Below are 144,179 nucleotides of genomic sequence, written 5' to 3'. Positions count from 1 at the left end.
GGTGTAAATAGTTTCTGACCTGGAAACAGTGTAAGCTGTGGTTAGTGCAGCACTCAACCTGGCTAATGAACCCGCCGGGGGCTGTCAGGCCGGCTGTGGATGTGGATGTGGATGTGTTTGGCTGGCAGGGCACACGGGTAGCACGCACTCACATCAGCCTGCTGAAGCCCATGTAGACACACCTTGAGTAAAGCCCATCTGGAGGGGAAAACATATTGGACATTTATTTAAAGGTTGCTGAACAGAGCTCTGCGTCCACAGTGTTAGCTGCTAATATTATTTCCCCAGTCTACGGCTTTAGGAAAGACCTTTACGAGCAAATTTACTGCACACATGGTTTAATTCCTTGTAAACCAAAAGCAAACAGTTTAATCCCTGCTGGCATTACTTGTGCTTTGTTTGTCAGAGGGAAACAGAGAGGCGTAATTAACTGTCATGTTCTGCATGGACAACTGGCTCACAGAGGAAATAAATAAATAAGGGAGAAAGTGAAACTTAAGGCCTTGTGGTGCCTCCATAAAACATCCCAGACTGGAGCTTTTATTTTTAATTTGAAATACGGCTTATATTCACAAGGGTCTCCCAGTAGGGTCTCAAAAGAGAGAGGTCTTTCATTCCTGTCACCAACCCTCTCTCCCCCCTTGCTTAAGTAACTTCAGTCTGAACCTACAAATGACATTTGAATCTGCTTACAAATTATAATGGAACAAGGGAAACAAATCACACCTCTTCCATAAGCTTGCCAGAGCTCTTTTTTCCTCGAGCATCAAAATCTCCTATTTTCTACACACCAGACGGCAATGTTTTCAGACAACTTCCAGTCTTATAATGACTGAGCATTGTGGTGTTACATGCACCCCTGATTTAAACCTGAAACAGTCTGGTTTTTATTCAGACCATCACAAAAGGATGTTCCAGTAGAGAAACAGCCAGATGACTGCTCTCGCATCTTTAAATCTGGAGACTGTTACAACATATGCCACAGCCAGTTTGGACTGCTGCTGGGAGAGGTGGCCAAGTTCCCAGTTCACTGCAGAGAGGAGTTCTTGCCTCTGCACCAGGCAACTATACATAAGACAATAAATTTTTACTGTATTTATGTAAAAACGAGGAACAATTTATCATCTTTCAGGATTGCACTTGTATTCAGGCCTAATTATCAATGGTACAAATGAGTATTAAGAAGCTGTCATTAATCTGGGTGTCTGTCAGATCAGAGAAAAGAAAAGGTGTAGGAACAAGAGAAAAAGTAACTTTCACATTTCTGAACTTAATTCAGTGCATTATGAACATCACAGCAGGTTCCCTCTTGAGCAAGGTATGACTCACCTCCCTTGCCCACACCTACTGCCTCTCCCCTGCATGACATTAAATAAGCATCTGCAAAAGTGCCTAGTTACTAACAGAAATTCAATTCATCATACAGAAGAAGACGAGTGAAAAGAAATATCAATCTTTTTAAGCTTTTGTGTTTTTTCTTCCAGCCCCCACCACCTCTTTTTCTGGCTCTTAATTTGGATATATTTGCATTCTGAGAACTTTCAAAGAAGATAAGTTGAATTAGGTGCCTACATCTGATTGGCATTCATGATACCAGTTTGAAAATTGCCATGAAAGACACTGAAGAAGTCAGAACATCTGATTCTGTTTTGACACCTTGGTTTCTTTTTTACCACCTTTTCCTCATGCTCCAGTGGAAGACTTTATCCTTCTGACTTCTGGATTGTCTTTCACAATCTCATGCTACTGTCTCTTCTGTTCTGGGCTCCCGACCATGATTTTTAAATTTCTGTTTTGCTTTTTGTATAACAGTCTGCATCATATAACTATCTATAACTGTTTACTACTATGTTATGCAACTTGTTCTGTTATTACCCCTTCTGTTAAACATGGACATCTTATTTTTAGATGCCAATTTTTATCTCCCAGGCTTGGGAGCTTGTCATATGTTGTTTTTTAGACAGAAGAGCTCTCTTTCTGATAGCAGAGGCAAGGTCTGCTGCCTGTCATGCAGACTACAGGGGAATTAGAAGCAGCTCTCTGTAGAGACAAGTGGAGACCTGAGTCTGATCTCCAAGGCCACTAACAGAGTACTGCAAATAGTCAGCATTTGATGGACACTGGGTAGACAGAGATGTTCAGAACAGAACACTCCAGAGAAAACTACTTGTAGGAAAGAAATGATAGATGTGCTTATATAATTATGAGCTCAGAGATGTGTTGTTTGAAGACCTACCACTAAGAGTAACTTTAGAGTCCTTGATGAAGACGACAAATAGAAAATAGACAAATAGAAACTCTAATGCCAAAGCAAATGGGAAAGCTGACCAGGTCTACAGAACATCTTAGAGAGGGCATATTTGGATGTATTTACTCCACTAAATATCTCCAAGGAAGGGGAAATCCTGTTTAACTTGTGTGTGTATAAGGTTTTTGTGACATCAAAACTAAATATAGATGGTAACGCACTCAGGTGGGATGAGCACTTACTTCCCTGTTCCATTATTCAAGTCACAAGTCATTGAGTGCAGTGAGGCTGAGGGGAACAGCATCACAGGCTATCCCTCTCGCCTTCCCTGAAAGGAAAGGCATTTTAAATACATTGAATAAACAGGAGAACCATCAGAATTTCCTCTCCTTCACATCTCCCCTGCACACCCACCCCCATCCCTACCCCTTCTTTTGCTATCAGAGATCTCTGAAAAGCCTTCTCTCCCATTTAGAAGACACAGATGTTTCCTGTGGAGGAACACACACGTGAAATAAATTACAACAAAAATATGACTTCAGAAGTCATTAGAATCTTCAAAAGACATCTCAATTACTTCTTTAGCGAAGAAAGCAAAGGGAATAGCATGAAGAAAATAGGTGAATTAAAATGAGGAAATCAAAGAGAAACTGGCCTAGTGGAGTCCCTGTGGTCTTTCTTTACCTGTTTGTTATTACTTCTTAACAAGTGTATTTGAACCATTTCTGTCTATTGTAATTCTTCAACAATATTCCATTAGGATGTGAGAAGCCATCCGTTTAGGCATGAAGAATATGTTTCATTTCATTTCATTATTTAGCACATTTGGAAGAGATTTATCACGATTAATCTCAAGAGGAAGAAAATGAATTAGATACCTTTGGTGTAAATCAGCTTCTCAGCTGATGAACTCAACAGTTTTGTCTGGCTAATTAGAAAAGCAAGTTTGCCACAACATGAATCCCCCTCTCTAAAACCTGTGTTTAAAAAACTATTCCTCTTCAGAACTGAAAATTGAAGCATATGCTTAATTTTAAGCACCCAATTCCTGAAGCATGTGCTTCAGTGCTGCTTAGAAGGATGACAGATTTAGGTACATTGAAGTGCCTTTCTGATGTCTAATTTTTTAATATTACAGTGGCCATCATTCTACCCTCCACCCACATACAGTTTGTTATAGCCTGAAGGTCTGACTCTTTCTACCTATAAAGTTTTTTCAGTCTGACTTTTTTCAGTTTCTAAGGACATACTTTGGCAGGCATTGCTTGCACCAGAATCCCTAGTCCACGCAGACACAGCCTATAGCCTTCCAGTGCCCCCACCACAAGACATCAGTTGCAGCTCAGTGAGGTTCCCTGACTGCATCCATCTTGAAAGTGATGCTGGCACTCTGAGCCCGGTTTGCTGCCAGGTGAGTGAAAGCAATGTAAACACAGCAAACTCACTTATGTCTGATCTTAATGAATTTGAATTAGTATTTCATACTCATGGCAGATCTTAATGTACAGTTTCGTTTATTTACAGGAGAAAGTACCCACAGTCTTATGCTTGCTTCCCATTTTAAATGAGGTCTAAAATGATGTGAACCCTACACTTGAGTTGTGACAGATCCTCAGCAGGTGTTGAGACTTAGAAATCTATGAAATTATATGATATTTACACTGACTGCGGGTTTAATCCGAATCCTCCTTAAGATACAGCACTGGCACCTTTCTTGCCTGGCGTTTAGGATGCTACGGCTCCTCTCCAGACTAAAGGCAATTTTCATTAATTTTATATTATCCTGTAATGGGATGAAATATTGTGAACAATATAAGTGAAATTTTTTTCCCAGCTTCAATTTCATCCCCAAAAGGACATTTACTGCAGCAAATAATGTGACATACAGCTGGCTTGATCAAAAGAAATCAGTTTTTGCTATTAAGGTTACAACCAGAATTCTTCCTTCCCTATCTATAACCCACTTTCCAGGGAATTTCCTTTATTTACCCCTTGCCAAATAAAAAATTTTCTATGTTATGAAAAGGTTTTGTCCTTCTTCTCCTCTTCTCATCCACCCCCTTACTAATTGGAACTGAAACTGCAGTGTAGGCCAGAATGGCTGTTTAACATATTGACCACTGTCCAACCTTTATCAGGAACAAAAACATTTACTAACAACTTGATTGTAGTAATTGTGCTTATAATTTCTTTGAACCAGTACACCATTCCAAAATGCAGAATCCCAATTTTAATTAAAAATTACTTAAACAACGTCTAAATTGGCCAGATAAACTGAATGCCTAATGTGAAGTGTTCTTTGTGGTTAATGAACCATTCCCCTGACAGTAAAAGCTTGGTACAAAATCACTGGTGTTCCTAATGTGGTCCAATAATAACACTGTTCATTATTATTGTGATTATTCCTTGCTACAGTACAGCTTAAGGGGAAAGATGATTCATTAATAAATTCCCATTATTTTTTCTAATTCTGGTAATTATTGCCTTTCCATTTTGTACCAGCATGATGCCTAGATTCAAAGGTTAAGCAACCAGCCCCCAATATCAGATGGGCCTACTGCATACCTCGGGATATTGTATCCATGGAAATTTAAGAATGACACAGAGTTGTTCTATCAGTCTCTGAGGCTTCCTGCATGAAATATGGACTGTGTTTATGATATATTACATCAAAGCTGATGCTAGATCTTTGTAGTGTTCACTCCTGGGAGAATTAGTATTGCAAAAGGCTCGAAAACAGTATGGAGAAACGAGAGCAAAGGGACACCTTTTCTGTGGGGATATGCAGCTTTTATTATTATTGATAAAAACTGAAAGACACTGGGCTAACTATAAGTATGATTTTAGACATGCACAAATATGTGTGTAAGCAGTAAAATACGTGGTTAAAATAAATCTTTAAATCCCTTGTGGAGTAACTTGACTAGGGTATGAGGATAGACTTCCTCATGCTCAATATACACAGTAGGAGCCAGGATTGCTGAAAAGTTCATTGCATAGAAACCTCCTTTATTGCACTTTTGATCATGTTAATTCAAATGGCTTGATTAACAAACTGCCATCAATTCAGGGATCTTTTGATATATAATGTGCTTTAAATAAACACAGGCATAAAGTACCATGTCTTGCTGAGTCTTTACAATGTAATGACAGGACAGCAGTGTGTGGTTATGGACAATATTTCCAAAAGGCTAAATCAGATCTCATCTACTACAGAAAAGATGGAGCATAGGTGAAAATGGACAAACTGTTTCAGACTAAGTGAACTTCTTGCCTAAGGATCTGTCCTCAACAGCAGCCAGCAGGGAATGCCTAGTCACACCTTGACAATTTGCTAGCCCTCCTTAGAAGCTACCATCTACATTTTTTAGAGTTTCCAAAATAATAGGCGTATCTCCTCCTGAAATACCTTTATCCTCAAACTAACAACCCCGTTAAGCAAAGTTCCTCCCCACTGTTATGAAATATGGAGTGCCTGGGTTAGAAGCTTAGTCTGAACTGTCCAGCAAAAGCATTCATTTGCAAAGCTGACATACACAAAACATACACAACTGTCTTTATTTACTTCAGTAACTTCCTAATCTCATGGATGATATGTTGTAAAGATTCTTAGGGGTAGAAAGAAATGCCACCTATTGCAGGAAACCTACTGATGGTGGCATGAAAATATAGCATAAAGCTGAGGAAAAAGTAAAGGGTGGCTGTAGAGTTCAGCTGTGAAATCATGAAGTAGCTAGGCCAGGTAACAGCTCAAGCTATCTTTCTCATATATAGAATCACAGAATCATAGAATCATAGAATCATTTAGGTTGGAAAAGACCTTCAGGATCATATACCACTGGCTCTCACCACATGCTTTATATAAACCGAGATATTGGCAAGAGATAGCTCAAAAAGTATTAGCTTGTACTTTAGAAATAATATAGAGCACCAGACTGGCGTGGACTGCAGTGCTGAGCACCTTCTACTTCTTTGGCTTCAGTAAGGAGCGGAGCAAGCGTGGCGCTGGCAGGCAGCCAGTGCAAGGATTCGGTCTGCAGCAATTTGTGTAAATGTAAGGCAAGATAGGCTGTGACTTTTAACTTTAAACATTAGCCCAGTATGTATGGTTCAGTATGTACACTAACTATGGGCCTGAGGCTTAATACTGAAATCCTTAAGATAAATCCTTACAAATTAAATAAAAAGAAATGAAATATGACAGACACATAAAACTTTCCAAGGACATAAAACAGTGAAAAAAATCTTGATCTGACATCATTAATATAATGATTCAAAGAAGTTTTGGAGCAACTTGTTGGGAAAATTGAAACTGGTTTGTCATGGCTCTTTTAGAAGATTGACTTCGAACCTGCAAAATCTTACTCATGCCCGTGAGGTATCCCAGGCTACATCTGTGCAAGACTACACAGGCCATGAGCTCTCATTCAAACCTTTCCCTGTCTGAAAATGCTGCTCAGAGGGTGGCTTGTGCATAGAGGACCCTGGTTTAAATCCCAGCTCCAGACCTACAGACAGTAGGTACACAGCTTGTTGCACTACTCGCCCAATGATGTTACTTCCCAGAATGAAAACTCTTCTGTAATGTTACTCTGCCATGCTGATAAAAGCTGATGTCTAAATGCCTGATGTCTTTCCCTAATGCAAAATGGACTGCATTGTTGCTGCCTCTGGAGTCTGATGAGAAGGTAAAACTCAGTACTGAGCAATGTCAGATCAGAAATCAGGAAAGGATAAAGGAATACTTAGTTTTCAAGATGGATACCTGGATAAAGAATAGAGGGTGAAAGACTGTTTTTTGTAGAAACTGTCATAAGCAAACATTAAAGTTGATGCATTACCGATGCTACTCCCCCAGGTCTCCACTTCTGCACTGGGGACTAAATCACAACCAGACCTGGACACCTAAGCTCTCTCCTGAAACCACCCTAACAGTGGTTTGTGAGGCGAAGGACTGTAGTAATTCCCTCTCTACAGAAGAAGAACCCAAGCAGTAAGAGATTAACTGCCTAATGTGACAGAAAGAAGAAATATAGGGCAGCACCAGAACCTTAGCCTAGGACTCTAAACACTCAGCTTAATGCCTTAATAACCAAGGCTGTTTTCCTCAGAGACCTCTAAACTACACCAGAGTCCAAATGGTGGGCTTTTCTTTGGCATTTCTTACAGTAAAATGCCATAAATTGCTCTTCTAAAATTCCAGGTGGGAAATTTTTTCATTTTTTATCTGAAATATCACAAAATCTTCTATCTCCTCACCAACTTTATGAACATCTGCCCCAGCAGTACCCTGCAAAATAAGTAAAATCCTTCTCCCAGCAGGCATAGAAATGCAAGATATTTCCAATATTTTGCCTGTCCTCTCTCACTGTGACCAAGACAAAGAGCTGAAACAAGATAGGCCTTATAAATGCTAGATGTCAGCAGTCTGTCTCCACACCTCTCCTTCCCACTGTGGTAGCAGGAGCACCTCTTCAGCTATCTTTTTGGTCTTCTTTGGAGGGCTTATTTTAAGGACAAATCCTGATGGATCCACCTGATCTGCCTGCAGAGTCAGGACGCCATTACAGCTTCTCTGAAATGTATTAACATGTTTTCAGAGTACCAAGACATAGTAGCAATGTAATGCCAGTGTATTAAACTTAATTTGAGTCTGAAGTTAATCCACAACTCATCTTGCCTTACTGAAGCTTCAGGATTCAACTCTTTTCCTTATTTTGTTCAAAGCAAGTGTAATGTCATTGTCATTATAAGTGCAAAGCCCATGCATTGATCTTTTCCAGCTCCATTTAAGTTGATGGAAAACTTACTATTAATTCTGTTTTGGAATTCACTCAAATCCTGTGAAAAGAAATGAATTCTTCTCTACCCACTCTTTTTTTTTTTTTTTAATGCTGTAGTATGTCCAGGGCAGAGGCATGTGCTCATTTTTTCTGATCAGGTATTCATTTTCTGTAAAACCCAAAGCTTATTGGTGGACCTTAATATAGACTCAACAATTCACAAATAAGTCTATAAAAAGGCTTATGCATTCATCTTTCTTTGATGGTAAATGTTTATGCCAGTGGCATTGTAAATATAATTTCAGTGGGTAACTGAGAAACACATAGCATGCATTAGAAAGAATAACTTATGACTTGTTATTTGAATATTAGTGATAGAGCACAGTTTGGACAATTATGTCTAACAATATCCTACAATTCAGTACAGTGTTTTTCTGCAGTAGAGTCTCTTATTTCACAGTTGCCTGGAGGGAAAAGTTTTGGGGGGAGAACACTTGGGAGGAAGGCTTCTAGAAGCATGTTCTTGTAAGGAATGGCATTTTGTCTTCTTTCCCAGCTTATATGTGAAATGTGGATAAAATTCAACAGTAGTATTGGTGGTTGTAGAAGGTTTAACAAAATAAAAGGTGATTTTCTTCTGCCAGTCAAATAATGCATTTTGCAAGGAATGGATTTTTATCCACACTGACATCTGAATACAACAACGAAATCTGATTGAACTTCAGAGATGAAAAGCAGAAGCATGTGTATCCCTAGGGTCAGACAGGTAATACAACATGTAAAGTATCAGGTGGAAGCAAAACGTGTAGGATATTCTGGTAATATCAATGACAAGAATGCAATAGGAGAAGCAGCAAATCTTTCTGGACAGTGCTGGAATTAAATATACTAGAGAAGAGCTATGTCTCCCACCTCTTCTTTAAAGGTTAATTTTGGAATCTGCCCACTGCTCTCTGCCAACCTGATGGGATGTACTGCTAAAATGCCTCCATTTCTTTCTGCCCTTAGGACATAGCAACCAACAGGAATTAACTTCTTTGCTTGGCGCATAAGAACCATGAAGGCTGTTGCATAGTAGAAGATTCTCCATAAACACTGGGAGTCTGACATGATGATAAGACATCAATGGTTCTTTTTGACACGACTCTGTGAGAAGCAAAAGTCTTTTTAAATAGTGACACTTGTGTAGAGGAGTGTGCAAACACACACAGAGAAAGATCGCAAAGACTTTAGAACAAAAAAGAAATTTTATGGGAACCAGAGATGAACTGTAGCCATGAAATAATGGGCTTTGCCCTGCTAAAATGATGCCACTATTTTCACCCTGTATCTTGATAAAGGGACTTGTCTTATATAATCCAAATCTAATGATAATTTAATCTAGGTGATGATGTTTCAGTCTCTTATTTGATATTTCACATTAAGACACTGATGGGGAAGGAGAAGTACTAGTATTTTTTTTCATTGAAAAGGAGGGGAATGTTCGGACACAGAAGAAAAAAGTATATGAAAGATACTGCAAGAATGAACAAGATATGAGAAGGGACAGCTGAAACAGAAATCACAGCTACAGACTGTCACAGCACCAGACTGAATAAACAAATTCAGATTATGCCACGCAACACTTTCAAAATGAAGCTTTTTAGAGGACCACAAAAATGGTTTAGTTTCTTTTCTTCACCCTCATGCACTACTTTATTGCAGCCAAGATTGAAAAAAGAAGTGCTGGCAAAGTCACAGCAGGACATTTGTACTTGTGACTAGAGCTGTTCCTTGCAGAAAAATGAAGTTTCAGTTGTCTGAGGTTATTGTGAATTCATGCTGAAGTATGGCTAAAAGTCTGAGTCAAAATACATTTAAATATGTTTGTTTTAAAATAAAAATTCATTTTGACATTTTCAAAATTAAATATTTTGATATTCTATTTTGAAGCAATATTGTTTCAAAATCTGCTTGAATTCTATATGATAAGAAGGAGAAGGAAGACAAGAGCTAAAAAATATATATAATTTTCAGGCAGACAAAGTAATTCTGTTGATGAAATTATTAATATTTTGGTTTGATCAACTGAAATATCAGTTGTTCCATCAGTTTAAATTCTGACATGTTTAGTCCTGTTTTATTAAACCATCTTCCCAGGCATGGCTATGTCAAAGTGCTGTATGCTTTTTACTAAGCAATTGCATGTGAAGAGGGATTGCAATTAGAATGAGAAAATAGCCAATCATGACTGCTTATGCTGATCTGCTCGCAGACAGACAATAGGAAATGGATCTCTAGTCTTGAATAATTTACACTGTGCAATAGAAGTTTTATTTCAGAATATGCAAGTGCTCATGGTTCCAAAATGCTATAACCCTTAGGGATTAAACCAACAAGAAAAGAGGGAGGGAAAGAAGATTAAAAGTTAAGAGCACTTTGATTATTTCTTTGTGATCATGTGGAAATTGCCCTGTACTGAATGCATATACTTTAATTGTAATGGTCTTTTGGAAATTTTAAAACTCCAGACTTCATTTTATTTTTACCTCTGCTGTGGAGATGACATCATTTTATGGTACTTTTTCATTTCTGCTAAGGAGAGAGAATTCTGTGGGATGCTACCTGGCTGAGGTCTCTCTCTGATGCAATGTGTTCATTTAATTGTAATAAACAGTTCCTATTCAGTGATGTTCATCAGGAGAGCTTAGTTAAGTAAGGATCTTTCTACTAATTTTTTGGGTAGGCAAACCTGCAAACTAAAGAAAGAAGTGAATAGCCTAAGGTCACTAGCACAATAATCATAGTCCTTTACAGTTCATTTGACTGGACCACAGTATATGAATTTTTAGGCTGAAGACTCAGCATATTTTTCTACATGCCCCTTCCCCCCCAAGGGGACTTGAAGCTCTAAGGGTTGAAATTGATATCATAATGAGTAATATATACTGCAGAGAAGAAATCCATCATATAGTAGATGAGGAAAAGCAGTTTTTCCATCTGTAACATCTTTGATGATCCTATTATCTTTGTATTTGCATTATTTGTATGATATGGACACCTTTTTTCTTTGTCACAGTTATTTATTATTGACTGTGATGAACCTGTCCCTTGGTTAATGAGTTTCCATTTTGTGCAGTAAACGGAAAACCTCTGTTGTATCATAGAAAGTCTGTCTATGATGCGGAGCCTGGAGACTCAGAAATCCTACCTCAGGTCCACTCTGAGAAATGTGACAGATAGCAAATTCGGAAATACAGACAGTGATACAGGAAACAGATTTTTCACTGTGTGCGGCAACCTTACTCCCAAACATGCCTAGTAGGTTATGGTATACACCTTACGAGCCTTCCCTGACAGTTTTCAGGCAATCAAGAAACCATCTAGACAGAATGAAGGGTAGGGTAGAAGGAGACATATGAAAGGGAGTATATTTCAGTGGAAGCATGGAAACAGACCATGAGATCCACAAATTGCTACTGCCCATACATGCTGAAGGACTGGTGGTTTCTACGATGAATAACAGGCTTCTGAGTTTGTTTGTTCGCATCTCTGGTCTCAACCTAAGCTGGTCCTCACTTGGAACTATTACAAAAACAGTACTAGTATATGAAACTGGTTGTTTCCACCAGTTTGCTAGTGACCAGATATCCTTCATAATAGGCCTCACTATCATATCAAGATGAGGAATAACATGGCAGAAAACCTGCAGATGTCCTCAACATGTGCCTTTTCTGCTGGGCTGTTAGGGCAGGCAACAGCACTGCAGAGTGCCGAGTAGCTTTGTCATAGCTTGTGGTGGTGCAGCAACAGCAGTAGCTGTGGATGTGAATTAAAGTAGTTGTTTCGGGTCAGGAAAAAGACCCTGCTGTGATGAGGTTCACTTCCAGGAAGCCCATCTCTTGCAAAGCTTGCATGCAGTCTACATAGATGCAGGAGCTGGTGCTATACAACAGGTTTATTAAGGGATAATATTCCAGTCATGCCGCAGGGCTCAGGCACCAGAAACTTGTTCATCATTCTGTATGATGTAAGGATAAAAGTTAAATACCACTTTTTTGAGGAAGAGGAAACAAAATGTGTAAACTAACCAGAGGAGACGAGATGGGCATTTGTCTATTTCTGAAAAACTCACTGATTTCTAGATATTACTGGTCTTTCCAATTTAGAAATGAATAACATATTTCACACTGTCTTCAGGATGCACCTGGTTGCACTAACTAACATGGTGTTTCCAAGACCTAAAGAATCAACCTCTCTGTGTATTGGTCTATTCAAATGCTGAAGAAAGGGTTTCCAATATTGAGAGAAATGAGGGGATTTTCCCTTTCAGGGAAGAAAAGTAAGGACACAATCTGCAAGTGTGAAATGTGAAACAGAACACAATTGAAAAGCAATAGAGGAGAGCAATCACCCTATGCAATTCTTTCATTTTAAGCATCAGTGAGCAGAGACAGTGATGAGGACATTCAGCTTGCGTTTACCAAAAAGTACCATTCTAAGTTTGAGAGATATGTGCCAGTTACTGTGTGGGCCTCACTTGAGAGGGGCTTTTGCATAAGGAGGACCATGAAGACAGAAAAGAGAAAGCATGACCTTTGGTACCACAAAATTTGATTGTAAGGAAGATGAATGTCTCCTGCCGAAAGGACAAAGCCAAAGTAATGAAACAAGGATTTGATTGACAGCATGTTGACTGACAAGAATATTACCTATGTCATGCTATAGGGTGCTCAGCTGTGGTCTCTTAAAGTAGGAAGTAAAGACATTACAGACAGGTCCAGGAGTTTATGATCTTGAGGATGCAAAACTGATTTTTCATTGGATAGCATCATCTAAACTAGAAAAGCCCTTAAGACAAGAAATAATCTATTCAGTGATGAAAAAAATGACTCGAGCTTTAATAGAGAGAAAAAACACCAAAGTCAGAGATTTTTTCTCCCACTTGTGAGATTTACACACTGGGAGAAAGCAGGGGTATAGAGGCCGGTGGTCTGTGTAGATGTAATAGAAGTATTCACTCACCTGTTTGGCCACAGACTTTCCTATTCCCAGCAATGCATTTCTGTTCTTTAGGACACTGGCTACTCTTAATTGTGGCTGCCAACATAGGATCCCAAAGGTAAACAGAATTTTTTGGGGCAGGACAAAAAAGTTATTTTCAAAGCTTTTTTTCATAATTCTTTTTTAAAAAAAAATAACACCTTTGATCTGCCATGCTCTCCAAATGCTCTGCCTTGCCCTTGTTATTTTGATTCCTTCCTTGGTCTTAATCTCGAAAATAAGCTGAAAAGAAAGACCTCACTGACAAAGTAATTTTAGGGAAAAAAAGACAGATTTCCCCCAAGTTATTAATCTACAGCACTTGTTTTCACCCTGTGATATGCAGAATCCTATGGTTCTGCAGTCCACTGAGGAAAAGTCCCTAAAAAGGTAACTAAGAATTATTTTTTTTTTAATTGTAAATTCAAAAAGATTAAGAGTGCTAGTCTACAGATATCACCCTGAAAGATGAAAAAGGGAACTAAGAAGAACGTGTCAGGGTTGTAGCTGGTCTATTCATGATGTCTCAAACATTTTAGAGGTCAGAATTGTTAACTCCAGGCCCATGTAAATAGGCACAGAAAAAGCAAGGCCAAGATGAAATCAATGCTACAGGAAGGACTGGAATAGCTAGAGGAAAAAGGTTTCATTTAATGACAACTTTGATGCTTCTAAATTGGTTTTTGCTGCTCTTCAGTGTATTCCCCAAAGGGTATCAGGTTGAAAACTCCATTTTCAGTTGGAAGTGGGCAGATTTTAAATTCAGGTGATTTTAGGTATCCTCCCCTCAAAAGCTTCATCAGAATTGCTCTCTCCATAAAACTTTTTGGCTTTGAAAGTGTATTTCAGCAGAAATATATTTTGTTGCGACAAGTACTCTGCACAGATTTTCCTAGAATTTAGGCACTGCTGTGTGGTGTGTCACTAGACCTCATGAGCGCAGCATGCAGGGCAAATGCCTTGGGTCTGCATTAGCTTAAGGGAACGACAGAAGTTCCTTCACTGTGAAAAAGGGCATGTGTGTGATGAAGTAGAGCAATTGTCATTAAAGGCCTGTGTTAGGTGAAAGCAGCCAAGTTCTGTGCCAAAGGCAGTTACATTCTCTTGCAAGCTTTTCCTTTCTCTGTGAAACTCTTAGGTGAATTATTTTTAATCACACACCACAGTCTGCAGTCCCAGAAGGGGGAATTTTCATCAAAAGCATCGATCCTTTCTTCCATAAAGAGCTCCAAAACCAGGTGGCTGTGCTTTCCAGTGCAACATGAAACATGAGATGTTATTCCAGCAAGCACCCGAGTACGTCACACTTTACAGGATATTTCTGAACCTGTTAAAAAGTGCTGGCTTTGGTAACGGTTTGCATGTAATTTTTCTTTCCTACAACTGGTGCTCTGTCACTATTTAATGTCTCATTCCCTCATTAAAAACACTAAGCTGGTATTTCCTATGGACAGTCTAACGTTTGTGTTCGATTATGCCAGGGATAAGGGTGGTATCTTTTTGGTGCTGAAACCCGGGAATGTGAGGAATTTGAGGTAATGATAGTAACTGAGAGAGGTAACGGGCAAAACATGGACTGAATACAGCTAGAGAGTGAAGAGCTGCATGACAAGTGGGGAATTTTTGTTGTGATTGTGGTGAAGGGATGAGGGGTGGCCTGTGCATAAATTGTCCACTTTTTGTCAGTGTTGAGATGATATTGATTTTGGTGTGGAGAATTCTTTTTTTTGACGACGTGAGTGAAGTTTGTGAAAACTGTGAAGATTTTGTGTGATGAATGTAAATTTTAATGATAATTCTTAAATATGTGATGCACAGAGGTGAGGGGTGGAATGTATTGGGTTTGTGTGGCAAGGTTTTGGTAGCAGGGAGGCTACAGGGGTGGCTTCTGTGAGAAGCTGCTAGAAGCTTCTCCTGTGTCCGACAGAGCCAATGCCAGCCGGCTCCAAGATGGACCTGCTGCTGGCCAAGGCCGAGCCCATCAGCGACAGTGGTAGTGCCTCTGGGGTAACAGATTTAAGAAGGGAAAAAAGTTGCTGAGGCACAGAAACTGCAGCAGCTGGAGAGAGGAGTGACAATATGGAAGAGAAACAACCCTGCAGACACCAAGGTCAGTGAAGAAGGAAGGGGAGAAGGTGCTCCAGGCGCCGGAGCAGAGATTCCCGTGCAGCCCATGGGGAAGACCATGGTGAGGCAGGCTGTCCCCCTGCAGCCCAGGGAGGTCCACGGTGGAGCAGATATCCACCTGCAGTCCAGGGAGGACCCCACGATGGAGCAGGTGGATGCCCGAAGGAGGCTGTGACCCCGTGAAAAGCCTGCACTGGAGCAGGCTCCTGGCAGGACCTGTGGCCCCGTGGAGAGAGGAGCCCATGCTGGAGCAGGTTTGCTGGCAGGACTTGTGACCCCCACGGGGGACCCACGCTGGAGCAGTCTGTGCCTGAAGAACTGCAGCCTGTGGAAGGGACCCATGCTGGAGCAGTTCATGAAGAACTGCAGCCGTGGGAAGGACCCACGTTGGAGAATTTTGTGGAGGACTGTCTCCCGTGGGAGGGACCCCACATCCCTGAGGAGGATGAAGCGGCATAGCCAACATGTGATGAACTGACTGCGACCGCCATTCCCGATCCCTCTGCGCCGCTGGGGCGGAGTAGGTAGAGAATCTGGGAGTGAAGTTGTGCCCAGGAAGAAGGGAGGGGTGGAGGGAAGGTGTTTTGAGATTTGATTTTATTTCTCTCTACCCTACTGTGGTTGATTGGCAATAAATTAAGTTAATTTTTGCCAAATCAAGTCTGTTTTGCCCGTGACGGTAATCGGTTGAGTGAGCTCTCCCTGTCCTTACCTCAACCCACAAGCCCTTTGTTATATTTTCTCTCCCCTGTCCAGCTGAGTGTCGCGTCCCAAAGTTGGAGCGACTCAGGTTCGTGGATTTCTTTTGTCAGGATTAAGGTGAAACAACACCAGGGGAGTTCAAACAACAATCAACATTTATTCAACCTAGCTAACCTTGCCCAAGTACACGTGAACTTATCAATATGAACCTTGCAACATGTCATTAAGCCGCTGTTTGAGAAAAGAGGGGAGGAGGTGTAGAAAAAGAAATGGAAGAAGAAACATGAAATGTATCAGAAGGAGAGCCCTCCCGTTGAGTCATGAGGTTCAGAGCGGACCCCCTTGCTTTCTGGACTCCTTCTCAAAGAGGAGCCCAGGGGCGGCTGGATCCACTCCTAGTCTCAGACTTGGTCAACGGTTTATGTTTAAAAGGATGAGGTGTAGGGACTGTGGAAAAGAGGGAAGGAAAAGAAGGAGAGAGAGAAAGAGAAAAAGAAAGAAAGAAAGAGAGAAGGAAAGGGTTTCACCAGTCCTGGGTCCAGCGTTGGTCCAGCCAGCGTAGAGATCCAGTTCCGGAGGGCGCGCACTGAGAACTCGTTCTCCCTTCTTTTATAGTGTGTTAGTCGATGGTCTCGACATGCGCAGTCCCATTCCTGGGGTTCTCTGGAATCGGTCGGAGAGCTTTGTGGGGGGGGTTCATAGCAGAGTTGCCTCTCTTCTTCTGCTGGCTTGACCGCTTAAGATAGAAGCACAGTCCCATCCTCCGTGGGGCCTCCTCCTCCAGGCGCATATGCTGTGCTCCTTCTCCTGGTCACTTAAGATAAGGAATTGTGGCTTTGGAGAAGCGCGGTCCCACCCTCCGGGGGGCCCTCTCCTCCGGCCACATTATCCTGTTCACAAAACTCCAGCATTTTTACAGAGGCCGTTTTCTCCACCAAAGTTCTTTAACGAATGTTTGAGACATTGAATTTGTCAGACCGTCACACTGAGGAAGGGCGGGGGAGTGATAGAACGGCTTTGGTGGGCACCTGGTGTTGCCGAAATCCGGAATAAAACTCCTTAACAGCAATGAGAAGTTAAGAAGCAGGCACTCCTTTATTGCAGCGCTGGGCACACGGGGGATCGCTCCACCTATCGTGTGCACCTGTCTTGTCTAATGATACAGTTAAATACACACCTGTTATACATATTCATTAAGTTTCTGGGAAATGTTATACATAATCATCAACTTTCCAGTAAATCATTAGCATATGTATATGTCTCTTCACGCAGGTGCAGCAAAGGTCTCTGGTGGTCTTCAGAAGCCCTCTGGTGGTCTTTCATAGTCTTCCTCACTTGTCCGCTTCTTGACCTCCTTTAGCTGATTCTGCGCAGTATGATTCTCATCACTATCTATATTAGTTTGCATAAAAATGTATACTATGTTCTCTTTTGAAATCCAACCTTTTCAATGATTGGTCTTTCAGTTTGTTATCAAAATGGGAAAGGTAGGGAGTTTTCAAGAAGCGAATCTTCTTGGCTTCTTGAAAGAAAATACAAGCCAACAATAATCAGCTAAAAGTACAGTACTGCACATTCTTTAAGTTCTTTATCTACTATGGTTACACCCCACAACTCTATATTCCTAATATTTCAGTTGTAATCAGATTTGATTTCTTTTAAAATGTAACATTTCCCCCCTTTGAAAGTTTTGAAAATCACTTCAATACTTTCACTATAATTCTACTGATCAGTTACTATATATTGGAGGAGGTTCTGGGTTTCTTTGTTCATTTTGTTGTTTTGCAACAGCTTGGACGATCATGTGATTAAAAGAAGTTTCACGAGTCAAACGTGTTAGCCGATTCATCATTCTCCAAGTTAGGATATATAATATTGCTGACAGAGTCAAACTGATCAAAACCAATATCAAAAGAACCACGATGGGGTGACACAACTTGTTCAGGATGCCTGTAGCAGTAGGTGACCATCCGAAAAGTGTGTCCCACCATTTATGTTCTACATCTTTTTGCACTCTTTCAAAAATTCGGTGTATTTCTTTCACATTGTTATGAACAGTTATTAAGGGGGTTTTTTTTGTCCATTTTCCCTAATTTTTTCTAAAATCTCAACTAGATCCTTGTGTTGTAGTAACTGTTTTACCAAAGCGAGATTCATTCCGATGGGTATAGGTAGTAATTCATGAATCAACATGTAGTTAGATTGCAAAAGTTGGTGAGACGTGACCGGGGCCGAATAGGAAAAGTCACATCTTACAATCTTAGTAAAATTGTATGTCACTGACCATTCTTTCAAATTTTTCCTTGCATTTAATAATCTTCCCAATTTCTCATCCTCTTCTGAATATTTAGGTTTTTTCCTTTGGTATTACAATAGTTTTTGTAAGAATTAATGCCATTTGTAAGGTATTCCTTTTGGCTGTTTCCTTAGCTGATTTATCTGTTAATCTGTTCCCTACAATCTCTTTTATATTCCCTGATTGATGTGTTTTACAGTGCATGATTGTTACTGCAGTTGGTTTCCGAACTGCTTGTAGTAAATGTAAAATCTCCTCTTTATATTTAATGTTGGACCCCTGAGAGGATAATAGTCCTCTTTCCTTCCATAAAATCCCATGGACATGGACCACGCCAAATGCATATTTCGAATCAGTCCAAATATTCACTTTCTTTTCTTCACTCAATTCTAGAGCCCTTGTCAAAGCCACTAGTTCAGCCTTCTGAGCTGAAGCTGTGTTTGGTAAAGCATTGGCTTCTATAACTGATTTTTCAGTTGTTACCGTATATCCTGCATAGCGGATTCCATTTTCAACAAAGCTGCTACCATCTGTGTACAATTCCCAGTCTGGATTGTCCATAGGTACATCCTTCAGATCCTCTTGACTGGAATATACATACTCAATGGTAGTCAGGCAATCATGTTCCAGTTGTCCTTCTTCCTGTATAGAACTTAAAAAGACTGCAGGATTAGTCAAATTAGTGGTTTTCAAAAGTACATCATCTTGCTCCATCAAAATTACTTGATATTTCATCATTCTGTTTGGGGAGAGTCAATGGTCCCCCTTTTGTTCTAACACTGATATCACCATATGTGGTACATATACCACCATCATCCTTCCCAAAGTCAATTTTCGGGCCTCCTGTATTATCATCACAGTGGCTGCTACTGCTCTCAAACAAGCAGGTCAGCCTTTACTTACAAAGTCTAATTGTTTGGAAAAGTATCCAACCGGTCACTTCCAACTTCCCATCTTCTGAGTCAGCACTCCCAGTGCAAGGTGTTGTTTCTCATGTACAAATAACTGGAAGTCTTTAGTCAGATCCGGAAGTCCCAGGGTTGGTGCTGTCATCAGGGCCTGTTTTAGATTCTTGAAAGCTCTCTGCTGATCTGGACCCCATTCAAATGGTGGACCTTTAAGAGCTTCATATAAAGGTTTAGTCAACAGACTATAGTTCATTATCCATAGCCGACACCACCCAGTCATTCCCAAGAAGGTTCTCAATTCGTGGGTATTTCTCGGCTCCGGGATACTGCAAATTGTTTCTTTGCGGTCTGTTCCCAACTGTCTTTGCCCTTGTGAGATTTCAAAACCCAGATATATCACAGTCTGTTTTGGTATATGGGCCTTAGTTCTAGAGACTTTGTATCCGCTTAACCCCAAAAAGTTTAAAAGATCAATTGTTACCTTTATACACGCTGGTCTCTCCTCTGTTGTTATCAATATGTCGTCTACATACTGTAGGAGTAAATGTCCAGGTTTGGGACCATCTCGTTTCCAAATCTCAAGTTCTTTTGCTAATTGGTTCTCAAAAATTGTTGGACTGTTCTTGAATCCTTGTGGCAATCTTGTCCATGTCAATTGTGTTTTTCGTCCTGTTTTTGGATTTTCCCACTCGAAAGCAAATAATTTTTCGACTTCCTTCTTCCAGGGGTATACAAAAGAAAGCATCTTTTAAATCAAGCACTGTAAACCACTGGTGATTCTCCCCTAGAGTTGTTAAAAGTGTATATGGATTGGCCACTACAGGATGTATGTCTTTCACTATCTGATTTATTGCCCTCAGATCCTGTACTAATCTATATTCTCCTGATGGCTTTTTCACTGGTAAAATTGGAGTATTATATTCAGATTCACACTCCTCTAAGATTCCATATTCCAAAAATTTATCAATTAATTTCTTGATTCTCAATCTAGCCTCAGGTTTAACTGGATACTGTTTTAATTTCACTGGTTTCACATTTTCCTTCAGTTCTACTTTTACAGGTTGTGTCATTTTAGATTTTCCAGGTATCTCTGTGTTTCAAACTGTAGGGATCACAGCATCATCAACTTCTTGTGGCATCTCCTGAATCTTAACCTTTTCCTGTATCATCAATATTTCTCCTGTCTTTGATTCTGGTATCTTTTAAAGAATTTCTTCTCCCTCAAAAGCTATCTGTGTATTCAATTTGGATAACAAATCTCGACCCAACAGGGGTATCGGACATTCTGGTACATACAAAAATTCATGTGTAATTGTTTTATTTCCAAATTTTAAATCAAGGGGTTGAAAGAATGGTCTATTTTCCTGTTTCCCAGTCGCTCCAATTATGTTCGCTGTTTTATTTTCCAATTTCCCTTTGTAAGTATTCAAAACAGAATATACTGCTCCCGTATCAACTAAAAATTCAACTTTATCATTTCCCAGCTTAATTGTAACCAGAGGTTCAGCTGGGTTCCCCTCCGGTCTCTTTCATTCATTTAAAGTCATCATTTTTGTAGCCTCTTGTTGACTTATTTGCCTTTTGGGGCAATCCCTTTTCCAATCTCCATCTTCCTTATAATATGCACACTGATTCATTCCGAGGGGTGTATTAGGTTCCCAGTTACCAAAGTTTCTAAAACTTCCTCTTCCCCGAGCTCGTCTTCTTCCTCTTGCTGCATTCCCTGTTAAGACAGCTATTAATCTACTGTCTCTGATCTTTTTTTTCTTTTTTTTTTTTGTTTTTTCTTTCTTCTCTTAATTATTATAGACTTTCCATGCTGTTTCTAACATTTTATTTAAATTTCTTGAATCCTCTCCTTCCAATTTTTGGACTTTTTGCCTTATATCAGGTGTTGACTGCTTCATAAAAAAATCGAAGCCAATTGTTGTTCTGCTTCTGTCTCCAATTTCAAATCAGTATATTTTTAGTGGTTTCCTTCAATTTTTCCAAAAACACAGAGAGAGATTTATTTTTATCTTGATTTATTTCATATAATTTAGACCAATTCAAAGCTTTCGGCATTGCATGTTTTATTTCATACAATACCCATTTTTGATATCGAGTTAACCTTCTCCTGTGTACAGTGTCATTTGGATCCCACTGGGGATCTCTCGAAGGAAAACTCTGTTCCAAAGTTCCAGAAAGCATTCCATTCATAAGTGTTGCCTCTGCTTGTGTTTTTCCAGTTTTATTACCATCTGTTTTTCAGTACTATCCAATAAATTATTCTCCCTGACTCAATACTCCTTTCCCGTGAATGTGAGGGAGAGAGATCCTGCTCCTCCCTTGGTGGGGTTATTTCTAATTCTAGTTCCATTTTATCTTCTTTTGGTACCATACATTTAATGTATCTTTTTCTAATATCACAAGCTGAACAACAACTCTTAGTTTTCTTATTTTCTGAAGTTAATGTTATCACTAAATTGTCTCGACTAATTAACTTGTATTTTTTTTTTTTTTTTTTTTTTGCCAATCCGTTTTCTGCCTCAAATAAAAAAACAGATCCACATATGGCACTTTACTCCATTTACCCTCTCTCCTACAAAATAACATTAACTGTAATATAGTATTATAACTTAAAGTTCCATTTGTTGGCCATTTTTCTTGATCTTCCAAAACATACAAAGGCCACCAATGATTGCAATATTCAATCATTTGACTTTTACGTAAATCATCATGTAATTCACTCCAATGTGCCAATAAACATCCCAATGGTGATGTTTTTGGTATCTTTTCATCAGTGGTTATATTTCCCATACTCTTTCTTACTCTTAAATAATTTGGCTAATGCCATTATGCTTATATATCAATTACCAAATACATCAAATATCAATTATCAAAGTTCCAAATATTAATAACCAAATATCAAATATCAAATACCAAATACCAAATACCAAATATCAAATATCAAATACCAAATATCAAATACCAAGTATCAAATACCAAATAAATGCAAATGACAATTGTCTCAGATACACAGATGTCCAACCCAGCAATAGCTTTCGCTTATGACTTACGGGTAGACTTATCCCAGATACACAAATGTCCAACCCAGCAATAGCTTTCGCTTATGACTTACGGGCAGACGCCTAGGCTTCTCCACAGACGGGTACCCTCTGAGCCCCAACCCTGCGAAGCTTTCGCCGCGCCTTACGGGCAGGCTATCCGAACAGATTCCAGAGAAGAAGTGCCTTACCCTTTCTCCAGGGAACGTTGCGAGGAGCTTTGCGAGTCGAGAGCGATGGTTCCCCCCCGAGAATCCCTCGGTGCCGGCTGGAGTTCGATCACCACTCGATCTCGTCCAGTCTCACTCGCAAGGTCCCATCTGGGTCGCCAAAACTGTTGCCGAAATCCGGAATAAAACTCCTTAACAGCAATGAGAAGTTAAGAAGCAGGCACTCCTTTATTGCAGCGCTGGGCACACGGGGGATCGCTCCACCTATCGTGTGCACCTGTCTTGTCTAATGATACAGTTAAATACACACCTGTTATACATATTCATTAAGTTTCTGGGAAATGTTATACATAATCATCAACTTTCCAGTAAATCATTAGCATATGTATATGTCTCTTCACGCAGGTGCAGCAAAGGTCTCTGGTGGTCTTCAGAAGCCCTCTGGTGGTCTTTCATAGTCTTCCTCACTTGTCCGCTTCTTGACCTCCTTTAGCTGATTCTGCGCAGTATGATTCTCATCACTATCTATATTAGTTTGCATAAAAATGTATACTATGTTCTCTTTTGAAATCCAACCTTTTCAATGATTGGTCTTTCAGTTTGTTATCAAAATGGGAAAGGTAGGGAGTTTTCAAGAAGCGAATCTTCTTGGCTTCTTGAAAGAAAATACAAGCCAACAATAATCAGCTAAAAGTACAGTACTGCACATTCTTTAAGTTCTTTATCTACTATGGTTACACCCCACAACTCTATATTCCTAATATTTCAGTTGTAATCAGATTTGATTTCTTTTAAAATGTAACACTGGCATCCAGCCAGGGTTAACCCACCACATCCGTGCTCTGGAGACTTCCAACATTTAGGATTATAAAATCCACAAGGAGGAAGAGAGAAAAAACAGTCTGATGAGTAGGAGGATGAAGTAACATTTTGTCTAAACAGGCTGCATCCTTTGTTTATAAGAAGAATCTCTGCTGTGAAAACGAGAGTGACCAAAAATACAGGATCTCATTTTTCTGATAAGGTTGCCCTTTCTTCTTTGTAACTGTGACTTTTTGACCAGGTCTTGTAAGATGGTAGGACTGTGGTGCTTCCTCTGTGGGATAAATCTTACCCCACTGACATAACAAAAGGACAAGCTGTTGAGTATACATTTGGCTAAGGAAGGTTTTTGATTGTTCAAGAACAGAATAGGCAAGTGCTTTAAACAGAAAAGTGCCAGAGGAGGCACATACTTGGATTTGGTTCACTGTTACAATCTTTTATTAAATCTAATAGCTGAACAAAGTGAAGTGATTAAGCCAGGAAAATACATACTCTCTAAAATGGTACCACACAAGAATGAATTAAGTGTCAAGTGTCATTCTGCAAGCCTACAACATATGCTTATAGACATTTTCTTGGCTATGACACAAAAGATAAAACCACACTGGTGACCTGAGGTAGCCCTGAAGTCTACAAACTAGATGCTTATATTCTCACTACAACTGACTGGAACAAGAAGCTAAATTAATTATGAACTGCTGTTCCTAATCCAGCCAGAACATTGATCTGATCTGATCTTTTCCCCCCCCCTTTTTTTTTCTTTCTATTTAGTCCCGATGTACAGTCATATTTATAAGAAAAAATTATTTCCTTTTTTCAAAGCTTCCTTTTGTGTCAGTGTCCCACACTCTAACAGTAGTTGAGTAACGACAGAGACAAGGTGTCCACCAGTTCTCTGTAACAAGTGAACATGTGATGTTTAAGTAAACAGACTGGGCATTTGATGTCCTGTTCTACATTTCTCTTCTAGCTGTCACTGATTATAAATAGCTCTTTAAAAAGAAGTGGAGGAAGAAAAAATTATATGAGATGGCAGGCTAATTCAGTCTCCACCTAGAAAGGTAACTATTTATGTCGTACGCCCTACATGTGTTTCTCATTTTGAGGCATGTTTCAGAAGTAAATGAAATTTGAAAAATTAAAGGGAGACTATTTAGGGAAAAGCAAAGTTGGTAAGATCCAAATAAAAAGTCATCCCTCTGCTCCCCTCCTTCACCCCCTGCCACTAATGAAGGTAGAGTCAACATAGCAAGAAATTGAATTTCTGACCCTGCTCCTTTTGAAGTCAGTGACAAAAATCCCATTAATTTCTACAGAAGTAGGCTCAGATTTTTAATTTGCAGTGTCTGTTTCACAGTGGAATGTATATATTGTCTCAGCAGCACATCTTTGTGCTGCCAAAATCCATTGAGATGCTTTGCATGCACCAACAGAGTGGGTTGGGCTCATCTAGGCTTTGTTAACTGCTAGCTAAACATATAGACCAGCTGCTTTTCAAATGCTAAATTTTAAGACTCCCTCTTTTCTCCTTCTACTCTGGTAAAATACTCGATGTTCTTTGGGCATTCTTGGCAAAACAAACAAGATCTTTAAGCATATGCTGTATATTGATTGAGTCCTCAAATAATCAGAGGGAATGCCATTCACCTTTCTAATGTCATGTCTTTGCAGAGCTCAAGACCTTTCCTATACACAACTGTTGTATAAGTTTAAGTGACTCAAACGTAGATCAATCATATTAAAGCAGTGCAAACTCTCCCATTAAGTGCATTTGAACACGTTTAAATCTCCCTTAAACTGATTTAGCTTGTGGCCCTTTGTGAACTAAGCCAAGCAATTAAAATAAGAAATAAACTGGTTGAAGTACACCATGTTAAACTGGTGCAACTTTTCTTGCAGAGGTAACACCTAAGAATAGAAATTTTAGGCACAAATAGGAACTTCTTTGAGAGCCTGCAACTCGTGAATATAGCAGAAGATCCTAATTAATTTTTGCACCTACGTATGCTGAAGTATCTAAACTTTATTGTCTGAAGAGCAGGATACAGTGGTGAACAGACCTGAACTCATACACAAAGTTTGGGGAAAGGGTAAACAGAGTCTGCTGAACATCTTCTTTACCTCAACTCCATTTCAAAAGGGAAGAAATATGTTCAAAGACAGATGGGCTTTCAGTTAAGGCACTTGTCTGGGGTTTATTTCTATCCTTACCTCAGGTTTCTTTTACTAGGAATGTCATTTAGGCCCATATGGAGAGTAGGTCCTTTGGGTGCTCAACTCTTCTTAGCCCCAGGAGTTTGATCCACAGAGCTTCCTGGAGTCCCTGAAAGCCCAGGTGCTACGAGATGGGCTGTTGGGGGCTAGCCAAGGGGAGTTGGCTCAACTTCTGCACCTCCCGCAGCAATTTAAGACCTTGAATCAAAGCTGCTCTTGGGGTGCTGCTGTCTACATTGGATTCATTGTACAGTCCAGCTAAAAACCCCACAAGCCTTGGGGAAAAAAAGAAGGGTAAGGCTTCTAGCCTGTGCTCAGGGTGCCTATGCTAGAAACATTTATAACTGGGAGAGAGCGCACTGGCTTTTGGCTCTGCTCTGAAGAGCAACAATTATTTTACATTAGATAGTCACAGGATAATGAAATAAATCAACAGGAAATCCAGAGCACAAGGACCGAAATGCATATATCCCACTCTGAGCTTAAACCAGCCAATGTTCAAAACCTGATTCATGTAGGATTACGAGGTGAACTTTGAGTTCAGTCTTTTATACCAACGTAGGTCTGTAAAGTATGGGGGTGCCAAAGGCCAAAGATATGATGGGATTTATGAAGAACAGGAACAGAAATGCAGCACAGGAAGCAGAGGTGATGTACACAATTATTTGTATCAGGTCCAACTCCAAACATTTCACATAGCTGCACTTCGCTGAGAGCCATTGAGACCCTGCTAAAGCACAGCACTTCCCAAGCAAGTTTTCTGACCCCTCAAGCAGTTGCTTGGACTAGCACCTTGGAAAACATATCTCAGTTTATTTTGACGGGGAACATCTTCCCTCAGTCATAAATGTCTCAATAATCCTTTGTGAATGGCTGAAGTTATTGAAACCTCCTGCACTGCAGTAACATTCCTTCCTCTAACAGACAGACTTGTTTTCTGAAGGTTTATTGAAAAATGAAAGTCTCCTATAAAATGTATTTCAGATCATTTAACTTTTCTATCTCCTTTTATAATCCAATGAATTTTATTCGTTTTAGTAATCTCCTTGTGAGCCTAAGTACTGTGGGGCTGAGATTAAAATACAGTGCATATGAATCTGGGTTCATAAAAGAAATTGTCTCTTCTTGCAGTCACTTGATTCAGCCAATGCAGCTGAGAAATGGGATGTGAGTAAACTGCCTGCTAACTGATTTTTATTCTTCTGTGTCTACACAAATCAAGTACAGATGGTTCAGCTACTATCTAAATTAGGGTTGATAAAGCTGACACGTCTCTGCAGGGAATCCTTTCTTCAGATATTAAACCTGAAGCCCATATCAGTATTTTTGTAGCCCTATCAGCTGATGTGATCACTGACAAAGATTAGCAGTGAGCTGATGTCCATGGCAATTTTTCCTTGCTCTGTTTCAGCAGAGATGGGTGCAGTAGTGTAAGTACAGATATGACTGATTGTAAATGTGCTGCCCTTGGCTGGCAGCAAAAAATGAAACCCCCAAGTAAAGTACTTATCTTTTGACAACAGTGGCCTCCAATGAAGCCAGTCCAACTATGGCCCAATATATGTATAGTGAAAACCTCTTGTATACTCCTTTGTTTTCACCAACAGCTGAGAGAACCAAACAACTGAGAACTGCTTTATTTCTTACCCTGCAACTTAAGAGGAAAGTTATCAAACTTAGCTTCTAATAAAGAATACATTCCTGTGAAACTGAATATGATTGATGGCTTCTTGCAGTTTTAAATAATCCCCTCTAATGCTTTATTCCAATTCTTAAAATGGTTTTAAGACAGCTATTCCTGACAGCTGGTTTAATTCTGAAAAAAAGAAGAAAAACATAGAAGTCAGACATACAGAGTGAAGAACTGCTCTACTCTGGTGCCAGAGTCCCCCTTACAAGATTCCACCCTCAGACAGGCAAGGAAAAATGGTGCAGGCACCTTTTGAGATCAGCTCATTTGGAAAGATCAAAAAGAGGACAGAAGTACAGCTATGCCCACATCCTTACCTTTTGTGTTGTGCTTTCAGAAAGACTTTAAATATTCTGGTAAAAAATTGGCTTGGATGAAGACAATGCTACCCTATTCTTCTGAGTAATCTTCGTTACTCTAGTTCTAATGGAGGTAGATCCAAAATCTTGGTGGGTGAGAGAAATGTTAAAGTACGGAATGAAAAGCGCTCTTCTATTTTGTTGTGAAGTTCTGACACAAACTAGATATCCAAGTGCAAATACCACATCCCCTAAGAATGTTCCACATCCACACTCAAAACAATGCCTAAATATTGCAGTTCTGAGCCACCTTGTGTTGCTAGAAACAAAAGGCATCATAAACACCCTAGTGACTGTTTAATTCAGTAGCCAAAACATAGGAATATGGTATATCCTAACGTGATCTATGTACATTAATTTATATATGTGGTAAATAAAGCCCAGAAAAGATTAAAACTTCAGAATTTTTTCCTTCAGATCTGAGAGGGACCACTATCTGAGATGTTACAGAATTGTGAGCAAATACTATTACACACTTTAAAGTGTGTCTTCAGTTAAAAAAAAAGTCTAGAAGAAAAAAGTGTTGTGGGTTTACTTTTGCTATTTTTTTTTTTTAAAGAAGGCTTGGACTGTGGTAGAAGAACTTTTGATAATTATGCCACTTTGAAGTGTCCTTACAACTCAGACAATGGCAAGATGCTGAAGATATGATCTATAAAGGCACAGAGCAATGAAGAGCAGTAAAATCTGTGCATCCGCCTGATGGTTAAATAGAGCAAAAGGTTTACAGACACATGAATAAGGACAGACATATAAAACCCAGACATATAGAAGACAGTACTCATTTGAATTTCCCATGAAAAGTATTGAGCATGCTTGTAATTTTGGCACCACATTTGTGTAAAATTACAATGGCTAAAAATACAGTATACTTCTCACCTTCATAAGGCAGTTAATTTTCCCCATGAAGCAGGAGGAAGAAGGAACTCTTGTTCAAGTTCCTTCTTTTGCTGTAACTTGATAACATGGCCACTATGGACTCACTGCTTTAGAGTAAGACAGAACATCACTTACCACTTCTGTAGACCAGTAGGAACTACTTTCCATAGCAAAACAGTGAAGGAACTGATTGAGATTTGTGCAGGTGTTGGACTTATTGCACTATTGCTAAGCAAGGACATTTTGTCCCTGGTCCAAAACTGTTTCTCAAAGACCAGTTTCTTCATGTCCCATTGAATACACCTTTGTTCCTGTGGATGTCTCTTACTCTTGGGACCTTCTAAAAGTGGATGTTATGACATGTATTCCTATGGATATAGGAATCAACAACTATAAAGTGTTTGAACACATGAAGTCATATGGCAGCAAGGAAATCAGTCAAAGCAGTTACAGAGAAATACATGAAGAACTTCATAGCATTAAATGAAGAGAAACATTGGCTGGATCATCACAAATCACAATACAACATAACCAGGTAAGTTGAAGGAATGCATGACCTTACATAGTGAGATTTACCTGCCACTGTCAAGTTTCCATGATAATTCATAAGTATGAACTGAACTATTCAGAATTGAGTTTCTGCTTGTCTTTCTGCTGAGAAACCTTCCCAAACTTCATTTCCTTTGGGTTATAACTGAAATATTCATTAGTGTGTAATGTAGACTTGTGGGCCTTCTAACTAAATGCACAATAGATATGGATTCAGGATGGTATAATTACAGTTTTCCATTACACTTGGTGAGCAGAGCAAGTTCAAGATTAGTTTTTCTTGCTGTATTATATCATTTGAAAGAAAATGTCAGACACATCATGCTAAAATAGGATGATATTCTTCCTACACAAGCACAGACAGTGCACTAATGAGCTGACTCTTCTGTCAAATTTGGAACATGCAGAAGTTGACCGGAGAGCACGTCAAGGAAGTTTCTGTTGTACATAATTTAACTAGTAAATAATAGGAAAAGTAGGTCAATTGGTGCTTACCACTCTCCCAAACCAGTGAATTTTCACTGAAAAGGATTGGCTAAATGGCATTAAAAAATTGTGCTAAAATTTGGAATTTGCAAATAGTAGAACATCATCAGAAAATCCTTTGCTAGGAAATTAGATAAGTTGGACAAATACATTGAAGCATGCTCAATTGATGAGAGAGAAACTTTTCAGATAGTTTTGGAAACAATAACAGAGCCAAAATCAAGAGTCAAGAATATCTCACAAGAGGTAAATAAACACTCACTTTTCCTTCTCCCCATCAGAAAATCTGATATGTCATGCACAAACACTGATGGCTCATTATTCATCCTCTAATGCCTTTTTGCTGACTAGAGGATATACTTATCAGGTGGGTGACTGTCTCACAACAGTAGTGCTTAATAACAAAGCTTGGACTTCATTCTTAACTTGAGCATAGTCTGATGATGGTCAGACATAGAGTTGCCAATGAAGTACTGGGACTAGAACTGTCTGCATGAAGTGCCCGTTGCATTTCCTGACTAAGCTAGATTTATTGTCTTCAGTCTAGGTGTAAAAAAAAGGTGAGGGACATTTTCATGTCTGTTGTCCTTGGGGATTATATCAGAGGAAACAGTGGTCCTTTGTCCACAATGCTCAAGATTAACAGTCTCTGCAGTGCTGGCAACATCCCCAACACCTGGCATTTGCCTTGTATCCTGATTTGGCTCTGTGTGGCACCCTAATGCTCTTGAGTCAGTAAATCTTAATTCATATTCAAACTATGTCAGTAGAAGGCCATACCAGAGTCTGCAAGCCTAGTATTTAAGTAAAGGCAGTCATTTAGTAGTTCCAAATATGTTGATTTGAGGCAGTCTGGAGATCACTTTATCTCACTCTGCGGCGTGATGTAGTTAAACCCTGAGATATACGTAAAGTGGGACCCAAGAAAACTTTACAATTACATTGCAAGAGATGATGGAAGGTTCCTCTTTCTCTGGAATGAAACCCCAATAGTGATGCAAATAAGCATGGGAAACATTTACAACACTGGACAGTGATTTATCACCCAGTTTTCATTCATTGTCCAAAATGAATTGTCCATTTGTTTGTACAAAAAAAGGCACATGAAATGATCATAGACTATTGTCCCTGACACTGACGAACCCTATAATCAATAGTTAACCTCACTTTTCAACTGAATGAACTCCTCTGATGAATTAAGATTAGGGCCACCTCAAAACAAAAATTGTTCATTCCTCATCCTGCAACTAAGCCATGAATGGTTCACACCCTAGGTTCAGACAGCCTATTCTGAAGGTTTTTAGCCCTTTTCATGCAGTCCAAGTCAGAGCATAACTGTAGTAATGAGAACTCCTTTTCAGCAAACAGAACATTTAGTAAAAACTTTGTATGTCAAATAATTGGGTTCACCAACTATGAAGTTAGGTCAGGAGAAATTAAACATGTGAAGATCTTGCTTTCACTATAACAAAAATAATCCGTTATTGTAATGGTACTTCTACACTTTTATCCAGAGTCAAGTCACAAATTCATGATGCCAAATAGGATGCGGCTGAGCAACTTGGTCTTCATTTTCCTTGGGATGGGAAAAAAATAAAAGAAACCATACACATTGCAATTTATGGAGCAATAAATGGACTGAATAGCGGAATAAACATCAGTAGAGAACATAAAGATGCCATGAAACATATCCACCAAAATGGTTGAAGTCTCGCTTCCCTGACAAATCCACCAAGAGACATTTTCATTCCTCTCTATTTTTGTAAAACTAAGGATAGTCTGAACAAAGGGAAAAGAGATCATTAAGAGATTAAAAACAAAAGAAGTTTTAACTTCGCACATTACATGTCTTTCAGTGATGCTATTAGGGAAATTAATGAAACCCATTTTCTTTACTCTGGGGCTCTGGAAAAGTCATTAGATTGGAATGAATATATAACACTACATCAATCTAATTTCAAGAGAGGGAATCGGCAAACCAATGAGCAGATGCAGCTTCAAAAAATTCACCTTAATGGCAGTAATGTAAGTTTCATGAGTTACAGTAGAAAGCAAATTAAAAACAACACAAAGAGACACTGATTCAATGGAGCACAAACACAGCAATTAAGTGCCTCTGTCTATTCAGCATCATCTTGACAATTAACAGTGCCACTTTCCTAATCTCAGGATTTGGCTCGTCCTATTTATCTGAATGATACCCTCCTAGCACACTCTTCCTCAGAGAAAGATTGAAAGCATATCCCCTTAAATAGCCATGCATTTGGTGACTATGAAATTTCAGTAAGGAGACAACTTTGCAGAATATTCATTTGGGGTAAAGGAAAAAGGATTTTCTTGTAGGGCTTTAAAATGTAATTACTTTAAAATTGTACCCACCTTTGAACATTTATTTGAAAACTTAGTGTACATGTTCCTCTTTTAAAAAGTGATGCATTTTTGTTCTTTTAATTAATTTTTATTGCTAGTATTTGCTTTATTTTACGAGTCACTCTGAAACCAAATTAAAAATAAAACTGATGCGTTAATACAAACCCCAGAAACAAACACTACAGGTCTCTGTGGAACGAATAAGTGAAACTGAAGGTAGACAACATGCCCAGATGATTGCAACATTAACAAGTAGAGTTCCTGCTTCTTTCCATAGTTTCACAGACAAAGATCCTTGCTGATTTTTAGAGATTTTACACACCTCCTGCCTACACTGACACTTGACAGAAGCTCAGATTCTTCCTAGAGATGTTGCCTGTGGAGTAATAATGCATGATGAAGAAAATGCTCCAGAATTCCCATGTACACTAGTAGGACCTAGTGCTTACTGGCTATAATGGTCATTTGACATTGCAAGTAGTCATACGCTTTGCACAGCCTTCTGGCTTAGTCTTTGGAGCTGGCTTTTGACCAGGTGGCCAACTAAAGCAAAACCAAAGCCATGTTCCCCTTGTGTAACCACAACCTTACAGATAGGGTTTTCAGACCAAGGTCTAGCACAGCATCATTCCCCGCCAACCTCTACTTCATTTGGAAGAATGAAGTTAACTAAACTCTAGGGTCTTGAAGTCAAATTCTGCCCTTTGATTCAAAATCTTAGAGAGGTAAACTCTTAGCTCTACAATTAAAACTTAGTCCTTGATAGGAGTCAAATAGGCAATTCCCATATGAGCGACATGCCAATACTAATGTTTAATTCTTTGTGCATATATCTGCACAGAAGTAGAAACATTCTTGATTCCTTTCTTGCTCTATTGCAGTTCATCTCGTATTATTTCTCTTCTTTGTAATTTAGAATGGTCCATCTTCTAATAAGGACTCTAATACAGTGTGTCTGAAGCAACCAAGTAATCACTATGAATATCAAACACTAAGTCAATGGTTCACTGGCATCTGCTGCTTGGAAATCTTCCTTGCCAAAAAGGACTTTTGCTGCTAGTGAGCAGCAGTGAATAACGTCCAGTGCGAAGGATACAGGCAAACTGCTGATGTCATATCAACAGTAACAGACACTAAGACCACTTGGCAGCTGGTTAACCTCAGGCGGGATGCTTGGATCTTCACAAAATGTGTAAAGGAGCATAGAGTTGCATACTGGCCAAAATAATCACTGGTGCAGGGGCTGTAACTGATACTGTCTAACAAGTGCCCTTGTTGAAAAATAAAAGACTGTGTGACCCAGCACCTCTCTGACAAATATGATATTCGCAACAACCCTCATCAATCTCCACTTAAGATTTAGTGTGACAACTGACTGACTTGCCATACGAAACAGGATTGGAAACAGTTATGTGTTGCATCTTCCCTTGAAAATACTGTATTTTGCAGCATGGTAACTGTCACTCCGCTAAATTTAATGAACACCAGATATACAGAGGAGATTTACAAGCCTATTGCTTTATTGCTACTGCAACAATGTTTTTGTAATCAACAAAACAACTATACTGTAAATGTATTTTATACTTTTCCTGGCAGAAAGTTTTATAACATTTTATAAATGTCAAGAAAGGTGGAAAAAAAAGGGGGGGGGGGGTGAAACCTGGAGAAAGTCTGGTCTATTTATTTATTTTTGTCTCTTGACAGCTGCATTCAAGAGACCAGGATGATATTTGTGAATAAATGCCATGACTTCGGAAACTAATAAATTCCTCCGAGAGGAGGAATTGAAGAGGCTTGAGCAATTTGGTGCTAAAGAGGAGTTATTGTAATTGTGGAACAGAAAAACCCAGCTTCTGGGCTGTGCTTTAACACATAGACTGGGGAGCTAAAAAGTTTATGTTTTTAATAAAGTCTTTCTGAAACAGCTTAGGTGGGTGCTTGAAGCAGATTCTGACTTATGCAGCAGTGCTCACTTACTCTTTGTCCAGCAGAAGTTCGTCTGGAAGGACAGCAGTAGTCACTGCCACCAGTGAAATGAAGAAAGTGCAGAGTCGTGGTAGTAATTACTTGCTAGACAAGGCACTGATGAAGACTCCCTGCCAGCAGCAAGCAGGATGCACTGGAAGAATTCTGACTCACCAAGGTGCCTTTGCCATGGTTCTGCAGTTGTCAATACTGAACATCGCGGATCCACCAGCACAGCATTTTAAATTTAATTCAAGCATACATGCGTTATTGCCCTTCTGCTGAGTTTAGGGTGTGGTTCCACATTACAGTTTCACTGATGCTACTGCAGGCTGTTGCCAGAATTTACTTTACTGCTGTGCCCCCCAGTCCTGTGCACTCCCCACCACCCTTCTTTGTGTTGGAAATAGTGGTCCTACACTGATATCATACCTGGCAGTGGGAGTGAGCTGCTGACAGGAGATGGAGGAACAGAAGTATTCTTTTAGCAGCAGCCTCTTGGTACTATGAGGTCGCTGTAACGCGAAACTGGATCCTTAGCCAGAATACCTGCCTTTGGGATTATGCTCCTGCTCTCGCAATTAAAGTTAGAGTGCTGCAGGCAGGCAGAATCTGATGCAGTGTGAAGTCTGATGCAACAAGTTCACCCATCTGAGTATTTTTAAACAAACTTGAACTAGCACTGTGGCTGATATCAGTTCACATAGCTGTGACGTTTTTGAAGTTTTGTTACTAGATCGAAAACTGAATTTACTGTATCATCGAACCACAGCCTTAGGCACGATGCCTCTTGAGACTGCTTATCAGCTGGTGGACCTTATGCATATCCCATTGCCCAGGGCAGAGCCTCAAATCCTCTGGTTTATTAGAAGAGAAGGAAATAACATAAGCAGAAATATTTCACATTTAGGTAGCAGAAAGCTTTCTGAAACAACCATTGCTCTTAGTATTAATCTATTCTTAGCATTAGGGTCCACATACTAGCTACTGGTGGACATATCCCTAACTATAAACAGCTACACTGATGCAGCTCTGAGACATCACAGTAACTAACACCTTTACTCTGCCCTTTTACAATAGAGGCATTATTGTTGCTGCTCAGGTCTAAAAGAGACTCAATTTTGAGAAAAGTTTTTTCCTCCGTACTTAAGTATTGCTTTGTTTCAGCACCTAAAATGACTGTTCTTTGTCCTTTAGAGTCAATTCCTCTTTTTATTTTTCTAATGTGGCAAAATACCTGGTTTATTATCACTTCAGTTTCCCTCCAGACTTAAAGGTGGACTCTCAAGCATGATACATATTCCTTGCCTTTCCTTTAACTCTTGATCTGCTTGATTTCAGCTGGAGGCTTATCACAACACTGAATATTTCTGTTTGAAAGGTTAAAGAGTTTTTCTTGAGCAAGTCTGTCATAAATTTGCTACTTACCTAAGCCCATTTAGAGCCAACAAAAAGCATGTATCCACCGAGAAAGGTGCAGAAATTCTTTGATGCTTTGCAACCATGTTTTATTCACACATATGATCTAGGCAGGACTTAGCTAAGCTTCTTTCATTGTGGACCAATTTTCTCTGGATTAGCTACTCATAAGAAGTGCAAACACTGGCAGTTACCACAGAACAGGTGGCAACTTTCTATGTGGCCACATCACTCTTACTTTTTTGATGGATGTGTGACTCTCATCCATTATTCTGACAGACATACATTTATACATCAATTTATCCATCACTGCCCATGATCGCAAACACTTATCTTACCAAAGCACTGGATATAACATGCCTTGAGAAGCCCTTTTACTCCTCTTACTGTTCTGTATTTTAATGGTGTGAATACCAGAGGACCTGAGGAAACACCTGTATGAACAGCTTCCAGTCTTCTTGCATTGCTGTAGAAATACCTTGGAAGTTTCATACAGGTGAAAAGCAATTCAGGGCCTAAAATTTTGGTCTTTATGGTCTGGATCTTAAATTCTGCTTTCAGTAATGAAAGTTATTCCAAATTTTGAGATGGCCTGCAGAAATGGGGTGGTAAATCGGGCCATTTCTTTGGCTACAGATTTTTCTTCACTGACCCTTAACACATCTTCTTGGGATTTCTGGGAAAAAGCAACAGACTACTCATAACTAGTAATTAAGGTTACTAAATTTGAACATTTGAACACATGACAGAAGGAAACTTGAATGCTTTCATGTTGTTAGCTTACAGTTTAGTGCTTAAGGATAGAGTGTCCTGTGTTTGTAGAAAAGCAGATCTTGCAGCTTAAAAGCTAAACCCTACTGGGGTTTTGTTCCCCTGAAGATGCTCTTGTTCAGCACTGTGGTGAAAAGCCTTCCTGATACTCAGAATGAAGCCTAGCAGGGAAGGGGCAATATACCTTTCTCCTTGCTTTGCACACTTCCAGGAACCCTCTGAACTGTAAAACCTTTCTGTGCATGCACATCAAAGCTGGTTTGCATTTTCCACGTGTTGCCTTGTTATAATCTGTATCTCTTCCTTCACCTTGCAGTGGGCTCTCAGCCACATGAAGTCATGTTTGAAAACATGTGAGAAAAAAGAGGAATAAAAAAAGGAGTAAGGTTTATGTATTTAAAAGAGAACTGCTGTTATTATCTCTTTAGGCCAAAATAACAATGTTAATATCTGAGATCCCAAGAGTAGCTAACTGACCTGAAACTGCCAGCCTTATTCACACGTTCAATCACACACAGCCTCATTTTCTTTACTTCTGGAGTAGGTACTACTCAGTATGCAGAAGCATGAAGCAGCATAACACAGTATGAATACACATGGGCTTAGACTCTGCTGTTTGTACTCATGATGATTAATATTGTACTAGAGCTGCGTGAAAAATGGATTTCTTTGTTTGTCAGCCAACAAAGTAAACAAATGGGAAAAAAATTGGGGACTGAATAAATATTCAATTCCATGCATTTAATTTTTTTTGGTCTCCTTTTTATTTTTTTAAAAGAAAAATTTGTCTGAAGATACAATTCAGAAAGAAACATATCGAAGTATTCTGGGTAGAAAAAGACAAAAGGAAAGAGCTTTCTTCCTTTGTGAACTCAGTTTTCTGAGGCAGTCTATTTGCTGAAACCAGTTTTAATTCATAAATTAAACTGCAATTACCCTGCGATTTTTGGTGCCTTACTGTTCCTCAGCCTTTGCATTGCTAAGAGCCTTGCCTCTGCACTCTTGCAGCCAGCCTTTCCCAGAGACTCTCCCGGGGCAGCGCTGCCCCGGGCTGCTCTCCTGTCGCTGCCTGCGGGACCGGGACCCGGCAGATGCCCCCTGCCCTCCCTACGGCTGGGCTTTTGGCCGCCCTGGGGCAGCCGGCGGGGCACCCACCGCAGGCAGAGCAAGTCAGCCAGCGGCACCTGCCCCGGCAGCCATGTGCTGCGACGGGAGCTGAGTGCATCATCAGCCCCTTCTGGTTTTATTTTGCCTTTAAAGTAACTCTCACTGTTAACAGTCAATGTGTGCCATCAGCCACGGACCCTGCTAGTAACTGTCTCAGCATCCTTTCTGCTACGCTGTGTTTCTGAAATCTTGTGATCTAGGTATTGTGGCAGTCTAAAGTCCCTTTTACCCAGAGTCTGAGTGCTTTTAGATGTGATGGGTGTGCGTGGGGAAATATTTGCTTCAAATGTAGCATTATTTACCTTTTGAAAAAACAAAGAAGTGAACAGAAAGAGCTTCTCATCCCCAACCCACATAACTTTTACCTTTTGGGCTCATACAGTTTGGTTCGAAATTATTTTACGAGCTTCCTTAAATGGAAATTAGCTCATCTTGCAAATACTAAATTATAAACCATAAAGAAATATTAAAAATAGAACCAAAGATCTGGGGCATAAGAAAAAAGGCTGCCCTGACAACACTGGCAAGGAATACAAGTGAATAGGTCTTGGGCCACCATCATCCTCTCTGTTTTACTTCACAGCTCAGTGCACTACATCTTTTCATCTCACTGGTGTGAGGTGGCCATTTAACGGTCATTTCAAACACAGTGTGCAGTTCTGAATATATCACAATTAACAAAACACCTGCTCTAAACAACTGTGCTAATCTGCTAGACACATCCAATGAGCATCTTATATAATTCTTAATAGCTCTTGTGTTTTTAGCTGGCACTTTGCAGTCGGCTGACTGTGAATTTGTCTTTGCTGAACAATATAAGAGACAATGAGTCGCTGTTCACCTTGAAAGCAATCTGCTTACAACTCCTGCCATCACCATGGTCGATGGGCTGCTAGGGATTCAAGTGTGCATTTTAGGGTGGAAGAAGGAACCATCTTTAGCTTAGGAAAGAAACATTTGTGGTTTGACTGGTCGGTTGTAAAACATAATCTGTGCTAATAGGTACACTAACATCATTCAACAAGCAGTATTTTCCACTGAGAGAAGATACTGGGTCCTGAAGGAAGCTGATGTGTGAAAGACATTGCAAGAACCAACAATGAAGTAAATAACCAGAAATGGCAGGTGGAGACATTGCAGAAAGGCTATTACCTAGCCTAGCACACTGCTTCTAATCCTCTCCAATATTTGACCCAGTCTGCACAAACATGTGAGATGTGCCTGTAACTTCTCCTCCAGTGCTGGTTTTTGTAGCTGTCATGGTTTAACCCAAGCTGCAACTAAGCACCATGCTGCCGCTCACTCACCGCCCCCCCCAGTGGGATGGGGGAGAGAATTGGAAGGGTAAAAGTGAGAAAACTTGTGCGTTGAAATAAAGACAGTTTAATAGGTGAAGAAAAAGCTGTGCGTGCAAGCAAAGCAAAACAAGGAATTCATTCACTACTTCCCACCGGCAGGCAGGTGTTCAGCCATCTCCAGGAAAGCAGGGCTCCCTGACGTGTAATGGTTACTTGGGAAGACAAACACTATCACTCCAAACATCCCCCACTTCCTTCTTCTTCCCCACAGCTGTATATGCTGCGCATGACGTCCTATGGTCTGGGATATCCCTTGTATCAGTTGGGGTCAGCTGTCCCAGCTGTGTCCCCTCCCAACTCCTTGTGCCACCCCAGCCTGCTCACTGGTGGGCTGGGGTGAGAAGCAGAAAGGGCCTTGGCTCTGTGTAAGTGCTGCTCAGCAGTAACAAAAACTTCCCTCTGTTATCAACACTATTTTCAGCACAAATCCAAAACATAGCCCCATCCTAGCTACTATGAAGAAAATTAACTCTATCCCAACCAAAACCAGCACAGTAGCTTTCTTGGAGCCAATGGAAAAGAAGGAAGAGCTATGCTTTTCTATGCATGAGAGATGTTATGCACTGTGCTGATAAGCACTTTGTACTTTTTCTCTTCCTTTCTCATAACGTTGTATCTCATAGTGTTAACAGAACAGGTTTGACCTACTCGTGTTTATCTGTTTTGTTACTTGCAGGCTTGCTTTATCTGTGTCATCCCTCTGAATTTGAGCATTGAGTTGGTGTTCCTTGTTACCTCAGATAAAATCTTCATTACGGCAAAATGAATTTCATTCTGCAGTCTTAAAAATTCATAGCTGGCTACATGCATAAGCACATAAACACCAGACACCACTCCTGCTGCTACTTCATAAGGCTTCATTGCACCGAGGAGCAAATACAGGCACATGATGACACAGGATCACAGGGCTCTCTTAGGACTTCCTCCAGCCACCTGCTTCTTGACACAAAATATCTTCTCTTTCCTTCTGAACACCCCATGTCAGGGAACTGTTGGCAAACAGCGCTGCATTTGGTGCCTTCAACATTCAAATGTTTTGTTCTCATTGTTCTTTACCTCCCCACACCTTCCCAACCTGCTTTGCAATGCAACATCATTAGTTCTTGATAATCTACAGGGCATGGAAATGACAGTGCGTGGTTGGGGATTACTTGAGATACCATCTAATGGCTGATCTTTAGCTGATCTGGTCTGCCTCCACACAGTCACCTTCATTGATGCGACAAGGCACTACCCAGTGTGACCCCTTCAGTAGCTTATACTAAGAAAAAGGAAACAGGAGACACTCCAAGTTTTCCAAAAGCCACTGCCCCATTTATTAGAGAGGACAATGGATGCTGAGAGTGCATTTGTGCGAGGCTGGCCCCTAACACTTGCAGTTCCTCTCTTACTGCCATTCCCCTGTCCAGTGGTGCAACGGAATGGAAGGTCCTGAAGGATCCTCTTCATTGTTTTGGCACATGTTGAGCACCATCGTTGCCCATGTTGAGGAGGGGTGAGGATAGTGCACACATTTGGGTACGACAACATTCTGCTGGCTCAGGATTTACAGCAGCTATAAACCAGCAAAACTCATCCAAACCAGCCAAGCCTCCTAACGTAGCTGTTGTGAGGGTGGCACAGACTGGCACATACAGTTTGCTGTAACTATCAAAGTGAAGAAGGCACGGAGGATGAATCACACCAGACAGTAACACAGACTTACACCCAAAGCCACCTGCATGCTCATCCAGCTTGCACCAAAATCTGGACCACTCAGGCCCTTTACTAGGCTCATTTCTTGATCCAAATTCAATTGCTGACCCTTCCTGCTCATGGAATTCATGGAGATCTCTGCACTTCCCCCATGATAAAAGCCAAACTGTCAAATTGCATAATATTCATGCATATATTCAAACACCATAATCCAAGGTTGTAATTAGGCTGCTGAAATTTTAAGGTTTCAGTTAGCATAAAACTCAGGTATTTCCACGCCAAAGGCACAGGCTCCCACTGGCTAAACTAAAGAGCAATTCTGGGAGATTTTAGTCCTCTAGGACTTTGTGGGCCACACTAGAACAGTTATGACTTCATATACGAGAAGGTACCAAAAATCACACACACTATGCTACTCTTTTGTAATTCGCACCAGACTTTCTTCCATGGCTTCTTCACTCCCTGGGATCCCCTGTATGCATTCTGCCCCACTCATTTAAAATGCTCCTGGATATTTTTCTCTTTGCCTGCCAGGCAGAGGGATTTATCAGACGTATTATCCCTGAAGCAGGCTGCCATTTTTTTCCCTTTGAGAAGTCAGCAAAAACACTCAGTTTCTGCACTGCAGAATATATTCTTCCAAAACTTTTCACCTTGCTGATGGGATAGCTGATCTCTCCATCCCACTCCCTAGTGCTTGGTTCAGTCTTTCCAGTCCGCTTATCCTTGCGGAACAGACTGGACAAAAAATTACAGCCTGCATCATCAATCAATTGAGAGATCAATGCAAAGTACTATGGTCCCAAGTGCGTGAGAGATATTTCCATTCTAAATAAAAAAAGCGTACAATTTTAATATGGGGATTATATACTGAACTTGCAGCACGCCTTCTTTATTAAAAAAATAAAGCACATACCACTAATGTTGGCAATAATGGCAAGTTGTCTTCTATAACAATCAGGTTTAATTGTTCATTCTGACACGCTCCAGCACTCTATTAAACACAGATTACTCAGGACTGAATAAATGAATACAAAGTAAACTGGCCCACCGCTCTGCACACATCAGTGGAAATAATGAATTACATCATTTCATGAAAATGCATAAAGGGCCAGGGAAGGTCAAGAGCTTGTTATAATTTCACGTTGACCATTTCTGCTCCAGTTTTCTAGAGCAGAATATGTTCTGAAAATGCCTTATTTCTTGCATGAGAGGTCATTCTATTTTTTATACTGTATTTTTTTTTCTAAATGAGAATTTTGTATAATTCAGGTGGTAGGATATTTGCTTTTAAATGTTTTAAAATTCTACAGCCCCTATTCTTATTTGCTAAGACACATTTATAAAGTGATTTTTTGTCATTGCTCCTTAGTGTGGTGATTGATTTTGCTAGTGAACACACAGTGGGAGACATATGCCCACCAGCAGAGGGAGTGGACTTGGACTGCATTACATTTGAGTGGGGTTTTTTTTATTGTTCTTGCAGCACCTTGAGATCTCTGCTAGTAGGACCCTGTTTTGCTAGATACAGCATGCAGTGACAGTAAGACACAATCCTTGCACTCCTGGGTTTAGAATTTACATACATCCAAAAACTAAATTGAAAAAATAGCAAGGCTTGCTGAGTTGTGCTTTAACAGATTTGGTTATTTTGTAAGAGAAAGCATAATGAAACAAAACCACCAACAAATAAGGATACTGCGCACGTTACTGCCTTACATACTAATAAAGTCTATGCAGCTATTACATGGGTAATGTTCTGTAAAAGCATACAGTATACAAATGATTCACATGAACGGTGTTCGGTTTACTAATCGCATCAACCTTCTTGTTCAGTCCAAGGGACAAACTCGCATTTCTCGTGATATCCCAAGTCTGTAATTGAATAGATATAATGTCCTTTTCCCTTTGCTCATGTTTTGACATTTTCGGAATTCTATGCATTTGAAGGTTATTAAATTCCTGGGAAGTGGAAAAGCAGAAGCTGCTGCTAATGGCGCCAATGCTCCCCAAAGAAATATTTACCCTTTAACGCATTTAGGAAAGTATTGAGAGCTCTAGAACACACTATGTAAGATTTTCATCAGGCTGAAAGCAGGTCATTCAGATAACCATTTACAAATGTGTGTCAAATAAAATCAAGAGCTCAAACTGTTGTTTTGGACAGGAATATGACTTTAAATTAGGACTCAAAAGGCTCTTTAGGACAGTATACATAGGAGCTGATCTAAGGCCTCTTGAAATCATCAAAGCTCATGACTGGTAATGGAGATTCCAATATCAAACCCCTTCTTATCTGGGATAATCCCAGTCCTTTTCTGTATTATTTTTACCATTTATATTTCAACAGCATAACCAGGCCCTACAGTGAAACCCTACACTCCCTCACTCAGCTTCCCACCGTACACCGACACATGGTGCCAGGCAACTGGGCACAGATTAAATTGACTCTCTGAAGCTTCGATTCATCAAATATTCTCTGCTTCTGTGGGAGAATGCCCAGTAGCATTTGCCAGCATGAGGAGGGATGTTCACGCTGCCCTACAGCAAGAGATCATCTCTTCCCCAAAGGAAACACAAGGCTGTACATTTTTGTAGCACAGATACCTCTTAAAAATGTGGCCAGAAGCATTTCAGGGTCCGTGGCTCTCCAGAATGGGGGAGGGAGCATCACAGCCCAATGAACAGAGCACAGGCTCACCAAAGTTATGTGAAAATGTGTTTGGGTAAAAGGGACTATCACACAGCTACAGTAGGTAATGCTCAGGTCTCTCTCAGGCCTTAATCATTTCCTACCATTAGGGTTTAGGAGAAGGCTTGAAGGAAGATTATGTAGCATCTGCCTAAAACAGGAGGTCTCTGAAACTTTCTTCTGACACATCTGGCTGCTGATGGACCATGTAATACACAAGTTTGTGTCCTGATGATAATTCCAATGCTTTGAAGGGAAGCTGAGGTCAGATGTGGAGCTGAAATTCACTTACACCAGGTTTCATACCACTGGACTAGTAAAGGCACCACTGTGTCTTTTACTTTCTCTGCTAAAGCTTGTCTAATGCCGCCAGGGATGTCAGTAAGTACATGAAGGCTTTCTTTAGGAAGTTACATCAATGTTCTGGATGCAAATTGATGATAATTGCAATTGTTCATATAAGTTGCCTCTTCTGCAGCTGCCATTAGCCACTACGCGCACACCAGTGACTGCTGGTAACTGTTCTATCTGCAGGTTATCCAAGGACCCTGATTTTGGGATATAGCACACACGGCTCCAAACTCTTTCTATAATCCTATCCCTTCCAGAAGCACAATGTTGTACAGGGACAAAAAAACCCTCTAACTGATCAAAAAGTACTCCTACAGTCTGGCATCCTGAATCCAAAGGATCCAAGTTATGTTTCCCCTCCCTCATACACTGCACCGTGAATTCTTTTATTAATTATAATCTCCCATTATGTAATTTTAAAGTGATTAATTACTTCATCCATACACAGTGGGCACACAAGCTCCAGTCATTAGCAGCACCATGTGTTCAGTTCATGCCACAAATCTTTAAATAGTGTTTTGGTCTGCACATAATGCCAGTGTCTTCTGTAGTATCTTGTACAGACATTTGGCAGTCTTTTGATGGAAGACAGGCACCCTGCTCATTAATTTTCTAGCTGTTTATCAGTCATACTGTCAGGTCCCCATTATTTCAATTGCATGACTGCAATAATTAGTGTCTTTAGACCTCCTTAGCCTTGCTCCAGGCTAGCGTCCTGAACTCTGCTAGGTTTAAAGTTTATTCCAAATGACTGTGTGTTTATTCATCTCCCAGGTGTTGCATTTTTAAACCTTAGTGGGGGTTTTCTACCCACTTTAAACAAGCTTGCAAAAAGTAACATGCATCTCAAAGGCACCAGAGCTTCCAAGGGAGGAAGCAGGAATCATCTCAGATTATTATATTCAGATTCGTTAGCTGAATGGCCTGGTAGCAGTGAAGCAAGTCACAGGATACCTGGATGGGTAGAATGTCAATTTGCTAAAGGTGCTTGACTGACACTCAAAATATATCTCTTCATTTTTCACAATGTCTTACCATCGTTCACAAACTGAACATGTGTCTATTACAAAACTCATCTTCTGCCCCTACAAAACGCACACCAAGACACTGACAGCAAACCAAGAAAATTAAATCATGTTGAACATAAATCTATTACAAACTCCACCTCTTACCTCTACACAATATCAAGTTTAACAACCTCATAACCTGAACTCTTACTACAAACTTCAGGCCTCAGCCCTGCACAACACCGAGAACATTAGAGCAGACTGAATATCCATCCATGAAAAATGCCACATTTCTGGTATTTCCACAGGAGTATCTCCTTTGTGGGAACAGCAAGATCAGGCACTTGCTTAACACATCCCTCCTACACCTGCTTCCAAACACCCCCTCCATCGTGCAAGACAGTCTTTCCAAGCAGCACAGGACCCAAACCTCCCCCCCCCGCCGCGCTCTGCCTTCTCAAGCCATCAGCTGTATCCCGCTGTCTCCTGTGTCCCAGAACCGCCACAGCCACGCCAGCGATACCTCCCGAAGTGATGGCTTTAGGTGTCCCGCACTTCCTCCATTTCAGTCAGAGTAAATGACCCAGTGCCTCAGCCCGCCCCTGGCAAGCTCCCTGCGAGGACAAAGCCCCGGGCACCCCACAGCACCCGCGACCCGGGCTGTCACAGCCTCGGCAGCCCCCGGGGCGCGCCTCGAAGATCCCGCGCTGGGAGACGGGCCCGGCCCAGGGCGGGTCGCGGCGCAGGACCCGTCCCTGCTCTTCCCCATCGCCCTCCCACCCGGGAGCCCTCCCCGGTCCCCTCGGGCTCCGCTTTCCGCCTCTCCGCAAGCACAGCGCCGCCACAAGCTCCCAGAACCAAGGCTCCTTCTGGCGTCTAAATGAACTTTTAATTATCGATGCGAGTATGCAGAGGAAAAAGCCCACAAACGACTGAGAACACGCTTCGGGAAGCGCCCTCGCCCCCCCCCCCCCGGCCCCAGGCTCTCCTTCGATCCACCTCTCCGCCCCCTCCCCGCCCCAGGCTCTCCTTGCCGTAGCCGCACGTTACGCTCAGCCCCTCCCCGCGCCTTCGGCGAGCTGACGGAGCCGAAAAGCTTTTCCTGCCGCTCCGCGCTGCTCCCCTGACCCGGGGCGGGCCGCAGCCCCTTCGGAGCTGGAGCTGCCCCGGCCCCGGCCCCGGCCCCGGCCCCGGCCCCGGCCCCGGCCCCGGCCCCGGCCCCGGCCCCGGCCCCGGCCCCGGCCCCGGCCCCGGCCCCGGCTGGGGCCGCCCGCGGGTCGCAGCCCCTCAGCGGGCGCCTCACCGGCCCCCGCGCCCGCGCCGCGGCACGCGCCCTGCCCTGATTCGCTGGAGCTTTGGGCGCGCGAAGGGCCGTTTCCAGCGGGTGGGGCAGCCGGCTGGAGCCGGTTGGAACTGGCCGCGGCCGGCCGGAGGCGGTTCCGGGCCGCCTGCGGCACGGGCGCCTTGCAGCTCCCCGCCAGCCCGCCCTGCCGGCGAAACCCGGTGCAGTCGGCCTTCCTTTCAGCAGGGCTGGTCACCAGTGTTCGGAGTGGCAAATGCCTGTTCCGTTTCGAGCAAGAGCCTGGAGCTGTCCCAGGCACGGCTTTTCCCACTAAGATTGAGCGGTGGGCAGGCAGAGGTCACATCCCTGGCCTGACACGGGACTAGCCTCACGCGTTTAATTCCTGCATAACATTTCTCAGAAATGTTCAAAATGAGCCCCAGGGCTGGGGTCTCCACAGGCTCCCTGGGCGGTATCTTCCAAGTTACATTTGTTTTTTTTTATTCTGGAGTGAGTTTTAGGCCTTGCCAGTTCTGAAACAAATCTTGCTGACCCACTGCTGAGCAGGAGACAGTATGGATGACCTAAAGTAGGTTTGCTTTCCTAGCTAGTATTTATTTTAAATGCTTTGTTATTACCACAAAAAAAGAGAAGATTTACAAAAATCAACTACCTGAAATTAAAGGTCATAAATTTGATTAAAAACATAGGCAGGAATGAACTTACGTACTTCTGTGGAAGAGACAGAATGCAAAAGAGCAGTGGAAGGCTTAATCTCGTAAAAGCTCCTATGCAGCTCTACACAGCACTTGAAATGTTTCCAGAAGTTGCCTGGGTGGGTGTTGTGGGTGTGAGGGATAAACCAGCAAGACATTGATATGAAGTGGATTACTACTGTAATTATGGCCAGTGCACTATTCAGTTTAATTTTCCTTTATAATCAAATGACAAAAAGCAGCCATAAAAATGAAAAAAACCCAAACCAAAACAAAACTAGAACCACCAGCCTTGCAGGGTTTTGAATCCTTGTGACATGTCCCCTGACTGTAGATTGCAAAACAGGAAATACCTAAAGGGTTTGACAGCTGATTTAACTGGCTTGTGTCTTCTGTGATGCAAGCTGAAAACACATGGGGACACTCCTTTCCTCAGTTTCTTCACTTTAAGTTTCTGACTGGTCCCTGTGAGTCCCAAAGAAAATAAAAAAAAATCTGTATAAAAATGTGCCAAATAAATGTATTGGAGTTAGGTTTTCCAGTGAACATCGGAATTTACTAGTGTAAACATATAGTCATAGAAAAACAAGGGGATGACTTGTAAATTATATCAAATAAGTATCTTCAATACGTCATTCTAAACCTGGCACATGAGGAGGCAGGGTAGAGAAAAACTGAGTATCTCATTAGATTCTGGCCTGGAAATGGACTAATTTCAAACCTCTTTATGAACCTACTCTCTATAAATGATAAATTTTGATGATTAAAGTTATGATGGCTCATCTCTGGTTTTTGTTTATCCTCAAATACAAGAACTCCGCTTATTTACATACAGATTCATTTTGCAACCTAATTATGCTCGTGAGAGAGATGACATACTAAAATTCTACCTAATAAGTGCACCATTTGATTGCATGTTAACTAGTTAACTAGGCTTTGTCTAATTGCATAATTGGATTATTTACACAAAGCACTGAAATCTAAATGGCATTCTTCACCATGTAATCATTTTGTACATATAAGTTGTCTGAGCATCGGTATTACTTTGTTCTTGAAAAAATTAAAAAAAAACCCCTTTTAGTATCTCAGCAAAAATAAAATGTATTTGAAATGTATAAAAAGATTTATGTCAGCTGTAATTGACCAGAATATTGAAAATAATATGCAATATTATATTAATTCAGCTTTTTTCACTCCAGCTGAATAGTGCTTTACTTCATGAAACTAGCAGGACTATTCAAGGGATAAAATTCTGTGCAGGAGGTGCGAGGTTTTCAGCCTGTAATCCTAAGTGGAGGTGGGAAACAGTATGAAAAGTTAACTGGGGATAAAAGCAGTCTATATAAGCACATTCTATATAAGAAAGTAGTGAAGAAAGCATTCATAGTTAGCCCCTTTATAGAAAGGCAATGACAGTAGCCGTGTGTTGTTGAAAAGCATACTGACATGGCAGGCAAAGATCTAACAGAAATAAGGACAGTAAAAGAAGAGCTACTTCAGTTGTCATTAGAACACAGGAGTCCTGTTTTACCCAGGGGATATCACCCAGTCCCAGAACCTGACTTTATTTCTGTTTAAATTAAAAGCAAAGCTGCCATTAAAATAGATAATACAGGGCAGCGGGCTAGTGAACATAAAAGCCAGTGCTCTACACATGTATTTAAAAGGTATGGGTTCAAATGGAAACTCTTTCTTTGTATTCCTCCTTGCTTTTGAAATACAGCAGTGTGAAAACCCAGATGAAAACTACTCTGAATTCTGTGAGTGCAAGATACAGAAATAAAACTACTTGGACACAGAAAATACAGGAAAAAGCAGAGGTTTCAGCCCCACAAAATGCTATTGTGATTTGACTAAAACAGATCCAGAGCTGAGCTGGGCCTGTTTAAAACTGTGCTTTGCAAAATCAAACTGTCAACCAATAGCGTGCTAGAGAAAACAATCTTCAGGGTTTATGCAGTAATTGTTTTGCTTTACATAGCACTGGAGGAAGAAACGCCTGGAATTCTCCTGTATTACATATTCTGTATTATGCTGGTTCTTACAGTATGGAAGCACCTAGAACAATCAGGAGAAAATACAAAGAAGGGCAACAAAAATGGTGCACAAATAAGAAAATGAGATATATGAGCTAACACGCAGGGAGCTAAACTAATATACGACTAGGAGAAGAGCAGCCTCAGGGGGGACATGATCAAAGTTTATAAATACCTTCCACAGTCTATAAACACCTTCAAGGTAACCATAAAAATAAAGGATAGAATTATAAAGCCTTAGAAGATGGCAAGACAAGGATCAATGAGGTAAAGTTAGAGGGAAGAAGTTTAAGGTAAAACGTTGTGCAATAGATGAACCCCAGATTAGGCCTGGTAATTAGAAGCTGTCCCTACTGATACTCTAGAGCAGGGTTGAAGTCTTTGCCATTAATATTTTATAATAAATGCACCTCTGAATTTCAGGATGACTGAAAATAGAATGGACTTTTTGGAACCACCGTCTAGACAAAAAATTAAAAACATGGGCTTATTTTTACATGCAAGGCTAATATATTGCTTTTAAACACATAAATCCATTATGGAGTGCATGAAGTAACATAACAGAAACAGGTGCACACCTGAAAGTTATTTCTAAGAGCCTTTCAAGATGAACACCACAGTCTTTGCCTTCCTGCCCAAATGTATCTGAGGGGCAGTATCATACTCATTCTCACCTCTTCTTGTTTGTACTTTTGGGTTCCAGCGGACAGGCCGAATCCCTAACCTGTAAAGATAAAGGTTATACAGAATATGGGAGAAGCCCTGATTCTATTAGTCAGCAGCAAAACTTTGGTTACAGTAGATCCAGGATTTCACCCTACTGTTTGTATTTCTCTGAAGGTACTAATTAATTTCACTATAACATTTGCCTTTTTAGGGCATAAGGTGGTAGAGACCTGTAGGAGACCTTTGCTGCCATACCAAGATCACAGACAACAAACAAGCCCAGTCTTCTCTGGAAGCCACTGGCAAAGGATGAGGTGTATGGTTCTATCCTAAGCAAGAGTAAGTGAAATACAGGCAAGAAACTTCTATTCTTTCCCTATCTTGCCACAAGACGCAGATACATGAACCAAGTCTATGATACTAAAAATATATATATTTTATGTATAATCAAGTTCCTTCCACTTTCACTTCTATTTGCTGAGGTAATTTACTGGTATCCTTCAGAAGCTGGCAGTTGTCTGTACTTCTTTTAGGAGCTGAGACTCCTCGGGAATACTTACAAGCTACCTTTGCACTAGGTTGTGCTGGATTGCGTATAATAGCTTGACAATGACATATGTTGGTTTCTGATTTGTGCATAGAGCCTCTATCGATTCACAGGCAGCAGCTGCTCATTATCTCAACAAGAAACAATAGAAATGTATTATGATAATAACTGGTGGAGTTACTGAACTCATGCATTCCCCACTGAGTTCAGTTGGAGATATTTGTGCACTTACACTGTTAAAATCTTAAAATTAAATGTGACATGTCTCAAATTGGTGAGCCAAATTAATGGACTGTTTTCAGTGAGTTGATCTTAATCTACTTCCCAGGTTCACTCAGCCAGTATTTGGCAGAGATATAAACGGTGTAAATCCCAAGCACTAGAATGTAGATGAACTTCAGGTTCACCTGCTTTCTCCTGATGAAGCAAATGACAGCTGCAAAACTGCTATTAGCTAAAAGTGAGTTGGAAGGGGATTTGAAAAAAAGAGAAGTAGTAGAAATCTCCAATGCTGAAAACAAAGTTTGTGAATAGTAGAAATGAGAGTAAGATCAAAGTTGAAAGAAAAAATAGGAAAGGAAGAAACATAGTCAGAGATGAGAGCTGGTAAAATATCAGTCATTGAGCAACAGAGATGAGTGCTAGTAAAATATCAGTCATTGAGCAACAGAGATGAAGCTATTTTAAATTCTGCACGGTGATAAAAAGAATGGTTCTGTTCTGACTAAACCTTTTTGGTCTGTTCTCAAATTACATGTCAGAATGCAAATATTTATGTATGCATCAATCTTGCAATTCAATATTATTTTCAGAATAAACATTCCCTTCTGAAAATGAAGGTTAATAATAACACTTCGTGATTCTGTCTGAAAAAATTTGGCTTAGGCAGTCTGGGAACATCAGAAACTTCTTGGTAACTGCAGCTTCTTCCCAGCCAAAAATAAAGAAGTGCTGTATTGGTCATCTACTTTTAATTTTTGCTTCTAGTAGCCATCAGCCGCAAAGGATTCCAAGAGAGAACAGATTGTCAGAATGCAGTCAAAGTAATTTTAAAGTTTATCCTGCTGGGATTTGGTTCTTCTCAGTTTAACAAAAATTCTGTCATTTCTGTTTTGCTGCTAAAGCACTAACATAATAATTGATACAGTAAATTATGGCAGTCAGCATTTAGCAGTGAATTAGGAAAAACTGTCTCTTCTGAGAGTGGTTCTGCCTGTGCCTCAGACTAGGGACTTGTGGAAGTCACCTATTCCAGGTCACTTTTTCAGACTTCCCATTCAGACCAAAAAGCTGTAATTCAGAAGTGAAAGACCGTAATCACAAATACCAACATAATGAGAGGAGAATTGCTTAACCAGTTAATACGGTACTTTAAATTCTGCCTCTGTTTTGGATGTGTTCTTAGCTGTAGGGAACTTTTAAATTGTCAGGATTAACAGTCCTAAACTGTGAATTGTTAAGGCATTCTATTCTCAAAAGCACAAAGAAAAGGAAGGGTGATACTGGTCCAGGTAGCAGCTTGATGTTTAGTGCACTTCCCCAGCATGTGGTAATATTGACATTTTATGAAGACATAGCAACAAGTAAAATAGATCCATGCTAAAGAATGGCAGGAGCTTCAGACCTCTCCACTTCCAAGTGCTGGTGACTTAGAGGAAGTTGGAAATGCGTATTAAAAACAGTGAATTAACAAAGTGTGAATCGTCAAAGCAATATGTTTATGTGACAAACTTGGCCTGTGTTTAGATATTGGTGTGTATTAAGGCCGGAAGTCCACACAAATTATTTCTTGAGGGTATTTTGTATCTGGAGGTTTTCCTGCTTGGCTTTTTGTCAAAAAATAGTGGGACTATTGAGCAACAATTAAAAAAGCACAGCATTATGACTTGAGTAATAATGTAATGGTGACTTCTTTAAAATGAGTGATCAAATGAAGCAGTATTGTTCTATCAAACTACGTATTTTTGAAAGATTTAGTTGCGAAATTATTAACTCCATATTGTACAAAAGGTTCATGAACTTAGGTAAGGTATAACCTTGTAATGAAATCAGAAACCAGAATTAGTTGTCATGGTTTCCAGTGTAACAGCAACATTTCTCTAGAGCTGCAGAGATAAAACAATTGAATATAGAAATTTAAATTACTTTCTTAAACAGTGACACTTGTAAAAAGGATGTGGTAGGTATAAGCATGAGGAAAGAGTCTCCTGCTAAAAATTGTTTCTGTCATAGGATTCAATGATTCATGTTTTAATGTGAATCTGTATTGTTTACATCAGCAAACTTAAAAAATCCTGTCGATATTATATGTCAAAATTGTAAGAAAATTTTTGGTCTTTGTAAACATGACCATATTTCAATCTTCTCAAATACAACAGACTAGTGAAATTGTTGCATGTACCTTTTTGAACAATGGAATCTTTTTGTTGAAAGCTCCCCTGATTTCCTAAAAAAACAATGACACGTATTTCTTATCAGTCAATCTTTTCTTACAATAAATCAATTCTTGGTCTGATCACATAGCATTTTTGGAGCCACTGCTTCTAGCCAAGTGGAAAATAGGGTTTGTTATTGTTTGTAAGCCAGGATCCAATTTCAGAATGTTTCAGAAATGGGGAGTTGTTCTTTTTTTTTTTTTTCCATTGCCTCTTCTCAGGCTTCTTTCTTAGAGGGTTGAGCATAAGCAAATTGCCAGTGACATCAGTTTTGCTGAGCCAGGCTCTCTGCTTGATCTGGGATTAGTATCCTAGGGAATTTTTTTTGGTTTTACCACTTTTGAGGTGTCCTACTTTCACTTCCATCTAATCTTGCTAGTATGATGCTAGATAACCAATACCACCTCAGGACTATATAAAGCAGTCTATGAGAGAGACATGTAAAACTCAGATCTTCAGAAGTATATGGTAAGCTCATCTGTCCAAGTCCACAGGTCTTAGGGAGGTAAATATTTATGACAAGTAGACCTAAACAGCTATTCTGCAATAAAACAAAGCAAAATCATTTTTGTGCAATCTGTTGAAGCATTTCAATAAGCTTGTCTCTCAAGGTGGTTTGATCACTTCAGAAATACTTCTTAAATCCTTTCCATTCCACCTTTCTCTGTTTTATAGCTATGATTAGAACATTTTTAGAAGTTTTGATGATGGATCTAAAGTTTCCTCATCTTTACAAGTAAGTAGATACTTGCAAAGATGCAGAATTAATGCAAGGTGCAATCCCAATACAGACCAGTACTTCTAATAAAAATGAGCACTTTTACATACTCTCTTTTCCTTCATGAAGCTGATTAATTAAAATATGCTGAAAGCCATCCAACGGTTTTATAGTTAGGGAAGAATGTGGCCTGACTTGTAATTGTTCTTTACACTTCTGTAATCAGTACTGAGAGAAAAACACAGTGCTGAGAGAGAAACACAATTGTCTTGAACATGTTATGCCTCTCTTGCCCTCACTGTAGGGAAGCGTAAGTCCAGAAGAAAAGCACTGATTTATTATCTCTGATTCAGCCCAGGAGGATACTTTGGCTCAAAACAAGTCTGAGCTGCTAACATGAAACAAGGAGAAAGTGGTGCAGAAAATTGAGAAGAAAGAAGAGGGATTATACTGGCTCCTTTAAATGGAAATGCCAAACTTGTGAAAAAACAAAATGAAACAAAACACAAAACCCAAAACCCAAAAAGGTACCTAAATCAGGGACAAAGTACAAATATGAAAACTGTGATGTGCAGGAGCAAAATATTTTAGAAATAACTTTGGGAGGTTATCCTCTATCCTGCCTAGACCCCTAATTTTGTAGCAGGCTCAGGAACAGTCAGCTATGAAAGTCAATAATTGGGGAAGCATGGCAGTGCAGGTGGCATGGAGAGTTATCTGTCTGCAGAGCTAATAAGCTCATGCAGAGTTGGTCTGGGTTTCAAAAGAGTTAAAGAAGCCTTGTACCTCCCAAGCCTGCAACCGAGATACCAAGAATCCTTCAGGAATAAGCAGTGGCTAAGGCCACCTACAAGTCACTGGGATCTAAAAGTACAGAGAGCCTCACAATTCATACAGGAAAATGGGCAGCCTGGGGACATGGGGATGCGGGCAAGCATCCCTGAGACCCCATGAGATAAATGAACATCTTAGCTTTTGACTGTCAGATCTGATTTTTTCAGCACAATAGTCTTCTGTCAGACAGCTCCTGAGGTACATTTGTATGATGCAAAGCATAGCAGCAAAGCAGATCAGAGATCCCTGAGGTAGTTCCAAATAAGCTGATATATCTTGGATGATACAATGTCATGCAGAGGTATTAATTTGGGTTCCTGAAGCAATAGAGCCACACCAACGTGGCACTGCATGTAAGCTAAATAAGTCTATCTCTGAAGAGCTTAATCTTAGCACTGTGGTGAGTGATTATTTTCTTTTTCCTTTTCAAGCCTGGGCTATCTCAAAGCTGGGCTCCCTCTCTACACTGAGAGTGAATATTTTAAGAATTTTTTCCTTGGCCTGGTTAATTTCAAATGTGGAGCTAAATTTATGTTTGAATGAACTAGAGTAGAAACTACTGTAGTGTTTCTCACGGTTTGGTAGCTGGCATCCTAATGAAGTCACAGAAGACCCACTCTCAGTTTCCAGAAAAGCTGAAATTGTGAAGTCTAGATTTTCTTAGCTTTTTGTATGTGACTTTGTTTTATTGTCAAACTTTAATGACCCCTGCAGTATTATTTGTAAACTGAGATGATAGGGGGTTTTTTCCACTTCACTGTGAAAACATAGAGGCTTTTCACTCATATTGCTGCAACACTAGCTTGACGCTAAGTGTGTTTGCTTCTAGAAAAGAAAGGTGGGAGAAGAGAGGAAAGAGAAAACAGCAGTTTGCATTTTGGGATATTTTCTGCTCCCTCTAACGTTATGCTTATTCCTCAAATACAGAAAGTGAGAGGTCCGACTTTGAGGCAGCTTCATTTATGAAGTGATTAAAGTGTGCAACAAGTATTGCTCTCAAAGATTGAAGTTTTACAAACCTTAACCTCTGCTGGAAGAGGTTATAAAAGAAAAAATGAAATGTACAATGGAAAATATGCAGTGAGTCTGTGGGTTGATTTGCACATGAAGGGTTTGTCGAGAATTCCTGGGCCTACAATTATCTGGAAATCTCAGACGAACATGTAAAGTTCTCCAATTTTGCCTGAGCAAACTCTCCAACTAGACAACAAAGATTATTTGAGGGGAGCTGGTTCTGAAAAGTCAGAATACCTGTTCTTTTCTTGAATTTGAGAGTCTAGTGGGACATGCACTTACAATTTTTAATACTTACTTGGCTTGGTACCCCCTTCTCCCAGGAAAAATAAACAAGATCCTCCTAAGCATGAAACTGAAATACGGTGTCAACATCTGTATTTGACTTTGCTGAGGAGAAGTACTTCTGAGTGTTAGATTTAACATTACGTCTGGTTACTTCAGAGGAGTCTGTCTATGTAAACTTTCCACTATTTCTCAAGTGTGTGTCTCAGCAAGATGACCCTCTGAATATGTTTTTCATTAAGTTACATACTTCAACAAAGATTTGTATTAGGGCTACTGTCTTGTGAAAAGTGTCTTTTTGGTTCTTACCTTTATTGGATTGGTTTGCCAGATGCAAGGTATAGCTGGTAAAGTTTTCAGTTAAGTAGTTAACTAACCGAAATACAGGTTAGTGTGGTCTGACTGAATAGTGATTTTCAAATCCGTTAGGTAGGGTCATCTGAAAAACAATCTTTTTATTTCTGAAATGTGTAGAACTTTTCTATTTCAAAATGAATGAAAAGTTTCAATTTTTAAAACATTAAAATGAATTAAATTGTGACTTCTGAATTTTCCTGCATATAATTATTTTTAAATTAAAAAATGAAAATGTTCTGAACATAGGACAAAATCTTTTATTTGGGGTCAGAATGTCACTTGGCCTTCTTGGAAAAGTCATTATTTTTTTCTCTTATATTTATTTTTGGCAGAAAAATGTTTTACTTTTTCTTCATCCTGGCTCAGCCTAAGAATTTTGCTGTTAGTATTCCAAGCTTCCCAGAACTGGCACTAGGTTAGCCACTGTTAGGCTACCTTTAGTCCTCATTTACCACTTTTAGTGATGAGACTGTTTTGAGAATCTGTCTCCAGGTTAATTGTGGCACTCATATTGCTAAATGAATTTGTTTTATATTTGCTTTACCCTGTACACTAATTAAGCTAGGAGATATCCAAGTGTAAAATTGGACCTTCAAAGTTTCGCCTGCACTGACTGGGAGTATAAAATTGATATAAATGAGAATAATTCCAGAACTAAAAATGCAAGCATGATTAACACATTTGACAGAATTTGTGGTGGTTAACCTACATATTAATGCAGGGGAAAAAAGTGCGTTTTATGTGATGTCAGCAGCTTTGGAACTTGAGGCTCCATTTCATGGGAGCAAAACATGACTGTCCTAGCCAGGAGGAATATGTTACTGCAATTCTAGAGTTGCTTCTCTAATTTCTGTTGTGAATTTTGCATATTCAGATAATTTCTTGAACTTTTCGTAATTAGATTGGTAGGAGGAGAAAGGATCCTTATTGTGATGCCCTTCTTATTACCAACATTGCAATTAACGAGAGAGATTTTCTGCCTTTTAAGCTTCGTCATTAGTTGCTGAGGGGGCGGGGGACCATAGTACAACAAATCCTTCTTCTCCCATTTCTGGCAATAAAGCCCAGGGTTGTTTCTTTTAGTGGTTTGTCATCAAAAAAGCACATGCTTTTCCTCCCAAGATTATGTATACTGTTCATCATTCCTTCCACAAGGGGTGCACATGCAGTGTAAGTTAATGGAATGGCATCAATATAGAAAATGCAGTAAGATTTAATGGAATCGTATTACAGCTAACCATACACTTATCATCCTAACCAGTTTTGTTTCTCTAAAACCTTTTTGTACACTGATGGTAATAGAAATTTTATACAACAACAAGTTTTACATTCAGCTATTAGGGTCCACCTGCTAAGATTTGAGAAGGTACCAAGGGTCTAGCAAAATTATCTTTTGCAAACAGAAGTCATTAATGTCTTGGTAAAAGGATTTTCTCCTTCTGTGTGTGCATGCATGTGTATTTATGGATATACATTTACTATGAATAAAATATAAAGTGAAACCCCAACTGTAAAAAACTAATTGCATCATTTAGAATATTGAAGGACTAAGAGAAGAAGAAAAACCCACAAACACACCAACAATGTTTTAGGCATCGTTTCAGCTGCAGCTTATAAATAACAAGAATGACTAAAATTCAACAAAATGCCAAATGGTTATTTACACTAAATAGAAAGCAGAAATATATGCATTTAACTCCCCCCCCGAAAATACCCTTTTCAGCCCATCAGCCCATGTAGGGTTTTTATTGGGTAGTCATACATAATCTTAATAATATTTCACCTTTCCTTTCTTCTCTGTTCAGTCCCATCTCATTACTTTCTCATTATGTGTTACTGAACATTTGTTTATAAGGTCATTGTAAGGTGATGCTATGTATCTTCTGCCTATTTTGGGAGGTACATTATTAGACATTGAAAATAGTAAAAGCTGTTAGCTATGACAATTTTCCTAAATGCCCCTTAGAGGAGTTGCAATGTCTGAATTCTTCAAGCTGAAATAAAGTTACTTGAAACAGCGAAAAGCCAGCCAGGTCCAGATTTACAGCAGCTTACAGACAAGATGGATCTTTAAGATCTGCTTCTCCATCTCTTCATTCATAACATTCCTGCGGGTTTGTATATTTGTCTGAGAATGAGCTAACGTGTGGAGAGAAAGGGTTTCACTCAATGGTGCAAACACTTTCCGTCAACTTCACTGGTCTAGGGTTGGAAACAATGCAAGGTTAAAATATAGATCAGTATTAAATGATTCACTAGGGCAAGGAGATGCTGAGTTTAGAGAGTTTCTGGCTGAATAGCTCCCTTTTGGCCTGAAAAACACATTGTGAAAGAAATATTTAGTCAAGTTTCTAATCCCAGAGCATTTGTCCATTTCCTACACAAAGGTTGGACTAACTAGATTAGAGTCTGGTGACAACTGGCTGAAAACTGAGTTTCCCTTGTTTGTTATGGTAAAGGCTGAATTCTGTGTGAATGTGGAATCATAGAAAAGCAGGCCTAGAGAGATCTTGAGAGACCATCTTGTCTGTGCTCCTACACTTAGGTAGGATCAAGCACTTCCACCACTGGAAACAAATGGAAGAAAACAGACTTTCCTTAGGTATTCTGGTGCAGTACTTTATTGACATTTTTTCCCCTTAGTATTAGATAAAAGTCCTCATAACTGAAAATCTAAGTTGATTTCTTGACTGATTCCCCAATGTTCACAATCAAGTGATTGCTGTTACAACAGCTTCATGTATACTGAAACACTTCCGATCATGTTTCTTCTTCCTTAGGTTAAGCAAACTCACTTTCATTTAACCTTAATGGGACATATTTTCTGACCCCTCCCAATCTGCCTACACCTTTCTTTAACCATAAGTCCATACTGAGGCCTCACTACTTAATTGCTCAGTTTGAAACCAGCCTGAAACATTGGTTTCTCAAAGAATATCTTTAGTTAATTCCAGTTTCTGTAGTTCTCTGACAGATACCAACTTTTACACTGATTCCTCTATGACATGAATCTGTTTTACATCACATTAGAGAGTGTGTGTAACTTTTCATCCTTAGTTTGCAACAAGCTCTATCTCTAGGACACTGCTCCTTTGTAAGCTGCTGAAGTAAGGTTGTAGGAAAGGTAATAAGAATATCCTTAGGCTATGCCAAAAGTCCCAGTACTCACTCAATTATGTTCTCTCTCTGCTTTTGTAGTTTGACCTCCATCGCACTGTCTTAGGGAAAAAAAATCCACTCCTAATATTGTATGGAAGGTTCATGTAGCTTTTTGAATGCAATCTGCCTTCCGAATCCAGAACAATAAGCAAGTTCTCCTGTGAAAATGATCAGGTTTTGAGTAAGAACAACTGTAAGATAACTCTGTTTTCTCTTCAGTTCCAGGGAGCTCAGTGCAATTGCATTGGTATAACTGAGAGGAGAATTCAGTCCCCTAAACTTCTTAGCTCAGACCCCAAGCAGTGATTCCCCAAAAGTAAAAGACAATGATACTAACTAGTGATCTTTGGTCCTTTTCAATTTGGCGGAGTAGCTTTGTGCCAAAACTGGAGGATACAATTTTGGCATGTTTCCTATTAAAAAAACATAGCTCTCTGACAGATTATTTCAAGAGTGGAAAAAAGATGTGCAACAATCAGGCCAGTTGTGTACTTGCAAATATCTCCATTTGACTTCCAGTTTGAAAATAAGGTTGAAAGGAACAGCTGTGGCTAAACAATTCCATGACTGTTTAAGCCTTTCAGCACTGAAACGTTTCTAAAGGATTTTACATTTGGAAAAGGGAAAAATAGCATAGAATTATAGAATTCTGGCTACAGAAGTCTTGATGGACAAATCATAAAATTGGATTGTCCATTGCTTTCTATCCAGAAAGAAACAATAGTGTTACTTCAGATGTTATTCAGGTCTTTATCAGGCTCTTTATTATGGCTGTTATACAACTGATTCCCACAGTAACCTGATAAACTTGGTTTCATTGGAACAAAACCAATGCTCTTTCCCTCAGAAAGTTAATTTAAAATGTATTTTCTAACATGTATTTTATTTTTCCCAGACTCCCTATTTTTGTTTGTTTGTTTTGTTTATTTCTTTTTCAGTTCATGGTCAAGGTAGCATTTGTAGCATTTAATTATTGATTTTTATTCAGGAACAGTTCAGATTGTAGCATTACTGTGGAATCCTTTCTCATACCATTCAGTTGCAAACATTCCTTCAAAGCCATTATTGTCTGTTTAGAAACATTGAAAGAAATGCCATTTTTATGCAAGGAGTTGCAGTTAAATGATCATCTCTCATCCAGGGCTATGCAGTAGGAGAGGGAAAACTCAAGGAATAAACCACAGGCAATGTATTTCCTCACATTTTCATAGAAAGGGCATGGGCTCATCGACAGAAACAGGCAAAACCAAACCCTATTCTTATGTGTAAAATTTTGGCCAACTCAGATAATCCTTATGCCATAGATTTTTCCTCTATAAACCTAGGAATCTGAGGCACACATGGCCCTCGTGGATGCTTCTTGCAAGCAATTGAAACAGGCGGTTCCAAAAAGCGGTTTGGATCAGCTTGCACCATAGAGGTGCTCAGCTCTCAGTGTTTATGAAGATAGCATGCTAAATTCCAGATTGCTTCACTTAGGTGGCTAATGCTCATTTCTTGAGTTTGGACATATGGGCTGAGATTCTACAAATCCATGAAACATGCCCTTTCCAAAGGACTTTATCCTGAAAGAATCCTAAACACTGAAAGAAGCAAGGCATGAGTTTGGCAAAAAGCCCTATTATGAAGAAAGACCAAAGATAAATTACATTTGGACAGGACTAAGGCTGTTTGGTGACAACCTTACCAAATGTCGTGGTTTAACCCCAGCCAGCAACTAAACACCACGCAGCCACTCACTCACTCCCCCCCACCCAGTGGGATGGGGGAGAAAATCGGGAAAAGAAGCAAAACCCGTGAGTTGAGATAAGAATGGTTTAATGGAACAGAAAAGAAGAAACTAATAATGATAATGATAACGCTAATAAAATGACAACAGCAATAATGAAAGGATTGGAATGTACAAATGATGTGCAGTGCAATTGCTCACCACCCGCTGACCAACACCCAGCAAGTCCCCGAGCGGTGATTTCCCGCCCCCACTTCCCAGTTCCTATACTAGATGGGATGTCACATGGTATGGAATACCCCGTTGGCCAGTTTGGGTCAGGTGCCTTGGCTGTGTCCTGTACCAACTTCTTGTGCCCCTCCAGCTTTTCTCGCTGGCTGGGCTGGAGAAGCTGAAAAATCCTTGAGTTTAGTCTAAACACTACTGAGCAACAACTGAAAACATCAGTGTTATCAACATTCTTCGCATACTGAACTGAAAACATAGCACTGTACCAGCTACTAGGAAGACAGTTAACTCTATCCCAGCTGAAACCAGGACACCAAAGCATTAATGAGAATGGGAGTTTTGACCTTCATGCTGTTGTCTAATATCCTAACTATGTGTTGTGGTTTAATCCCAGCCGGCATCTCAGCTCCACACTGCCACTCGCTCACTCCCCCCCCGTGTGATGGGGGAGAGAATCGGAAGGGTAAAAGTGAGAAAACTCGTGGGCTGAGATAAAGACAGTTTAATAAGGAGAGCAAATGCCATGCATGCAAGCAAGCAAAGCAAAACAAGGAATTCATTCACTACTTCCCCTCAGCAGGCAGGTGTTCAGCCATCTCCAGGAAAGCAGGGCTCCATCATGCCTAATGGTTACTTGGGAAGACAAATGCCATAACTCCAAACGTCCCCCACTTCCTTCTCCTTCCCCGAGCTGTATATTCTGAGCATGATGTCATATGGTCAGTTGGGGTCAGCTGTCCCAGCTGTGTCCCCTCCCAACTTCTTGTGCCCCCTCAGCCGCTCGCTGGTGGGCTGGGGTGAGAAGCAGAAAGGGCCTTGGCTCTGTGTAACCGCTGCTCAGCAGTAACAAAAACATCTCGGCATTATCAACACTGTTTCCAGCACAAATCCAAAACATAGCCCCATCCTAGCTACTACAAAGAAAATTAACTCTACCCCAGCCAAAACAAGTACACTATGCAACAGCAGCAACTGGCACATCAGGATGAATTAATACAGAATACACATCCTCTTTTGGGGAAAATCTTCGGTCTTAGGTTGGTCATCTTAGTTTGTAACTTTCTGAGCTGATTCTATCCAACTTTTCAACAGCCTTTGAATAAGATAGTCCAGGATGCTATGTTGCTGATAGTAAGTTGATAGTTCTCTCAAATTCATTTCACCATGTAGTCACATGTAGGACAGGATGTTTTATTTTACTCACACTCTAGCTCCATTACTGTACTTTGGAAAAACAGATGGAAAATCAAAAAAGGAGGAAGACATACTCTCTTTATGCATAATGAATTTATGGCAGATATATCTACACCTGTCCTCTTTTCCTCTGACCTCTGTGAAAATTAAGCATTTGAAATTACCTTATTTAAGTAATTTAAATGGATTCTCCAATAGTAGTGGTGATGAGCATCATTGCAGAACTCAAAAATGTACATGAGCAGTTTTCCAGCCTGCTTGTTGAGAGTTAGGGTAAGGAGAAAATAAAATCAGACGGGATCTCAGATTGTGTAGTCAGTAGTACTGTGACCATGAATCTTCAGCTGTTTCTGTCTGGGTACACATAAAACTCTGTCTCCTGAATAATCAAACTGTGATTTACAGTGATCTTGCCAGTATTTCATTCTCAGAAGCTTTCAAAGCAGAATGAGCTTAAAATTCATACCACCTGATACATGCTTTTCCTTCATTGGTTTTAGCAGCTCTTTCCAAAATGGAGAAGTCAGTCCATTTTATATGAGGCTAAACTAAAGACTTCATTCAAGTTACAGAAGTCAGAGTGTCTCCATTGGCTTCAGAGGGAAGTTTAGATCTGGTGCTAAAGAGACTATCAATAGGTATCAATACCTGTGTCAGTTTGTAAAATTGTTCTTTCTTGCTCAGCACACCAAAGAAATCAGCCTCTTAGCACTTGGTCTTGTTTCAGTTACAATGATCTATAAAGATCCAATTCCTTCCTCCTTGGAAGAACAAGACAGCAGTTTCCTCAGCAGCAGAGGGTCAAAAAGTTAACAGGTGTTACTTGTAACAGCACAACAAATACTTAAGTGATGTGGAGGCTGTTCCCAATCCTAGCAGTTTACATGATATTATATAAATATAAATAATTTACCTTAAGGAATCCTTAGTGAGTGTAGGCATGTTCTCTGCAAACTAAGCTGGAGAGGGAACCTTTGATCTTGGACTTAAAAGTAGTCATAGATTATACATCCAGATGAAACTGTGGAATACAGGTAGAACATAAAAGCAGGACTGCTGCTCCTTTAACTCACTATGACTCTTCTCTCCATGATTTTAGACAGAGTATGAGTTCTGTTCAGAGACAACACACTATGGGGCAATCTGCACTCTGTGTCTGATTCCTCACAGAGCCTTCACTTTTGTCTTTCATGTTTTGCTTGTCAATATTCTTGTGCCTTTGAAAGCTAATGGGAGACTTTTGGACTTGAACAGGTTTTGGATCATAAATTCTGGAGACAGAGGTTGTGTACTGTTGTAGAGAGGAATTCTGGCTGTGTGCACGTAAGCAATTAGAGCTTGGAAAAACAGATGTGGCAATAGGCTGTTTTTAGAGTTTATATTTATTGTGTTCAAAAGTATTTTACTGCCTTAGTCTAGAGCAATTCCTTCTATCCAAGTGACTTTAAATGTTTCAAAAGAGGACTCTTTTATTCTTTTGATATAAAGAGGTTATCTTTCAATATAAACAAGAGGTTATTCTGCTTCAAAGGCCTCTGCTTTGTGCACAGGAAAATTCTGCTAGATTTTTCCATCAACTGGTTATAAAACTGATTCCTTATTTAGGTCTGTGTTGCCTTATTGCAGTGATTTGTTGAAGTTTTGCATAACTGTGACAATTTTTACTAACACAGTAGGGATATCTTAGTCATGCTGATCATTATTTTCTGGTAACATTTTGTTGCTCTCCTTCTCCCATTTCCTTGATCAGATAAGCAATATTCAGAGTGCTTTTGAGTCACATCTGTCGCGAAGAGAAAAAAAGGACTTGGCCAATCACAATCTTCAGCACAGTTCAAAGAAAAATGTATCTGAATTGCTATTTCCCCAATACTGCAAAAATGCTAGTGGTGGGAAACACTGTCTTCGTTCAGTGTTCAGAAATTCTTCTGAACCAAGTCTTTGGGCATCTGGAAACCCTGACTACACACACAGCATGTGTACAAGACCACCCTGCTATTCCTGTATCATCTGCTAACACAATGGACATATCTCAAATCCTCTGGACACACAGCCTGTTCTCAAACCACATGTGTAGCACATGCAAAAAATGACAGATGCTGCTTCTTGCTGCAAACCACATGCAAGTAGGTATCCGTCTGGAAATTCAGGACAGAAAGGTAACACTCTTCTAGGCAATGGGAACTTTCTCTGACAGAATGGCAGAGAAATTTTGAAACAATCCCTGAGAGAACAGAGAGGTCAGCAATACAGCAGAACAATATTACACTTTAAAACTGTTGAGCACCTCTGGGCAAGTGAGCTGTATGAACTGTTCAGAGTGTTACATTAGGTAAAGATCAAGAAGACTTATGTTTCATGACATATTAAGGACTCAGAAAAAAATCATGTCTATTCATTTCTAGTATTCTCCCTGCCATACACGTTTACTTCTATTTCATAATGAGGCAAAGAAGAAGTCCTTGAAGGTTTTCATTGTTAATACATGACAGTCTAAATCAACTATATCTTGTTCCATATCTTTCTGGAACCTGCACGAGTCCACAAAGGGTTATAAAATGTTTTGGAAAATGAGACAGATGACTGATTGGCTAGTGACTATTTTGACAGTTCCTATTAGACTATATAAACACAGATTATGATTTTTCCCTGTCAGATTGGTACTGAAAAGGGGAAGTGAATGATCAACAAAACACTAGCATTGAATTTGAAAAAAAATCTGAATATTAGGTGCACCTTCAGGGAACTGTAGCAAGAATGTAACAGCTTAAAACACTCAGGGATTTTCACTCACTTACAAAGAACTTGGCCTTTTCACAGAGGCAGATGATTTTTCCCCTCCTGGTCTGAGAAGATCTGAAAACTTAAAAAAACTCCAGTGAAATGAGAATGCTTCAGATATAGATGAGTCTTTAAAACCTTTATCAACAGCATTTGAAATAAAGCTTATGATAGAGGGGAAACAGCTGGGGATGGCAACTGCTGAAAGTAAACAACTGAGATGGGACAAATGATTTGTGCTGCCTTATAAATGTCTTTGATGGTTGCCATCAGATAAATGGAGTGTTGGCATAATTAAGCATACCAGACTTCCAGTTTTGCAAGAACATATTCTGTACAGAAAGAACGGATTTCTTTCACAAGGGAATCATTATCAGACAATCGTTAAGGTTTCCTTCCTAGGCCTGCCCTTTCTTCAAGCAGTGCAACAGTTTGGTGTTTCTCATAGGAAGGGCAGAACTGCGGCAAAGATGTGCTGGGCAGGTGCTTCACCCCAGCATACAATGTGCAATTCCTCTCTGAATGCGTTTCACCAAGCTGTAAAAACAAACAGAAAACATTCAGGGATTGGAAACATCTTTAGCAACCTTCTTCATTCCACATTGCCAGCATTTCCCCTCCATACAAAAATCATCATAGCTGGTAATCATTATTAATAATAGCAACAGTACTACTAATGAAAGATATCCATCATCATAAAACTTAATAAATGAAAATGGTTCTGTAAACTTAATAGTTTATCATCGTACATACTTTGCTTCTGGAAAGAAGTTTCACTTTATCACCCTATTTTTTTTACTGTATGTCAAATAATAGAAGTGGGAACCACCAAAGACACCTCTTTGAATACTGTTCTATAGAATTTCTTCCTGTTTTTAATTGAGAGGAAGCCCTCTGAGGCACTCTTGGGCACTCACTCTTTGCACAGTTTTTGGTTCTGTCTCTCTGCATAGAATTTTACTGCCTAAATTAGACATATCCTATAGATCAGATTAATCGTTCTCAAACAGTCCTGTCTCTCAGCTGGTTAGAAAGGGAGCCCAAGGTGATGATATCAGATATAACTACATACCTGCAATGTCTCAATTTTTGTGAGGTAAATGCCATCCTTTTTGCCTATTCGGTTAAATTAGAAGGTAGAGTAAGCACTATATGCAAAAGAAAAATGATGATTCACTGACTAATTTTGTTTCATATAAACTTGGTAGCCTTAATTGACTTAACCTTTAGAATATCTTTCATAGAGGATGGAAGACTTCTTACCCATTGGTAACACAGATTAGGATGCTTTAAAGATAGCTGTAAAGTGAAAGACAGTAAGGTATTGAAAAGTTTGGTCAAAGAAGGGTTTAATGATGCAGATACTAGACCTCTAGTTTATTTACTTGAAGATGTGTGGGTATTTGCTGGGGCAAAAGGAAAACTAGGGAAAAGATTTGTTCCAAGTTTTAAAAAAAAAAGCCCAAATACATGATTATGGCAATTATATGTGTTAAATCTAATTTACATTCCTGTATAATTATGGTGTATCTATATAGAGAAAGGATTCACTGTGCGTTTTAAGAACAACTATGTCACGAGCAATGAGAAAATATTGACAGGCAAAAATGTCAGTGCTTTTTTTAAAGCAGAAATACAATCTCATGGGATGATGGGAATTTAGCAGATGCACTATGTTAGTGACTAGAACATTTGATACTGTGACATGAGCTCCTACTTGAAAGATTAATTCCAAATTGGCTTCGATGGGAACACTTGTGCAAACTGATACTCTATTAAAAGTCCAAATAGTGGGAAAAAGAAAATAAATTAAAATGGCAATATATCAAACTTCAAAGAAGTGTCTATGAAATAGTGAAGTTGTTAATGTCAGGACTGGTCTGATCTGGGAAGAAACAAAATATTAAAAAGTACATTGGTCCCATCCTCCAGAGTAATCACTCTGGACTTGGAGCACAAAGGAACTTGCCACTTTGCAGGATCATGCTGGAAAAAAATTGGACTTAATTTTGAGGTAGCCCAGGTACAAGTCCAAGAGTGCCACATATGTTGTGGTGGTAAATATGTTTGTAAGTGTGTTTTATGCAACCACAATGTATTGTTCCTAAGCCTTCTCTTGTTCCTTAATATAGGTAGACAGCTATCCCTGGTTAAGATGGAGAAACTGAGGCAAAAAAAAAAATCTGTAAAATGTCACATTCCTAAAGCTATATTCAGCTGCAACCTAGAACAGAACTCCAGTTTCTTCTCTTACCACATTAAGGCTTTCTTCCCATCTTGTCAACATTATCAATGTTTACTTTTCTACAGAAGTAGAAGATTTAAAATTTTTGCTCTACAGCATTCAGTCTTCTTCAGTGGCTAGCAAAACTTTATATCTGCCCTTCTTTTTCATAGAAGTAAATTGCTTCAGCTGTGCAAGTTATTGACATTTATAAGAACAATCATGTTCAGTAGGCTTTACCTGAGGATTTCAGAGCAACCAAACAATGAACTGAACCTGACTTTTCACACTTCAGCTGTGTTAAATGAAGGACGGGGAAATTCAGTAGTTTAAGCCAAGCTACACAATCAATATGGGAACCAGGAATATAATTCATTAATCTTGACTAGGAGTTCACTGCTATATTCTCTAAGAAACTCACTCTCCTTCTATTTGATACTCAGAAAGCCTGATTTAACTGTACGTTGTCTTATTCTCCTCCACTTTAACTTTTGCTGTATTTCTTTGCTGCTTCTTTATTCTCTTATAACTCTAATGCATTGTGTGCCTCAAGAAATCCACAGAGAGAGGTGCACACTTGTCTCTGATGGTATATGACATTTCAGCCTCCTAAACTTCAGGCTGTTATAGAAAACATATATTTCTGCAAATGTAAACAAAGAGTTTTACGGCTATCATTTTGGTTTCTGACTTGTTCAGTGCTATCATCTTTGTTGACTGTGGGTAAGTGCATTTCTGTGACTATGAGTTATTTTCTCCAGATGGATGCAGATAAAATTCTTTAAAGTAAGTTCTGTAACTGTTGACAGGTGTATACTGCTGCAAACCATCCTTGCCTAGCAAAAGTCCTGACAGCTAAGATCCTAAGTGAGAAATGCTTTGCATCCATGGATTTCCACTAGTGGGTGTTTAATCATCCTTCTCTTTCTCTTGGCTTTATGTTCTATGGTGATAAAAGCAGGAAAGCACAGAAACAAAGATATTTCAGGTTTCAGTCAGACTAAAGAGCTTCACAGCTCCTTTCTTTATAGAAAGGGCAACCTTTGCACTTATTTGAAACAAGTCTCAGCTGCTGATTCTGTTTTCTTAGTTTTGTGTAAGCGAGCAATTCTAGTCAAGACTGCAGTGCCCGATTCTGATTGATGCTCTTGTATACTGCTATCTACTCTAGGGCAAAATGGTGTAAGAAGGCATTAGTATAAATATGACTTAAGTCCAGTGGAATTATGTCAGTATATTGATGCATGTGAGAACAAACTCAGTCCCCTAGGTCTTTCAATTATAACTGAAAAGTGAAAGGAGTGTCAAGGTACAATTCATTGGAGAACACATTGGAAAAAATTCAGTGGAGCAGGACAGAGATTCAACTAGCTCTGTATTGCATTGAAAATACTTTCTAAGCCCACAGATGTCTGACCTTTTTAGCAGATAAGGGCCATTCTGGGAAAAGTCTATGGTCAACCTAAATTATACATTTGAGTACGAGGGCATGGGGTTGGAGAATCCTGCAGTTTAGAGCATACACAGGAATACCTTTTCTTTTTACTGGTAAGCCCTAGAACCCTCTTTAATGCTCCTTAGAAAACTCCATGCCTTGGTCCTTAGTGGTGTTTAGAGAGTCTGATAACTAGGTGCCATTTTACAGAAAGATACCAGAAAGACTACAGTATGTAGAGATAGGCAAATCTGCCTTCTAATAAAAATTGAATACAGCTGTTACCTATTTATTCTAAACACATTTTTTTCCTGCAAGAAAAAGAAACCCTCTGAATGTTCTTGTTCTCTACAGAAGCCACCAATGTGTTCATGAAGTTTGTTAGCTGCTGATGTACTTGGAGTTGTTTTATGGTGGGTGTTGCGTGGGATGCAAATAGAGGATGTTCTATAGAACACAGTCTTGTAAAGTCCAAAACTTGTGAAACTGCTCAAAGATTAAAACTTTGATCTATATTACACCAATATTTACTTCTTAGGCTATAGATCCCAGCTATTCTCCTTCCTCAGAAATCTGACATTCCACATCTAAGATAGATAGTCTGCAGTAGGGCCTACAATGTCATTCAAGCGGTGTTGAGCTAGCTGAGTAGCACTAAATTTGTGCTCAATTCTCCCATCCCTAAAGAATGGCCTTGTTCATTCCAATCTCCACTGCATCAAGCATAAAAAATCATCTATGTGTCTCTGGCTTTTATTGCTATTCTTATCTTCTAGAAGGTAACTTGAATGCAGATTTTTAATGAGTAAAACTTCTTACACCATCAGCTAATAGTTTGGATATTAATATTAATACTAATGCAAAGGGGATCTACTGGTGAGAAAAACTGTAACTGAGGAAAAGAAATTAGAGTTTAGACTGACAAAAAAGGTATTTGATGAGGATAAAAGTGGAGTGTGCACTGTATTGAGTGGCAAGAACAATAGTGGAATGGAATGTCATGGAAATGTGCACAGTGACAATCAACGGGGACAAGCAGAGATTTATTTAAAAGATATCTCCTGGCAAAGACAAATGGGTCTGATTTATTTATTTAAAACATTACTCTCTGGGATGGCCTTAGGAGATACATATCTCATTTCCCAGTGGACCCTGAGTAGGATGTGGGAGGGGAGTTGATGAACATTTGTGTTTCATAGAAATTCAGGTTATATCTTTTAGAAGGAAAACGTGTTGCTGCAGAAATTTCAGAAGTTACGTGTGGGTTCTTTTGGAAAAGTTACGTCAGTGTTACCAAACTATCTGGTTCAACAATACAGAGATCCCTTGGGACAAAAATACCAACTTTACCATAGACTGCTTTGCTGCAGAATCTCAGTTCTATCACACAGGGAACACTTGAGACAGTGGAGGTGAAGCACTGTCCCCATAGATAATTAATTCTGTGGCATCTCTTCTCGGACTATCAATATCAGACCGTCCAATTAGATCCAACTGCAGAGAGATTTTGACACATGCCCTCAGGCAAGTAGATTAGCACCATGCCATCATTTTGCTCAGGCAGCAGCTGTGAGAGAAGTGTTTTTAGCTGTGGGTGAACCAGTTTCTGTCAGGTAGATCCCCTGAGGCTAAAATGATCCACAGAGATTTTAGTTGCCCTGGCTTCAGTTTTTCTAAAAAAAGTCACTGTTGAATTTCTGCATGGGGAAGGGACAACAAGCTATTTTTGTCACCAGAGTGACTTCCAGTGCAGCACAGTTTAGGCTAGCTGTTAAGAAATGGGGAAGATGGGGGTCGTGTCCCTGTTCCCAAGACTGTTTCTGCATTTAATGCAAAACTACTTAAAACACAGCAGTAAGGATCCTGGGATGGAAGCCCTGTTAAGTACAGAAGATCTGTTTTACACTTGCTCCAGGTAATGAATGCTTCATTTTTGTACCACTTTCAGTGCTGCTTTTTATCTGGGTACTGATGTGTTCAGTTCTGTAATATACATACTTGAGGACTTGGACAGGTATAGAAATTTCAGGAACCTGGGGAGATTTCAGTTTTAGAAACAGACCAGGAATCGTCTCAACTAACTGTGCCCTTCTGGAAGACAACCATTAACTAAGGTAGTCATCTATCCTTTTGTAGCCAAAGGAGAGAGAGTTTGGCACTCCAGAACTCAAGTTCATCCCTTTCTAAGATAGTCATGCGATTTATTGCTCCCTGGGAGTGTCTGTTTGTCTGTGTAAATGATAGCAAGAGCCAAAATAATTAGCTCATAAAAGATACTTTTATATGGCTAGAGTTTGATGAAAGTGATGAAGGTCATCCCTAAATTCTGTTGAAATTTGCCTCTGGGCACCTGAGTCCTTTGCAAAGGTGGTCCCGAGTTCACATACTAAGACAATGAACTATTTTTTCCTGATGCACATGGAATAGTTACATTGCTTAAGCCTGTTTTGAACTATTACAGACATTTGCAGCAATTTTGTGTTCTGCTCGATAAAAGTTGACAGAGCATTCTCAGTTACTCTGTTTTTAATCTTCTCTACTGCCCTTTAAACCTGGAAGAAAAAGTTAGCATTGAAGCCGTGGACTTTTGTCTAAGTGAAGAGCAGACTCAGCCCTTCCTAAAACACAGGAGATGAGATCAGTTCCACCTGTACTTCAGCATGGCTTTAAAGGTTAATTACTGCTTCTGTATGCAAGCATGGTAAAAATAGTGGGAGGGAACAAGAGCAAGAGAGACAAATTAGGCAATGTAGAGAATGAAGCTCTGAACCTCAGGTGGAATGTTCGTTCTCCTGTGTGCCTCAGATGACACCTTCTGTTCAGTGGTCTGAACCCACTGTCTCTCATGCTCTTAGCAGAAACACAAAAGTAAAAATTCAGAAACAAAATGTCCATCTTCTACTGACTCCCCATGTTTTTTGTTTTCCCTGTGTGTTAAACAAAAATAAGTAAACCCCACCTGGGGTTATGTGTTTCACTGAGAATGTAGTTTGATAATTACAGAGCATCACCAATTGCACAAACTAATGACTGAATGATGGGCATGACAGTTGAAAAGAGGGTGCAGGTATACAAGCTACGATAAATAAGCACTAAGATAAAATACTAAGGGGCTGTAACAAGTTGCATCCTCATGTAGTAGATACATGAAAGGATGTATAACATACACTGAGTTCATAAATTGAAACATTTGAGTTATACTGCATACAAGCACATAGTGAAAAGACTCCACTGAAAAATAAAATGAAGAAGAGACTAGGATAAAAGAATAGGGTAGGAGTGGCAGTGGAGAAATGGTGAATACTGACTAGTTTTGTCGCAATCACTCAGATCTGTCTGTTCATCTGGGTTTCTTGGGGACACTTTCAAAAAACACCTAAAGTATTGCAGATAGCTGTTCCACCAAAATGCATTCTTCTTATATAATAAAAGCTTTCTGAATTATTTTGGACACTATTCCTGTCTGTAAGTATGGCTCAGCAAATACTAGCCCATTTTAAATCTGCATAGTTGTCCTGGAAATGGGAAACCAAATGGTGTTCTTTCTGACTAAGCCCTAATTACCACAAACAATTATTTTATAAAAGATATCCAAATTAATCAATTCATAATTCTGCTGGGATGTGGCAAGCAGCAAATGGTAAAGCAGCATTTCTTCTGTGGTCTTGAAAGTAGGAAAACTTTTTGTAACTGTCAAAGCCAACAAATGTTTCATCAAATTAACCCAGAGAGCACATCCACTGAGCAACAAGGTGTTACACTTACCAAGTTTTGTGTCTGGTTTTACTAACTTTGGGTTTTTTTTGGCTGTAACCACTCTGAGAAGCATCTCTAGATAGTTTCCACTACAGTTTAACTTGACCTTTACTTAAAAACCCATTTCTGTTATGTGACAGACAGTTGTGGTCCTTGGGGTGGACATTGAGGGAATGTCTCTTGGTCTATTTTTAGTAAGAGAGTCTGAGAAGCCATTAAGAAACTCAGACATAAAACCGAATGCTAGTCAAAGCAGAACTTTTCCCCAAGTTACTGGGAAAAGTTGGGAGTTTGCTTCTCCCAAACCATTGGAGATTAGCATATGTTTTTCTGGAATAGTATGTGGATACCTTCTTGTTATCAGTGAGGTTACGGATAATGTGCACATCATAAAATAATAAGCTAATGTCAGTACCACACCTCACACTGTTAGGCTCTCTTGGTACCCATCTTTGGCCTAAATTGTTTCTGCTGAAAAACCTTACCACTTTTTTAAAAAGGAAAAAAAAAAAAATAGGATATTAGCCATATCTTTGTGAAGAGCTAATTTACATTATTCCATTCAAGTTAGTCCTTCCAGGTTGGTACTGTTCTCAGTGTAGGAGGTGTTGAAGTTTCAGTAGGACACATCTGCCTGCAGATATGTGCCTAAAGCACCCCATGGTTCCAGTACTTTTGTAGGACTGTGCGAATAAATACAATGCATCAGTCATCTTACTAAAATAATGGGCTTCCTTTCACCTGTTCTGAAACCCTTCTGATTTCACCTAGTTCTCTTTTTGTTTCTTGTCCTGATGCTACATGTTTCCAAACCAGAGCTTTGTGCATTGATTCAGTGGTTCTGTTTCACATTTGAACCAGTGCTGACCAACATTTTCTTTCCCCACATTTCTTCTTACTTGATTACAGATCCTTCCAAGACATTGGTATACTTCACCAAAGACAGAATAGCTCTTCCCGCCCCCCCCCCCGCCCCCAGTTTCCACCTTTCTATTCTGTGCGGGAACTTGCCCTCTTTATTCTGATTTATTTCTGTCTGCCTCTATTCCTCTTTGCTTCCTCCTGTCTGAATGAAGGAACGGACTTTGTTAACTGTGGAGATGGTCTTTTTGCAAGACAGATTTTTAAGTATTTCTTTGATTGTAATAGAGACACCAAAATGATTCTAAAAAATGTCTCATTTCTCTGCACCAACAGATGCATAGGCTAGCATAGTATTTTCCTATAAGGTTGACTATGGGCTGATGCTCTATTACCAAGGATAACTTTATTGGCCCACTGATCTTGAGATGTTTAACACCCTGTAAGATGGGATACAAAAATCTGTTAGTAGGTAAAGACTGCTTTATACAGGAGAGATAGGATTGGCCCTTTTAAAAAAATAAGGCACCCAAAAGAAAATAATTCTGTGTTGAATTTGTGCGCTGAGTATGTGACACTTGGGAATAATTCAAGCCCCCCTCAGATTAGGTAGTAAAGAAAAATAGTTGGACTCAGAATTCACATGGATCGTTTCCCTTATAAACATGTCTTGCTGCTTCCTGTATTTCCACTTCTATACTGCTTGTTTTCCTTGTGGATGTATTTTCTATATATTGGGTATTAGGTGAAAGCATTGTAAGTGTTTTTGTCCAGTTGATCCATAGAGAAGTGACACCATATTGAAACAGCAAAGCCTGAAACTAACGTGTTATCTAAACAAATCATGAGCTAATGACTTTTCCAGTAGCTCAAGTACACTCTACACATTTAGATAGCATAATTTGCACGGAAAAAGATATAGTGGCACTGAGAATTGCAGCATTGGGGTTGTCGGTTAAATGACTGCTTGAGTATTTAGAACTTGTATTTGCTGCTCCTTGCTGGCTGATTGGCATTCCGATGCTTTTTCATTTTGTACTTATTTCAGCATGGCCTCCTGACTTGGAGGAAAAGTGTCTCTGAAAGGAGAGAGAGAACTGACTGGCTCTTTATGAACCAAAGTTATTTTTTATTAGGTTGTGCCAGTCTAAATTATTCTTTACATTGTGGGAGAGCCTAGCATATGCAGACTCATAATAACATTAATTTAAAGCTATGCAGACATCCTAAAGAGGTGGTGTTGTAGCTCTGTCATTTGCATTTACTGTAACTGTCCCTGTTACTTTCCCTGAGTAGGGTATTCATCCCTTTTCCACAAGGCAGTAGGATCCCATTGTGAAGAAGGAAACACAAGTCATAGGCCTATTTTTAAATGTATTTTATTGGTTTCTTAAACATTTATCTTATGCCTTTCTATTAGTTATCTATCACACAATCTTTTTTCTGAGTGGGAAAATTTTATTCTGGTAGTAAATGTGCCTTCACACACCCTGTGTCCAGTCTGCCAGACATGGTAGTCTGGTTATTTCTTGCTTTGTGGGTCCACAGTTTGTGATACTGCTGTTACTTTCTGTACAGATCTTTAGGTTGGAAGGGCTGCAAACATCTTGCTCCTTAGTTGCTTAACTGCATATTTCAGTTTTGTAGCTATGGTAGTCAGGTAGCACCTATAGGTTACTGGAAGTGTACAGGCCAGAAAAAGGGAAGATCTTCGAGAATTTATGTAATAGAGGATGGATGTTTTGGTGGGAAGCAGGAAAGTCACTGAATGATTCACAGTTAATGCTATGGTTTTACTAAGAATGCAAGGCTTTTGTACAAGAGGTCTGTGAGATTAATAAAAATGAGATCAAGGTTTTGAAGAGAGTTACTTAAGGAAACAGCTTTTGGAAGGATATTTCACATTTTTAGTACTTCAAAACAAAACAAAAAAGCAGAGGACAGGAAGGGGTTCTTTTTTCTGCTAGAGTGTTTGTATTAGTAGGAATGTTCTAAAAATATTAAGGAGTTAAAGTGACTCTTTCTATTCTTGTGGGAAGAAGAAAAACACGTAAAAGGCTAACACATGTACTATATTTCGCGCCTTCTGATGTGGAGAGACCGGAAGCAAGATAGTATCTGCCAGTCTGTGCTATATACCAGCTCAAAATGCTTCAAGGCTATCAAAGCTTTCTTAAAAATACTTATTCAGGGAAACAGCCAGATTTTGACTGTAGAGATTAGAAGTGGAAGAAAGAAAAAGATATTAATCATTTGCAATGTGCTTGAAACACAAACAGCTTATTTTCTCTTCTTCCCATCATTAGCCACATTCCATGCTAGCAGATAGAGTTGCCAGACAATCTGAGTTTCTCAACTACTTTGCTTGTGAAGTAGGGTTAGGTGTGAATAGAAGGAAAAGGAATAGAAGTGGTGTAGCTGATTGCTATTCAATCTTTTTACTGTGTAGGGGCCTAGAAGTTTCTGATGTTTTCACTGCCGAACCTCTGGTCCTGTTTGTGAACACCAGAAAAATGGGATCCTCTCTGGACCTTCTCCAGCAAGAACTTTGTCTTTTCTTTAATAACCACGACATAAGCTTGTCTATTTTCTGGTCAAGAGTTGACCAAGAATAAGGAAAATGAAATTATATAGAGCAGCAGCAAAAAGCTTTACAGAAGTAATAACTATGCAACATATTCTTTAAGGTTATGTAGTGGCACCTTTTATGTTTCCTCATATTCAGTCATAAAACTCTCTCCATCTTTTTAGTTCCACTTTTCAAGATTTCTTTTGCTATTTTTCTTGTGACCTCACAGCTTTGATATTTTATGCAGATGTGATCTGCAAAACGTAGTCTTATTTAAAATTCAGTGGAGTTTGACAGGCAGAGTTTACTACCCAAAACTTCAATTTGATCCTTAAGTACAAGAGAAGTCATTTTTTGCTTTGAGGAAATAGCTAACACTGCTCATTTTCAGAGTGCATGTTTCAGAGTTCAGACAATTTCATATTTTCCTTAGGCATGAAACTTGTATCACTAGGAGGACTCTGATCCCAGATAACTGAAGGAGTGGTAAACCCCCTTATTGATTACCCTATCTCCAACTGGAACATCTTCATAAGCTTCCTTAACTGGTGTCAGTGAAAATTATTAACATAAGCTTCTGGGTTCTTATCAGTTATTTCCTACCTATTTTCTGAATGTCTTTTTGTTTTGATTTATGTCAGTGTTTACAAAGATCATTTCCCTCTTAGTAAAGTGCAGTATATTGTATGAATAACACTGTGCTTTGAGGGATTGACTTATGCTTCTTTAAGCCAATTTTCACCTTGCTCCTACTGTGTTGTTGGAAATATTTTTGTGCTTTGCAAGCATGTAAATAAAATGGGCATAGCTGGGCATTTACACCTAAGCATGTGCTCAGATGAAGAGATATGCTTCATTCCTCAGTGCTTTGTGACCTAAGGCAGCTTGAATTACCAAAGAATGGGCTAGTTTAAGGATCCTTCAGACTGCATGATAAAGAGATGAGGTAATTGAGAACTGGTAATTATAACCAAAGTAAGTCTGACCAGAGTCCTACTATATGAGTCTGGTTCTTCTGGATTGGGTCTTGGAATAAAAAAATTATTCTTCTAGCTACTTGTATAAGGGCGGGACTAAGCTGGGTAGTGAAAACACAATATGAAGACAGATGATTCAGGGAACTAGGAATAGTATTTTAAGGGTATTGTTTAAGAAATAAGTTAAACTAATAACCTTGGTCATTGTGGTTTAGCCTAAAAAATTTGGAGGTTTATCTGTATCTTTACCTGAAGCTGGATGTCACTAAGATATTTCAACTGCTGATACTCAGATGGGATCAACAGGTCTGGGGAACAGTGACAATGTTTCTCAACTGTACAATGTTTCTTCAGTGCATCAGTGTAGAGAACTTACTGACTTTACAATTATATATTCCGTGTTTAGTTTTTCCCTGAATTTAAACAGGCTGTTGAGTTCTACATACAGTATACCAGGATGTTCTTACAGAAACATTATTCTGAAAAAAAAAAAAAAAAAAAAATCAGCTTTTATATCAGAATTCAAAAACTTACTAATTCACATTTATACTTCAAACAACATTGTTATCATTCATGTTGCATCATATCTGGTTCCCGACTGGATGATATTATAAAAAACTTATGTCACATCCTGTGTAATTTCTAAATGCATCATTTCATAACTTACATCAGAAAAAATTATTGGAGATTTTAATTTGGGGAGAAGATTTCAGGTTTTCAACAGAAAAAAATATATATGTTGGTTATAACCATTTGATAAAATAGAATTTACTCTTCACATGTGAAGTAAAGAAAATTTCTTCTTATTTCTCTCAGACTTGTTTGTATATTGGTGACTGATAGGCATTTTCACACCCTGTGTTTTTGTTTTCATGTTCATACATTTGGGAGTTGTACTAGTATGTTAGAATCCTAAAAAAAGGTTTGTAGAAGACTTTCTGAAGCCTCCTCAAGGCAAAAGCAACCAATTGTGACAGACATATGTCTAATCTGCTTTTACACACCTCTGATGATGGAGGTCTCAACCTGTCTAAGGCAATTTATTCCAGTTTTGGCTATTTTTCCAGTTACGGCCTATTTCCTATTATTAATCTGTCAGATATTACAACATATATGTGAAGATGACAATACTTTGAAGTAATGTTGTAATGCTATCCATGCAGCTGGCACACTGTGGGCAATAGAGATGCACATTTACTATACCACAAATAATGTGATCTAGCACAGTTTGTGAAGGGAGTTATTTTCTGTATTTTAGCCAGTCTGGCGATTCATGCTGCAATTAACCAAGAATGACTGATGACTTGAGCTACTTGTTATGAAAAATCAAGCCATGGTTCTCTCAGTCAAGCTGAATTTGTTGGGAGTTTGGTTCCTACTTCAGTTTTCAAGAAGTCCTGAACTAAAGCCTATTCATGTCATATCAGCTTCTGAATACAATCATGATGACCTGTGACTTTAGCTTGGTTTGTATAGCAGTCAAGTCTATATTCTGCATTATGCATTCCAGTTACCATTTAACTTTTAATGAAGTGAGCATAGACCTATAAGGCACAAGTGGTTGTGTGGAGTTCACTTAGGGATGTGGGTCTCACTTCCCTGACAAATATTATTACTATACAGATAGGAAAGAGGTACAGAATAGTGGGTAGGAAACTTAAGTTTAATCCCCACAGATGTGATGCTTATCTGTTTTCCTTATTTTGAGACCTGCTTTTCCTTATCTTGCAATGAGCCTTGGAACACACTTCAATAGAAGAGCATTCTGTTTTTCATACAGAAAATGGCAAGGTGGAGTATATTGAGGGCTTTTTCTCCACTTTGTTTCAGAGATGCTCTGCTGGTGTTAGTGCCTCAAAACAATCACATGAATGTAAAGTCTATCCTTTCAAGCACTGGAAGTTGAGTTCCCTCTTGAGACACCTATGAACTGAATTGGGCTGACTGCACATTTTCCCCACAGTTCAGAATCCTTCAAGTGATGATAACTTTTTGTAAAGCAAGCGATTTACATCAGGCTGAATACATAAGCCTGGAACAACTAGAAAGGCCAAGGGGCTGGTCTGGAAGGTGTGCAAAATGATGTAATATGTTGTAGAACTGTTTCCTTCCTGCAATCTGAATACATTTTGATTACTTCGTCAAATATTTGCATTTCAATGCCTAGGACAGAGATATCTGGTTGTGTTTTTTCCTGAACGTGGATTAATCAAGCATGTTTCAAAGTCCTGGTTAGTGAAAATAAATAAGTAAATTAAAATAATAAGAAATATGATCATAGCATAGATACACACCTTTGCAAGCTTTCAAATTGCTGAAATCTAAGCCTGTACTGTTACAGAAAACCACTTTACTATACATATGATGTGTTATTATGTCTCTTGGTGAAAACAGAAGGAAGGCATTCATTCCTTTTCTATTCTACAAGATTATCTGAAAGCAACAGATTTCACTGCAGAACAGATTACATTAAAAAGAATGAGTATGTATTTGATTATACAGATATTTAAAGTAATTACATAACACATAAGTATTATTATCTTTGCTAGAGGCTCAGTGTGTTTATTCAGAGTTTTTCCGCATCTCTGATGCAACATTATCTTCCTTAATTAGAAAAGAACATATTTACCTATCATGTTTTATGGGATTATAAATTAAGCTGTATTAGTAATAAGATGCAACCTTATTACAGCTAGACTGTGCCCTTGTGTATCCCAGCCAAGCAGAGGAACATGAGGAACCTCTCTTACCCCTTTCTCAGCCTGTGTACTTCTTGGATGCTGACAAACTGGAGTCTCGTGTACTTCTTGGATGCTAACAAACTGGAGTCTCATGCACTTCTTGTATTTTGCAGATAGGCAAGAAGAGGACAACACTAGAAGAAATTTAACTGTGCCTTTAGATTATGGTGTCTTTGCACTGAGAAGTCAAAATACAGAGAGAATATCTTGTCACTTGTGTCCGTTTTTTGTAGTATGGGTAAATGAAACATCAAAGGGGCATTGTAAGTCTTGATGAAGATATGTAAGTTGTCAGTATCACTAAGTAAAAAAAATAAAAATCAACAGCTATTTGGGGAAGAAAATAGGGGATTTTTGTGATTTGCTCTGCAACCTAAGTGAAATTCTGTTCTGAAACAATTTAATATTTTAAATCATTGTCTTAAATGTGAGTGAAGTTCCAAGTGATTTATTTACCCTGACTGTCAGGACTATCAGCAACAGCTTGAATGTATATGGAGTTTTCATTCTGTTTCATGTGACACCTGCTGCAGATGATAAGAATGAAGAACAGCAGGGCCTTCTTCCATGGTTGCATGAAGGTCAGGGGTGGTTGCTGCACCTTCAGTAATCAAGGATGAAAAGAGTTTGGGTACTTTTGCATACCACAAGTGCCCTGTTATTCACTGAGCAGAATGGCCTTCATAACTGAAACAGATATAAACTCTGAGCTGACTGAGAGCTTGTATTTTGTTTTAAATCCATATAGCTGAAGAAAGGTACAAAACTATTGAATAGACTCAAGACTATCAAATTAAATTTCTTTCTTCTAAGTGCAGGAGAGGCCTTGCTTGTTTTCATGAAGAGAATTAAAAGCACTCCTTTGTGGCAGCAAAAGCAATGATAGCTGGGAGAACAGTCAAGGCTTGATGGTGTACAATTTATTTATTAAGTAAAAGTCCTCTGTAATAAGAGAAAAAGAACGTTTCTGAATTTGCATTAGGACTTGGTAACAACAGAGTTATCCATGGAGACACAACTTCATTTCTTCCACCTTGTATTATAATAATGACATTCGCAACATTCAATGGCACAGTCACATACTGCTTCTCAAGTAGCATTAGTAAAAACTAACACCATGTCTAGAGATTTGTTTGGTTCGTTTTATTCAGTTATAAGAATGTATGAGAACAGCCATACCTAGTCCACTCAGAGGTCTGGCTAATGGTGTACTGTGACAGTGGTCCACAATAGATGGTCATGGGAATTTATAAGATCAGGGAAAGTGTATGCAATGTGTATGACATGCCCTACCCTACAATCATAGTACGTCACGGGCAGGATTGTGTGTATTTAGGTGTTTGTGTGTGTCTTCCAAACCTTCCATGGTTAATGCAAGACAACACAATAATGCTATGCAGTTTTTCAGACTTGAATGGGACTTCACTATTATGGTGCTGCGTTAGCCATAGATTCCTGTATGTGTAGGAGACCTTCCTATTTGCCATAACTGGAGAAATGTTTTCCTATCTTCAGTACAAACCCTCAACTTAACAGATGCCAGAGGCAATTCCAGTCTTTCTAAGGCAGAAAATTGGAATACGATGCTGACAAGACAAAAGTGAGAAGACCAAAGGCAGGGAAAGAAGGAATTTAAGAAGCCTAAGTAACACAGGGCTGTTTATAAGAGAGTTTTGTTCATAGCTGGGAATGATCATATCATCAAGTAATAAGACTTCTATGCAGGGTCATTTGCACAAAAACTAGAATGGTGAGTGTTCTAAATCAAACTATGAGATTATTCTACTAGGTCTCCAGTACTTTGGGGAAATGCACTTTAAATAGAGATCTCTTTAAAAATATTATGTTTGTAAATACAGTAAGGAATTTGCTTGAAATTACATGGTCATCCTTTTCAGTAAAGTGTCACTTGCAAAATTTATGAACAACAGCTTGCATGCTTGTTGCTAACATGTTTTTGATTTTTACTGCTAAAAGACAAATTAGCCTCTACCAGGCCAAAGCTGTCTGAATATTTGGATTAATTTGATGCTCCGTCTTGTCTGAAATAATGGTATTTAGCAATTCCACCAGCTGGCCAGCAAGATTGGAATGAATATGCATTTTGCTATACATTGCAAATAGCAGTATAATCAGGAGGACTAACTGAGAATAACATGATTGGTTAACTTTATTTTAATTTTCAAAATTCACTGAATAATTAGAGCAGCAATTTAAAAAGCGTTTGCTAAAATGTGATTTCATGAGACATGAGACAAAATATAAAATCTAGAACTTTCTTATATGGGAACTGTGATTAAAATAATCTAGAGATCTGCATAGTTAACAGGATAGATCTATTTAAATGAATGGGTAATTTTCTATTGCTTTAAGTGGACACTAGGTTTGGCCCAAGAAAGCAACATTTTTGTATGATATCAAGAAGGCAAAATATATTGTTACTCATGAAAGCACATCTGACCTAATACAGGGTACAAATCCATCAAACAAGCAAGATCCCATTCATACATACATATATACATATACACACACGTACACATAATGCATTTTGCTGAGCTTCTGATTGCCTACAATGACAGTAAGCCCAACCCATTCCAGTTCTGATGGTTGTTTGGCCAAAGGCTCACAGCTGAGAAATCTCCGCTGCCAATGGCAGACAGCTGAGCATCAGTGCTGACAGCTGTAACCTCATCTGTGACAGCAGGGAAGGGAATGATTTCTGGATGAACAAGTGCCAAGATCCTTAGGGATTTAGGCTGTGGCTCAGCAGAATGCTTGAATATGTTCTTTATTTTAAGGAGTTAAAAAACTCTAGTTTTTTAACACCATTAAGCTTAAATACTTGGGTGGAGGAATGACTTTAAGAAGATCTGACACATGTAGCAGAAGATGGTACTCTACTGCTCAGAAATTGGGTTAAGTTTACTTAACTAGTGTGACTTTGTTAGAGTAAAATCACTGTTGGCGTAAAGTCTGGATACAGTTCAGGGCATAGCCTATGCCTAAGACTGTAGGAATGAGACCATCCTGTGGGGGCAGAGAGGATAGAAAGTAGCCATATAAAATCTGCCTTTGTTGTCAGTTTGCCCTCATGATCAGAGGATTGTGCCCTAGCCTACTTCATTTAGTATTACAGATGTAGGCAACAGAGTTTTTCAGTGCTCCGAAGAGAGATTATTTTTTTTTGTCCCAGATTAATCAAATCCTTTTTACATCTTCTTGACTTTTGTAGTTGTCACAGTAATGGACATAAGGTGATAAACTAGACATTGGCTGCTTTAGAGAGCTCAGGCTATGACTGTATTGCTATGTAAGAATAGACTTGTGAGATGATACTAACTGCTTCAGGCAGTTGGCTTTAATCTAGTTACCTTCAGAGAAGAGGTACAGAAGTAGCAGAAGAGCCCAAAACAGTATCAGCGAGTGAGCTCACAATTAAGCAACCAAGAGATTAAGGCTGAACCTGGTCAGAGGCCCTATTTTATTTAGTGGTATAGAAATTTTCTGAGATTATCAGTATTTAGCCTTAGTCTGAATGATGTGGAGTATTGGCTTGTAAGCCTTGCAGCCATAAGTATGGAGGACACATGGATGACCAAACTAACAGAAAAAGGATGCTTTCTGACCGTATTTTTTTTTTGCAGGGGAATTTCATTGACATAAAGGTATTTCACTGAAATAAAGCTGTTTTCTGGGAACTTTTTAAAATTACAAAAATGTTTTGTCAGCATGTTTTCAGCTAACTTGTTTGCTGATACTGACTGTGGTTGTTCAGCAGCATGTGAAGTTACCTGATGTGTTTGTTAAGGTATTGGATCACACCAACCCCTGACATGTTCTGTAAATAGATCTCACAGCTGTGTTCTATGCAGAGTCTTTTTTCCAGACCATGTATAATTAACCAGCGTCATTTTGTTTCATCTTAACTAAGGCAAAACTAAATTTACAGGTGAAGTTTTCTTCTAGGTCCAGGCTGGTTTTTGCCTTTCCTCAATTGTGAGCTGGCAGGCATCTCTGAGAAGATGCAGTCCCTGTGCACTCATAAATAATTTGTGGTAGTGTTGCACCTTTTCCTTCTTGTTTCAGTCCATGTATGGAATGATTTTGTTAAGCCTTAATAGGGAATATAACCAGGAAATAGGTTTTTAAAAATTCTAGAAAATAATACTGAAGCTTTTTCTATTTATCAGTCTTAAAGGAAATAAACCAACACAAATTTACTGCAATTCTAAAAGATTAAAAAGTAAGGATTTTTTTCTTTTTTTCTGCCTTGCGAGATAGAAATAGGCAGAGTGAAGTTGAAGCTTGAGCATTCAGAGTCAAAAGGACCCACATGAAGTTGAGCTTCCAGCACTGATTGTTTTGGCAGTCCCTGAAACAAGGAAAGAATGATGACATAAGGAAAAAAAAGGAAAAAAAAAAATCAGAATAAATGTAAACCCACAACAATTAACAGACCACATGGGGTTAGTCCTACTTTTATTCTCATTATTAGTTTGAATGTGTCTGTTTTTTTCAAATTTCCCTTCTCTGCTGAAAGAGAATAATCTCTCATGTATCTCATATATAAATTTAACTAAAGGTCTTCTTTTGGTGAGCTGGAAATCAGGAAGTTTATGGAAAATAGTTTGGAGATTCTGCTGAGTGATGTAGAGGACCGATAGGTGTGATTTTTCTGTAAGTGAGAATATAAACTCTGTAGAAATGCTATTGTCCTTTGAGCTTTACCCTATTTTTTGGTCTGTGGAAGAGAGAAAATTGTTTGCCACAAAATAGAAGAGCTGAAGTGTATACTGCCATGATGAGTGCTTAGCTAGTCACATAGTCTTTTTTCTGTCTAAAGAGGCATTCAAAACATACTAGAACCATGGTACAGAATAGCTAATATACATGTGATAGGTATCCATAAACCCTTAAAACTCCATCATTGTGGCTTACAAAAGCCACTTATTTCTATTGCCTTATAATGATTGGTTCATAATACAGTTATCTTTGTCTGTTTCTATACAAAAATATAGTTGCTTTTATTTACTTGTTTAGTTTTGCCTGTACATATCACTGTCCTCAGTAAAATTAGGTTGACAGGAAGTAGCTTTGTAGCCAGATATTGGCAATCAATAGCTGTTTTTCAAGACACAGAAAAAAAAAAAGGGTGTTTATTACTGAATATGCACTGTTTAATTATTTTGGTCAATACTACTACTTTTTATTTTAATTTTTAATCAATATTTTGACTGGAAAACTATATTGACATAGAGTTAAGTGAGCTAATAATTGGGAGACCTGGATTCCTCTCTGGTTTAAGCAAGTAATGCGATTACTGTTAAATCAGTTCAGCCAGGTCTCATGCATGCAGATATTTACCAGCGCAAACAAAGAATACCTGTTTTTGTGTTTATTTGAAACTTGCTGATTTTTATTTATTTTAATAAGGAGCCTAGATGAGCATTATGATTTAAACTTTTCTGGGTAATTCCACTGTTTTTTTAAACTTGTTAGGTTTCCAGAATCCAGATTTCTTACAGCTGCATTGTTGGGAATAGTTCAGAGGCTGCTGTCTCATTTTGCTGGGGACCAAAAAGATGCAAAACAAAATCACTGTCCATAACCTACAGAGTATAGATACAGACTAAGCATGTTTTTATTATATTCCTCTGACAAAGAGTCTGCCTGAAGTGCAGAGGAAGATAAAACAGGGAAAGAAGCTATGCACTCAGATTTCAGTGAAAGATTCTTCTTAATATCAATGTTAATTTTAAAGTGTTGTACCATCATGTAAGTCATGTTATAATGAGCCACAAGCTTTCCACATGATTCAGATTTTTCACATATTAAAATTGTTACCTTTACTGATTTTAACTGGAGACAAGGGGTTAAAGAGTTGAAACATAACATACCTGAATTCAGAACTGCAATTGGATGTGGAATGAAATTTGGATTTATCTAACTGTATTGAAGTCAGGAGATTTGCAGTTTAATCCAATTGACTTGGCTTACAAGAATTAGGGTGTTTTGTTTTTTTTTTTTAAATAATGAGTACTATAAAAGAGAAATGGGAGAAATTTTCTATTTTTCAAATTATATTTTCGTTGAAAATTTAGCAACAAATAAAGAATGAAAAAATTTTATGGAAAATGTTGGGTTTGAATTTCTTCTGCCAAATGATCATTACACAAAGCCATTTTAGGTTTGGATAATGTAGGATGGATAAGCAGGTTAGTGAAAAGACTGGGAGAAGGTAAAAAAACCCCTCAATTGCATGGTAGAGAGCAGGGCTTGTGCTTCAGTGTGAAAATAACATGATGTTCAGTAACTGGTTGTAATTCTAAATACTGTTAAAATGACTTCTGTGGCCTTGTTCCAAGTACATTAGTTTAGCCTAAAAGTCACCAATGCTTCTGGGAATGTGGCTTCATTTCAGTATAATGGGATTATTCTAAGGAAATGTGGTGAACTACATGAGAAATTGCTTATAATTTTCCATGTAAAATTACAAGATCTCTAATAACATACCCAAGTATTCAATTTGTCTGAACAAGATTTGTAGTGTCTTTCCTTTAGTAAGAAATATTTCTGAGCCCCTGTATGCATATTGCATACATGCATAATACTTAAAGAGCACAGGGAAGATGGGCCACATTGTTCTTACTTATGTATGTGCACTTTCTGACTGCCAGCCTCAGGCTCAAAGAATGTAGTCTGAATTGATCAAATTAAGAAGATAGCTTTGCTTTATTTTATCATTTCTATTTTTCCACTGAGGAAATGAAGGGAGAGACAGCCAGTGATTGGCTGTTGTCCTGTAAGAAGTAATGAAGAAAGCAATAGAATACAGAAAATACCTTGAAATTCAGAACTGTCCATCAAATCAGGTAGCCATACTCCAGCCAACTACTTTAAATGTGCATTTAATTTATAAACAGAGAGCAGGTCCATTTGGTCCCTTAAACTTAGAGCTTTGTAACTGTTATTCAACTAAATGTTTAGAGTTCTTTTAAAGAAGAGGGAGATAAGATTATATTCTTAAAATGTGTTCATTAGCTTACTCTAGCACACCAAAATCATGTTCTAGCAAAGTCTAACAACAGCAGTTATGTAAATATAAATCCTCTATTGAACAATTTAATGATATATGTGATTATTCTTTGATGATTCAGGCCCCTTTCTGTCAGAGATAGCATGTCAGACTAGTTGGATTTCATTTTGACAATTACTGTACTTTCTTATGTATGCACATGTATGTCATTCTCATTTGTGTTACAAATACCTATGTATATTTTAAAATAAGTGGACAAAAATTAACTTCCTTTACAAAATGTGTGTTCTGTATAGAGCTCAGCTTGAGAAATAGAACAATTACACTTTTGTTCAGATTGCTTTCTTTTTCTGTCTCTAATCTGCTAGCACAACACTGGGACACATTTGTGTTGCAGTTGCTGTGATCATATCTTTGAATTCAAATGAAAAGCTGCTTCAATTAAGAACAGATTTTATACAAGTACTAGAAAGCAGTATTAATCTGCATAGAACAATACTGCTCTTACTCAGGGAAATATGGTCAAATATATGTTAGAAGCTTTCATTTGAAAAATGTTAATCTGCCTACCCCCTGAAATTCTGGCTGCCCTCATGACCCAAGCAGAAAGAAAAGAAAAGAGCAAGGCCGTATAGGTTACCATAATGCAGACTTTTTTAAAAGAGTCATTCTTTGCTGTGGTGTCAATCAGGTGACTGTTAATGCGAGTCAGTAATACAAATAAGAACATCTAGTAAACCTAATTTATTGTTAAAATGAGTTCATTTCAGTCACTGTTGGACTGATCAATATACTCTTTTCCCACCAAAATACCCTTTCTTATGGGTACCATTCCCATGGTGTATTAAACCAGGGACTACCTAGAGATCCTGCTTTCTCTTTTCAGGGAAAATAAAGAGCTAACAAGGAACTCAGATTGCCGTAGAAAACATAAGGACCCCTAATGAACTGAATGAGGCATGTTAGAAGACCCTATATTTATCTGTAGTATTTAACTTTCAATTTATTTTTTTGTCACTTCAAAATCAGACTATTCTGTGAAAAAAAAACAATTTTCCTACTAAATCAAGTTACTAATTATGGCATTGTTTTCCTGCACAGTGTGGGTTTTTTATGGCAAAGTTCTTGAGGATGAAGGGTCGCAACTTTCATCAAAACAAGAAAATAGCAGACAGACACAAGTAACATTCTTGAAAGCTTGAAGAATGCAGGTGCTAATTATACTTTACTTAATGCATACGAAAGAGCCTAAAAATCCATTAACAGAGAGAGAACTTCATTTTCACATACAATCTTCTCTGAAAGGAAACTATGAGCAAAGAAAGCTGCTAAGAGGTCTCCTGAGATCAAATCTTTGATGGTTTATTGATCTCATTCGATGCTTTTAGAATCATTAAAAGTCACCTTTCTTTTGTCATTCAGTCCTAGGGAGTAAATTGAACATTATGTTCATGTAGGTCATTGAGTACTTTTTACAGTAGTTTATTCAAGCAAATGGAACAACGTGCTTCTACTAACTGACTGGCAAGATTAGGATATCAGAGGAGAAGAAAGATTGTTAGAGAAACAAAGCACCAATTTGCTTTGTAATAGGCTGCTCTTGAAGAGCAAAAGATTCAATTACTTAAGAAAGTGAAGTGTCTAAAGAGGCTGTGGATTTCATATTTGTGTCTTTGTGAAAGTCCTTGTCTAACATAAATCCATATAGTAAATATCACCATTTTTTCCTGTGTTAGGGGATCAGAAAGCACAAAAGAAAACAAGCAAAACCCCATTCCTTCATCATCTCTAGGCAAATCACTGTTATAGAACCATAGAATCATTTAGGTTGGAAAAGACCTTTAAGATCATCGAGTCCAACCATCAACCACGCCCAGTAAACCATGTCCTGAAGTGCCTTGTCTACCCACTTTCTAAATACCTCCAGGGATGGTGACTCCACCACTTCCCTGGGCGGCCTGTTCCAATACCTGACAAGCCTTTCAGTAAAGGAGTTTTTCCTAATATCCAACCTAAACCTCCCCTGCCGCAACTTGAGGCCATTTCCTTTCATCCTATCTCCAGCCACCTGACAGAAGAGACCAGCACCCACCTCGCTACAACCTCCTTTCAGGTAGTTGTAGAGAGCGATAAGGTCTCCCCTCAGCCTCCTTTTCTCCAGACTAAACAGCCCCAGTTCCCTCAGCTGCTCCTCATAAGACCTGTGCTCCAGGCCCCTCACCAACTTGGTTGCCCTTCTCTGGACACGCTCCAGCAACTCAGTGTCTTTCCTGTAGTGAGGGGCCCAAAACTGAACACAGTACTCGAGGTGTGGCCTCACCAGTGCCGAGTACAGGGGAACAATCACCTCCCTGCTCCTGCTGGCCACACTATTTCTGTTACAGGCCAGGATGCTGTTGGCCTTCTTGGCCACCTGGGCACACTGCTGGCTCCTATTCAGGCGGCTGTCAACCAGCACCCCCAGGTCTTTTTCTGCCAGACAGCTTTCCAGCCACTCTTCCTCAAGCCTGTAGCGCTGCCTGGGGTTGTTGTGACCGAAGTGCAGGACCCGGCACTTGGCTTTGTTGAACCACATACAATTGGCCTCAGCCCATTGATCCAGCCTGTCCAGATCTCTCTGCAGAGCCTTCCTACCCTCGAGCAGATCAACCCTCCCACCCAACTTGGTGTCATCCGCAAACTTATTGAGGGTGCACTCGATCTCCTCGTCCAGATCATTGATAAAGATATTAAAGAGACCTGGCCCCAATACTGAGCCCTGGGAAACACCACTTGTGACCCGCTGCCGCCTGGATTTAACTCCATTCACCACAACCCTCTGGGCTCGTCCATCCAGCCAGTTTTTTACCCAGCAAAGAGTACACTTGTCTAAGCCATGAGCCGTCAGCTTCTCAAGGAGTATGCCATGAGAGACAGTGTCAAAGGCCTTACTGAAGTCCAGGTAGACAACATCCACAGCCTTTCCCTCATCAACTAGGCGGGTCACCTGGTCATAGAAGGAGACCAGGTTGGTCAAGCAGGACCTGCCTTTCATGAACCCATGCTGGCTGGGCCTGATCTGCTGGTTGTCCTGCACATGCCATGTGAGCACACTCAAGATAAACCGTTCTATAATCTTCCCCGGTACCAAGGTCAGGCTGACAGGCCCGTAGTTCCCCGGATCCTCCCTCCAACCCTTCTTGTAAATGGGTGTCACATTGGCAAGCCCCAGTCATCTGGGACCTCCACTGTTGACCAGGATTGCTGATAAATGATGGAGAGTGGCTTGGCAAGTGCCTCCACCAGCTCCCTCAGTACTCTTGGATGGATCCCATCTGGTCCCATAGACTTGTGAATGTCCAGATGGCGTAGTAGGTCACTAACTATTTCCTCCTGGATTAAGGGGGGAATATTCTGCTCTCCATCCTTGCCTTCCAGCTCAGGGGGCAGAGTACCCTGAGGATAACTGGTCTCACTATTAAAGACTGAGGCAAAGAAGGCATTAAGTACCTCAGCCTTTTCCTCATCGCTGGTGGCAATGTTCCCCTCTGTATCCAATGAAGGATAGATATTCTCCTTGGCTCTCTTTTTATTGTTAACATATTTGTAAAAACATTTTTTGTTGTCTCTTACAATAGTGGGCAGATTGAGTTCTAGCTGAGCTTTTGCCTTTCTAATTTCCTCTCTGCATGACCTAACAAGATCCGTGTACTCTTCCTGAGTTCCCTGCCCTTTCTTCCAAAGATAGTAAAGTCTCCTTTTTTTCTTGAGTCCTAGCAAAAGCTCCCTGTTCAGCCAGGCTGGTCATCTTCCTTGGCGGTTCGTCTTGCGAACCATGGTTAAAACCATTCTCAGTGCAAGGCATTAAACAAAGAGATTATTCTGAGAAAATGAGAGCAAATACCATGAGAAAAAAGTGTGTTTCTCCTAGGAAGAACTCCAGTATGTGTAGTATTCAATAAAGCTTAAAACAGCTGTTTAATTAAGAGACCTTTAGTAAAAAAGCAGCACATCTGGATGTAGGATGTTGGGTTTTTTAAATGTTTTCTCCCTCCCATGAAGCAGGAAAATAAATATTTTGTTGTTTGTTTGTTAAAAAGCATCTTGTAACCCAAAAGCAAAGAGTGTGTTCTAAAAGTCCACAGAAATGACTTCTCTCTTCTCTTTTTAGTACCAGGCAGCAAATCAGTGACAACCACTCTGGTTTCACATATCTATGAGCTCTACTGTTACACTGAAGTACAACACCCACAGTAGGAAACTCTTTTTGTTGCAATCCAAAGCAGTTTGCTAAATAGTAATTCAGCTGGTTCCCACCAATTGTATGTCTCTCTTACAACTCTGATTTAAGGGCCTTAAGGCACCAAAGCCAAATGACTCTCCCTTTATCTGAGTGTAAGCAGGGGCTATATACTGTCATCTGCATTACAGGCTGCAGACATGATCTTCATCTGCAGTCTGATAAAAGCTATTTTCTCTGCTTGTCACCTTTTCCAGTGGAAAAGACTCTGGGTTACCAGTGCTGTTAGGTAGCACATATAGGTTAGCAAGCTGTTTCATGACTCATTGAATCCATCCTGTCTAACCCACCGATTAGCAGGAGCCATAGTTTCTCCTCCCAGCTTTAAAAAAGATGGATTCAAATAAAGTTTTAGCAGTTCATTTCATAAGTTTTGTAGACTACCAGGTCTGTTAAAACCTCTTTGTCCTCACCTCTGTTTAGATGTGTTTCATATTTCTGAGTAAGTGACAGAGTGACTAGAGGGTGTGATGGCTTATTTGTTTTACTTTGCTTGAAAATAGTGGAAACGAATAGTCCATTTTACTTCATAATTCCTACTTTAAAAAAAAAAAAGAAAATTTTATTCTGGTTTATTCGTTTTTCTATTAAAAGATAAAATTTCTAGAGATTTAAAAATATAGGTACAAATTTATCATGTCTATATTCAACTCATTTAAAATTTAGAAGTATTTTATAAGAAGATAATGTAGGAACATATGGATATTAATGGATTTCTATACAGAAATGTTGGTTAGAATGTACCTCTGGAGGTCTGTAGCCCAGAATCCTGCTTGAAGTTGACTGATTGTGAAGATCAGCTCAGCTATGGCTTTGTGTGACTGTCTTGAAAACCTCCAGTGTTGCACTAGGCACAGCTTCTCTCTGTGAACAGTGATGCACCACCCTCCTCATGAAGATGTCAGATGACAGATCCATTTAAATCAGTATCCTGTCTCCAGCAGAGGCCATTATCAGATGTCTAAGAAACAATAAAAGGACGGGGCAAACACATTTCCTCAGGACACTCTTCCAGCCACAGACAGCAAAAGTCTTAGCAAAAAGTGCTCTATAAATATTTTTGATGGTTTTCTTTATTCCTTTCTTGATCTGGGGGGCAAGGGGAATAATTTTTCCCCCACCAATATTAAATACGATTATAAGCATATTTCAAATATTCAGTTCATTTGATAAAGTCCCTGGCTTTCGGGCACTGTAAACAGAAGAGGAGTAACTGTTTCAATAACATTCTAGTGAAAAATATAACATGAGAGATAGACGTACTGCCTCTTCAGAAATCAAACAACTGAATAGTGTAGATATTTTTTTTCTTAAATTTTTTTGATAGCTAGGGATGGGAGGGAAAGGAAGCAGCCATTCTGTCATCCAAGACTTTCTTGCTTTCCATTCACTGTCTGAAGTCATTCTACTGAAGATTGTTGTTCTTGCTTCCAGACTCCCTCATTGAATATACACTGCTTTGAGCCAAATCTCTTATTGGTCCTGTTTCACACTTCCACTTTGGAGAAGTAAAGAATATTATTCAGTCTTCCTTTCTTGTCCTGTCCAGAGTGGCCTGATCTGTAGTTCTATGTGTGACTCTTCCAAATGTGGGAGTTTAGCATTGACTCAAAATCAGTTCACTTACCAGTAATTGAAGATCTCATGTAAATTCTCCAGAATATTTTGTCATATTGAACTGAACTGCCCAAACTCACCTCTTGGAATTTACATTATGATTCATTTATTCATTTGTTCAATTCAAGTGACCAGTGATTTAAGTATGTCACTCTACAAAGTTAAGTCATGGTGTTTTGTGAAACTGATATGCCAGGATTTTTCTAAATGTTCTAATACATTGAACAAGTTCCAAGGACTTTTTAACTCCAAATTTCATTATTGGTAATTTCAGCAAGAGCTAACAAGGCAGTAAAAACTTTCTTCTTTGATGACAGAACTTACTATCTTTATCTTCTTGGGTTTTTTTATTAAAGATCAGGTCTAGAAGTTTTAAGCAGGCGATATAGCAAGAAATTAAAAACCACATATTAATAGACTCTTTATCTTTGCCAGGAGATCTGAGCTCATAAAAAGAGAATTGATCAAACAACAACAAAAAATAATGGCATGCTACTAGTCAAAACAGGACTCATTTTGCCTCTTATAGTAAAAAAATCCATATGTATGAAATGAAGTTTTTAAGTCTGTTCTTGTCCTCTGTCATTCTGACACCCACTGCCCTGCAGTTTTAACTAGAGGACCTAGCAGATGACATACCACTTACTGCAAGTTTCATCATCTCATGGTACAAAGGCCCTGTCAGTTGCTGGTGCCACTGGGAAATTGCTACTAGCTTGATGGAGATTATTTTTGTTTTACTTCTTTTTATGTCCCTGGCTCTGTTCTCCCTATTTCCTCCTTTTCCTTAAGGGGATCATGGTGGAGAAATAGTTGGTGTGATAAATCGATCAGCAGGGTACCATAGCAGCATTAAGCTATCCATCCATCAGGACTGCAGTGCATTTGAGCAAGTAGGTGCTGGTTGGCTGATATCTCAGAACCATTTCCAAGTGATGGAGAGGCTTTCACCTCTGAATTCCAGCCTCTGCCACATTAGAAATCTTTCTAACTTTAAATTGTTTCAGTGTATATAGAAGTAGTAAATAATAGGATAAAAGATTTGTTCTCTGGGGGACATTTCTATGAAGCACAACAAATTCCTTTTATATTGACTGTTAAAAAAGTGCCATCCATTTTTTACTGTAAAGAGGTCACTGAGGACTAAGAGTAACAGATGAAAAGATCTCTTCTAGTAATATGTCAATCCAGTTTCTTTGGCTGTCGCGTGTAGAATGGATTAAAATTCTTTAGTACTGCAGGAGTTGTTTTATCGCCTCACTGTTCTGTATACATTGTCTAATGACATGCTGCTGAGAGCAAATATTGAGTTGCAACTGTAACTATAATAATTGTATGAATATTACAGGACATGTGTCTAAAAATCTGCTAGGTGCACTGCAGACTTTTATGTGGACATTGGCTGTTTGTGTTCCCTGATAACAGCAATAGCTGAGGAGGAGTTTATTTATACATCTTACATACCTTTGCTATCTTACTGATTTCACTGCTGCTCCCTAAACACTTAGAAGTGTGATTTTTTGAATGCTAATTTCTTGAGGCCTCTGTGCTGTATTGAACACTACTCTTTAAAAAGGGATGTCCTATTCCAGATGTTAGACTCCAATTTGTGTTGCAGATTTTGCAGTAGCCATAAGGAAACTGTTCAGTATAATGGGCTTGGTAGTGTAAAACTGAAAAAAAAGATGATAAAGGTTTTCTTCCTTAACAGAAGACAAAAGGACTGAAATCAAACTGAAATTCAAAAGACACTGTGTAATAAAGATGAGACTTCTCAATGACAGACCAGAAAATGAATGAAAAGTCTTCCCCGTAAATAAAAGAACAGTCTTGACAGTGCTGACCTGCAAAGTGTCTCTAACTTCTAGCAAAGGAGGTGGACACAGGCCTATTCTGAGCTCGTCAGAAAAATTCTACCACAAATGGTCCTATTGCATGTAGTGTCTGAAAAATTCAATGATTCAAAGCACTCTAATAAGAGTAAGCAATGGGTGATCCATATAAGTTGTGCCTGGTGACCTTGCTCTGGATGATGAGGGCACACTTTCCAACAGGGGCAAGAGGGTTCAAAAAAGCATTGTTAGCCTCCTCCTTAACCTTCCACTTGAGAATTATATAATTCAGTGACATAACTACTACTGGCTGCTGCAGAAACCAGTTTAAGGATTTGTTAGATGTTTAGGCAAGTGTTCTTTGCCTGTTTTAAGTCTTTAATGTAGCTTGCCTGTTGCAACTTCATAGCTCTTGCCTCTCTTCTAGGTAGGACTGTGGATGTGGAAACAGAATAAGTTTTTTGTTAGTGGAAAATTTCATCTTGAAAACTCCTATGGTAGAATTCTTTGGGGTTTGTTTTTTATTTTTTTTTGTTTAGTTTGTTGGGTTTTTTTTTCATTGAGAAACCCATCTGCAATATATGGCTCACAGAGGAGGGGGCCAATCCAGTCTGTGGCCAAATAAAACCTTTCATAGGGTAAAGCATCTTACTTCTACTGAGGGTATAGCTCTGATTGTGCCCACTTTCTTGGTAAAAATGCAAAATGATATTTTGTAGTTGTAACACAGGCAAATGAGATTAAAATAATTAATTGAAGATTTTTTTGCCAGAGGACAATAAATGGTCAGGGTACAGCAAATCTCTTGTATCAGAAATGAGCCAACTTGTAGTATGAGGTGTTATTTTAGAAAGAGATTAATCTGAAATGTATGTGAGGTAAAAGAGAAAGTACATGTACATTTTAATGAAGTCTATTTTCCTTAAGAAAAAATCTTGCCATAATGATCTCAGATGTAAGAGCCCTAATCAAAATAAAATGTTTTCTTTTTTATCCTACCCTAACATAATACTCAGTTTTAGATGACATTGCATCTTTGTTTTAACACTGCAAAATATTCTGTAATGACATCAAAGGGTCTATCCACACTACAATTTGGTATCACAAATAAGCGTTCATTCATAACTACAGGCTTAGGACTAATATTCATTCATTTATAAAGGGGTTTATTTCAAGCAAGCAGTGTATCCAGTAGAACAAACTGAAGAAGAGCTTAAGACTTACTGTTCAGCTGAAGTCTAATTCATTAGCAGAAACTCACAGGCATGTTATTAGTGAACACGAAAGAGAAAGAAAATTAGAAAAGGCTACAGGATAAATCAAAATCTGTTAATCAGATTGTATGGCTGTGTTCTGGTTTATTGTACATGAGGCATATGTTTAATCCTCTTGCAAATGAGGCTGTCCATTTCCAACTTCTTCAGTTTAGGATGGGCCAAGTTTACTTCTGGCGCAAAATTCCTTGTCTAGTGAGGTTTACCTTCTGAGAGTAAAGGGGAAATTCATCTAACGATAACGACAACACTGCATGTGTAATTGAGATGACACTAAAAAACATTAAAAATGACACAAAAAGCCAGGGCACTGGATACTGGAGAAAAGCCAGTAACTTGGAAAAACTACGTATGAAATATCTTACCAGAATGCTGTTCTGAATGTCAAAAAACCCCCAAGAAATTATATTGGCTTAATTTTCACCTACCTCATTAGCATCTGAGCTAAAATTCAGGCTCCCGATAAAGTTCCTTTGCATCACTGTGTTAGCACAAAAATGTTCTAAAGGATGACTCTTTGCCAAAAGAAATCTGATATCAGCATGGAGAATTCAAGAACTGGTGGGAATTCTGTACTGGGTACAGACCAGCAGAACTCAAAGCCATCTTTGTGGTCATGTAAATCCACTCTAGAGTCAGGAAATATCAGCCCTGAAATATCAAGAAGTCATGAAATTGCTCCTTATACAACTAGTGCTAATTGCAATGTCACAGAACCAAATTCGGCTCTGTTTCCTCTCAGATTTGGTCAAGAAGCACAGAATGCTGTGACTGGAAAGAAGGTTGTCCTATTCATAACCATAACAAAAGGTGAATTGTAAATGTGTGTGTTTTCTGAGGAGTAATGAGGGTGATTAAAGATTTCATGCACAGACCGGGTTCCATGCACAGCTTGCTTTAATATCTGTAATGAAAAAAACATTGGATGAACACCACAGTGAAATGATAGCAAAATAAATTAGAATTACGCTACCAATTGTTGTAACACAAAAGGGACATCATTCCCCAAGCAGAGCTAAAAAAAAGGAAGAAAGCTAAAGCAAACAAAATGCAAAAAAAAGTTTGATGAAAGCCATTTTAGTACAGACTGCTTCCAGTGTGCTTATTTTTGTTAACAGTATTCCCAGGTGCTTTCTTAAAGCTCATCATTGCTAGTGGTTCTTTCTGCATCCACTCTTCAGAGCTCTGAAATATTAGCTAGTACTTCAGATGGGCATTGACATTACCAGCTTTATCAAGCATGACGTCTCCTTGGAGTCTCTAATATTCCTTACAGATGGTGTGTCTGAACATGAACCACTTTGTCAAACATGACACTTGCTCACAAGGTTGCTGAGGTGGATTAGAGACTCTCTGTCCTGTATGTGGGGTCTGCTACGTTCATATTGCTCAAAGCCTCCTAACCAGTTTTCCATATTCACAGGAGTTACTATTTTTGGTCTTTCTAATTGGATAACTCTCTGCTTCATTTGCTGATCTGCTTTTCAATGCCACCAGAAGATTTCCGTGATGATTTTAAAAAATGAAACCTCCCACTTGCAATGAGTTTCTACTTCAAAAGACTGCTTCTGATTTAGTTTTTAAATCTAAACTGTAATCGAGCAGACTCAGTCCAATTTTTAGCTATGATGACAGCATTCTATGGTCTTACCATGCCTTTTCTCTGCTTAAAGAGGAAAACCTGCCATTGGGAGGGTTTTGGAGTCCTTGTGGTTATGCAACAGTTGTAAAGTTTGAACGTTGGTTTCCTGGCTCTGAAAAAGAAACTTAATCATAGCCACTAAAGCTATTCTGTCTTCCTCAGTGTATAAGATTAGCTCTGAAATATCCCTTTTACAGCTCTCAAGTTATCTTTTAGAGATTAAAGAGAAGTGTTAAAAACCCATGTTGTTACTAATCAGAGATCATTTTTTTTCTCTTTTCTCAACCTTAATGTAATCATGTCACTGTAATGCAGTGCAGGACAAATTCCTCTGGGCCCGTTTGTTCTCCAGGTAAGCCTATCTACAAAATGGGAGGCTATCAGAAATTTTTGTTTCACTGTTGTTTGATCTTTCTGTTGTTTGCAGTTGAAAAGTTTATAAGATCTTTTGAGAGAGTTTGTATGTATAGGGCATATTAGTCCAATGGACCCTCTTCTAAAATTCTTATGTTAGAAATATGTGACAATACAGGTAGTTCCACTGAAGTGGGAAAACAAATAGTCTGAGTAATGGCTTTTGCTAATCACGGGACAAGTGATGAAATTTGCCTAGTATTAGAGAATTTCCTGTACCTTAAATAAGTGTAATGCCTATGTTTTGAGCATACAAGCTCCTACATTTGATTTTGCTATTGCTTAGGAGAGTGGGTGTCTATGCAGCACTTTAAAAGCAGCATACGAAGTGCCTTGTAAAGATTTATGCTTCAGTGAAGTCAGACATACCAAGGTTAAAAACCTCATCCTTATCTCACTGTTCTGACATTGCGGCATCATTACTGAGTTAAGTTGGATGTTTGCTAGTTACAGATGTAACTAAGCTTAGAAAAATATTGTTTAAGAATTCATTTCTAGATTTAGGACTATACATTTTCAGAGATAGTGTGAGATCATGTGAAACTTGGGACACCCAGACTTCCAGTCTTGGGTTAAAATTTTTTATAACAGCCTTGAAAAGTTAGAATTTCTATAGAGTAAAACTTGTGACCTTTGACAGTTCTGTTGTAGGTACATCTAGTGACCTTAAACCTGAAAAGTCAAGTCAGATCCTGAGGATAAGTAAATACAAGACATATTTGTAGGAGAAAACTTGCAACAGTGATTTTATTTGATTTATTTCCAGAATAGCCACAATATATGTTTCCACCTATCATCTAATAGCTTCATATCCTTTTACTGGATTGCTGATGGAAGAATCATGTGAAGCTGTCAAATATTTTATGGAAGGAAACATGTCTTGCTGCTGACTTATGCATAAACCTTATTATTTGCCAAGAGGGGGTCTAGATTTTCTTTGGGGGTTTTCTGTTCTTGTTCTCAGCAGGTCTATATCAGCTCTTGCTCATTTTTCTAGGACTACTGAGCTAGTTCTCTTTCTCAGCCTTTTTCCACTCTCATAGGCATGTATCATGTTTTCTAGTCTTCTGTGAGTTCCAGAGAACTGCTACTGGCTCTGAGACAGCCTCATGAACTTAATTAGGGGTATATTTGCATTATTAAATTAGTTCCTTCTGGTGGCTGATTACTGGTCTCTTGGAGCCAACTGGAGTGTAGGCCTGCATCCATAAAGACCAATTTGTATCATCAGAATAATTTTCTTCTCTTCTCTTCGTCTTGCCATCTCCTAAAAAAGCAATTCCCATACTCAAAAGTATTCCACATGTCTGTATACCTCATCATGCTAGAAAACTTCGCAGAAAGGGCAATCGTGTCTGAGGCAAGCATGCAGCCTCTTAGAGCTTCCTGAGACAACATGCTGCTTGCATTAAACTGTACAAATCTGCTGCACTACTTCAGTTTCTGCTCATGTTCATTCTGGGCAGCCTTTGTGCTGTCTATAGGCCTCCCTGGTTTTCTGCAGTTGGTCCAGGAAAGTCATCTTCCATAGGAAGCATTGTATCAGATAGGGTGGAGAACTTGTTCAAAGTATTCTGTGGACATTGATAAAACTGCTTCCAGGGATAATAACTGTTTAGTTTACATCTATGACCTGAGGTGGTGTCTCATCCATTGACATGACCAGAGTACCAGTGGTGAAGAGATGTTAAGAGAAGTATACCGATATCCACCAAAGACTGGAAAATGATATTAAAGGTAGTCTCTGGGGAGGATCTGCTATTACTTTCTCTGTAGCATGGCATGCCATCCTGTGGGAAACAGTGGAGAAGAAGGAGGCTGCAATACACCTGGCTGTGTCCTATCACTTGTTTGGGTTTTGTGCTTTTGATATAAACCATTTATAACTAAACCATTTTAAACTTGCAGTGGTGCTGCTTGACATTGGCTTGCATTCAGGAAAATTAAGTCACTGGCAAAATGTTCAGTATGGGTTCAGTATGGATGATGATCGGGAAGGAGTTGTCTTTGGCTGGCAAACAGCTCTTCTATGTCCCTCACCTACCTTTTGGTGGGACAAGAGGGGAAATGTCTGGTTCAAGTTATGTTTCATATTTATCAAGCTTGAAGAAGAGGACTGATGTCATGTCAAAGCTGTTAGTTACGATTAGCAGAATACAATGGACAGAGGCAAAGCAATATGTGGGTGTTAGTGGCTAATAGCCAAAAGGCTGGAGTTTTGCAGATTTTGAAAGGTATATTAAGGACATAAGGTACAAAATCTTTTTGACTTTTAATGGAAAAGGTGGCCACTGTACTTTCTTAAGTCTACAGCTGTATACCATAAAGTACTCCTCAAGGCAGTTATCATGTTCAGAGGACAGTAAAGTTTTTTTTTGTCTCTCCTACTCAAATGGTCATTTTCTTGGTTATAAAACTAATTAGATGTGTATGAGCCTCTGTATTTCTTAAGCATTAATGGTTGAGCAGCCATTTCAGATCAGGGTCACCCTACCACAAATGGAATGAAAGGCAAGGTGTCACAGTGCACAACATAAAAATGGCTTAGGACACCTAGACTGCTACCCGACAAAGAAAAGGCACTTAGCGAGTTCTGTATATTTTTGACAGGAAAGATTGGTAGACAAAAAGGAAATATCTGCTTTATTGGTCACTTTTACTGTGCAAGTTATTACTATTAGTGTTTTTCATCTGATGCTTACAACATGTATTCACACCAACGTATGTAACTCTGTGTACTTCCAAGGCAAAATGATTCATGTGGAGTAGCAACAAAATTTGCTTACCAAGTGTGGCTTACAGCTTCTAGGTATCTGTTTAAAGCTTTTGTGAGTCCTTGTACAATGAGGTTTGGAGATCTCATAGACTTTGTAGCTGTTCTTGGGCACAAAAGACCACTAAGACCTGCTTTTCCCAATGATTTTGTGTGGCTTTCCAGATTTTTTTATTGAGCATACAGCAGTATCTGACCCTTGTATGACTGGTAGTTGTCCAACAATCAGGTTGACAGAGTGCAGCTGGAGTTTTGGCTTCAGTCTCACCTAGACCAGCCAGCACAGCTGGACCAGTCATGACAGAAGGAAAGATGTAGAAGTATCTTGTTATGAGGACAAAGCAGAAAAATTATGTCTATCAAATGAAGGCTGGTACTTCTGGCAAGTAGAGGTGACTGTCTGCATGACATATTCTTGCACCTAGTTTTATCCCAAATTTTGGAACTGTTGTATGCTCACTAAATAGTGTATGTACATACATTTTCTCTGGGGAAATCTTGAGAAGTGAGCCAGACTGGTCCGCATTGCAAGAAAGCTGAAGCAGAAAGCTGCTGGTCCGCATTGCAGAAAGCTGCTGAGTCTTCAAGGCTAATAAACCCAAACACAGAAATGTGACTTCATGGTCCTCCAACCCTGTCACTTTGTGTGCAGTTTATTAGTTTACCCTTTAAAATACCAGCCATAGGCTGGTAACAAGCAGGTTTTCCCCTTGTTTTGGTGACAGAGGTTTTCTTTGTCAAACTGTTTCTCTGACTAACCTTGAGAAGTATTGCTCCTTCTCCCACAGCTGCTGGATTGCTTTGTGTATTCTTCTAAGGTTCTCTTATTACTTTATCCTTTATATTTAGAGAAAGTTATGTCCATGGAATATGTGTAGTCCCTGCTGCTTCTTATCTGTCAGCTTCAAATATATTTTAAATCTTTTTCATTTCAGTCAGAAAAGACTCCCAATCTCTAAATGACCATCCCCCAGGCTATGAGTGAAAAATTCAATCAGTCAGATATATCCATGAGCTGGTTTTCCAGCAACACCTCATTTACACTGAGACTCTAAACAGACTGTGCTTCCAGCCATACCCATTCAAACATGACCTTATTTGAAACCATATTCATGATGAATGTCCTCTTGAGGCTTCCCTGGTCACTGGTGTACAATGGGGCTTTTATTTGTTTTGACTTCCTCTAGATTAATACCTCCAAACATGTTGGAGGGTAGGAAGGGTTGAAGATGTAGTTCAAGGAAAACACAACCTCCTAGGAGTCACTTAAGTATATTTAAGCCCAGTTAGTCTTACCTTAAAACAAGAGCAGACTTCTAGAGGTTTTTCTTACAAGGAATGTGACAAGAAACTGAATTAAATAGGGTGACTGTGTCCCCCACAGAGCATAGCACAGTAGGGTTTTCTGAGGGGAAAAAAATAGTTTTTCTCTGAGGTTTGTACTTAGTTCCCTGCTGTGAAGTTTTATAAGCACTAATGTGCAATTAGAGGCATTTGCAAACTGATCTCCACTTTCACTTGAAACACCACCTGGTCTCACTTTTTTATAGCTAGGGTGCGTTTCTCCATGTTGTATTAGAAGGTTAGTTGATTGGCTGGGAGAAAAAAGGGAGTTGTGAGAAAAAAAACCAAGGAGATTTCAATAATTTTGAAAGATTTTTTAATGTCTTTGAACATCCCAGTAAAATTTCCTTCTGTGTGAAACTGCATGAATATCACTGTAGTTTATATAAAAATAGAACTTTTTCTCATCATATTTTTCATCACTAGGAACAAAGAAAAAGAAGTGGTATAAAAAGTGATTCTAAATTCCTTTATCATCTCTTTTTTTCCTCTCTTACCAATGGGAAAAATTCAACCATCTGAAATGTGTTTGTGAAAATTTTTTTAAAGCTAAAATTGCATTTTCTATCAAAAAGTTGTGGGTTTAAAAATAGCAGCCCAGCTTCAGCATATGTTTCATCACTTGTTAGATTTCATACAGTTCAAGAATCTGTTTGTGCTGAAAATATGGACAATTAAATGTATTTTCTTCAAAGATAGAGTGATGATATGAAAGCTATCGGGAATACGGGTTATGATAATTGCAATCTATTAATTACCTATTAACTCTTCATAAACATATTCAATACTTTGCCATTAATACTAAAATTATGCTGAAACTCCTGTGACAAAATTCTGCTTATTGTTAACGATTTCTGTCCATGTCCAACCTGCAATCGTTGCTGTTACTCTTTTATCCTAACAGAAATCAATGGTCTGCAGTTTATAACTACTCATTTCCTTCAAGAATTTCTCCTTTCCTTTGGCCACCTGATAAACCTGCAGTCAAGACTTGTATCTTAGCATCAGACTGTGTGGCGTATTCTTAAGTTCCCAATATAGTTTCAGAACATTTTGCTGCTCATGTGCCTACCAGAAGTTAATCCACTCTTTTCAGCAATACTTTATCTATTTCATGTTATCAAGAGAAACCACGTGTATTTTATCAGTAATGGAATCAGGCAGAACTGAAAACACAAAAAGAGCTTTTCTGTTTTTATTCTGACACATATAGTTGAAATTTCCAAAGGAATTCAGGAGTTCAGAGCCCTGCCCTGTTAAGAATCTGAATTCTGAATCTCCTTTTGACATTCAATGGATATTAACTATTGATTATTTGTGCTTTTAAAAATAATCTTTTTTTTTTTTTTTTTAGTTCTCTATTGGTTCCTTAAAAAGTTCCCAGACAGAGGATGAAATCTAGTCAATGACACACACAACTAATAAACCAAAATGCTAAAACCTAGGCTTTCTACTGAATGACACTTTAAACTCAGTGCAATTTGACAGACTTCGGAAGAAATTGCATTAATGAAATATTTATAGAAGTGCAGACCTGATAAGTAACCGTAGTTGTATTCATATGCATAAATTGCTTCTTGCCCTCTTTTATTCCTTGTTTACGTTTAAGACCTTTGAAGACAGGATAACATTTTTTATCATCTTTCATGGCATCTTGTCAGATAATTGCAGAAAGAGACAGTAATCCTTCAAAGTGGCTGAGAAAAGAGGCAGTTTCAAGAAAAATGAATAAATAAATCCCATCAGTTGAAGAAAAACTCAACAGTTGATCACATTTGATTAACTCTAATAATAAATAAGTAATTAGAAATAAACCTGATTTCTTGCGCATCTGTACTTGCTGTTTTAGATGCTATGTTGGAAAAGCAAACACCTCCACATCCTGATCTTATTTTTTTTTAGTATATGTATTGTATGTCTATATCTATGTATATATGTTCAGGCATTTACTTGACAGTTCCACAGTTTCAAACATGCTGTTTCAAACTCCACTGAGATCTGGTAGCTGACTATGAGCTGAATTTATAGTGATGTATTTTTGTGAACTGATGCTGGATTATATTATTCTAGATCTTGACTTAGTCATGTGCTTTATGATGGCACTATGTGACTAGTGACAAAAGCCTGATACATGCTCCTCCTGGGAGGATAAGAGGAGATATTCATGAGAGACCTGGTCATTTCGATCTGCACTGTGTTGACCTGTGTGATTAACTCATTGATTGTATTGCATTTTAGGCAATTCTAGAAGATAACAGAGAGACTGTGTGATTTGCTTTAATAAGAAGCAGTTAAACACAATTAAAATAAAAAGTTAAGCACTTATGTAGATCTGTTTTCATTCTACATTGCTGGATGATGTGCTTATTTTTCTTAAGAAAGAAAGATGAGTCATTGAAAACTGTTTTATGCTCAGAAGCAGTCAAACTGGTGGAAGAGGCTGGTCCTAAAATTTGTGCAGTATTACTAAACAAATAAAGCTGGTCGGTAGGAAGAGGTTGGTTTTGATGTGTTTATGGCTTTAGAAGGAAGTAGGAAACATCCTTTCTGGGAGGAAGTCTCTTCCTCCTTCTTTTATATTGGGTATCATGCACCATCCTCTGAAATTATTATAGAAGACAGAATATAGAACTGGATGGACAAGTTCTATGAAAACCTAGTGAAATTTTGACCTAGGGAAAGAAAATAATTATTTATTTAGGAATAATTTCCTATGACCTAATTCTTCAGTGATGTGTCCATAAGACACAAAATAACCATCAGCTTCCTTCACTTAAAAATATATGTATATACACACAGTTGTGTTGCAAAATATTAATTCAAAATCAAGCAATAATATATGCAATTCCTGTACTAATATGCATTTTTTTTGTAAGATACAGTTCCTAAATAGAGGGTTATTTATTTCCTAGGAAATAAGTACTGTAGTAACTGGAACTGAGATGAAACAATTTGGCTACTTTCCAAGCTGATTAAGAATTGCTGGTTTCATTTCTAATTTTTCAATTTTTTCCTATTAAAGTGAAAAGACCAGCATCTTACTGATACCCCTTTGTGCTTTCATTACCTCTGAAAGATCTTTTGTGGTCTTCATAGAGGCCTGTGTACCTGGCCTATTTGTACGGTAAAAAAATGAGTGTAAATTTACAGATTTTCTTGATTTATCAAAGTAGACAACTAACACTTAAAGCTCTGAGAACTGCTTTGTTACTTTGAGAAGCTTGGCCTACAAATGCACATATCTAGCTGTTACTTCTAGCTAAACAGCTCAGGGCAGTAGGCCTGATTTTGAAATTCTTTCTTAGTAAAGCAATCATATCACTTTAAGAAGGCAATAAAATTTATGAACTTTATGATAATGAGTATTCATTAGGCTAAAGTTGCAACTGTTGGCCTTTGGTAATATGTTAAATGTTTTTAAGAAATTTGAAAAATTAAAAAACAAATGTTCTTTGAAACACAGCCATGGTTTAGTGATGCGCTGTACACAGCTTCAGCTCTGCTGGCCCTTTCAGGGTTTTTGCTCATGGAGTTTCCTTTATTTAGCAGCAAGAATAGCCATGAACATGTTCCTGAAATCAGCAGTTCTGTCTTCTTTCTTTTCTTTTCTGAGTTCACTCATCTGAAGGTAGGCACTTGCACTTAGCCTGGAGATGCTGAGTTCTTATGTCACTGCTCTGAATTACCCCTTACATGAGCGTGTGTCTGTTCTCACTGATTATGCACAGAGGTGATTGATATAAAAAAATCTCCCACTTTATATCAAATCTGAACTTCCAGTCTATATCTGTACTGCTGAGAGCCCATGGGTTGGTGTCTGTCATGGTTTAACCCTGGTAGACAGATCAGCCTCACACAGCCACTCACTCCCCACCAAGTGGGATGGGGGAGAGAATTGGAAGGGTAAAAGTGAGAAAACTTGTGGGCTGAGATAAAGACAGTTTAACAGGTAAAGCAAAAGCTGCACACGCAAGCAAAGCAAGACAAGGAATTAATTCACTTCTTCCCACTGGCAGGCAGGTGTTCAGCCATCTCCAGGAAAGCAGGGCTCCATCATGCCTAATGGTTACTTGGGAAGACAAACGCCATCACTCTGAATGTCCCCCCCTTTCCTTCTTCTTCCACCAGCTTTAGATGCTGAGCGTGACATCTTATGGTCTGGAATATCCCTTTAGTCAGTTGGGGTCAGCTGTCCCAGCTGTGTCCCCTCCCAACTCCTTGTGCCCCCCCAGCCTGCTCGCTGGTGGGGTGGGGTGAGAAGCAGAAAAGGCCTTGGCTCTGTGTAAGCACTGCTCAGCAGTAAAGAAAACATCCCTGTATTATCAACACTGTTTTCAGCACAGATCCAAAACATAGCCCCACAATAGCTACTATGGAAAAAATTAACTCTATCCTAGCCAAAACAAGTACTGTATCTTGGTTTAAATGTCAAGAGCAGAAAGGAAAAGCAGGAGGGCTCTTTTTGTATTTAACTACTGCAACTTTAAGCTCTCTCTTTTATACCTGATACATTGTATAGAGTCGCAGACAGGTCCTGTCTCCTGTCAATGAGAGGAGGTATACCTATGCCTGTAAATAGCAAAGATGCTCTTTGCTGGGGAAGAGTAGTAGTTCATTGTGCCCTAAGTAAATTCACTGGGTAAAAAACTGGCTGGATGGACGAGCCCAGAGGGTTGTGGTGAATGGAGTTAAATCCAGGCGGCAGCGGGTCACAAGTGGTGTTTCCCAGGGCTCAGTATTGGGGCCAGGTCTCTTTAATATCTTTATCAATGATCTGGACGAGGAGATCGAGTGCACCCTCAATAAGTTTGCGGATGACACCAAGTTGGGTGGGAGGGTTGATCTGCTCGAGGGTAGGAAGGCTCTGCAGAGAGATCTGGACAGGCTGGATCAATGGGCTGAGGCCAATTGTATGTGGTTCAACAAAGCCAAGTGCCGGGTCCTGCACTTCGGTCACAACAACCCCAGGCAGCGCTACAGGCTTGAGGAAGAGTGGCTGGAAAGCTGTCTGGCAGAAAAAGACCTGGGGGTGCTGGTTGACAGCCGCCTGAATAGGAGCCAGCAGTGTGCCCAGGTGGCCAAGAAGGCCAACAGCATCCTGGCCTGTAACAGAAATAGTGTGGCCAGCAGGAGCAGGGAGGTGATTGTTCCCCTGTACTCGGCACTGGTGAGGCCACACCTCGAGTACTGTGTTCAGTTTTGGGCCCCTCACTACAGGAAAGACATTGAGTTGCTGGAGCGTGTCCAGAGAAGGGCAACCAAGTTGGTGAGGGGCCTGGAGCACAGGTCTTATGAGGAGCAGCTGAGGGAACTGGGGCTGTTTAGTCTGGAGAAAAGGAGGCTGAGGGGAGACCTTATCGCTCTCTACAACTACCTGAAAGGAGGTTGTAGCGAGGTGGGTGCTGGTCTCTTCTGTCAGGTGGCTGGAGATAGGATGAAAGGAAATGGCCTCAAGTTGCGGCAGGGGAGGTTTAGGTTGGATATTAGGAAAAACTCCTTTACTGAAAGGCTTGTCAGGTATTGGAACAGGCCGCCCAGGGAAGTGGTGGAGTCACCATCCCTGGAGGCGTTCAAAAAACGTGTAGATATGGCACTTCAGGACATGGTTTACTGGGCATAGTGGTGTTGGGTTGATGGTTGGACTCGATGATCTTAAAGGTCTTTTCCAACCTAGACGATTCTATGATTCTGTGTACCATAATCTCGAGCGTGTTCTGGTATTTGTGCCAGAATGTCTCCCTGCTGAATTTGCTGCCCAAGTTGGAGTTGACAGAAGGATTTTTTACTGTCTTGAATCAAACGCAATGGTGCGGATTCTTAGTTTGTATAAAATAGCACTTTCATCCAAGCCAGCATTGGTTTACCCCAAATATGGATTTGGCCCATCATTTATTTTGATTTTTTGTTTTCTGCTAACAACACAGAAAACTGTTTTTCTTTCTTCTTAAGGAACATGACACAGTCTACACTGCAGTCCTCAAAACAAAGATGCTGTCTTTAGCTTAAGGGAAAACTCAACCTTTAAAAAAAATCCTTTTTTTTTTTCTTAAAATCCAGTGTCCTGTAATGTTATCTGATCTCTTTAACTGTTCAGAAAGCTTTTCCTGAAGCTAGTGTTCTTTTCAACTTTTATCCTAAACTTGTAGTTCAGATGTAAAATGAAAATGAAACACATTTTTTTCTTATGATCTTTACTATATTTACACTACTTAGATGTTACAAATTATTCTTTTTTTTCCCTCATGTCAATAATCTTGCATGATGGTGTTGGCTCACTAGGGAGAAGAAAAAAAAAAAGGAGAAAGGTCAAATTCTAAAGTTCTTAGCTATCTTTCTTTAAGCAAATTTTAACCTCATTGGGACTTGGTTTAAACAAATTACATTTAGTTAATTAATTAAGAGCATATATTTGAAATAACCTTTTTGTCCCATCTCTTTATTGTGGCTCAGATTGCAAAATTTCTAGATTACTTGTTTTTTATACAGCACCTACCGGAGTAAGAACGTAAAAATATCCATACCAAAAGTTTACCTAACCCTGTAACCTGTTTCTAACTATTTCCAGTTGCTGTTTAGAGAAGAACACAGCAATATAGTAACCATGTAATGCTCCCATTACTGGAGCTTGTAGTAACTGAAGTAGTGCAAACTACGAGAAAGAAAAAGGCCTTCTTCCCTTTTTGGGGATCAGTATCCATACGCTCAGTGTTTTGTTATTTGGGATTTTTTTGTCCTGTGTAGGACCAAGGTCTTAATTTAGAGGGTTAGCAGATTGGGAGACAGTAGAGAAAGCATGGCATATGCTCCAAGTGCTCACAATGCCTTAAGCTGTATTTGGTAGGAATTAGATCATTTCATTCCCACATACAAACTCTGTATAGAACAATCCTAGGCTATGAGTTAGACTCCCTGCTGAGCCACTTCATAGCTCTTGATTAGTTATGGATCTTACAGTAATTGGGTCTGTTAATATCTACCTTTCCTGAGAGGTGTTAGCTAAACCTGTTCATTAAAATAATGACCACAGAAGAAAAGAGCGAGAGAGAAAATATAAAGATATGCATAGTATTTCAAGTCCTTGGAATTATAATTCCTTCTAACACTGATTTTAGAAATTCTTCAAGAATACTATAGCAGCTGCTACGTACCAATTAACTTGCACTATTAATTGGGTTCAGAAAATATATCTTCATGGCAAATGAAAGGACAGAATCAAGTATTTTTGTGCAACACTACAGATTTTTATTACCCATATTCATTCAAGCAACAACTATACTTGGAAAACATTAATGTTCAGATGCCAACTGACAAAAGCACAGGGACTCATTAAATCAGAAATATTGTGACAAACTGTAGAATCTTGTGGTTTTGCTCTAGGGAGCTACTCCAGCAAAACATTTAAGAAACTGCTTAATTTTAAGCATAGAAGGACTCCCCAGAGAAGATATAAAGCAGATGCTAAAGTGTTTTCCTGGCTGGAGCACACAGTTGGTCAAAATTTGTTCCTGTGTGTATTTTTTTTTTTGTTTTGCTTTGTTTTATAGGAAGATGTTAAGATTAAATGAAGTCCTTTAGAAGTTCATTCTGCATGCTAAGTATTCATAGCATAGTATAAACATTATCATGCGTAATATAAATATGAGTATTTCAGTATTACCTAGAGATCTAATAAAAAAATTACTGTGCTATGTATGGTGCTCACATAAAGAAAACAACATCACTAGTCTCTGAACACTTTAAAATATATGGCCTTATTCTGTAGATCTGGGAAGGTGCTAAATCCATTTGATAGAACTTCATGGACTTTTTTCTGCCTGGAGCCCTCTGGCTTCAGGGAGACTATGTGTGATGCAGAAAGCTGTCTGAAGACTGTGCAATACAGGAATATGTCCATGAATAAGGTGAGGGACATCATTTCATGTGACAGAGGTCTCGAACCTCAAAGTTACAGACTAGCCTCAAGAATTCAATAGCTATGCCATATGAGATGCAGATTGAAACATTACAAGCGTTTCTATTCATATACATGTTCAGAGCTTCTGTTTCCCTCCATAATCCTACTGTATTTGTTGGCACATGCAATCTCCAAGTTGTTAAAAAGATCAGTTAGTGAAAATGAGCAAAGTTTTATTCTATTTGGAGTTGATAATTATGTCTTTTGAATGAAAAATAGCTGCTTTTCCAAGCCTATGCTCACTATGACACAAATGCTTCTCCTTAACTGTAAATCTTGTGCTAGCATCTGTAGCCAGTTTTCCCTGTGAATGTGTAAAAAAATGGAAACTTAACTCTGAAACGGAATCAGATTTAACTGGGGCCTTTCCTACCCTCTTCTGATTATCCTTTTTCTCTGTGACTGCAGAGATAAGGAGCTGAGAACTCCTTTTCACAAATTCTCATTTTGCATCTTGTTCAATGGCCTCTGTACCATTTCTGCTTTGTCTTAACAATATTTTCATCACCACATCAAAGTAAAGTCTCAGAAATATCTTCTTTTCCTCCAAATTTTTGTTCAAATGAGCGGATGGCACAGTGGCAATATTTGGCATCTCACCATATTTGAAGGGAGAAAAGTAATAAACTATCTGGCTGTGTGCTGAATATTCTTCCTGTGCTGTTTTCAGTGAATATTGATCTATCTTTTATTGATCAGTAAGAAATCATAGTGAAGCTGTTCAAAACCGCTACAGAAAAAATTAAAGGTTTTTAAAGCAAGTTGGTTGATTGCATATTACTGCTGTGCTCCTGTGGCAGAAACCCTTTTGGCCAACATTCGTGGAATTGAATTTGGAAAGCTAAAATATGCAGTTATCACACCTGAACTGGAGAATCACCATCTACATAGTGCAGTGCAAAGCCAAGCAGTAATCCCAGCTTGTCCAGACCTAGTTTGCAGATATTCATATGGAATTACTATGCACAAGTACATCCTTGAAGTGGTATAACTGTTCAGTGAAGTATTTGCATGATGAGAGTTCATGATACTTACAGTTCCAGAGATGACTAGTTGGAGTCATTGCTAATTTTTCTTCTCATATTCTCAAGGTCCTGTACCTGAGGTCTGTAACTTTTCCTGCTGTAAGTAAATTGCAATAAAGAGGCACTTGCAGGACTCTGTAGCTAGAAAATTACCCGGCAGGAGAAGCTGTGTGATAACTCCAGCCACAAGTCTGAGTCTGTTGAGGGTGAATCAGGGCTGTCATCAAACTTCACTGTACTTTAACTGTTTTCTGTGTTCCAGAGCTCCTGCGAAGCATTAGTACAGCCCTCAAATGACTGTAATTTGCAGTTGTGGTTGGTAAAAGAATGTGGATATTTCTGTGACTTGTTAAAGTTAGTACAGGTTTTTAACTTGTTCTTTTTCTCTCTCAAGTACAGGAAAAGAAATACTTAATATGCCAAAGTTTCTAGTCTGTAGATCATTAGACCTTTCTTTTGTTGACAGATTCCAATGGCTTGTTCCAAGCACAAAGCCTGGGGATTCTTGTTCTTTTAAACAAGGCATTGTATGAGTGCTTCTTGTTTTCTATCATTTGCCCTCCAGAATTACTGGGAATACATGTAAGCACCTAGAATTTTGTAAGACTGAACACTGCTGGTTTGTGATCTTTTGCCTCGTGAAGCAAGCTGATCAGCAGCAAATTCAGAAACGCGTGCTGTCCTTGAACCTCAACAAATCTGGAGGCCTTCCTGCAGGTGGTCAACAGTGCCCATTCCCACTTAATTACATCTTGAATAATTTTCCATCAAATGGAACAGAGTATGTCTCTGCATGAGGCAGTCCATCAAAGCCCCATAGTTGTTGCAGTTGAGGAGATCAGCTCAGTTTGCATTCTCTCAAACTGTTTTGGACACAACACAAACAAAGCACCCAAAGAAATTCTGGGATTTCTGGATAGTTACAGCTCGCATCTTGTAATGTCACTTTTATTCTGCCCCAGCTTCTGATTTTAACAGCAGAGTGATGGTGGAGTAGGGATAGTTGTGCTGCCAGGAGAAAGTTATACAGAGCCAATCTCTAGCATACACAAAATCTTAGAACCATAGAATAGCTTGGGTTGGAAGGGACCGTTAAAGGTCATCTAGTCCAACCCCCCTGCAATGAGCAGGGACATCTTCAACTAGATCAGGTTGCTCAGAGCCCCATCCAACCCGACCTTGAACACTTCCAGGGATGGGGCATCTACAAACTCTCTGGGCAACCTGTTCCAGTGTTTTACCACCCTCATCATAAAAAATTTCTTCCTTATATCTAGTCTGAATCTACCATCTTTCAGTCTAAAACCATTACCCCTTGTCCTATCACAACAGGCCCTACTAAAAAGTCTGTCCCCATCTTTCTTATAAGCTCCCTTTATATATTGAAAGGCCGCAAGAAGGTCTCCCTGGATCCTACTCTTCTCCAGGTTGAACAACCCCAACTCTCTCAGCCTGTCTTCACAGGAGAGGAGCTCCAGCCCTCTGATCATCTTCATGGCCCTCCTCTAGACCAGCTCCAACAGGTCCATGTCTTTCCCGTGCTGAGGGTCTCCAGAGCTGGATGCAGCACTCTAGGTGGGGTCTCATGAGAACAGAGTAGAGGGAGAGAATCACCTCCCTCTACCTGCTGGCCATGCTTCTTTTGATGCAACCCAGGTTGATGCAACCCAGGACACAGTTGGCCTTCTGGGCTGCGAGTGCACATTGTCAGCTCATGTCCAACTTTTCATCCACCAGTACCCCTAAGTCCTTCTCCGCAGGGCTGCTCTCAATCCCTTCATCCCCCAGCCTGTATTGTTGCCAGGGGTTGCCCCAACCCAGGTGAAGGACCTTGCAGTTGGCCTTGTTGAACCTCATGAAGTTCACATGGGCCCACTTTTTGAGCTTTTCTGGGTCCCTCTGGATGGCATCCCATCCCTCAGGCATGCCAACTGCACCACTCAACTTGGTGCCATCCGCAAACTTGTTGAGAATGCACTTGATCCCACTGTCTATGATGTCACTGATGAAGATATTAAACAGTACTTGTCCCAATATGGACACCTGAGGGACACCACTCATCACTGATCTCCATCCAGATGTTGAGCTGTTGACCACTACTCTCTGGATGCAACCATCCAACCAATTCCTTATCCACCAGACATTCCATCCATCAAATCGATATCTCTCCAGTTTAGAGAGAAGGATGTTGTGGGGGACTGTGTCAAAGGCCTTACAGAAGTACAGATAGGTGACATCCGTAGCTCTTCCCTTGTCCACTGACATAGTCACTCCATCATAGAAGGCCACTAGGTTGGTCAGGCAGGACTTGCCCTTGGTGAAACTATGCTGGCTGTGTCGAGTCACCTCCCTGTCCTCCATGTGCCTTAGCATGGCTTCTAGGAGGATCTGTTCCCTGATCTCCCCAGGCACAGAAGTGAGGCTGACAGGTTGGTAGTTCCCAAGGTCCTCCTTTCTACCCTTTTTAAAAATGGGTGCAATGTTTCCCTTTTTCCAGTCACTGGGGACTTCACCTGACTGCCATGACTTTTCAAATATCATGGACAGTGGCTTGGCAACTACATCAGCCAATTCCCTCAGGACCCTGGGATGTAGGTTGTAGTCTAGGATATCAGCATGTCTAGGCAAACAAAACAGTCACCCTCCTATTGTTTGCATGTCAGGGCAGTGGGAAGCCTACTACTATTGCTTTCACTTCTCCACGCAGAAAGTGTGATGGGTGGGGAGGTGTGAGTCTCCTTTTGGGAGGAGTGTGGAGAATCATGCTTTCTGGTAACTCAGCTATTAAAATCTGAGGGGTTATCTCTTTCACTTGTTTTGCACCTGACTTTTTTTTTCCCCACACACCTCCTATAAACAGAAATACTGTCACAAGCACCACCCTTCTTAAGGTATATATTCATCCTCTACCTTGCACAATTCTGAGAGTTCAGATTTGTATCTGACAGGATAAAACCTATTTTTTTTTAATCATTTCATGATGACTTTTCTACAATGTACTTTCTTTGTCTCTTTTTCCTTCCAGTGAGGTTGAGTATTTAACATATCACAATATGGCTAAGGATACTTTGAAAAAAAAAAAAAAATCAGCTGCATCACAGTGATATGGAGTTGTTTGGGGTACTTCTCCAGTATGTTTTGAGCAATTTTTCTGTTAGAGAATCCAGACTGTAGGAAAGCTTCAGCCAAGTACTTAAGCAAAAGTAGTTTGCACCTAAAACTGCTAGACAGTGGAAGCCCAAGTATTCTGTCACTAGCTTCAAAATGAAGGAGCTGCTGAAAATCACCATGTGGGATAAGCAGAAAGTCTGGCTTTGGATTTCAAACCCACCCCCAAGGAAAAAGACCTTAGGAGTATCAGAGGTGTTCTGGAATTGTTAACAGCACTAAACAGCCAGGACTTGGTTTCTGTTGTATAGAATATGTAGAAGTTGTTCAGCAGTATGAACAGAAAAAATTAATCCACTTCATGGAAAGGATAATTTCACACTTTTTAAGCATCAGATTTTAAATTATTTCAGGTTAATACTGATAATACACATTTTTGATTCTGCACATTTTTCAGTCATTACCAAAGGTGGTATAAGGTTTCAGAATTCTCAGATGTGTGTGCACAAACACATATGCATGCATGTACTCTTTTGTCCAGCAAGCTGAAATATTCAACTCACTTCACTGTTTTATTTATTCAGTGTAGTCTGTGTAGTGTAGTCTAGAATGAAGAAATAGGATCACTGGATCTATTGATCATACAGTGAAACATGCTTTTATACTTTATGTCTATAATCCCCTGGGCTCCTTTTTCACTCAGATACTGTGATGAAGAACAGCCTACAAATAAGATGGCAACTTTTTAACCTCCTGGGTGTTGTTGCTTCCAGAGAGCTATTAACTCATGTACAATTGCTTCAAATAGGCAAATAGTATCAAGAAGGACACTTTATTAACAGTAGTAGCCTCCTTTTAGTACTTGTGCAAAAACATTCTCTCTAAGGAGCTGTACCTGCCCAAGCCACATTGCTAAAGGAGGTCAGAAGACACCCTGCTGTTACAATCCTGAGTTGCTTTCCCAGTTTATATTAGGCCTTTCCCAGCTTATTTTAAGACTAAACTATGGTATTTTCTTAAGCTGTTGAAAGTGTTTCTTAGATGTCTTTTAAAAGAGTATGTAAATTTTTTTTCGCTTAGAGTTCATCCTGCTAATTCAATTAAATCCCTCTTCAGGGCTCTATGCTTTTCCAGCATTTCCAAAACAGCTTCAGTATCATGAATTATGACTATTTATTAGACAATAAGAATTGACATTACATGTTGAACTTTGGCACTATTTAGAAAGACTCTTATTAAATTTGCAGTGCTAGATGGAAAGCCATGAGACATTTTTGACAGGATATAGTAGATGGAGGGTTTTTTCAGTTTTTAAGAAAAGAAGTGCAAAGGAGATGTTTATCTTGGTAAGCATCCTGTAAGCCAAAAGATAATGTGCTGAGATGTTCCCATTCAAGTTAAAATGCGAGGCCTTAGATTCATAAGATAAACTAGTTTGCGTATTCAGCTGTTAGAAATACAAGCAAACTAATTGGAAGAAATGATCATTCAACATATGTTAGTGTTCCTCATGGAATAGAGGCATGATTGTCTCTTTTGTACAAGAGGATAAAATTATGGGTTCCACAGACTCCTGCTCCATTATCTGTGTGCTTTATTTACCAAACAAACATACAGCATATTTTTATGATAACCATATACTTGTGATGTGTAAGTAGGAAGACAGGCTCTAGTGAGTAGTCACTGAACAAAGATTAAGTTGTGGAGTGTTTGCATGCCGTGGACTTTGGGTAAGCCACTTCACTAATTTCCCCTATCACAAAGCTAAACATTGTGATCATGGCCATTAATATTCCATAAGCAAAAAGCAACATTTTAAGGAGTATCTACATTGCCTAAATACTACGTCCCCTGCAACTGTAGTCGGATGTTTGAAAATATATTTCCACTTTTTGTCTTTTTATGTCTCTAACTATATATATGTCCCTATTAGTTTGTCTCTCTCAAAAAAAAATTATTAGCAATGATATAACTGAGGAGTGTCACAGTTATTCCCCCTGGAACTGCCACTCATTCTGATTCTTGATCTGGTCTTCAAACTATAGGCAAAGCTTGTTATGAATATTTGTTATGTAAAATTCAAGCTATTTGGTTTGGTTTCTTGTGACACATAAGTCATATATGACTATTTCATTCCCCCTACCTGACCAGATTAGTATTAGGTTAATTATATGATCAGGCACTTAAAGGAAGTTTTTAAATCCTAAAATAAGTCAACACCATAGAAGCAAATGGAAACTTTGTCAGTGTCAGAAGCTTCAGAAATTATTTCACCCAGGACATTTCTCAAAGAAACATTTTAATCAAAAGTTGTTAGACTTAAAGTAGGGGTTACAGGATGAAATTGTGTGTTAGGGAAGAAGCCAAACAGTGTAATGCACTTGTTCTTTCTGGCTTTGGAAATGACTTTACACTGAACAACTTCTGTTCTTACTACTCATATAAAGTGGTACTACTAATATAAAGTAGTAGTATTACTCATATAAATAGTATATAAACTATATATATAATTTTTCCAGGTGGGATGTAAAAATAATACTGTCATAATGAACCTCATGACAAATTTTTGAGCAGCTGTAACAAGGAGGGAGGAGGACCTGGCTGGTCCTTTGTAGGTCCTGCTGTAGGAAGGGTAGAAGATTGCTGGAGAGCTAGGTTCCCTGCTTCTGCTGAAGGATAGGACAGACAACAGAAGTTGATCTTCTGGTTTTGGAATTGTGCTGTGAAGCTTGTATGTTTACTGAAGTTACCCAGTCAATGATTAAAGATAACCTATGTTTGAAAACCACATATAAGTAGAACAATCAAACAGTCTTAGCAAGAAGTAATGAAATCAGATTCAAAGAATCGTACTTTAAATGCATTTATGTCTCTGAACATGCTTTCCAGTTGCCATACCAGGACAGCATTGCTGACACTTCAGTAAAAAAATATGCGAGCGTGACGGATTAGGAAATCACAAACCTAATCTTTAAATATCTTGCAGCTTACATTTTATACTGGAAGCAAAGAGAAACGCTCTAAGGACCTCCCCTAGGGATTTTATCGTTTGCCTGTAAGCATGGACTCTCCAGAATGTACAGTCTATTCCATGACTAAGAACAGCTAGAGAAGTACAAAGTTTTAAAACAGATGGAGTGATTTAGCTCACAAAGGAACCCGTGCAAGGAATTTCATAATTGTATCTACTTTAAAGTAAATTATTTTACAAATGACATGTATTCAGATTACAAGATCTAAAAAACTTGCAATCCTGAACCATTCATAGTCTAAAGCTAATGGAGTTCCAAAGTTGAAAGGAAAAGGCCATCATCAAGCTTATGTATTTTAATAACCTGAGGGTAGCTAATTAAAACCCATTCAGAAATCTTGCTTTAAGAAAATGAATGCCAGCTGTTTTTTGAGGAGGGCAAGGGCCACACTGCCAATGAGCAGTGAGCACTAGGAGCTGAGGGGGATCCTTGGGCTGGCAGGGCAAGGGCCCTCACCAGCCAGGGCCTGTTCCTGCTAGCCCCAGTGAAGGAACAGGGTAAGCTGGGGAGTGGGGAGAGGAGGGTGCAGCCAGGGACAGTCTTAAGCCCGGGGCATCAGGCTCCTTGTAGGCCTAGGTCAAGGCAGGGCTGGGAAGTAAGCCCACAGGTCAGGGTCAGGATCAGACCCAATGAGGGTGACCAGGGTCAGACAAAACCGCAGGATGGCTGGGCAGATCCATGGTGCCAGGGCTGGGCTGAGGTCAGTAATCCAAGAGAATACTCTTTTGTTGGACAATACAAATCTAGAACTATTGTGTTGTGGAAAGCATTCTCCCCCCTTCCCATCACCTCTCCTGATTCAGAGAAGGCCCATTTCCTTTTTCTCTCAGTGAATGAAATTTACCTCAAGGGGATAGGCTGAAGTGGATATTTGAAAGCCCTGTGGTCAGACTGTTGTTGTCTTTGCTTGCTATAGTGGATACAGGGATGGAGACAATGCTGTGCAGAATCAAAGGCTACTGTATCCAATGGAAAGGTGTGTTTGCTATGCAAGGGTCTTCTGGATTTGTTTCACCCTCTCGTTACTTTGACCATTTGACTTATTAATATTAATATAATTTGTGTGTCAAAAAAGGGATATAGAGTGGGTATATGTTTTAGCCCATGAGCTGTAACATTAGTTCTTACTAATGGCAATTTGCAGTTGACAGATTATGAGTACCACTGCTAGGATGGATTTAAACTGGCTGCAACTGTTGAAGGAGCACTGGAATTTTCCTTCCTGCAAATATCGGTATTTTGCTAAGAAATACCCTGCTTGCTAGCTGGTCACGCATGGGACAGATTGGGAATTGGCAGTCATTCTCCTGGGTAGTCATTGATGTGCAGAAAGCATTTAGCAGTTGTGAGGAAAAAGAGCCTCATGACAGGCTCTGCTGTTCTTATTTTTCTTTCCCTTCTTTTGAAAATGAAACTTCAACCTAATGAGTATAGTGGTGATTTGGTAAAAAAATAGCATCCATTTTTTTCCTGAGGATAATGTCTTCCAGGCAGTCATGTCTTTGAAGACTTCCTGTTGTCTTTATACTCCAGAAAATAGGTAGTTTTAGACAAGCAAAATTGGTGTCATAATAGGATGTAGCTTACTTTTAAAGGCAATAAACTGTTGTCTCAACTGTATACAAGGCTGTGACAAGTCTTTGGGTTCAGCTTTATAAGCAGGTAAATGTCAAAATTTACAGCTTATGGGGCAGTACTCGAAAGTCAAACTTCCCACCGTTGCTTTAGTAGAGCTAAATTCATGAGCATTTAGCACATCTTAGTTCTGTGCAAGGCTCAGCTTTCTTCCCTCCTTCTGTCATCTCAGGCCACTGAAATAATTTGCATTTTGAGGCTACAGTAAACTTTCCATAACTGCCGTAATTACTCATGGCTGCTGCTTTCTCAGCTCTGTGAATTCACTGTTGAGCATTTATAACACCAAACATCCAGACTTGTTCGTATTTCCATCCTAATTTTCACCTAGCCAAAATACCAGACCCTAAATCAACTGAATTTGTCTATGCTCCATTAAACCTGTGCTTGCACTTGCTTTTAACATAATAAGTTCGCTGACCTTCAGCTCCTATAGTCACAAGACTGTAACACTGCTGCCACCATAGGATATTAGAAATGAAGAATTTAAGGGTTAGGTAGCCTGGGAAGAAAGATTTCCACTGTAACTCTTTAATCCAGAGTTAGGCTTGGAGCTTTGAGTGGAAAGGCAAGTTAAGCTGTGATCTATTAATATATAATGTGAAGATATCCTGAATGTTCCTACACAATTTGAACAAAAATTCATTTCCACCCTTGGTTTTGATGCATTCCAACAGCGTTACTTGTTCTGTGATACAAAACACCAATCCCCAAAATAAAAGATTTCTGAATGTTCTCTCAATAAAGTATCCACTTCTGGTACTTGCACATGCGGAAGACTGTTGGAAAGGATCACTGAAAAGAATTCAAGGAATGAGAGGGAAATTAGTCTGGAAAATATATTCAGTTGTCAGAGAGACAGTTGAGGGGCAATTTTGATTACCTGGGATTGGTATTCAAACTGTAGGAAGACATCTGATAGCAGAGGGTGAAGAAGGAATTTCAATCTTAATCACAAGGAATAACCAGACCCAGAGATGGAAAGTTGAAGCTATGCAAAGTCAACCTTGAAACAAGAAGCAGTTTTCTGGGAGTAAGTGTAAATTAAAAGTTTATTGGATGAGGTTTGAGACTTGCAATCATTCATGCCTTTAAAATAAGAAGAGATGTTTTGTATATTGTTCATGTCAGGTAATGAGGGAAATGTTTTGTGACTTATTTGAACACATCCTTGTGGTGAGGAAAAGAAGTGCTATCTTGTATGGACATGGTAATCCTTTCTGGCCTTAGAAACCATGAATGCATTTCATTTCCCCGTTGATGGGCCATGGCGATGGCTGGTGGGGTGGGGGTGGCTCAGAGAAGCCCAGAATTGCCTGCTTTTCCCTCAGTGCAATTATCAGTATTATGAACATTTTAAGATGGCTTTGGCTAGCCTTTCTGCTTTCTCCTCCAGAGAGGACAAGAAAGTTTTTCCCTCCCACATTTTTCACAATAAGAAAGGCATTCTGCTGTTAATGTTGATTTTTGATTTCCATGTTCTCTGAGGCAAGAAGCATGTGTCAGATGGGAATAGTTCCATGCTACTTGCAACACTAATCTGTTCTGTGTGGATGGCACACAAATTTTAGTTACAGCAAATAATCACAAGTCTTAGAAATTAAAGCTAGGGTGTTCTGTACTGGGGCATCTAGGCAAAATGACCTCTGAAATCCCCCGATCACCTAGTGCTACTTTCTAAGTGACTATGATGAAACAGACTTTTCTGGTTTTGGTGTGTGAAAAAAATGAGTCTTTTCTTGTTTCAATCTAAAGGTGCACTTCGTTTAATTTGCATTTTAAAGGCTTACTTGTTGATTATACCATGCTTTTGAAACAGCATGGAAAATGGAGTTTGTAACAGTGAGCAACTGATTGGCAATGGGATATCATTCTGCCATTTGCACATCAATTAAAGGGTTCAGAGCTTCAAAATCACTTTAGGATGTGAAGTTTTAAAAATTGATTTTGTTATGTTTTAAACTAAAGAGAAGAAAAACACTGCTTTTTAACAAGCACTTCAGTGTGCTCCAAGATAGGTTTATCTATATTCTGTCTCATGACTTGCACACAACAGTTATGCAGAAGGATGAGGTGAGCAGGGGGAAGACAAGACAAAAAGCTTATAGCAGTTAAGGTAGGGCAGGATGAGAGCTGGATTAGTTTTTCAGCAACTATGGCTGCAGAGATAATAAAGGAATTCTTGCTCTCCTTGGAACATAGGCAAAGAAACTGGAACACCAAAACAGCTGGGAAAAGTGATGGAAAAGGTGTAGTTTATATGAAAAAGTGCAGCTGTGTCTCTTTTCTTTTCCAGATACGTATGGCAGTGTGTCAACATTGGAACAACTTAAAATCTGTATTTAAAGCAGACTGAAGTAGCAAAAAAAGATTCTTGTATTTTTATAAATAAATAAATACTTACACTGCATCAGAAGTCACACTTAAAGGTAAATTCTGGGATTATTCATTTCTCTCTTATAAGACAATTTATTTGGCCAAAATTTTCATACTGTTTTATTGTGCTTCTCTTGAGATGTTATCGCCTTTTGCTTGGATTTCAGTAGTTCTCCAAGACTGCAACTAAAATGAGGTTTTCCTTGCCTTAAGTGCTATACAAATACAGTAAGAGACACTCCAAATCCAAAGAAATGATACTGAGGAAGCTGTAGATCTTAAAAAAAAAATAAAAATCCAAAATGTAGACAGTTTTTTTCTGCTAAAATAAAAATAAAGAGGTTTTTTAAAAAAATTGCTTAGTAGAAGAATAAAAAAAGACTCATTGTTCCTTTTTGTACTAAAGATCATCCCATCTATCATCCTTCTCTTCCCTTCTCCTAGAGCCCCAAATCAATGTAAAGGCCAGTTAACCACCTTAGCTCAGTTAAAGACCCCCAGCCATATTTCCTGCAGATCGAGTCCTTCTAAAACCTCAAAGATGCTGAAGGATCCTCTGAGAGACTTGAATATTCCGTATTTTAACTGACTTGCACATCCATTTTCACAGACTCTGTAATAATGTGAATAGCTCATGCTTATAAACAACCCTGCATTTTGTCTGAAGAGCTAACTGAAAAAGTGTAGACATTCCAGTCAGATACACCCTAGCTGATTCCCCAGGTCTCCATCTAGATCTTTATATCTCCTTTAGCTTGCACTTCTCCACTCAAGTTGTCTGTAAATTACTCAGATGAACAGTAACTCATCAATCCAAGGAGAGGTAGCGAGTGTAGGGATGTACAGAAGGTACACTTGTACAGAACGTATGAATGTACAGGAAGCAGAGAAACATGCAAGCATTGGTATTTCTGTGAGGATAAGGATCTTGTTTTTACTCAGTCCCCTTCTTTGAGACTTTGCCTTATTAGCAGACTCCCTTCTCCATCAGAAGTCATATCTGACAGTATTCTCTACAATCTGAAAGACACAGGAAGCTTTGTAAAAAGAAAAACAACCTCAATGAATCCCTGAAACTCTTTCCGACAGCTTCCTGCTGAATCACAACAGCTTGGATTATCTGGCCCCCTGAGGCCATGTCCAAAGAAGATTACAAGTCTAGTTTGTAATATTTGACAAAAGTATTGCTTTTCATGCAGCAAGTGTCTCAGCAGATTTCTGGGTCTGATGTATAGGATGAAGCAACTATAGACCAGCAGGGGTGTATGCTTTATTCCTGACAGTTGCAATCCTCTAGGTTGGTATGTCTCTCTGATACAATTCATTATCCATCTAGTTATAGAGTCTGGAAGGTTTGTGTATAAAAGAACTGTGTAATGCCCCAAGGATTAATCTTTCAGGGTATAATGAAATCATGTGGCACAGTAGTAAAGTGATACTGAGAGGCTGGGATCCCTTTGCTATGTGGTAAGGACTCAGTGTGGCAGGAAGTAGAAGAGATGAACTATGGCCACAGATATCCCATGATCATTAAAAATCCCCCACTTTTCACCACAGGTAGCAAAATTAACCATAATATTCTGGCCAAATTCCAGTTTTAGTAACTGCAATGAATTCTGTTTTAATTCCTTTTGCAGTATCAGATGATTCATTAGTCATTTTCACTCCTGTAGTAATGATGGAGAGACAGGTAATATTTTTATAACAGCAAAATTGTCCTACATTACCCTTCTGTGCTTCAGTCTTTATCTTGTAAGGTGGGCTTTGGAGAGTCACTGCTAGGGAAGAGTGACTCCCTGTGACCTCTAGTATGAGCTGGATAGGATCTAATGATCACATGTGGAAAATTCTTCCTTGCAAGGATAATGCCTCAGACAAAAAACCATTTTCTTATGGAATTTAAGCCTTAAGTGAAGATAATGCAATGAAATCCAGGATATTTATCATGTTAACCATTTTGGATCATTTGATTGATTGTATAAAATATTGGGCTGATTCCTTCTGATATAAATTGGGATAGCTCTGTTGAAGTGGACATTTTCACTGTGTGAGAAGTAGGCCTTGACTGTGAATCCTTCATGTAGAGGAGTAACATAGGGTGGTGTCTAGTTAAATCAGTGGAGATGATCTGGGGCCCTTGGTTGAATTGGTATAATTTGATCCATGCTATTACGTAATGTCTTATTGACAAAATTTTCTATCTTTAGATGTGTGTTTCAGGTTCCAGTGCCACATGCAATGAGGAATCATGTATATCTGACAAAATATGGCACGTTGCTTATGCTCTGCAAGATACTTCTATTCTTCCCTCTCCTTTTGATGAGTTTTGCTGGGATTATCCCTTTGAGATATCATTCCCTGGACCTGTGTTTCTGTTCATGTCATCTAGTCCAGTTTTGAAATTCACACACTTGTTTCTTTTAGGGGGTATGAATCTGGCAATGTAAAGAGTGACAGATGAAAATATCTACAAGTTCTTTTTCCTCCTGTTCTGCATATAGTACAGCAATCCTATCCAAATGGAGAAATTCTATGCAGTAGAGGCCTAGTATTTGCTATTTCTTAAAAATGTGTTCATATAACATTTAATACTCTTTAGAGTTAATCTTAAAAGACAAAAGATGTATCTACTCTTCCAAACCCCTGCTTACAGAAGGATGTCCAGATCAGAGCTGAGTATTGCCCAAGTACCCAAACCCCTACTGCCTACCTCTTATTGTCTCTAAACAATACCTTATACCTCTTTAAAATCTCAAAGCTTTTCTCATTCTGACTATTTTTATTCCCAGCCTTCATTTTCACAATAACATGTAATGAAAAATTCACTTTTTAATAAAAAAGAAACAAAAAGAGAAAAAAATAGCATTGTGGTAGTGGAAGATTAGCTTTTCCCTTGTCATTTAATTGATAATCCTGAAGGTACTGAATTGAATCAATAGCAATTCAGCTACTTTACATTTTCTAGAGCTATTCTGATTTACACCAGAAGACAATCCTGAATAGTTTATAATACATGTATTTTAACAATAAAAACAAAGGTAAACTAAGCAGTATACTTAACAAGAATATGAAAGAGGTGTTTGAAGATCCTACACTATAGCCTCTGCAGAATTGTTTCAAGAACCTAAAGTTCTGCATTTTTTTTTTTTTTATCTATTTTATGTATGGGAGCCTGGCAATAAGTTAATAGGAGAGGGATTATTATCTTTTACACAGCATAATGTAAACATACCAGTGAACAGCTGAAGTGAAATGAAGCGCTCCTCCCCCTTACTTCTTGCTCTGACTCTACTGTAATATGAGCCATAACGATCAGTGGTATGTAATGCTGCAGTCATGATTGGCTAAACTGATAAAAAGCACAGTTTTCCACAAATAAGTGTGCGAAACACATTCAACATCACCAAGGATGTTATTTGTTGGCTTGTATTCTCTTGGGCTTTATGATGATTTTCATTAATTTCTCTTGTACCTCTCTATTCTTCATGTGCTCCTCAGAAGTAATGGACCCAACGTTATTATTTCTTACACTCGTGCAAGTCATCTGATTTCCACAGAGTTTCTCCTCCATACCTGGGAAATACATTCCTGTACCTGGCCTTTTGGGTGTTTTTTAAAACAAAACTGGGTTTGGCTGCATTCAGGAACAGGATGCTGAGTAAAATAAGCTATCATCCCATAAGTCCTGTTTCCCATCTGGTATTGCCTAAAGCTTTGCATATTTTTGCAAGACCATTCAAGTTGCAGGCATTCCTTGCACTGCTGGGAAAGAAAGCATTTGTATGCCTTTCGGTAGAAGTCTGATGGTATACACAGGGAGGAGGGGTTACTTGTGTCAGCAGAAGTACCTAGGACTACTTCTGAGGGCTTGAATTTTCAGTGGCATTCAGTGGCATTTGCTGATTTAATCAGCAAATATACAGGTTGAAAATTCCAGTTTACTTCCTTTAGTCAGTAAGGGGAAAGAACTGCATGCTTCCTCTCTGTTTATAGAATGCGTGCAATTTGTTCTGGTTTATGAATTGATGAGTGGGGGTTGCCTTTTGCCAAGATGGGAAAAGCTTGTACCTCCTTGAGGTAGGGAACAGCAACCAGTGGTTCTCATGGGTATAACAATTTTTCCTCCTTCCAGTATTCATCCGTCTCTTTTTGTCTCTTTTGGCAGCATGGTATAATCTAATTTCAGCTCCCTCTACAAAACAATTTGCTGTTCCATTATTCTGTTACTTACAGCAGATATGTAACTCCATTCACATACAGCATTTGAGAGATTTTTAAATGATATTGTCATTGCCTCTGTTATTATTGGAAAAATTGAGGGCATGTCAGAAAAGTGTGAAATCTTATGGAATCAAACTGTTCCCAATAAATAAGGAGCAGAACCTGCTCATGAATGATTAAATACAGTTCATCAGCAACACTAGCCAAGGAAGAACAAGAGTGTCAGATCTCGTTGCTGTCTCAGCCATTCATGACTGCATGAAAAAGATACTTATTTCCAGCAAGTAGGAGGAAGACACTTCTGCCAATAGGAAGGTCCTCTACTGTCTCTTGGAAATGTAGTGCCTTTCCCACCAAATTGTACTGAGGTTTGTTAAACGTGTAGGCCATTGTGGACAAGCCAACTAAGTATAACTGGGTACATGCCAAGTCATTCTGGCACCCAAGGTATGTCCAATTACTTGACTTCCTTGAGGCTCTCCTCCTTACCAGTCACAAAATTTTACAAAGTTTTTCTAGGTGACAGCAGCTGCTGGCATTGATCCTCCTGGATTTGCTTCCAATTTGTACTTCCTTCTAAGAAGTGCTAGGAATGAGTGATTCCCAGAATTAATGTGTCCTCCTTTCACGCCCATCCCTACAAAATTAACAAATATATGTGTAGATGTGTGTATGTATGCATGTGTGTATGTATGGAGCCACAGAGTGTGGACAGACCACAAATAAATTTTACATACTAAATACAAATATGTCAAAAAGGAACATATTTATTGGGAGAACAAATTTTCATGCATTGGCATGCGTTCGTTGAAAAGAACCACCTTTCACATAATGCTTCCTTTATTGGTGTTTTCTTGGTATTTGGCTGGGAAAGAAAAAAAAACCAAAACAACCCCCCAAACCACCACAACTAGTTTCTTGTGTTGAATGGCACTGAATTTGTCCTGAATAATTAAATGTGGCTTATTCTTCCCTCCAAAACCCAGGTGCATCATAGGACTAGAAAGGCAGTGTCTTGCTGGCCACTGGAACATACTACTTTCACTGTGACTTTCTTAGTCTAAGGAGATGTTTTGTAACTGGCTACTCATTCGGAGGTTCCTTATTCCACCTAACACACAGAATTCAACTTAGTCAGCTGAGTCAATTTAGGATGCCAAGCTCACTCTACAGGTGTTGGAGAAAGTTGTTCAAAGCATGCAACAAAGTTCCCACTCTGAGTCATTCTCTGAACTGACTGTGACTGACTGAGTCACTCCTACTTTGAGTGGCTTGTATTCAATGTGCTCTGCAGCTGATTTATTGAAAATGTGAGACAGTTCGTAAAAGTGTGTGCATCTCTAGTTTCTCCTATGCATATTAGATATGAAGGTTTTAGTTATCCCTGGCATAGTCTCATGTCAACAAAGGCAAAAATTTTCCCAAATCCACTTTTAACGGAAAAGAAGGTTCTTGTTCAGTGTAAATTACTCTAGCCCTATAAATTTTGTGAGTGACCTGATGGCAGGCTGGAACCTGGAAGTATACTGATATCAAGGCATTAGGCATTTAATCCTTCTCTCTCAGATTTAAGACCACATTCTCATTAGTAGTTGAATAATTAATAACAACAACAACAATAATAACAACAATAATAATATTAATAATGATAATAAAGGAGTATTATGTATGTATGTAACTCAAGGCCATTGAACCATACATGGCTACTTTTATCCATTGGCCCATTATGAATGTGCCTAATCTTTATGACATTCCTAAGAAGAGGATGAAAAAGAAGGAAAGGTTGTGTTTGTTTGGAAGCAAATATAAAAATAAAGAACAACAAGAAGATCTGCAAAAAATAACCCAATTTGCAGAAGTTACTCATAACCAGGTACACACTAAAATTATAGTGAACAGTGTCACATGAGTCATGTTGCAGGAAACACCTCAGAGTCAGAGTCATTGCACTTATTTTTATACTTATACATACTTGAAAATATGTCTATAGCACCATTTGAATACACCAAGGATTGTCAACTTAATCTTCTAACCAACTGACACCAAGTGTAGGCAGCAGTTATTATAACTGCTACCAGACCATTTTCCTTTTTCTTTAGTAAGGAAATCCTAAACAGATAATGTCATGGTCAGATGTTAGTTGCCTGATCTCCAGAGCCAGCCTTCTGTATTTCTCTGCTTTCTCATTGGCTTCCTCTCTGAACATTATGGTTGTTTTCATTAACAAATATCAGGTCAGATTTATTTAATTCATTTTCTGTTGCTGTCAGAGGGAAGCTTGTTATATCCTGTAGATCTTAATTTCCTTCCTATATCATATGTAAATTACATTATTTTTATTATGTTGAGCACTGAAATCCTGGTTGACAGCTGTCATCCTGGATGGGGGACAAAGTCTGATTGACAGTATTGGTAGTTCATTCTTACTTCTTCTTCACAACGGTCAGAAAATTATGCCTGGTATGCTAACATGGCTCATTATCTTCTCACTTACTGGCATCATGGAAACCTTTTTCACTCATGTAGTTTGTGTTGTTCACCAGAAAATATAACAAGTCCTTCATTAGAATAGCATCAATTAGCCTTGAAAAAACATTGACTTACAGCTGGAGGAGAAATATCTGGAGATTCTGTAGTCTTTGTTCATACCTCAAAACAGTACTATTGCTGTATATTTGCTCAACTGGTACTGAAAAGAGAAAATTGACTAGCTGCCACTTCCAAAACACTACCACCACCTTCAAGACCCAATTAGGTATTCTGAAGTTTCAAACATCTGCAGTTTTATAATCCTGGAGTTTTAATGTCAATGTTTTCAGGAATCAAACAATCACTAGCCCTGCTTTAAGTTTTTCAATCATAGGGACTAATTTCACATTAAAATGTACGCAAGCCGTGGAATCATCTTGTACTCATGTTGGTTTCAGGTGTTGGGTGTGTATTGTTATTAACAATCAAACATCCCCATTGACCTGAGGGGGCTCTAACTTTTCAGTTCAAGTTTGGAAATAGAGAGGAAATGTTGGGTTGCAAGACATAAGATAGATTTTAAATTATCTCTATGCTTTTCTCAATGTTTGCTATGTCTATGGACCAGTCAAAGTTGAAAGACTGCTTGTGAATTTCTTAACAACACTTCACTTAGTGTGTACTGATGTGCATTCGATTTAAAGGAATTGGTTCTGAGGACAAGTATATGAAATGATGCTTCAGAGAAAGTACAGAAGAATCTGTATACAAATATATAACTATGTTTTTTCCTGAAAATATTGATATTGATAAGGAGTTTTTATGTTTGATAAAACTGAAAGAAACCCACAAAACAACCCAGATTTACCATCCAGGAAAAAATATACATCAGTTCTAGGCTCTGTCTGTAGTGTAATGTCAAAATTAGGAGCTATCAGAAGCACAGCATGATCTTCCATCTGCCTTTCTCTTCCACAGAGAGTGACCTTTCAGGTTTACTGCTAAATGGAAGTGTGCAAACTTTGTAACATATGTAATATCTGCATCTGTATCTTCTCAGATCCTTGTGATTTCAGGTTGTCCACACAGTGTCTAAATTAATCTCTGTTGTGTCATTTTGTGGGACATAGCCATAGATACCCTTCAAGCACAGGTCTGCTCTATTCTTGTAGAAGGGGAAAAGTGGAGAATAAGAGATGCCTACCTTAAGCAATAAGGAAGGATGTGTGGAAGTAGGGAAAAGAAATGAGAGTAGATGAAGGATGTTAACACAACACTGAATCTGGCTTTGAAGAGAGAACAGGGTAAGAAGATGCATGGGTGTCATACAATAAAAGAAAGTGATGAAAGAAGGAAGTGAATTGTTTGAAATAAAGGCAATGTGCAGTTTGACTTGATGAGTTGCATATTTAAGCCTTCAGAAAAACATTGAGCATCAAGCATTTTGCTTTCTTTAAAAATTGATGTGCCTTGCTTCAACTTACTAGTCAGACTTATGAAACCTTCTAGTCCCTGCTGTAATGTAATAAGCAGTGATTTAACCAAAAAAAAAAAAAAAAGAATCTCTAATCAAAACCAAGGGGACAAGGCTTCCATGTTTGGGTAAGTAATGTTCTTCCATGTTCAAGGTTATCCAAGGAGGGAAGCAGACCTGGTGTCATATCAGCCTCAAAGAACGGAAGTTTTGGAAAATTACCCTGTTGTGTCACATGGATCTCAGGAGGGTGGGTCTCAGGAGGACTCTGGGCCTTAGTGCTTTCCCTGCAAGATCTCTTGGAAGAGACTTATTAAATTCAGAGACCACCTTTGGATTAAATCTGAAAGTTCCTGAATTAAAAATTGCAGGATATCAGCGGTATCCTGGGGTACTACTACTTCATATACACAGTTATTGTACTCCAACTGATGCATTACAACCATTGTTAGATTGCTGTAACAACATAATCTAAGGCAATCCCTTAAAGGTATACCTTTAATGATAATTACACTGGAGGCCTAGGAGATTCCATTCCTTGGAGTGGAATCTCTGAATTTTTCTGAATTTCTGTGTATTGGAAGGACAGTTAAGCTTCTGGTACTGTCTGATGCAATCAATGCTCTAATATCTATGAAGAAGAATGCCTTTTTTTCTTTTTTTCCTTTTGGGCTGTCAGTAATACGAGTCCTTCTTCACACCTTCTAGGGTTTGGTAAATTGCAGTTCTGGGCTCATGCTGCTAATGAGTCACTATGCCTCATTTGAACTTCCTTTTTAAAGGTAAAAAAGCAGAAAAATTATTACTACTAGGTAGATATGCAGGGCTCAAAATAAATTATGAAATCAAAACATGAATAAAAAAGTGTATCTATATATTTTTTTCCTTTTCCCCATGTGCACATGGAAAACCTGCTCCAAGTCCCAACAATGCTGTGATAACTAGATATTGTAGATTGTGTTCATGGTTTCTGGCTTTAGCGGGGGCTTTATCAGGGGAGGGAATGGGGTGTGAGGGGGTGTTTGTAATCTTTTAACTTAAGCCTGTCTTGGCTTTGCTTATGAGTATAACAGTTAGTAAAAATTATCCTGTTAAGTTTGTGACTCAAAAGCTAATTTTTACATCTCTAAAAACTTATCCCACAGATGGGCGATTAAATAGGCCTTAGCGGGCTTTTTAGCCTTTCTTTGACTAAGCTGGTGACCTCTTGGTGAAAGATGCTCTTTCTTATTACTGAAAAGGCCTAGATAGCCAATCTCAACCTATCCTGCTCTGGAGAGCTGAAGGTTAGCATGCAACTGTACGAACAGTCCTTTCTGATTCTGTGATTTGGAACGACTAGCAGTTAAGTCAGGAAAGGACCTCGGAAAATCACCTATTCCAGCCCTCGTCTCTGCGTGGGATAAATATTCATCATGTGAACCAAGGAAAAGTAGTATGTGCAAGATATTCCTGAAGATTCTTGGTGATAATGATAGTACAATTTTCTTCCAAGCTGGATGGGGCCTTTATTTTCTCTCCAGCTTTTTTTTTTTCTTTTTTTTTTTTTTCCTTTAAGGCCTGAGGAGAAGGAGCTAGAGTTTCTTAAGTGCTTTATCATGACAGTCACAGAGCCATATCTACTGGGCTTTTTCAGAATAGTTGTGCTGTGGAGAGGACAAATTATAGCTCATCATTTTTTGATAAACTGGAGGAATCTATAGCACAAGTAAACAGAGGTAAGAAACTTTCAAAGCCAGAGATCCACACAGCTTTTGCCGCAAGAATTGCTCAGATTTCTCTTCTTCTGTCTAATTCAATCTTAGAAACTGAAAAGAAATAGGCAGCATGGCTTGATGTACCGTATCACAACCTAAGGAACTCATCTTTGGCAAGAAAAGATTAGATTAGATTTTCATAATATACTAATTTATGATTAACTGTGACATAGAAAAGATAGTAATACTGTCGATCAATTCTAATTCAAGGCTAGGCTTCTGCTGGATTTTAAAACAACTGTGCCAGATATCAATGATTGTAGCATGGCTTTCTCACATCAATAAAAAATGTTTAAAAAGATGTTGTTTTCCACCAGTTGTCAACTGCCTTGTAGTGAAAATGTACAGCTATCTCAGAACATACACTCAAGCCTTCTGTTTCAAACCTGGCAGTCAATTTCTTTTGCACTTGAAAATCTTTCTGGCATATATATCTGTTGATCTTGAGGCTTGTCTGCATGTCACAGAAAATCTGCATTTGCACTGGAGTAGTTAATTTCTGGTTAGTTTTGAAAATGAGTTAAGACAAAATTTAAAACACCTTACTGAATTGTAGAAGGATTCTAGCAAGAGTTGATGTTGTTTAGTGAGTAGCAATTTAATCAGAATGTATTATTCTACTCTAAAAATGTCTTTATGGGGGTTTAATTTGCGTGGATACCTTTCTGCAGACAATCTCTTAAACATATATATGGCTCATAGCACCCATGATATCTGAGCATTGTACAATTCCTCTGTGATATGGTGAAGTGCTATCATTATAATTTTCGGACATGGTAAAAGGCACAGAGGATCCTATTTACATTCATTGAGGACAATAGGGTGTCATTATAACTCTTTCCAAAACAGTATTTTCTGTCTAACTATTTCAAATGTTTGTCCTGCCCCCACTCACTCCCAACTCACATGCTTTTCCAGGAACCTGTCTTCAGTTTCAGTATGATTATATGTAAATCTGACACTGAGATTTCTCTACACTGTCCCTGTCAAATGCAAATCTGAACCTGTTCTTAAAGCCAAGATTTCCCACTGTTCAAAGTGAGAAAGAGTAGAGTCTGTGTTCTGAGGCTATCTCAGCCCATGCTCTGGAGGTAACTGGAAGCCCAGAGACTTCTAGTGACATAATATGGATAAAGGATTTGTTCAAGGCATGTAAATGATCCAACATGGAGATAACTATATATACTACAGTTTTGCCCACCACCAAATATCCTGACATCAGCTCTTTTAAGTCCTAATCTGGACATGTTGAGTTAGCTGGGGTCTATGTTAACCTTACCTATGGCATCTTAAAGACTAATTATTGACTTCGTGACTACATCCAGTCTTCACCTCACTGTACTCAAGACATGCAAAAGTATGCATTTCAGGGATTTTAACTTGCTGTAGGTTTTCCTGTCTTCAAGCTAGGACTCCGTCCACTGAAATACCTTTCCACTGGAGAACCAGACTTTTAATGTACTAGTTAATTTAAGATATTTTTGGGTATTGAGGCAATAATAAAAGCTAAAAAGGAAGCAATGGAAACAGATACTCTCCAAATTCTTTTTTCCTTTTAAAAACCCCCTTCTTCTCAAAGCTGCTCATAGTTCAGTGCACAGAGCTATCTTTACAGAAAAAGTCTATAATCACTAGCCTAAAAATATGAATATGGAAGTGTTTTTATTTTTCCTGAAAACTATGGATGTGGCAATTATGACAGGTGAATTGATGTTGGACTTACTGTTTACTCTCTTTACATGAAACTGTTGATTGTGGGTCATCATTTTCTTTTGAAAAAAAAAAAAAAAGGCTGCTATTTGGCTTCAGGAACAAGCAACAAATCCCTTATGTAAAGGATTCACAACTAAAGAGGTACATAAACTTCATGGCATTGGAAGCTAGAGTTCATTGGGTTTCTATTTGTTACATCTTTCCAAATAGTTTTTTCCACAACAGGGAAGACCAGGGTCTGCTTTTTTTGAGAGCTTGGCTGTTCCACCTCCCCATCTCAAAGGCAGAAAGCTAAACTGCCTGTTAGCAGCCCAGTTGACAACACAGGCCATCAGATAGAACTATAAATGGTAAAAGATAATTAACAGGAGATGGTTTAGCAAAATTCATTTCAGACAAATCTAAGCAGTGACATTTAAAAGTGGTAGACATTAAGATAAAATCAACTGCATCTATTAGCTATAGAATTAGTCATTAACATTTGAATGTAGCCAGGAGGCAACAATGAGAAGATGTCCTGCTGGCAACAGCCACAGGACATATATAATCCTCAAGAGTGAAAGCTGTTAATTGACAGGGAAGTAAGGCAGACTAAGGGGACTGGGAGGTGAAAATCATCCCCAGCTAATGTTCACATGCAGATCTAGCAGACACTCCTTTGCAGTAATGTAAGATCTGCTTTAGCTGTATGGCTAAGCTTTTGTATAGACTGTTGCATACTGCCATTTGGGCTGTAGGTGTCACCTAGATGGTGTGCAGATGGGGAACGCTTCCTTTAGAAATTGCACAGGGAAACAAAAAAGAATACATATGTGCCTTCACATTCTGTGCTTTCATCTCTTTGTTTTTTCTTGTCCAGGCATCCTTTGGGCATATCCTCATTGATTTCCCCATGCTGCTATTATAAAAAGGTCATGCCAGCTTCCATATTCCTACTCTACAAGCATTCTAGTAGTTGCAAAAAGACTGCAGAACATTTTAAGACATGAAGCATCCAGTTTTATACAAATTAGTTAATTTAAGAAAAAAATGAGGCACTAGATCCTCTTGACTTGATAGTATAGTTGTGTTTCTAGGCTGACAATTTACATCCCTTTGGCATATCAGGGCTAGTATAAGTTAAGAAGGTGCATTAAGATCTTCAAAGGAGAAACGCTGTAATAGCAAATAACACCTGTGGTAAAGACAAGGCCACATGCTGAAAACAGTAAGGTGTCTGCTTTTGGCAAACTTTTCCGAAGCATTAGACACACATTAATTCTATTTTCTGTCAAGAGATGTTTGTCCAGATTACAAGCTAGTGTCTGGGGCTTATTCTGATTTCAGTTAATTCAGAATTTAATTAGTTCGTTAAGTTTTTAGACAGAAGGATAATACAGCCATGAAATTAGACTGACGTGTAATTTTCTGATGATAAATTTATCACAGAATCTGAAGCCAAAAATTACTTTTTATGGCTTGCTAAATCTGATGTGTACAGTGGTTGAATCATACTAAGAGAATAGAGCAATTGGAATAGAACAGGTGAAATGTAAATGAAGTGCTTAATTTAAAACACCTTGTTAATATTTACTTTGTAGATCTATAGAGAAAAATGACACACATCTGAAATAGCATTTCATTTTTACCTGATAGATCTTAACACATCCATCTTTCTTTTGGTTTTTTTTATCACACCTTCCATACTTGTTAATTCTGAGGTTTACCAGATTAAGCCAGTGTGAACATTCATTTGATAACTGGTTGTCAAAGTTAATATGGAAGCAGAGTAAGTTGGTTTACAGATGTGCTTTTATGAATGACAGAATGGATATAATTGTAGAATGGTAAACAGTGTTAACTGAGCCTCTGAGCAAAACCTGTCTCTGCTGGGAATGAAAGAGCGTAGCCATTTGCTAATATTAAAACTTGTTTGTTCTTGAAAAGCATAAGTGATCATTCTTCAAATCCTCTCAACTTCCTAGAATTAGGAGGTAGAGGTTTATTTTTCACTTGAGACCCCAGTGTGTGTGTATATATATATATATGTTTCTAAACTACCACATATATATATATATATGTAGTGGATTTTAATTATTTTCCCTCACAACACAGAATTGAGAGTAATTCCCTCACAATTACTTATTGGCTAAAGGTCCCAAAATATAGAGCAAAAATTGATTCGATTAGATCTTTCTTCAATGATTTTAATTGTAACTGGGTTGGGGTAGCTGGATATGTCTTTCTGTTTCCCTCCCTACTTGCTCTCAAATCCAGTGCATAGCAGAAACAAAAACCTGAAACATCTGCTGTTGTTATTCTTTTTTTTTTTTCTCTTGTGACAAGAATTTTTATATATTCCTTTTATATTCCTGAGTTGGAGCTAATAGGGCCCATTTGTTCTGCCTGCCAAGTGAGTCAGCAATATAACTGCATTTCTAAGTAAGGTCATAAAGAAAAAAACCCACTGTGAGTCCTTTAAATATTTTGTGAAGCACTTGCTAATACAGATGATTTTTGACTGCTTTAAAATATTTTTGATGCAATCAACATAAATTTGTGGTGTTTATTGGAGCTATGTTCATAGAATACTCTTTTTCACAATGTTTGTCCAATTCAGCAGCTTAGCATTATTGCTTACATTTTCAAACCATTAAGGGATGTACAAAGAGGTCAAGTGACTTGCCTGAGGTGAGAAGGGAAATGCACGGGATGGCTGGGAGTAGACGTCAAGTCTCCTTACTCCTATTTCTGTATTTTTCCCTGAAGACCATTGTTGTGTGTATGAAATAGGTTGGAAAAATAAGGCTGTTTTCCTGCTGGTGTGATTTCTTGAGGTATGTGTAGTAAACCCTGAGTCTGTTAGAATTACAGCAGATAATGTAAGGAAACTGTAATTAAATGAACAATATACACAGAAAGCTAAACTAATTATGGTGTGTTCACTGGAAATGGCTGAGCAAAGGAAAAGAATGCAAGATGTAGATAAGCTTTTTTTTTTATAAAAAGGAGGCAGGTTCATTAGTTTAGAGAGCAGATAAAAATAAACACTATGCAAAACTAATTCTTTATGAGCCACTTTTTCAGTATGCCTATAGACATCTTCCAAGATGGTTTGTAAAAAAGCAAAGGTCTAATTCAGTGCTGCCATAAGGATCTCTTGTACTTAAGTGGGCTCCCACTGCAGGAATGAGAACAAAAATACTCTGGAAGATGGATGCTTATGCACTTCAGCTGAGATAGGTGGCCAGGTCTCAACTGATGCAAATCATCACACTTGTGAGGACATCAGTGGAATTAGACCCATTTACAGTACCTGGTTGTTTGGCACATGGTGTACACTCTGTGTACTATACAGGCAATATCCCTTGTCATAAAATATACTGGACATATAAAGATCTAGATCTTAAATAATAAATCAGCTCTTGGACCAGTAGGAAATGGATCATTGTGTATTTGTCAGTATAGACTCTAGTTTTAATCATCTGCTTTACAGTACATCATCTCTGTTATCCTGACAAGGCCCACTTGTCATCTTTTTTGACGCTGTTCAGAAGCTGGTGTGGTAGTTTAGAGATGCTAAGAGCAGCAAGCTCTTCAGAGTGACAGAAGAGGTCACATATGGATTGCACTGGCTTTCAGATACAAATGACTGCAGTGAATAAGTGACATCTTGATAAAATGATGGGATTTGGGTGTGTCATTCCTGTGAGTAAAATCCATATTTGAAAAATGTAATTTAAAGGTGTTTCTGTTCTAAATATGCCAAACAATTTAGAAAATTCTCTTCTTTATTAGAACTGGGTTTTTCCCTCATTTAAGACTCATCTGTCGATGTTGGTAACCTCACACATCCTTATGGGGTAGTTAATTGAAACAGAGCTATACATCCTCAGATTTTCAAAAACTCTGCTCATCACCAAAATATTTGGTGGCTATACCTAACAAAAATAGTATCTCTGTACTAACCTTTTAGAGGCATTATAATGTTAGATAAGAGGATTGATTGTGACAGTAATTTAAGAAGTTTTATGGCTTATGCTGGCATTCTGCAGTCCCATCAAAATAATAGTCCTATTGTTTTAGGTAGAGAGGAAGTAATTACTTAAACTGTTGAAACGAATAATTTCCTTCTTTCTGTTGCCTCTTACCAGCCAGCTGGCCTTACCACACAAAATAGAAAGCAAGAAAAAAACTTACTTGTAGTACTGTACTTTCTTCCTTAGTCTGTTTCGGCAGATAAATGAATAAACTCTCAATCCTAAGCTACATCACATTGCAGATACTTTCAGGTTTGGAGTATGTCAGTCAACAACATTTTAAGTTGACTATATTAGAAGCAGATAAGAAAAACTGATGCATGTGGTATGTTCTGAAGTAGCCAAAAATCAAAATTCCTGATCTGCAAGAGATTTCCTGGCTTTTAAAATTAGAATTTTGTTGCGTCTTAGCACCAAACCAAATGGAGAGTAAATGAAAAATAAACCTGATTTTTCATTAGAAAAATGGAGAATACTGGAAAAAAGTTGCACTATCCTTTTCAAAGTTTCTTATTATGAAAATTACAAAATACATACTATTACTCTTTATATCACTGGCTCTACAACTTTAAATGTTTTGCTCAGAAATTCCCTAGAAATTTTGTACAAACATATATTAAAACACTGTAGAAAAATCTGTTATCTTATTAACAGTTTCCAATGGGAAACTGCTCCATTAGAAAGTGTCCAAGTACTTCTACTATTTTGTTTCACTTTTCTGCTTTCTGAATTGAGTAATTCAAATATCATAGATATTTGACAGTCAAACAAAGTAATTACACAAGCTGTGATCTATCTATATGAAAAAGGTCTCAGATTCTCTTTCTCATTATTCTTAGAAGTAGGTTATTATTACATGTGCTTTGCAGTCGAGCTTGTAGGCAGGATCAAACATTCTACAGCCATTGAATAGGATAAAAATACTATTTCTAAACTAATGTGATGTGGGACCCTTAGGAATGTTTTTTTTTTAATGTTGCATGAGTAATCTCATATACTATCCTATTAATAATTCAAGACAGGCCTACCTTATTTACTACTTCCTTAGTGACATGTTCATAAAGTACACAAATAAATATACTGCATGAAGGACATATCATATAAAAACTCTTATTTCACAAAGAGGTCCAAAATACACTAAAGACTGATCAAGTTTCAGGGGATCCAAATAATTAAAATACAGCCATCAACATTCTGTCCAGTGAAAACTAACTTTTTTCTCTGCTTGAATGAATTGGCTTAATAATATATATTTTTTATATATATATACGCCTCACCACAAGGTTGTAGTGTCCTTGTGTGATTCCTTATATTCTCATTATTGAGTACCTGTTGCTGATTGTGCTTTGTAAGTTGGGCAATGAACAGTATTACAGCTCCAGAAGAGAGTCTAGATGTTCTTTGCTGAGTAGGCTTAAACTCCTTAGCATGGGTATCGAAGACAGTAAGAAAATATCTACATTGTTGCAGGAAATAGCCTCAGCAGCAATGTCTTGACTCAGTGATGGAAAATCAAAATGCTTTAAAGTCCTTAAAAATCTTTTGCAAGAATATTGTGATGATGGACTTCTGGCATTTGGCAGATACTGCAGAAGGCTAAGTACCAGCATCAATTTTGAAAATGATCCTTGGGAACAAAAGACATTATGATTTTAGATTATGCCTTTTTTATTGCATAACTACTGAAAATGTATTTTTCATTGCACTTCAGGACAATAAGACATTTAGTCGGTCCAGTTCAGACTTTTTTATTTATTAAGTTATTATTACCCTGATGGGACTCAGTGCATGCTTAATTTTTTAAAATGTATAGCTACCAGATTTAATGTGTAGTAGAAATTCTTTTCTTTTATGACCCTTGGAATTCTGTTTAGTCCTGACTTTTTTTTTCTTTCTTTTTTCTTTTTTTTTTTAATATGTCTTAACTGTGAATACTTACTGAAAACAGGCTTCTGCCATAGTTGATTTATATTGAAGTCAGACAGAATAACAAAATGAGAAACTTGACTGAGACATTTTTAAATTTAATTTTAAAATATATATGCAGTTCTTAAAAAATTACATGACATGACTTTGAAGTCAGGAACATAGGAATAAATGGGGAGTTTAAGCAAAACTAATTTATGTCCAGATTGAGATTTTCAAGAATGGAAGGTATTTTAGGTGCCAAATGACACAGATTTCCAGACAAGCTTTAATAATCATAGTCAAAAGGAAAAAAAATAAAAATAATTAAAAAAAAAAAGACAAAAAAGGGAAAACAGGAAACTCAGACAAAACTTCTATTAATTGATAGTTAAAGTATTCTTCGGGATTGAAGGTGAAACTTCTGATGTAATTCACTGAAACTGTAAAGGTTCCTGAGATTCACATCTTCTGTATTTTCCCAACTTGTCTGTATGCTGCCATCATATACTAAAATGTGCTATTGCATTTCAGTGCTCAGGCAGAGGCTCAATGCTTCCATGTCTGGGCACTGTGAGAGCAAATGCCTTCCAGCGAGGCACAAGGGAGGCAGGGAAAGAATGCCAAGGCAAGAAAAAAGTGGAAAGAAATACATTTTCTAGCAAGTCTTGTTCAGTGAGTGTGTTTGTGTTTGTGTGTTCTGTCATGTTATTCAACTAGTTCCAAACCCCTGTTTTATAAAAAATCTTTAGGCAAGATCTGCTACCCTGCACTGCTGTTTAGGCAGGCAGCTCAGACCATGACAAGACCAAGACCTGGATTTCCCAAAGCCCTGTGCTAGTCATGGCCTAGGCCATTTTGGTTTCCTACCATACTGTCTGTAAACATCTGTTTGGCAGCATATTCCTGTAGCTGAATGCTATAACTGCTCTGTCTGTGCAATGCATAACACAATAGGAATATATGGCTGATTCAGGTTATACTAACACTGCAGTACCCATAACTGTTTTGCAAACTTTCTATTTTAAAGAGAGTACAGATCCTTAAATGTAAGACAGTCAGGATATTGACACAGCTAAATACCTTTGAAGATCAGTGTCTTCAAAGATTTCCACTGATAGCCCAAGTGACTTAAGTTCTTAATCCCTAATATTTGAGAATGTAATTTAAGCTTTGTCATCACAAGTGGAAAATTTCACAACTGCTTATTAAAACTGGGGTCTAGTGCTATGGCTTAGGCCAAAGGCTAAGTTTATAAAGGCAGCAAGGAAATTTTGGAAATTCTGTTCTTTTGTAGTTTATGAAAATGGGTTTCAAGCTCCCACATCAAGTAGACACTTTGGAAAATATCACTAACCTATTATTTAACAAATTTATAAGGGACTGACAACCTATGTCTCTCTACATTTAACATACCTCTACAATGGATTCTCTTATAAACAAAGCAGAAAAAGCTGGGGTTTTATTATTTGAACACCAAGACATGATGAGCAGTTCACTGGATAAAGTTTACATTTTACAACTCATCCAGTAATACGTGTTTTGGGAGAAGAGAACACTACCAAAGCACGGAAATCACTTTAGTTCTAGCATGTTTGTTTCAGCTCAGAAGAATTCTTGGCTATTCTTGGCACATTGTTTTCAAGAGAAGGTAGGCTTCAATGCTGTTATATTTCCAGCTTTAACTAATTTTTCATTGTTCAGATAGTTAAACCTTGAGAGCTTCAGCAGAGCTGCAACTAACAGGTATCTTGGGATGCTGTGAATCCAAATGTTGACATTTTGTAGCAAAGCTTGTTAGAGCATTTGCCAGGAAACTAAATTCTGTAGCTTTAAACTAGCTGACTGCTCTTAAACACCTTTGGCAGTTATATTATTCCTTGCAAACATTTTCAGAGTTGGATGGGGATCATACTGCAGTGGCCAGACAATCTGTCCACCTAATACCCTTGTTTTGAAGATGCTGGATAGCTGTTTTCACTCTCGACTTACTAACAGTCAAGCACATGGGTTACTGAGTAGATTTGTTCGTGCCAATTAAAGTGACTGAAAGTCACATAGCTAGAACTGAATAAAATAATCTGGATGACGCTATGGCAGCATTTTGCACTTCCTTGGCATTTTTCATTTCAGAATCTTAAAATAATCAATAGGTTAACCAGAAGTAATTTCCAAGAGTATACTGTTAGTACTTAAAACAGGCAGGAATACATTCTCATTCATATTATACTGACATCCACATCTAATATGGTCCCTGTCACATCTGGAGCTCTGCTAACCATGAAAAAAACCACTCTCCAAGTGTGCTAACAATTATTATATTTGATAAAGACAAACACATGCTTTTAGGGTAAGAACCCATTTTAAGTAATGTCTATCAATTCAAAATGATCAGAAAATAATTTGCACCTTAGGGAAATACCTGGTATCTTGATACATGTTTTCATGCAAAGTTTTTTTTTTTTTCTTGTAATATAGAAAATAGTTAATTATTAAAGTTTTGAGGAAGAAGCAGAAAACTGAAACACAGGATGGCTCCCATTGTTTTGGGAGCTCCTGCACCTAAAATTAAATGTTGCACTATTAAAGTGGAGGTTTGGACAAAAAAATGTGTGCCTTTTTTTCTCCTGAAGTGCCAATTAGTGATCAAACATTTTATTTGAATTAACATATTATAATAAAAAATTTCTATTAATGAACTGTTTCATTTTGAAATGTAATTTTGAGGTTTTTAATGTTGTTTTGAAAAATCCTAATTTCAGCGTGAGCATATTTAAGACTTTACACCGTATACGTCAATGGTTATTAGGAAAATCTCAATGGGATTCCAATGGAATATTTAGAAGAAATGGAAGAAAGATCCTTAAAAAGAGGCAGGCATTGGAAACAGTAAAATGAGATACAGAAAAATAATAGTAGAAACACAGACCTTCCACACTCAAAGTTTATTTTTTACTTAAGTGACTTCAGAAGAAATCTGGTTGCAAATGTTAACTCTTTCATTTATTCAATACATCTTTCATTTGATTTCACATAAATGAGTTCCCTCATGTTTATTCTTTTAGCTTAATTTAGGTGTGAGGTCATCTAGGCCAATCTCCTGCTAATGCAGGGCCAAATTAGAAGTTAGATCAGCTTGCTCAAGGATCAACTTGCTCTTTTCTTGTGGTTACTATTGTGGAAGGACCAAAGATATTAAGCAATGAATTAGATCCAAAGTGAACCTGTACAGATACAGTACGCTGTAGGAAATAAATCCTTTTTTTGGCAGGGGTCTTTTCGTTTCTTTCCATTCAGATAGACCTGATGGAACCTATAGATAGCACATGGTGGTCAGACATATAGGAGGGCAATAGGTGAAAGCAAGACAGTACTGAATAGTTACAGATAGTAATCAAGCCCAATAACAGCCACCTTAATTTTAGAGATTAAAACTGCGACTGTTTTATACAGGGGTTTTTCTAAGCAATGGTTGTCGTCTTTTCATGAATTCTGCAGTTTCAAGCCAGCCCTTAAAAAACTGACATGTCTGTGATTCTCCAGTTATTATTTCTGTGGTGGGTGTCCTTTTAGAAGCTTTATCCATTCTGAAAGAGATTATCCTTAATGTCAAATTCATAGTGTTCATTGTTCCTTTCTCCAGACGTGACCTCTGTAGCATTCTGTTTTTCAGAGGTAAACCTTCTTAGCACTCAACCTGGGTACTCAAAAATGGAGTTTTCTGAGAACTGCTTTTGCAATCTTTAATTCCACAGCTTTTGGGTGATTTTGGTAAATTAAAGAAGAAAGCAGAAGACGACTACAGAATGCATGAAGAAATTTAAAATAAGGATGTAGAGAGACAAAGTACCAAAGAAATCAGACTGACCAAACTGAAAATATCTTTCATCTATCTGGTTTGGGGGGTTTTTTTTTGTTTTTTTTCCCCCAAAATGATAGACACTTTTTATCCAATCTGGAGTGTTTGGGTGATAAGAAAAACATGAAATGAGCATACTTTGAAGTGACAAACAGTCATTCCTGGCTGGTAATCACCTATGGTCTGATGGAACAGACAAATTTACATGTTATGGTTAAAGAAACCATTACATTCCTATTTTGGAGCTAATGGAAGTCCATAATGGTTCTCAGTGTTAAAACACTAATTTATTAATGTCTTGTAGTACAAATTGCCTTTCTGGCTATAGAGAGCACATTTACATGTTGATTACTCATAAAACCTTTTCTCTTTGCTCATAGTTTCTAATCAAAATTGGTATTATGTTGTTCATTGGTCTCAAATCACATAAACTCTGGAGTGGATTATTTTGTTCATTGGGCTGGTATCACCTGAACTGTAAAGTGGATTATGTAGTTCGCTGGACTGGAAGCACTGCATTGGGTTGCTGAATCCTATTACTCTCTCAGCTCTAGGCAGATCCCTGGAATTTCTGTCAGAGGAACCCACTCTTCTTTGTTCAGTAAATTCAACCTTTAACCATTTCTAAGCAGTTAAGAGAAGTCCTATTTAATCTGGACAAGAGTAGGTACACCTGTATGTCAGTAAATATTCTCTGATGAACATGGGAAATGCATTAGAGCTTGCTAGTAATTTTAATTAAGTTGAAAAATCCAATCAGTTATTCAGAGGCTGGAGTTCTCCAATTAAGTCTTCCTTTCATCTGACTCTGCACCTGGTTAGATTAAGCACATCTCTGTGACATTTAAACACCCAAAGAACATGGTGATTATTTGCACTCCAGTAGAACCTAAAGGACATATTGTGCCACACTTTGCACAAAAGGAGACTGATTTGTAATCCCTTCCTGCCCCCAAGAAATTACAAGCAGAATTTGATGACTGAGAAGACATGACAGAGAAAGAATTGACTAAGGACTATATTTCCTTGGAGTAATTATGAGACTTCCAGGTTAAACTCTGTCAGAAGACATACTGTATTTAATTATAATTCAGCTAGGGTTTTTTATGCAACACTGTGAATAATTTGGCCCATCAGTTCAGTTTTAAGCTAGATTAAACAAATTGAGGTGGAGTAGTCAAGTGAGGTGAGAAGAAGAGGAAAAAAGCTTTCAACTTTCAGCAACAGAATGTGACAAGAAAGGATTACAGAGAGAATGCTGGGAAGCTGATCTTAAAGGAGTGAACATTGATATAAAAGGGATGAGAATAATTCTGTGAAAGTGGCTGGGATACTGCCAGAAATTGTTTTATGAAATACAAGGATTTATGTCTAATGGATGTATGACTTCATTCTTACTGGAATGCTGTTGGGAAGACATCACTTGGTTATCATGAAGAGCTTTAGAATTCATTAAACACAGTCTGTTTTTTTATTGACTTATACTTTAAAAGAACACCACAATATTCCAGAGAAACTTCTGGAGACAGAGTTTAAATACCCATCTGACAGATTTATCTATCCCTTCATAACACAATAACAACATTTGAACAAAAACCCCACCTTGCACTGATATCCATCTCTCAGCATATCCAAACATCCACAGAAGTGGAGGAATCTATGAGTCAGCTTAGTTCTGCTTTTATAGGGTCTGCTATGACTAAGGGTGAACAACATCTGTAAATTCTAATGCTTATGTAGACAGGCAAATAGATAATTGGATTTGTTCAAGTCAGCGGAACACGATAAAATTTACCCTGAAGTACTTAAGGAATTAGAAGCAATCTCTGAAATGTGACAGAGAATTCATGAAGGATGCGTGGAAGCCCAGAGTTAGGCAAATACTTCAAGAAAGAGAAAAGGGGATAACAATATTACAAAGAAAGAGATACTTAATAAAATCACAAGAGCCTTTGAACTAAGAGTATAGTATCATGGGACTGTACAGTGCATTCTGGGAAGTATTAGCATGCAGCTTTCTGCAATCCAAACCAGGCAAAGCAGATGCAGCCATGCACTGTTTGGGAATCAACTGATGAGTCTCATAGTGGCCTGAAGATTTGGGGCAAGTTTGTAGCTTGATGCTAGCTTTGAGTTGATTCTAAGCGACAGGATGTTGTAAACCTGCTTGTTTGTGACCCCTTTGTGAATATTCGGTTGGCTGCAAAAACAGTACTATGCTAGTCATATACATAGAAAAAGCTGTTGTCTACCACCACACAGGAAATAATTCACGTGTTTAAAAGGCATCTATTTTAGAAATTCTGAGACGTTCACTTGGAGTTGATTGATAGGACCTAGAAGACACCAATACCTTTCTACTGTGGCAATTGGAATGTTGACAGGTTAACTGATAGTGCTCATTTTAGGCATTAGCATTGTTCCCATAATCCTGCTTATATATCTTACAGAGATGAAAAAACTGTTCAAGAACTGTATCACCCTTGGCTAAATACAATAAAATGTATTGTATGTGCAGCTTGCAATACAACTGAGAAAGAAAACGTGGAAACCGTATGTTCGGGCTACAATAGCCTGGAGATTTGCTGTGGAGATGTGATACAACCTTACAAAGAGGAGCCCTACTGGGGCTATTGCTAGACTGGCTCTGGTTGAACACAGGGGTTTTTTTCTGCCACCTGTCAATGAACTTCAGGACAAAGTCCCTGCAAGGGAGCCGGAGTATAAGCTAGCACTTGTTTTTCTCCTCCCACTCCAGTGCCCAGGTTTCCTTGCCT

The sequence above is a fragment of the Harpia harpyja genome, chromosome 7 (assembly GCF_026419915.1).
Source record: "Harpia harpyja isolate bHarHar1 chromosome 7, bHarHar1 primary haplotype, whole genome shotgun sequence".
NCBI classification, from domain to species: Eukaryota; Metazoa; Chordata; class Aves; order Accipitriformes; family Accipitridae; genus Harpia; species Harpia harpyja.
This window is presented reverse-complemented; position numbering follows the sequence as displayed.